This window comes from Maniola hyperantus, chromosome 24 (genome assembly GCF_902806685.2).
Source record: "Maniola hyperantus chromosome 24, iAphHyp1.2, whole genome shotgun sequence".
NCBI lineage: Eukaryota > Metazoa > Arthropoda > Insecta > Lepidoptera > Nymphalidae > Maniola > Maniola hyperantus.
The window spans coordinates 2,774,887-2,888,583 of NC_048559.1; the positions used below are offsets into that span (position 1 = coordinate 2,774,887).

A 113,697-nucleotide genomic window follows, 5' to 3' on the forward strand; every position below is an offset into this window, starting at 1 on the left:
ACTGAAACATCACCCCTGTTCGCACATCCGTGATCATACCAATGAAGTTCATTGTACTAAACTACTATTGTTATCAGATTGCAAAATTTCAAAATAACAAACATTAAACGTTCTTCCGTGATGATTTTAATGAATATTAATTAATGGGTTTTAGTTCTTAAACATTTGGGCCGATTCTCTTGTACACAATCTCTAAACTAAACTAAATTAACAGGCCTAAATCTAGTGCTATCCTTTTCCGCAAGCAACATTATGAAAGGGATAGCAATAGATTTAGACGTGCTATTTTAGTTTAGTTTTTGACAATGAGAGAGATTTGAGATTGTGTACAACGGAATTTGCCACGTCTTGATTTTAAAACAGATTATTATCTTTAGTTAGTAGCGTCCTAAATTAGCTGCAGTGCTAAAATTTTAATGCCACAAAAAAAAACGTTTCATATCCTTTTTGAAAGGCTTGAAGTTTTTTGTTACTTTAATTATTAAAAGTTAAGTCATCATCATCATCAACCCGTATCCGCCCCACTACAGAGCATTAGAGAGGTCAGGGGTTCGCACCTGTAACTTTTCGGAGTTTGTGCTTTTTAAGCAATATCACAAAACAAATGGTGAAGGAGAACATCGTAAGGAGAGTTCTCCATAATGTTCTCAAAGCTGTGTGAAAGTTTGCCAATCCACACTTGGCCAGCGTGGTAAACTATGGTCTAAATCCTTCTCAGTCTGAGAGGAAACCCGTGCTCAGTAGTGAGCCGTTAATGGGTTTATCATACATGTTAAACAGAGTACTTTGTTAAGTTATTTCCTGTGTATTTTGGAAGGCACGTCATCATACGTTTGGTTTTGTACTTATAGAGAGAGAGCCAGCGTGTGCCAGACCTTCGTTATTTTAGATAAGCTGAAAGTTTATCTGCGTATTGTCCCCAACACTGAGAGGAACGTTTGTTTGGATCCTGGTGGTGTTGGTCATCCCCCTGCCATTAAATTTTAAAAGTTTAAGTGTGTCTGGCAAGGGGTTCTCACGATACTATGTGTCTGGCAATGAATGACGTGATTTCTGTAACTGTTCCGAAGAAAATATAAAAAAAGTTAGACTTTATACTTTGACGTAATGTTTCACACCTTTATGAAGTACCTGTTACCTCCCAATTCCAAAATCAAATCAAATCAAATCAAATCATTTATTTGCACGATTGCAGGTACAATGATGGTGTTACAGTGATTTATTTACAGCTACAATCCGCCATACAGTACATACCGACTTATATTAAATAACGAAGGTCTGGCACGTGCTGGCTCTTAGTCCATTAGGTTTTCGCGTCGTTTACCTTGTATTTGTTTAAGTAGGCACGGAAAACAAAGCTTTTAACACTTAAACTTTAGTGTTATGTTAGCAAACGGGTGAACATACGATCTGCGAGGCGAGGCTATTGAGGGCTGTCGATCTTACTTATCGTTTGTAGCAGAGGCAGATTATCCCTAAGGCAAACTAGGCACGTGCCTAGGGGCGCGAGATTACGAAGGGGCGCGCGCGATCATGTCGAGTTCCATTACAAGGCCTTCTACCTTGGAGTGACCGAAACTGCCTCTTCTTTAACATAACAAAGTGTCATGACGTGATGTTCTTCACTCGTTCACATACATAGTATAATCACTAACTATCAGCTATGCAAGGAGACGATTCCTCGTTTTTTCGAAGTTAGTAAAAAAATTAATATGGCTGTTAGAGGGGCGCAGAATATGAGGTGCTTGCCTAGGGCACTCTCGATATTTAATCCGCCTCTGGTTTGTAGTGTTAACTGATAGACGTCAGGTCTGTTGTAGGGACTTCCACACGCCACGGTCTTTGGCCGCCTGAATCCAGCGGCTCCCTGTGACTCGTCTGATGTCGTCCGTCCACTTAGTGAGGGGTCATCCAACGCTGGCCGGCTGAGAGGTGACCGGACCCTTTAGCATCCATACTATATACTATAATACTATACTATATACTTATACTATATACTATATACAATAATAAACTATATACTATATAAAATTATAAATGCGAAAGTGTGTCTGTCTATCTGTCTGTCTGTCTGCTAGCCTTTCACGGCCCAACCGTGCAACCGATTTTGACGAAATTTGGTACAGCGATAGCTTACATCCGGGGGGATAGCTTACATATACTTTTTATCCCGGAAAATCAAAGAGTTCCCACGGGATTTTTAAAAACCTAAATCCACGCCGGCGAAGTCGCGGGCATCAGCTAGTTAATCATTAAAGGTGTCACAACCCTTTTTTTTAAAATTCATTATAGGCAAACGCTTGACCGCAATCACACCTGATGGAAAGTGATGATGCGGCCTAAGATGGGACGCGTTTACCTGGAAGATGCCTATTCACTCTTGTTTCACCCTCAGCGAAAATGGTTACAGTCATTTTAATGATGATTTATGATTATCAAAAACTCTTCTGATTGAAATGGATTTTTATTCATGGTTTACGCGACCCAGTGTTAATAATTCCAATCCAATCCATCAGCCTGTTTGCGTCCACTGCTGGACATAGGCCTTTCCAAGAGCACGCCACCAAATACGGTCCTCAGCCTTCCTCATCCACCCGCTCCCCACCACCTTAATCGGGAATAGCAGGGGTGCCGGGAACTGGGGGCCTTTGTCTGTTGGCGCTGCTCATTAGAAGTAATGCCCATACTGACCACGCTGGGCAGGCGGGTTGGTCAGCGCAGGGCTGTAGGCCATTTCGCACCAGTGACGCTGCTGCCCGTCTCTGGTCTGTGTTATTTAAAGCCAAGCCATTTGGAATGGTTATCCCGCCATTCTTCGGTCGTCATATCCTCGTTCGCTGATTCGCAGGCGGCAGGGGGCACCGCGTGCAGGTGAGGTTGACATTTGGGGTGCTAAGATGTTACTGCACCCCCTTACCCCCCGTGTTAATAATTAATGTGTTCAAACTTTACTAATATTGTTTAACCCTAATGCTACCTAAGCCGCCCTAAGTAATCATCAGTAGAAACATTGTATGTATTAATAATTATGACTATTATTTGTATTTGTATACATAGTAGATAATTTGCAATCGTATGTCATATTAGCACCTTGTACCTGTTGATTGCGGAAAAGCTGCATCAATCATTGCTACAACTTCAATTGCTGTGATTGACTGATTTCGTGGTATACAATGAACCAAAAGCTTAATTTGCTGTAATCGGCTGAAACAGATCGAATCTGTATGGTGCAACATGCAGCATGCGAAATGCACCGCCCGCCCTCCCACTGCGAACCATGCAGGAAAAGCAACCACTCGGCAAGTAATAGGTACGCACCACCACCACGCAGCACCACACAAATCCCAAACACACTCGACGCACGTTTCGCCCCGACACCGGAGCATCCTCAGGAGATGTAGACCTTACAATGCACAATTGCAAAGATTTTTCTTCAAAGAACTACGTCATTTTGACGTATATTTAAGTGGAAATATACCATCAGCTCAAAACTTCAGTCTAGTGCTGACGTCACTAAAATGGCGGCTACGCACATTAGCAATTTGCGGGACTTATACAACATAATTGGTGTCATTCATCATTATTAGTCCTTATTGTGTGCATTAAATTATTATTCTTGAGGAGGATAAACTCAATGAAGCTTCCTTTTGCATAATTATGGTTTATTTACGATATGGCAATTTACGTTACAACTATATTTGAGCAATTAGTGAAATAAAACATACATTATGACTTTATTGCATTTTAATTTCATACATAGAATATAATACTTAAGCAATATTTATTATGCACATAAAAACGTTTAGTTTCTTCAAATGAAATCCCTACCTATTTGTTTTATGAAAATCTGTGACTGCCCATTTATATTTTACTGACAGACTGACTGACAAGCATTCTCATTAATCTTAAATATATAAAAGGAAAAGGTGACTGACTGATTGACTGATCTATCAACGCACTGTTCTAACAACTGGGCGGATTGGGCTGATATTTGGCACGCAGATAGCTATTATGACGTAGACATCCGCCAAGAACGGATTTTTGAAAATTCAACCCTTAAGGGGGTAAAATAGGGGTTCGAAGTTTGTGTAGTCCACGCGGGCGAAGTCGCGGGAATAAGCTAGTATTAATATAAGTATGGATTTAAAAACCGAGATAAGAAAAATATTAAAAAACTCATGAATATTTTCAAAAATTCCACCCAATTAAACAATTAACTTATATGTAGGTACTTAAAGTCCTTTTTTTGGCGCAGTAATTTAATTATCAGTTTACTCAAAACAAAATTTCAAAATACCAAAAAGTACCTAACAACCATAGTATCGAATATAAATACAATACCAGCATAATATAATTCAATAGTTATTTGTTATGCAAGGCTGCAAAATTGTTTTGTCGCGAGAGTTTGTATTGAAGTCCGAGCCAGCGAAGAATTCTAAGGTTATAATCCTGAGCGTAGCGAGGAATTCAAAGGCTCGAGCGCAAATAAATTTGCAGCCGTGCGAAACACAAAACTTTTCATCTCACTACAGCGAGGAAAACGCTAGACGCTCGATAGAAGAGGCGGTTTTTATTTTAAGAGGATTCTTAAAACAAAAAATAAATCATTTTCATAATTGTAATAAAAATATCCTCAACTTATAGGAACTGACTTTATTCCATTTAGACAATACTTAATAAACTTCAATCTTAGTTCTAAACTATTAACTTCTTCAAGACATAATTATAAATTCTAATTTTCCCTGCTTCAAATCAATAGCTCCCGCTCTTATTGCCGCCATTTTTTACCTCTCCTCATAATTCTTTTTTTAAATTCAACTGTAGGCAAAGCAATGTCGCTAACAATCGGCCATTCTGACTTCATGTCTGTCCTCAGACATTCAGGCTCAATTGAAAGAGATTCTCATTCTATCAAACTCATAGTTTTATCTTGATTTCATGATCACTAACTTTTCATTAATCAACCCACTTCTTTGGTTGAATTCGAAAAATTTCATCCTTTCTTGTCAGGGTTTCTTATTTTATCTAACTTTATATTAATTTCATAATCACCTAAACATAATTACTTAAACCAAACTATTTCTTTGGTTGATTGTTGCATTCGAAGTATTTCATCTTTTCTTGACAAGGGTTCTCATTCCATCAAACTCATAGTTTTATCTTAATCTCATAATCATCACCTTTGCTTAAACTAAACCGCTTTTTTGGTTGATTGTTGCATTCGAAGAATTTCATCTTTTCTTGGCAGGGGTTCTCATTTCATCAAACTCATACTTATATCTTAATCTCATAATCACCATCTTTGTTTAACCAAACCACTTCTTTGGATGATTGTTACATTCGAACTTGTCAGGGGTTCTTATTTCATCAAACTCATAGTTTAATATTAATTTCATAATCACCATCTTTACTTCAACCAAACTATTTCTTTGGTTGATTGTTGCATTCGAAGAATTTCGTCTTTTCTTGACAAGGGTTCTCATTCCATCAAACTCATAGTTTTATCTTAATCTCATAATCATCACCTTTGCTTAAACTAAACCGCTTCTTTGGTTGATTGTTGCATTCGAAGAACTTCATCTTTTCTTGGCAGGGGTTCTCATTTGATCAAACTCATACTTATATCTTAATCTCATAATCACCATCTTTGTTTAAACCAAACCACTTCTTTGGATGATTGTTACATTCGAACAATTATTTCGTTTCGGCCATCCTTTTCTTAGAATGTCCTCATTCACACATCAGACAGACATAGACATCAGTTTAATATTCATGATCATTGTCAATGATGCCTAATGGCCGCAAACTAATAGTCTCAGTCTCTTATTATGATCGTCATCATATCCCCAACGTCATGACATCAGTAAAACATCCATGATCGTTCGTCAATAATGCTTATTATTACTTGTCACCTTAATTAACTATATCATTTACGCCATGACAGCCCGCTCACTAGCCTATGGTCATTCTCTTATCATCTTAATCATCATCTTAATTAATTATATCATTTACGCCATGGTGGCCCGCTCACCATCCTGATGGCCGCAAACTAATAGTCTCATTCTCTTATGGTGATCGTCATCATATCCACAACGTCATGACATCAGTAAAATATCCACGATCGTTACGTCAATGATGCCTGAAAGGAACAAAATAAAAACAATTAAGCAGTATCTGAGTTCTTTAAATGTGTAAATGCAGTGTAACTTAAGAGATATACTCACTTATTATTAATTGTCATCTTTAACTAACTATATCATTTACGCCATGGCAGCCCGCTCACTAGCCTATGGTCGCAAACTTAATAGTCTCATTCTCTTATCATCTTTATCATCATTTTAATCATTATTTTAATCATCATCTTAATTAACTATATCATTTACGCCATGGTGGCCCGCTCACCATCCTGATGGCCGCAAACTAATAGTCTCATTCTCTTATGGTGATCGTCATCATATCCACAACGTCATGACATCAGTAAAATATCCACGATCGTTACGTCAATGATGCCTGAAAGGAACAAAATAAAAACAATTAAGCAGTATCTGAGTTCTTTAAATGTGTAAAATATGCAGTGTAACTTAAGAGATATACTCACTTATTATTACTTGTCATCTTTAACTAACTATATCATTTACGCCATGGCAGCCCGCTCACTAGCCTATGGTCGCAAACTTAATAGTCTCATTCTCTTATCATCTTAATCATCATTTTAATCATTATTTTAATCATCATCTTAATCATCATCTTAATTAACTATATCATTTACGCCATGGTGGCCCGCTCACCATCCTGATGGCCGCAAACTAATAGTCTCATTCTCTTATGGTGATCGTCATCATATCCACAACGTCATGACATCAGTAAAATATCCACGATCGTTACGTCAATGATGCCTGAAAGGAACAAAATAAAAACAATTAAGCAGTATCTGAGTTCTTTAAATGTGTAAATGCAGTGTAACTTAAGAGATATACTCACTTATTATTAATTGTCATCTTTAACTAACTATATCATTTACGCCATGGCAGCCCGCTCACTAGCCTATGGTCGCAAACTTAATAGTCTCATTCTCTTATCATCTTTATCATCATTTTAATCATTATTTTAATCATCATCTTAATTAACTATATCATTTACGCCATGGTGGCCCGCTCACCATCCTGATGGCCGCAAACTAATAGTCTCATTCTCTTATGGTGATCGTCATCATATCCACAACGTCATGACATCAGTAAAATATCCACGATCGTTACGTCAATGATGCCTGAAAGGAACAAAATAAAAACAATTAAGCAGTATCTGAGTTCTTTAAATGTGTAAAATATGCAGTGTAACTTAAGAGATATACTCACTTATTATTACTTGTCATCTTTAACTAACTATATCATTTACGCCATGGCAGCCCGCTCACTAGCCTATGGTCGCAAACTTAATAGTCTCATTCTCTTATCATCTTAATCATCATTTTAATCATTATTTTAATCATCATCTTAATCATCATCTTAATTAACTATATCATTTACGCCATGGTGGCCCGCTCACCATCCTGATGGCCGCAAACTAATAGTCTCATTCTCTTATGGTGATCGTCATCATATCCACAACGTCATGACATCAGTAAAATATCCACGATCGTTACGTCAATGATGCCTGAAAGGAACAAAATAAAAACAATTAAGCAGTATCTGAGTTCTTTAAATGTGTAAATGCAGTGTAACTTAAGAGATATACTCACTTATTATTAATTGTCATCTTTAACTAACTATATCATTTACGCCATGGCAGCCCGCTCACTAGCCTATGGTCGCAAACTTAATAGTCTCATTCTCTTATCATCTTAATCATCATTTTAATCATTATTTTAATCATCATCTTAATTAACTATATCATTTACGCCATGGTGGCCCGCTCACCATCCTGATGGCCGCAAACTAATAGTCTCATTGTCTTATCGTGATCGTCATCATATTATCCACAACGTCCTGGCAATAACATGGCACATTTTGCTATAAGTAATATCTTCTGCATATTTCAATAGCTTATAAATTTTGTTTCTTGTATGACATCAATCTCTTTATCAAACTATGATCTTTAAATTGTACCGCATTTACATCTTGATCATCATTACAGATTCTTGCTGAAACAGAAATAAAAACAAAGCAGCAACAAAATCACCATTAAAAGGTGGTACATAATTTATTATTGTTAATTGTCGTGTTTTAAAAACGTTTAACTTTCAAGAGTAAAAGATTAATTTTTTTATTACGATTCCCGCGCATAATTTTTTGCGCAAATATATATTTTTTCAGATTTTTTTTTAATGTGCTGTTTAGTAATTTTTTTTTTAATTTTACAAAAAATTATATCACAATTAAAATATTTTAAGTCATCTACGATTCACCAGGCTGCATGATCTACGACCTTTGCCTTTTCGAGGAACGAATCGAAATATGCATACTACACCTATACAGCTGCATTCCAATTTATGATTGATCCAAAAGATAACAAATATGGCGATACTGATCACGTGACTTTATTTTGACTTGACCTCTAGTGATGCGCTATTGCTGAACTAACTATATTGGGAATGTGGACGTTTGAATGAATTAACTCTGATGTAAAGAATTATATTTTCATTTTATGTACTTGCAAAACTTATAAGTCCGTAAACATTATTACGAGAACGCAATATAAAATAACTTTATATATCTATTGATGGTTCGTAAACAATGGGGCCGATTCTGTTGTACACAATGCTATATTAAAATAATTTGATTTAAATAACTCGATCAATTTCCGATTCTGAACGAATTATCGATGTGTACGGTCCCTAACATTCATACATTTTTCGTCTGTGGTTGCAATGTCTAAAGAAATTAAAGAATGCGAAACGTCAAACTAGCATTTTAGTTTACTCTGTGGATCTTAATTTTGTTTTCATTTCATTTTTAATAAAAATTTTGCTTAAATCATGGATAAAAAGAATGAATTTTACGTGTAGGTATATTTGATATGTTGTTCGTGGACCACAAGGCGTTAGTGAGTGTTTTAAACTGTTTTATCATCGGGAAAAGTGTTAACGACGTTTATGTCACGGTGCTTTTTACTTCGAACAAAACTATGGAAATATGAACTGATATAGGTAGTTTGTACATCAACAGCTAATAATATTTGTAGTAGCAATACCAAAGATTATTTTTAATGCCGGCATACTTTTTCTCTAGAATCGTTACACGTTTCGTTATACGCATATATATATTTTTTTTGTTAAAATAATCAAAATATACCTAGTGTATTATTTTAATAATTTCGACTGTAATATAAATTCTTATAAACATTTTATAAATCAATAAACTGATTGATTGCCTCCTAATGCCCTATTCATTTTAAAATTATTAAATTTCTACATTTTGATGAAATAATAAATCGACATTAATTAGTTTGACATCATACAACTTTTCTCACTTCCCGATTCTCCCGGGTTAGGTTATCCCATAGATTATCTACTAAGTATATTGTTATCCTATAAGTTATTGGTAGGCTCAAAAGAGCTAGAACCCAGAGCCGTAAAACCAGTTAAAAAAAGTTATCGATCTGTGGTCAATGAAGTGTAGTTAATAAATAAAGGCCTTAAAGGACTGTTATCCAGGGCCGTAAACTAAAAAAAGTAAATAAATAAACCTTTATTTTATGTTTCACCCAGTTTTTTTTTTTACCCTTTTTTTTGGTCGGTGTGTTTTACTACATTTTTCATTCGGATTCGTCCAGAATTTGGACAGTAAACACTAGACACGACGTTACTGGTTTTTTTTTTTAATTTAAAATGCTATGTTATACTTTATTAAGTTTAATAAAACAAAGATATTGTGATGATATTACTTTTGTTTTAAATAGTTCACACTCAACTTAGACACAAGTTTTACCTCTTTCATTGTTACTATGTTAAATATTAAGCAACAACAATGAAAGAGATAAACTTGTATCAAAATAACCTCGAAAAATTATAACAACAATAGGTGTAGGATAAGGGCTATATATAGCAGAACAACAGAACCATAGTTATGGGTATATCTAAGAAAATTAGTTCGTACACCAACTACTAGGAGCGCTGATTTCCTTGATGGTTTCGTATAATATTTTCCGCGAGTGATAACTCTATACCCTAATATAATACTACTCTATTGTTTATGATTCCGGACTTTTCCTAAAGTCCATTTGAATATTTTAAAATATAAATTATTATAATATCTATGTTCTGCATTTTAGTCGAGACAAAATCAAAACTCAATTTAACACTCAAAGTACATAGGTACTTTAATAAACGAATAAAAATAGGTACTCACAAAATTGTGGGCGATGAGTAATCTTCACTTCGGAACTAATAAAAATATCCTCAACTTATAGGAACTGACTTTATTCCATTTAGACAATACTTAATAAACTTCAATCTTAGTTCTAAACTATTAACTTCTTCAAGACATAATTATAAATTCTAATTTTCCCTGCTTCAAATCAATAGCTCCCGCTCTTATTGCCGCCATTTTTTACCTCTCCTCATAATTCTTTTTTTAAATTCAACTGTAGGCAAAGCAATGTCGCTAACAATTGTGTCATAATTCAACGAACTTCATTATATTGTTTTTACTCAATAAAGCTGAAACGGAGTAGGTTCCTCTGGTGCTGCAAATGTTCATGGGCGGCGGTAATCACTTAACATCAGGTGACCCGCCAGCTCGTTTGCTCGCTATCTCTTTAAAAAAAACCGGCCAAGTGTGAGTCAGACTCGCGCACTGAGGGTTCCGTACTGCAGTCGTATTTTTTCGACTTTTTGCACGATAAATCAAAAACTATTATGCATAAAAATAAATAAAAAACTGTTTTAGAATGCACAGGTAAAGACCTTTCATATGATACCCCACTTGATATAGTTATTTTACTTCGAAAGTTGAAAATAGCAATATTTGTTCATGACCACATTTTTTTTTGTGTGTGATGTAACCACAAATTAACGGTTTTCAGATTTTTCCCCGAATGTCTGCTATGAGACCTACCTATCTGCCAAATTTCATGATTCTAGGTCAACGGGAAGTACCCTGTAGGTTTCTTGAGAGACAGACAGACAGACAGACAACAAAGTGATCCTATAAGGGTTCCGATGTAGAGGCATGCGGCCTCTTCTAAGACTGGCAGCTGTAAAGAAGACATTTCACATCGCAGCTGCCACTTAGAACGGAAATTTGAATACGGAGCGATTCGAAAATCCTGCGGCCCTGGGCGAAATCCAGGGGCCACATTCGCTCCTCAGATACCAAGACCGACACATCACTGTCGAGCACCGAGCTCCAGTTTTCTTGATTTCGTCTGTTATATTAATTGTGTTTATCCTGGATTATATCTTGTAAATATGTGAGCAGCCGTTTCATTCATACTCCGTGCTACCACATACCGTTTTCCTTTCGAGGTACGGAACCCTAAAAAGGGTATTATGTTTAATTAAGATAAATATTTCTATGTTAGTACTAATTACTAAAACTAAGGAGTTAGTACAAAATACCATAGGTACAAGAATACCTAGAATTAAAAATTGGGCCGTGTCTAATAGCTTACCTAGCCAACGAATGTTGTGACGTCACAGCGAATCGGCCTTTCTTTTCTGTTATGATATCTGAGTCTGCACTGATTACCTACTCTTAGTATTTCTTCAACAGAACACGTTTCTTGTCGGTCAAAGAGGTGTTATTATTTATGATGCAAAGCGTTCTAATTACTGTACGGAGATAGACTAGTTTTTTTAAAAATCCAGATAGAAGTTAGCCCTTGACTGCCTGGAATAAAAACTGCCATACTCCTTTTTTTTAAATAGGTAGATATAGCGAACAAACGAGTCACCTGATGTTAAGTGATTACCGCCGCCCATGAACATTTGCAGGACCAGAGAAACCGCCGATGCGTTGCCGGCCTTTTAGGAATTTGTTGGTCCGCACCTTGAATAACCCCATGTTATAATCTAGTGGGAACACCGCCGATGGGAGTTGGTTCCACAGTTTGCACGTGCGTGGAAAGAAGGATCTGGCGCAGCGGATCCTTCCAGGTTAGCCCGCTCCCACCTTAGACTGCATCGTCACTTACCATTAGGTGAGATTGCAGTCAAGGGCTAACTTGTACATCTCATCAATAAATTAAAAATTAAATTAAATTAAAATCTGAATAAATAAAAAAATCACACCTTGTGGCAAGTGATGGTGCAGTCTAATTTATAGAAGCGAGCTAACCTGGAAAAGTTATTATTAAATTAAACCCATACAACTTTTGTATCTACACGGCATCGCATCGTACCGGAACGCTAACTCGCTTGGCGGCACGGCTTTGCCGGTAGGGTGCTAACTAGCCACGGCCGAAGCCACCTTTGAAGCTTTATTCTACCACTAACTGATGCCTGCGACTTCATCCGCGTGGACTTATGTTTTTTAAAAATCCCGTGGGAACTCTTTGATTTTCCGGGATAAAAAATAGCCTATGTCACTCTCCAGGTCATAAACTATAGTAGGTAGGTACTATACCCATGCAAAAAATCTCGATCCGTTGCTCCGTTGTGACGTGATTGAAGGACAAACCAACAAAAAAACACACTTTCGCATTTTTTCCGACAGTCGTGTGTTTATTTCTATTTGAGAATTTACTAGGAAGTGTTTCATGTAACGATATTTATATGTACAAATATGCATTAATTAACAGCTTTTATTTTTATAACCAATAACAGTTTTTTACCTATATTTTATTAAATTTGTATAACGCGAACTCGCCATCCTCACATAAACTTTAACAGTTTCTAGAGGATGGCGAACTGTTTATTTTAAAATGTTTTATTGAAATTTACGTGATCAATAAAATAAAATAAAAAACTCTGAGGATCTCTAAAATGATAACCGACCTACACAGAACGGCCGACATAAGATCACAAAACTACATACGTACCTACTACATACAAATTATATAATAAATATTTTCGCAATCTGAGCTTCAACCGGCTTGGCCTGACATTAATAAGTGGGACTTCCGCGCATTCTTTATGTAGATACCTCACTGAAATGGACAAAACACAAGTATGTACGCTGGAAGAGGTGTATGAAATAATTCATAGTATGAATGATGGTTATTTTTTGTGCCGATTCGGAACGCCCTACCGTGGGTACCGCCAAAATAGCGAAAATCAAATTGCTTTAAATATAGAGGTCGACTTGTTTAAATGGAATAAACTATTTAATTTAGCATTGAAACGCATGTTTATGTACCGTAAAATGCTGCAACTTTGCCTGGATTTTTCCGTTTTTGGTTTGTGTCTCTGAACCTATTTATTTTTATTGCTATTAATGAGTTTTAGAAGAAAAATAGATCTTATACCTTGCCAAATAAGACCCAAATCTTTTTAAATTATGCAGTTTTTACAAATTACAAGCACTCAAAGTCATAGGCAAAGATGTAGGTTAAAGACTCAACTTTGCCTAGAAGGATATCTCAACAAATAAAATGTTGATCTTTTCAATACTTTTTTCCCGTATGTATGAGATACCGCGCTTGTCCCTGGCAGTCAAATTATTGCTATTAAAGTGATATTTTTTTATTCACAGCGAATAGGCAAAGTTGTAGGTAGTACCATAAGCTTTCCATACAAAAATATGGTTAACACCAGGGCTGGGCCAAAAAAAAATACAGATTAAAACAAATAAACTTTTATTGACTTTTCAAATTATGTTGTGTTCGAAAAATGTTTTAAGTACCTAGGTACTTGTTTCGAAGACAAAATACTATCTTTAAATAAGATTATAAAACAAAAATATCGTTAATTATAAAGGTAATATAATACTAATAATACTAAAGTCTTCTTCTCTCTAAAAGCTAAAATCATGTATGTAATTCAACAACACAACATAGTAACTTAAAAAAACTTTACTTTACTAAAAACTTAAAAAAAAATATGATTTGGTAGGTATACCTATTCATCCTGTTAGGTTTCATATAATTATGGCTTTAATCTACTGACTGACTGACTGATCTATCAACGCACAGCTCAAACTACTGGACGGATCGAGCTGAAATTTGACATGCAGATAGCTATTATGACGTAGACATCCGCTAAGAAAGGGTTTTTTAAAATTCAACCCCTAAGGGGGTAAAATAGGGGTTCAAAATTTGTGTATTTCACGCGGACGAAGTCGCGGGCATAAGCTAGTTAAGTATAAGTAAGATCTACAGCAACTTCCTCCTGGTTTTCTCCTGCTTCGTTTTTTAGTGTTTCCCATGTTTTCAAATAGCTGCAATAGAATTAAGATTACTTAAATACATTGACAAAATTACTAAGTTGGCTATGAACTGTCCTAACGTCTGGAAGGAAAATTAAATAAGAAGAAAACAGGCTCTATTCTATTAAATAATATTTTAAAAACTGGTCAAGTTCGCATTAGACTCGCGTATCAAGGTGCTGAAATGGCGACCTCGCACCAGAAGACGTTGTGTTAGAAGACCCCCACTAGGTGGACGGACGACATCAGACGAGTCGCAGAGAGCCACTGGATTCAGGCAGCGCAATACCGTGGCGTGTGGAAGTCCCTACAAGAGACCTATGTCCAGCAGTGGTCGTCTATTGGTCGATGATGATGATGATGATGATTAAGGATTTCACCACCAAAGCTGTTAGTTTATCTTCTTGAGTTGTTAAAGTTTATAGTTTATCTTCCTGCTATTATTTGCCATGATAGTAAGTAACACATATTCTGTGAATATTTCAATATAAACTATGTATTATATGGTACACAAGATTCAGCTTGTGACAGACAGACAGGCAGCTAGACAGCATGTTGGAGACGTCTTTATTTAAACCTTTTTTAAATTAATAAAAATGCGACTAGTGACAACCCTAGACCCAGGCAAAGTTGTGTCACTCAAGTTTCCATAACACTGTGCAACATTGCCTACTAATTTATTTTAACGAAGTCGACTCCTTTTCATAAAAATATCAAACCGTGCGGAAAATAAACAGTATTTTCTTACCTTGGGACGTTATCACTGCACGAAAACACCTTTTTTCTGGATAAAAATGTAAAAGTTGTAGGACACTAAAAATTAACGCACGCTCGCGCCGACTCTGTTTGCTCTACTGACGGAGCCACCATAGAGCTACCATTTTAAAAAATAAAAAATATGTTGCTATAATGATGTACAATACTACCAAAGGATAGAAAATAAGACAAAAACTAAACAAATGGGAGATATCGTAATTGAAAAGAAATAGGCAAATTTGAGCTTAGTTTGCAAAGTTGCAGCAGTTTACGGTATAGCATAAGCTTTAATTATTTGTATTACATTGGAACACAAAAGATGAAATCAATTTATAGTTAATTTTTTAAGATAGACATCAAATTGACATAACGGCATTACGTCATAACACAGACAAGTGTTGCCACAGAATATTATGTGTATTGAACACGACTTAATAAGTGGGATTTCCGCGCATTCTTTATGTAGATACCTACCTCACTGAAATGGACAAAACACAAATATGTACGCTGGAAGAGGTGTATGAATGACGGTTATTTTTTTGTGCCGATTCGGAACGCCCAACAGTGGGTACCGCCAAAATAGCGAAAATCAAATTACTTTTTTTTTAAAAGAATATTAGCCAAGTTAATTGCTGACTAATATTCCCCTTTCCCCTCCAAATAAGCGTAAAGCTTGTGCTAGGAGTAGGTACGACAATGCAACGGGCGGGGTTTGAACCGTTGACCTTTCGGTTTTCAGTCCACTCCTTTACCGGTTGAGCTAAAGATGATGTTGAGCTAGAGAAGTATGAATGACGGTTATTTTTTTGTGCCGATTCGGAAGGCCCTACCGTGGGTACCTACCGCCAAAAATATAGCGAAAATCAAATTGCTTTAATACAGGCCGACAATCTCAAGTCCAGTGTACTTGTATTAGCCAGGTCAGTGAGATACATAGATGTGAAAAAAACGTTATATTTAAGTACATACGTACTTACGTGTTTATTACGGAAAATTTGGCAATCAGCTGCACGATTGCGGGAGAATGACAGCTACAATGTCGCGATCGCAATCACCTCGGTAGGGCGATTGTCTAAAACCTGCATCAATCATTATTACAATCTCAATTGTTCTGATTGGCTGAATTTGTGCGATTCTTGTTGCAACAATGCATTGTGGCCAATAGTGAGCGAGCATTAACCAATCAGAGATGATTGCGATCGTGACATTGTAGCTGTCAAACTACCGCGGTAGGGCCACTGATTAGTTGAAGCTAGCGAGCTTAGCTTAGCCCCTTTTTTTAAAAAAAAAAGAACATTAGCCATGTTAAATGACTAATATTCCCCCATTTCCTCTCCAACTAAGCATCAAGCTTGTGCTAGGAGTAGGTACGACAATAGTGCAACGGGCGGGGTTTGAACCGTCGACCTTTCGGTTTTCAGTTCACTCCTTTACCGGTTGAGCTATTGAGGCTCAATATTGGCTACAGTGCATTGTTGCAACAAGAATAGCACGAATTCAGCCAATCACAACAATTGAGATTGTAATAATGATTGATGCAGGTTCTACGGAATCGCCCTACAGGTAAGCTTGACGACCTTCCTGGCGCAGCGGTAAGGGCTATGGTCTTATAAGTGGGTACCAAGTTCGACTCTTGGTATGGTCAATTTGGGAATTTTATAATTTCTTTTGTCTCTGGTCTGGTCTGGTGGGAGGCCACGGCCGTGGCTAGTGACCATCGTTCCGGTACAATGCCGTGTACTAACCAAAAAGGTGTATAGATTTCAGTAATAAATCTGTTATAAGTAAGAATATCCCTTACAAGTCAGCCCTCAGTTACCTTTTAGGACTGCGTTTTTAGGGTTCCGTAGTAAACAAGGAACCCTTATAGTTTCGCCATGTCCGTCCGTCTGTCCGTCCGTCCGTCCGTCTTCGCTTAATCTCAGAGACTATTAGTGTTAGACATCTGGCATGGGTATAAATATTAATCGCGCTGACAAAGTGGTGAAATAAAATTGTGATTAATATTTTTTTTAGGGTAGCTCCCCTACATGTAAAGTGGGGATGATTTTTTTATTCTCGTCTACCCCCTAGTGAGGGGTATCGTTGAATAGGTCTTTTAAAAATACTGTGATTTCGTCACTGAATATCGTCACGTCACCCGCGTTATCTACCCTGCACCGGGTTAGCGCGGCGGGTGTGCAGGACGCTCCCAACCCGATTGCCATCTCGACCTGTCGCGTAGGTACTAGTTCCTATAACTGTAACTATGAACTGAAATGCTGAAGAAACCGGTCTGAGTCCGTGTTCCCTGTATATTATTATAATACTCTTTGGTCCGTGGTGGTCTGTGGTGCACATTGAATGCGCTAACGTTATCCGTTGGTTCTGATTTCAAACATAAAGTACTAGTGCTGCCATCTATTCATGACTTATGCTACTATCACGCCAGCTACAAGTTTGAAATTATGCGGTTCAACGCGAAAACACTACGTAGTATGAGTATTTTGTTATGGATGGCGGTAGTGTAACGTTGAGCGCGCAGTTCCGTAATTTCCAGACAGATGGCAGTAGCAACTATATTAATTGAAAAATTAGGCCTACGGTCTACCAGTCACTTGCGTTTTTCACTTTCAACTTTACAGCTTTTTAAAAACTGTTTATAAAAAAAAAAATAGTAATAAACGTCCCTGGTCTGTCCCAAAAATCGGTTCAACAGATGGACCGTGAAAAGCTAATAGACAGGCAGACATACATAACCATCATCAATAACCGATAGACGTCCACTGCTGGGCATAGGTCTCTTGTAGGGGCTTTCACACGCCACGGTCTCTCTCTCCTGATCTCGAGGATCTCCTCGTTTCTGATTAAGAAAGCTCAGAGTCACTCAGCGGGCGATGGAGAGAGCTATGCTTGAAGTTTCTCTACGTGATCAAATCAGGTGATAGTAGGTACTGAAACGTTTTTCTATACCCATGCAAAAAATCACGTCAATTCCGTTGCACCGTTGCGACGTGATTGAAGGACAAACCAACAAACAAACACACTTTCGCATTTATAATAAGGGTACTGATATCAAGTCATCCAAGATCCTATTATATTATTACCTATCATATTAAGGTTTCATTAAAAAGTCATGTCCCCTCGTCTCAGGTGTCTGAACGGAGGTTTTCTACCTTTTTAGAGTTCCGTACTTCGAAAGGAAAAAGGGAACCCTGACAGGAGCACTTTGTTGTCTGTCTGTCCATCTGTCCGTCGTGTCTGTCAAGAAAACCTAAAGGGTGGTTACTTTCCGTTAACTAGAATCATGAAATTTGGTAGGTAGGTAGGCTACGTCTTGTAGCACAAGACAAAGGAATAAATCCGAAAACCGTGAATTTGTGGTTACATCACGAATCACGAAGAAAAATATTAAAATGTGTTTCAATTTTCAAAGTAAGATAACTATACCAAGTGGGGTATCATATAAAAGGGCTTTATCTGTAAATTCTAATACAGATTTTTATTTATTTTTATGAATAATAGTTTTTGATTTATCATGCAAAATGTCGAAAAAAATAACCGAGTACGGAAACCTCGGTGCGCGAGTTAGACTCGCACTTGGCCGGTTTTTCTCGAATTTTCTCCAAATTAGAGCCATTATCACTATCTAACACCTCAAACCTTGATAAAACGAAACACGACGCGCACAGAATTAATTATTACAAGATCGTTATTTTACGTGACTCTTGTCTATTTTGGTTTATGATAGATGTTCTTTCTGGTAAGGCCCGAAAGTTCATAAGTACCTTTATATTACAGTAAGGGCCGAAAGTTAATAAGTACCTTTATATTACAGGATGTAACCAGACTGTCCAGAACGCTGCTGGCAAAAACGAAGACAGGTAATAGTCATCATCATCATCATCAACCAATAGACGTGCACTGCTGGACATAGGTCTCTTGTAGGGACTTCCACACGCCACGGTCTTGCACCGCCTGAATGCAGCGGCTCCCTGTGACTCGTCTGTTGTCGTCCGTCCACCTAGTGGGGGGTCTTCCAACGCTGCGTCTTCCGGTGCGAGGTCGCCATTCCAGCACCTTGAGACCCGTCTATCGGTTGTATGAAATAAGTGCCCTGCCCATTGCCACTTCAGCTTCGCAACCAGTTGAGCTATGTCGGTTACTCTAGTCCTCCTCCGGATCTCTTCATTTCTGATTAAGAAAGCTCAGAGTCACTCAGCGGGCGATGGAGAGAGCTATGCTTGGAGTTTCTCTACATGATCAAATCAGGTGATAGTACTGAAACGTTTTTCTTTTCTTTCTTTCTTTTCGTGGTTGAAACTCAACTCAGGGCTCATTTAATTATGTCATGACAATAGGTATAATATAAATCAAATATGGCAACAAAATAAAGGTAGGATTTTGTTTAAATAATACGTGTTATATTGGTTTTAAGTTTCGTGATTTCTGTCACATTCTTGTGACTTGACGTGATCGTTTTGACGACCTCTCTGGTTCAGTGGTGAGTGATACTGGTCTTATACTTACTCGTAAGTAGTAGACTCCGAGTTCGATTCCCGGCAGACGCAAATTTATAATTCCTAACTGGCTTTAGTCTGGTCTGTCTGCTGGGAAACTTCGCTGTATGTTCTTCATAAAAAACCAGCCAAGTGCGAGTCGGCCTCGCGAACCAAGGGTTCCGTACTACAGTAGTATTTTTTCGACATTTTGCACGATAAATCAAAAACTATTATGGATAAGTATAAATAAAAATCTGTTTTAGAATGTACAGGTAAAGGCCTTTCATATGATACCCCACTTGATATAGTTATACTACTTTGAAAATTTAATATTAATTTGTGATGTAACCACAAATTCACGGTTTCGGATTTATTCCTTTACTTGTGCTATAAGACCCACCTACCTACCAAATTTCATGATTCTCGGCCAACGGGAAGCACCCTATAGGTTTTCTTACAGACACGACGGACAGACAGACAGACAGACAACAAAGCGATCCTATAAGGGTCCCTTTTTTCCTTTTGAGATACGGAACTCTAAAAATAAAAGTTTAGCCAAGTTTATTATGTTGAATATTCCTCTTCTAACTAAGCGTAAAGTTTGTGCTAGGACCTAGGACTTACGTACCTACAGTACAACAATAGTGCAACGGGTGGGGTTTAACCGCGGCGCCTTTCGGATTTCAGTCCGCTTCTTTAACCGTTGAGCTATCGAGGCTCTTAATTGCATACTTTATGATAAACTAGTTTTGGCCCGAGTCTTTGTCTGCGTTCAAGTTTTATTAAAATGACGTGGGACCTTGCTCTTTGACGGAGATAAAAAGTAAAGAGTAGGTATTCTTCCGGCTATAAACATACTGTAGAGGTGCAACCTCTACCGTTACTTGGCTGGCAGCTATTAAGAAAACTTCGCAGCTGCCACACAACAATATTCAAATTTGGAACGCAGTGGAGAATCCTCCGGGTCACGCACGTTACAAGATTCCACATTCCCTATCATCCGCTCGTCACGTCAACATCTTCTACCATTGTATTATATAAAGCTCGCGAAGCCCGTCTGTATTGTACATAACATATCAATTGTAAAGTGTAAAATAAACATCATTATATGTAGCTGGTTCTTCATTGCATCAACCCTTCAGCTACAATACCAGAAGTGAAGTTACCTTTAAGTTAAGTTTTACCTTTTATAATAACCTAACAACAATATTAACTTGATTTGGGCACAATTGCTATTGCGACCACTCAATCAAAATGGCGACCTTCGGTCGAGTCTCGAGTTGGAACGAGACTGCTTTGCGGCAAAATTACCAGTGCGATAACAGGCCAAAAGCTACCTTAATGTCAAAAACAAAATGTTGATAGAGCCTCAATAGCTCAACCAGTATAGGATTGGACTGAAAACCGAAAGGTCGACGGTTCAAACCCCACCCGTTGCACTATTGTCGTACCTACTCCTAGCACAAGCCTGACGCTTAATTGGAGAATATTAGTCATTTATCAGAAAGGGGAATATTAGTCATTTAACATGGCTAATATTTCTCTTTAAAAAAAAAACTCGTCATTATTGGTTCAGCGGTTAAGCTGCATGTCCACTGGTGCGGAGAAAAGAGGAGCGGAGCCGAGTTATGTAAATGTTAACACGCACAGACGCACGCATGACCTCCCTGGCGCAGTGGTAAGCGCTGTGGTGTTATTAGTGGGAGACCCCGGGTTCGATTCCTGGCAGGGGTTTGGAACTGGTCACACTGCTGCTAAGCGATTTAGCGTTCCGGTATGATGCCGTGTAGAAACCAAAGAGGTATAGTGCCATATAACCCCTTCCAGGTTAGCCCCCTTCCTTCTTAGACTGCATCATCACTTACCACCAGGTGAGATTGCAGTCAAGGGCTAACTTGTATCTGAATTTTAAAAAAGCTGTTTGTTGCATATTTTCGGCGTTTTCCGCATTATTATTTTACCTAGGTACCTACATAGCTTTTATTACATAACTTGAAATTCGCATATTTTTCTATTCAAAGTCAATGTCAACGTCTTAATGGGAGTAGCTATAGTAGGTAGGATTACCTGTTTTATGAATCAATTACTTAGTTTGTACCTTGGAATGTGCTTCCGTAGATAGACAATTAGTTTTCATAAAATTTTCCCCGTTTTTCCAATGAATCATTCAATTGATCGTCCTTTTAATAGATTTTTTTGTCTAGATGTACATAATCCATACTAAATTGTTATATTAAATGCGAAAGTGTGTCTGTCTGTCTGTTAGCTTTTCACGCAATTTGGACGAAAGTAGGCGTACAGAGATAGCTTGCATCCCGGGAATGGACATAGGCTCCTTTTGGTCTTGAAAAATGAAAGAACTCCCAAGGGATTTAGTCATATTTTAATTATTCAACGCACAGCTCAACACTAACTCAACTAACTCAACTACTCAATAACTACTCAAAAAGGACCAGCAGCACGCAGGCACACTGGGTGCACCTGGCTGGCACCCCAAGCACTGATAGCCTGCGGCCAGCGTGGTGGACTATGGCCAATCCCTTCTGCTTCCGAGAGAATGGATTGTTGATAAAGACATGTTGCGTTCAGCCGCCGAATCCAACTCGGTTGGGCAGCGTTCAGGAAGCTTCGAGATGCCTTCTTGTCCAAAATTCCTCAGTGCTTGAAGATCAAAGTCTTCGAACAGTGCGTGTTGCCAGTGATGACATATGGATCCGAGACATGGTCGCTAACTATGGGTCTCATAAGAAGGCTCAATGACCCTTGCGGGCGATGGAGAGAGCTATGCTTGGAGTTTCTCTACGTGATCAAATCAGAAATGAGGAGATCCGGGAGAACTAGAATAACCGACATAGCACAACGGACTGCGAAGCTGAAGTGGCAATGGGCAGGGCACATAGTTTGTAAAACCGATAGACGTTGGGGTCCCAAGGTGCTGGAATGGCGACATCGCACCGGAAGGCGCAGTGTTGGAAGACCCCCCCACTAGGTGGACGGACGACATCAGAAGTCGCAGGGAGCCGCTGGATTCAGGAGGCGTAAGACCGTGGCGTGTGGAAGTCCATACAAGAGACCTATGTCCAGCTGTGGACGTCTATCGGTTGATGATGTTGATGATGATGAAGCGGTGTATAATTTTTATTACAAAAGGCCTATACGATGTAAATGGGCAGCTACTCATTAAGGAGCTGATAAACTTGAGCATTCACTTGTAATGAGCATTCTTGCGAATGCTCATTCACACAAAAATACGAGAACATTTTAGCGAGCATTCTATCGAGCGTTCTGGCGAGCATTCTAGCGAGCACACGCGACCGTCAAGTCTGACATTTTCATGAAGAATAGACGAGCATTCGCTAGAATGCTCAAAATGTTCGTAGCAATATTTGGCTATATGCTTGGCTTGGCTCGTTGTTCAGTTCGAAAAAAAAAAACGGCGAATGCTCGATGTTCTGTTACAAGTGAATGCTCAAGTTTATCAGAACCTTTAGAGTGTACGTGTTATTACAATCCGGTTTTTGCCCACCTAAGAGTCTCTGTATTGTACTCGGTAATTAGCACGTAACGATACTGAATGGACACATAGGTTGTACATGCTTATGTTGCTGTCCAAGTGAGAAATCATAAACTTTGGAAACTAACCATTAAGACTTGGAAAAAAAAAAGAAAAACATTTACCTAGCTAGCAAAAACAAAGACAGGTGACAGTACAGCTGCGCGATTGCGGGAGAATGACAGCTACACTGTCACGATCGCAATCACCTCTGATGATTGGTTGACGCCCGCTCACCATTTTGCTCCTATAATTGGCTCCGAGTGGCCTACTTACGCAACGTTCGTTAACCTCTAGCGCCAGTCACAAGTTTTATTTGCAATATATCGTGAACTTATACAAAATATAGGATTTTTTAAAATATTTTCCGGGTTTTTTTTGTAGTATCATATCAGTAATAATCAGTAGGGCGATTGCCTAAAACCTGCATTAATCATTATTACAATCTCAATTGTTGTGATTGGTTGAATTTGTGCGATTCTTGTTGCAACAATGCATCGTAGTTAATAGTGAGCGGGCGACAACCAATCATCAGAGGTGATTGCGATCGTGACATTGTAGCTGTCATTCTACCGCAATCGAGCCGCGGTTCTAGGGCTCGATTACGGCAAGATGACAGCAACAGTGTGATGATCGCAATCACCTCTGATTGGCCGACACTGACACACTCTTGGCTATAATGTACCTATTGCTGCAACAAGAATAACAAAAACAACTGTATCGTTATAATATTATATATCAATGCATTTAAAATATTTCAACCGTTTTTGATCGCGGTCAAGCGATAAATAATAATCTTTCATTAAACAACAATATTCATAAAATATAATTCATTACATGCGAGTATGTATTATATTTAGCAATCCCAGACAAGTGGTAAAATATCGAATTCGTTCTCATATCGCAACATGTGAGTATTATAATGTGACGAAACTGTAATAGTAAAAATATACCACCTTTGGTGTAAAGGCCTCGAGAACTTGGGAAATACGCGAAATGAAGTAAATTAGTGGGCACCTATCTTGTTCATCGTAAGTTGATCAACGGATGGAACAGTCAAGGAAAATTCAACTCTATTTCAAGCGAGAAAGATAGTTTTTTGAGTGGTAAGTTGTGAAGGCAATCAGGCTTTAGTCGCAGACGCTTCGCAAGCCTCCAAGTTCAGTGTTAGCGTGCGTCGTGCGCGCGCAAGTCGGCCATATCTTTTCACGTTCGATTTTTGAATTTCGCGCAGTGTTGTGTTCGTGTTTGTTTTTTTTAAAGAAAATAGTTTATGGATTCAGGAATTATAGTGGACCTTTTTTGTGAAACGTCGAGATCTTAAGGTATTTTTTTCTTCTTTATAAAATTAAAAGTTTTCAGTATGTCGCGTTTATTTATTAATTCAATTACATTTTGTAATATTTTTCTAGTTATTTGTTTCGAGATATAATAATTCAAGGTTGAATAGAGATGTAGAGTGTTGATTCATATAATTTTTATTGTGAAATTCCTTGGCGTGCTTAGCTAAGGTTGGAAAGACCTTCAGTGTCATCGGAAGATTACTTTTTGTTCTGTTGAAGGTGCCATTACGCAGTAATACATAGATGGACGAGTAGTTAAAAGGTGCGAGTCTATTGGTCGTGGATCGCAGGTTTAATAAACCAATGTATTTGGAACAAAACTACTTGTCCTGCCCCGGCTTCGATCTGACGGAATTTCTGATTATTCTTTTTTATTGAGGGCCTACCACTTTAGAGAAAACTTACATACAAAATTTCAAGTTTTTTGTCATGTCAATTAGACAGTCATCCCATTCTATCAATAGCAAGACACACCAGTGTGTCAAAGCCAAGTTCTAGTAAGACAAACATTCTAATAAGAACGGCGCGCGGTGTTTATATTTACAACAAGCATTTCATTTCTACCTCCACATAACTGAGAAACTATTAGACTTACACATTTACAATTTTGTACCTACTTACCTTTCATCAAAATCTGTTTAACGGATAGGCCGTGAAAAATTATTAAAAAAATTACTACTTCTTATCATTGACTTATATATTACTTCGTATGGACAGGGCTATTGAACAAACAAAATGGCACCGACTCAGTGTACTTTAGCACCAATGCAACCTCAGTGACGTCTGGATTTCAAACAGGTGTTCATTGGTTTCTAAAGAGGTGGCGCTGATTTATTTGGTTCCAAAACCGTGAAAAATTTTGTTCGCTTGACCACATCTTGTCATTTATATCGATGCTTCTTATTATTACTTCTTAGAAAATTTATACCTACCTTAGATACCTATAGTCAGATTTTTAATTCCGTGGAATTCTGACGTTTCTTAATATTACCAGAGATAAAACAATTCCCACAAAGAAGAAAACTTTAAATATTGTACATAGGTAAATTTAAGTACATAAATCAATTGCCGTATGTATGTAAGATCATCACTTGAGAACAGATCAACCGATTTGGCCGATTTTTTGTTGTTTTCGTAAAGAACAAGCTTTTTGTGAAAGAATTTCTTAAAGAATCCTGAATCATAATCTAAGCGTGTACTTTTAGGCACATCAAGATGATTAAAATTAAAAGGAACTAAAAATAAACTTTGTTCAACATATAAGTCAAGATTACATCCTCAAATCAACCGATCCCATTGCAAGATTGCACCCTATTTTAGTGCGAAGTTATGTCTTAAGGCTTTTTATATTGATAGGGATTTAAAATGTAATTTGGGGTAAAATCGTACTTCAGGTGGTCACACTGTTTTTCATACAAATAACTCCCCTGATGTATAAAAATGACAACGTCAGAATTCCACCGAATTAAAAATCAGAGTATAGTAAATTGTAGTGGGTATGGATTGAAATAAATTGCATCGTGATCGTGATTCACGCTTTGCCAACCGCAAAGTTATGAAATGTCTTCGCGCCGGCCGCCAGCGGCCTTGCCCGAGTTAACGCTAAACTTTGGTTAACCGAAACATGTACCCACTGGCTTACTTCATGATTCAAAACTTTCCGGTTACATAGTCTTAAAACATTATAGAGAAAGAGCTTATAAGAGCTAGACCTTTGTCTTCTATATATATAAAAGGAAAAGGTGACTGACTGATCTATCAACGCACAGCTCAAACCACTGGACGGATCACGCTGATATTCGGCATGCAGATAGCTATTATAACGTAGGCGTCCGCTCAGAAAGAATTTTTCAAAATTCAATCCCTGAAGGGGTAAAATAGGGGTTTGAAGTTTGTATGAAACTGTCAGTTTTGAAGTGTCTATAAAGAAGTTTTGTAGTTAATATTTTTGCAATTAGCAGTATTACATGTTAAAATCTCATAGTTAAAGATCAAGCCTAAGGGTGTAAAATAGGGGTTTAAAATTTGTGTAGTCCACGCGGACGAAGTCGCTGGCATAAGCTAGTTGTTTTATAAAAGCTGAAAGTTTCTCTGCGCATTGTCCCCAACACGGAGCTGAGGAACGATCGGCGACTCTGAAGTCTGGATTATGGTAGATTTGACAGATAACACGTTACAAATACGTATAAAATCTTTCGTCGAAGTATATCAAGTCTATTTTTTACATTTTCTTCGGAATGGTAGTAGAAACCACGTCATGCATTGCCAGACACTTAAGTATCGTGGCAACTCTGCCAGACACACAAGACATATTAAAGTTTAAGGGTGTCTGACAGTGGGTTGCCACGATACAAAGTATCTGGCAATGCATGGCATGACTTCTAATACTATTCCGAAGAAAAACAATCAGGCTTTAAAATATCATACTTCGACGAAAGATTTTATACGTATACCTACCTACGTACTTTAAGCTTTTTGATTTGTATGTATTTTGATTTGATAATAATAAAAAAAACGTAATGTAAAAACGTAACTGTATATGGCATATGGCTATAATTGATGAACAGATCACAAACAATTCCAGTACTACTGTACTGGAATTGTTTGTGATCTGTTTTTATTGTTTGTGAATGTTGTTTCAATTTATCGTTGGCATATCTAATAAAATAAAATAAAAATAAAAATAAATACGTTTTTGTTACCGAAAGCCGATGTAACGGGAAAATGGGAATATGGATGATGAGTACTAGTCAAATCAGCGACTTTTATCAAACGTCAAAACTTGTAAAAATACGTAGGTAAATGTGACGTCATAAATGTTTGACGTAATTTGAGGTATTTTTTTGTCACACCGATAATTTAAAATGGCTAGCAACCTTAAAACTAACAGCGGACGCGGATTTTACGAATTTTGGAAGACCCTCTATTTAATTAATAAGAAATAATTTATTTTTCACATAGTCATCATCCCAATTACCCTATAGGTTTCGATTTGTTTGACAGGTCTTGACAGATATGACAGACAGATAGACAACGAAGTGATCATAAGAGTTCCATTTTTTCTCTGGAGATACGGAACCCTAAAAATATTAGAATCGCGCCAGATAAGCGCCTCAAGCGAAGTCTATTTTACGTAAATAAATTACGAGTGGGTAGGTATGCCATTTTAAAACCAGAATTGTCATAGCAAATAATAACCGGTACACATATTTAAAAACTTGTCTTACTTATTTATATCGTCATACTGTAACTTGTGGTTAAACGCCGGCCTTCTATTTGAGGGGTCCAGGGTTTGATCCCGGGCATCAACGGTGGAGGAAAACCTCCTAAGGGCGTTTGTGCACCCATCCGTGATTTTACGGATCCGTGAAAAAAATACGAATTGAATGTACGTATTGTATGACGGCCACTTCGAAGAATTACGGATACGAACGTGCACGTGTACGTTTGTGCACTCATCCGTGATTTAACGGATCCGTGAAAAAAATACGAATCAAATGTACCTACGTATTTGTATGACGGCCACTTCGAAGAATTACGTATACGAACCGAATACAGATTAGTGCACAAACGGCCTAAGGAGCCTGCATGCTTGAGAGTTTCACAACTTCTACATACAACAACAGTACCTACCTACCTAGTAACAAAATATTTTTATCAATCACCTTAAAATACTATTTAACTAATAAATACATATCATCCCTACCATCCCTATCCATACTAATAATATTATAAATGCAAAAGTGTGTCTATCTGTCCGCTAGCTTTTCACGGCCCAACAGTTTGACCGATTTTGATAAAATTTGGTACAGAGTTAGATTACATCCCGGAGACGGACATAAGCTAATTTTTATCCCCGAAAACCAAAGAGTTTCCACGGGATTCTTAAAGGCCCATCCGTTTAACTGATTTACATGAAATTTGGTACAGAGGTAGCTTGGCGTCCCGGAAATTGATATAAGGCAACTTTTTATCCCTGAAAATCAAAGAGTTCGCACGGGATTTCTGAAAACCTAAATCCACGCGGGCAAGAGTAAAATACTTATATATAAAATATTATAAGAGTAAAATATATATAGAGTTAGGCTCGCGCACCGAGGGTTCCGCACTACAGTCGAATTTTTTCGACATTTTGCACGATAAATCAAAAACTATGATGCATAAAAATAAATAAAAATCTGTTTTAGAATGTACAAGTGAAGACCGTTCTTGTTATAGTTATCTTACAATTAAAATTGAAAACACTAAATAAGTATTATTAGTTTATGACCACAATTTTTTTTGTGTGATGTAACCACAAATTCACGGTTTTCAGATTTTTCCCCTTATGTCTGCTATAATACCTACCTACCGGCCAAATTTCATGATTCTAGATCAACGGGAAGTACCTACCCTGTAGGTTTCTTGACAGACAGACAGACAGACAACAAAGTGATCCTATAAGGGTTCCGTTTGAGGTACGGAACCCTAACAATAAATAACTACAAGAAGTAGTTCCAGGAACTAAATTATTAATTATTAAGACCATTAAGAATAAATTAGGATTCATTTGGAGTAATGAATTATATTCTTTAATTACACCAGATATGGAGATGCTTGCTCGTGTAGAATATTAATATTAATAGGTAGGTAAAAATTCAGATTATTAATTCCGAAATAGGTAGAAAATATTTATTATAGGAGGTATATAAAACACAATGTTTCTACCTATGAAATATGCATGCCCGTTGTAGACTTTGCAACCATCGAACCGATGTGCCCCAAAGCGGTATTATTAGAAAGACAATAATGCGAAGATGTTTTTGTTTTTTTTAATAGTTTTTTAAAATGTTTTTAGCGTAGTAAGCACACGCCAAGTATTCGCTAGTATTCTGAATAAAAATAATAATTAATTTGCCAATGTCAATCAATCAAAGAATAGCTTTTAACGAACAAAAAAACTTAATTATTCTTCTTCTAAATATGCAAGTGATGATCTTGAAACAACAATGGGCACACAATACATTAATCTCTTGATGAATAAAAAAAACTGGCCAAGTGCGAGTCAGGTTCGCGCAATGAGGGTTCCGTACTACAGTCGTATTTTTTCGACATTTTGGAGGATAATTCAAAAATACAATTATCAATTTGTAATTGATAATTGTATAATTACAATTATATTATGATAATTGTAATTATCATAATATAATTACAATTGTAATTATACAATTATCAAATTGTATAATTACAATTATTATAATTATTATAATAATTATAATTATTGTAATTATTAGGTGTGTATTGGGTAATTTTTATTACATAAAAATAAATAAAAATCTGTTTTAGAATGCACAAGTGAAGACCTTTCATAATATGATACCCAACTTGATATAGTTCTCTTACTTCGAAATGGAAAATACTAATTTTTAGTTCATGACCACAATTTAATTTTTTTTTGTGTGATGTAACCACAAATTCACGGTTTTTAGATTTTTTCCCAAATGTCAGCTATAAGACCTACCTATACCTGCCAAATTTCATGATTCTAGACAGACAGACAACAGAACAAAGGGTTCCGTTTTTCCTTTTGAGGTACGGAACCCTAAAAATCATAAAACCCATACAAAAATATAGCAAAAACTACAATAATGTACATTTAAAGGAAAACTACCTACTTGCGTGAAGGCGAACACATACAATTAAATACAACATCAGTTTTGTAATTAACTAGCTTCTTCTGCGCGACTTTGTTCGCGTGGGCTACACAAACTTCAAATCCCTATTTCACCCCCTTAGGGGTTTAATTTTCAAAAATCCTCTCTTAGCGGATGTCTACGTCATAATATGCCAAATTTCAGCCCGATCCGTCCAGTATTTTGAGCTGTGCGTTGATAGATCAGTCAGTCAGTCACCTTTTCCTTTTATATATAATTTAGATAGTAGATGATGTCCGCGATTTCGTCCGCTTGAATAAATATTGTAGGTTTTTAAAAATCCCGTGGGAACTCTTTGATTTTCCAGGACAAAAAGTTTACCTAAAAAAAGCCTATGTCCGTCCCCGGAATGCCAACTATCTCTGTAAACCTTTCGTCAAAATCGGTTAAAAGGATTTATAAAACGAATGATGGGCCGTAGAAACGTAGCAAACTGACAGACAGACACACTCTCGCATTTATATTATGTATTACTTAGTAATTTAGTAAGTATAAATTATTATGGACTAGATGAAACCCGCGATTTCGTCCGCGTGGATTTAGGTTTTTGATCTCGCAGAAACTTTTTAGATTTTCCGGAATTCAAAGCAACCTATTTGCTAATTCAATGTATAAGCTATCTCCGTTCCAAATTTCAGCCATATCCGTCCAGTACTTTTTGTGTGAAATAGTAACAAGCACACACACACACACACTCGACACACACACACACACACACACACACACACACACACACACACACACACACCCATACACATACACACACACACCCATACACATACACAATCCCACACACACATACAAACTTTTTTAATATTTGTTGCTGCTGTAATACCTACTACGACACCTTACACCGTCACCCGCCTACCATTACCATTATACGTTATTATAATATAACCTTACGTTCATTAAAAACCGGCCAAGTGCGTGGCGGGCAACGCGCAGTGTAGGGTTCCGTAGTCACAATCCTCGAAAAACAGATAGTGTTTATCTTACAAACGGATCTAGAAATCTAAAAATGAAGTTCCCACACCCACAGTATTTTTAAAAGACCTATTCAACGATACCCCACACTATGAGGTAGACGAAAAAAAAATCATCCCTACTTTTCATGTAGGGGAGCTACCCTAAAAAAAATATTTTTCAAAATTTTATTTCACCACTTTGTCGGCGTGGATTAATATTTATACTCATGCCAAATTACAGATTTCTAGCACTAATATTCTCTGAGATTAACCGACGACGGACGGACGGACAGACGGACGGTCATAGCGAAACTATAAGGGTTCCTTGTTTACTACGAAACCCTAAAAAACGGGTAGGTATACATTTCTTATACAGAAAATTCAAGAACAAAGATGTAAAATTTTCCGTTCCATTTAAGGATTCGCTTAAATGAAATAATTGGTATCGATAAATGCGGGAAATTCCTTACAAAAGCTCTCTTTGTTTGGTTCCGCGTAGATTTACGTCCATTCTGACGTCATTGAACCAGTTGCGACCTCATAATATCAAAGACTCGAGACCTCTTAGGCCGGCCGCAAATTATTATCCGACTGTTTTATTTAGCTCACCCTATTCTCGGTTCCCAGGTCGTACCTACTTGTACGTTATCTTTGGTTAGTTACGCTTTGAGTCAAATTTTAAGTATGATGACATAGAGATAGCTCATTGAAATTTATAGGGTTACTAGATGATAAAATAAGCAAGTTTTTAAAAAAGGTTTGGGCAAAATTTTTTTAGTGACTTTTTTTAATCACCTTCGAAAAACTTATGTAGGTTTTAAATTTTTATTAACTATGGGATTCAACTTTTTTTTATGACTTAACGGTATCAGATATTATGACCACAATTTTCTTTTGTATGTAAGACATACTATTCACCTAGCTAATAAAAAAAATCATGCACATATCTCAATAATTGAGGCCTCTGTGACGAATAATCTCTTGCAAAAAAATACGAAAAAAAAATCATAACGCAAAATCGCGGAATATACATGGGGGTGATTCAGGTAGCCCTAGTGTTGTTCTACCTCTGGACAACCGCTTGACACTATTTCTTGGGACACCCTGTATATTGAGATTAACTATATGTATGTATAATAATATGAGTTTAATACTCAATCAGACTTTATAGACGTGGTCTACAAATTAATATCTGTGTCTGTGGTTTTCCAGATTCCTGTTAAATTGTGTAAATTCAAAGTTTGTATAGGCTCTAAGATTTACATACAATATTTGAGCCCGTGTCACTTTTACATAGTTTTGTTTCTAAAACGTGTCTATGTCAGAATCGTGCGTCAGAAATTCTGACGGAAATTTTTTGATCATAATATTATGCGGCCGGCCTTAATCCACCTTAGAATCTTATAATATTACAAGTAAATTAATTTAAACTCTTTTTTACGTTATAATAAAGTATAATTTAGCTTCCTTATTTTCCTCTTCAGTAATATTCCATTTTCAAACCGGTTATTTTTATTTCTTGTTTTTTTATTAGCATCAGCTGTCAAAACTTATTGAAGCATTCTTTCATCGCATTTTTTTAATTTACATGCATTTGCATGGATCTTTTTACGTAAATAGATGCCTGTTTAATGCGCCCCATACAAACGGATTTTTTTATGACATAAATGAATAAATAAAATCTTTTCATTCAGAGCAACTATGGCTCAATTTGTTAGTAAACAGACTCACTTAAAAACTAATGTTAGTAACTACTACTATAATAATTGTGGCAAAAAGACAGTTTAATTTATAAATGTGGCCTCACCAACACTTGAACAAAGTGTTCAAGCATTGGTGAGTCCATCTTGCTCGCAAACATGTTCAGGATGCGGTTGGTACTTGAGCGCAGCCTTGTCAGCAGTGTTACAGTCAGTCAGTTGTGTACATAGGTTGTCAGTATGCCAGTTGTATACATAATTTGTTAAGCAATATCAAACTCGAGGATTTTTTTTAGATATGCTCTAAAAACTAATATCTGTTTCTAGTCAACGTTTCTCGGATTTCTATACAAATATGTAGTATTAAAGTTACATGGGCTCAAAAATTTGTTCAGAATATTATGAGTTACTAGAGCGTGTCTACAAAATTTCATTGGGTTTGATTGTTTATCAAATAATCTTTAAACTTAGGTACTAGTAGTTTGTATGGGGCGCACAAGAAGGACACTCCTCTTAATAGACTACCGCGTAAGGGCGGTTTCAGACTAGCATTATTTCTGCACGTTTTACGCTGGTTTTCGTATTCGCGCTTACATAAATATAAATCTTACAAAAATATAGATGCGCTTGTATAAATCCAAAATTCCGGCGTGTCCACTCGAAACAGTGTAGATTCTGATGAATTAATTCATTCATTCAATAATAAAAAGAATACCCGGTTGAGTTTGTTGTGGGCTCTTCTCAGATCTGGGCGCGTTTGGAACCCTCGTAGCTTTAGTTTTAAGTTTACGTAATTAATTATCATCATTGTATGGCAAATTTAGCAAGTGACCATCAGACAGTGTACCTATCTACTATTAGTATTTAATACCCAATTTGAATATAATATGATTTGACTTTGACATTGATGATCAACCTATCGCCGACCCACTACCGACCATGGTCGGTTGTGGCAAGAGAATGAGAAGAGTCCGAGAGGGAATGAGATGAGCGTATACACGCGTACAATGACGAATTTACATGCGCAAAATAAAAACGCTAATCTGACCCAACTCTTATCATGGTTGTTTTCATTCTTGCTTATTTTTTATATAACGACATTCCTCCACAGTCTAAAGCCGGCTCCACACATTGGCCCCAACGCTGGCACCAACACTGTTCGCCGATTTTGCTAATGTTGGGGCCAATGCTAATTTCCCGATCATGGTGCCAGCGTTGCGGCCAAACGTATGGAGCCGGCGTAAACAAAACAAAATCAGGAGGCATTCTGGAGAGCGTTGACCGCAGACATAGTCTTTTGACCTCTTTGGAGGACCCACTCGACTGTAAGTAGGTATATTATATTGTATTGATCCTATTAAAAAAAAAATAATGATGAAAAAAGATCATGACTCCAATGGGATGCACACATAAAAAAAAAATACGTCGATGACCTGGTAGGCACTGTTTATACAGAAATGGCGAGTGACAGAAATTTGGGGGGGGGGATGCTTGTCCACGACAGTTAGGGAACTACGTCGAGGAGTCGACTTGACTGGCAGGCGTCTAATGTCAGTAGACACATTTGACGCAGGTAGCCCTATAATATAATTAACCCTATTTTTACACTACGAACCTATATTTATTAAAGTTAACGAAGCAATATCAGAACAACATTACACAAGCACATTATATCACGTTTTGGCACATCATTCATGAGGCTGCATTTCTCAACCTTTGTGACTAGACATAATATTATAGTTTCCTAACAAAGCAGGAAAATTAACGCTTAGGGCCTTGACACACACACCGCGCGCCGAAACGCGTTCAACATGGCTCTTAGAAGTTGTAATACAAGGAACTGTGCAGGCGTTCACATTGCATGATGCACGTAGGAGTAGTTCTTAGCGTAGAAGGTTTTTAAAAATCCCGTGAGAACTCTTTGATTTTTCCTAAAGAATAGCCTATGTCACTTTTCAGGTCTTTAACTATACCCATGCAAAAAATCACATCGATCTGTTGCTCCATTGCGTGATGGAAGGACAAACTAACAAATCTATAAACTAACAAAGACACATTTTATAATATGGGTAGTGATACTTAAGTCAGTGCTTGTATTACAAATAGTACACGCGTACTCGCGCGTTATGTATGATTCTATCTTTAGTTTCCCGTTGGTACACACTACACATAGCTCACCGAATTACTTACAGAGTGTAACGGTTGACGTAATAAATAATGCTCGGAGATAGATGAACTGAGCCCTGATAGTCTAGTGGTTAAGACGTCCGTCTCCTATTGAGGAGGTCGGGGGTTCGATCACGCACTTCTAACTTTTCTGAGCTATGTGCGTTTTAAGTAATTAAATATCACTTGCTTTAACGGTAAAGGAAAACGTTGTGAGGAAAGCTGCATGTCTGACAGTTCTCCATAATGTTCTCAAAGGTGTGTGAAGTCTACCAATCCACACATGGCCAGCATGGTAGACTATGGCCAAAACCCTTCTTACTCTGAGAGGAGCCCAGTTCTCTGTAGTGAGCCGGTGATGGGTTGATCATGATGATGATAGTCCGCGACAGGTCGAGATGGCAATCGGGGTATGAGGCGTGGAGACGCTCCCTATACCCGCACGTCACTCACGCTCGCCCGCACCGGCTTACGCGGGGGCTGTGCGGTTGTACGGGGCGTTTTCTCCCCGATTGCCATCTTGATCTATCGCGTACTTACTATACCTACCATCTTCTTAGGCGGGCCCCACAATCTAATAACAAGAAAACAATTAATTATAATGTATTATAAATATTAGATAATTACGATTACCATTTTCGGATTACAAACTAATATCCTCATAATACGAATGGCATAGAATACTAATTAGTTATATTGTCACGTACAAAATAAACACATTGAGAGGTCAGAACGGAGGGCACATAGGTACAGATCGGGTATAACTCCTACCTATTATTATCTATAACCTCGATAGTACCTACCTTTTCTTTGAATAGTACAAAGCATACAAAGCGGCGTTATTAGATACCTATTATCTAAATATATAAAAGGAAAAGGTGACTGACTGATCTATCAACGCACAGCTCAAACTACTAGACGGATCGGGCTGAAATTGTGCATGCAGATAGCTACTATGACGTAGGCATCCACTAAGAAAGGATTTCTGAAAATTCAACCCCCAAGGGGGTGAAATAGGGGTTCGAAATTTGTGTAGTCCACGCGGACGAAGTCGCGAGCATAAGCTAGTTTTAAGTACAAAACAAACTCGCAATCCAAATTTGTTTGTAAGGATATCCTAATTTCTACCTTTTTAATGGGGTTTAAGATAGATTTATAGGTTAGATTCTGAAGTTTGGTGCAAAAGAAAAACGCCTTAACCCAAAAAATAATAATTACGAGCCGAATTGATAACCACCTCCTTTTTGGAAGTCGGTTAAAAATAAAGTGGCGTTATGTCACAGTGTGGCTCAAGGATGATATTTTTCACGTTCAGTCAAACCCTTGTTACACACGCAATATTATGTGGGTGTGACTAAATGGGAAAATAAAATGCCTCTAAGTTCCAATGTGACTCAAGAGGATTTTTTTTTGATTTTTTTTCCTGTTGAGTCACAGTGCAACTCACGCGAGTGTGACTCGACGGGAACAATCCTTCAAATTGGAGAGAAAATAGCGTACATAATATACGAGGTCAAATAGATATACCTATATTTTGAAGTCGGTCAATTGCATCCGGAAAAGTACATGGGATAATTTTTATCCTGGCAAACCGGAAACCCCGTTGGCTCCCTCGGGTACGGAACCTTGAAAAACCTTGAAAAAATTACTCGACACTGAAAATGACGCCAGTGGCGACATTATCTTCTTCTTCTTCTTCCTTAACTTATCCCTTGCTACGTGGGGTCGGGACAACACGTCTTCTTCTCCAGTGGCGACATTATGAACGGAAAATTTAAACTCTATCGTGGTTTGTTTTTCTACACATTGAATTTTCTAAACAATCAGAGCATACCTAGATAATCTACAGGATGTTATCAATGCCTAGACCTAGACTTGAGTGAGTAAACCAGTAATGTTGCAAAATGTAGGAATGGAGGAAAAATTAAATAATAATTACCTAATGATATTAGAATTAATTGCTTGTATACCCTCAGGTAGGTACTTCCGTTATGTGTAAACTGTGAGGAAAAGTCCTTCCACTTAGTATTTCTGAGGTTATGACCACAGAATTGAAAATATTATGGTTATAGAAATGATAACGTAGGGCTTACCTTAGGCTTAGTTTGACAGCTACAGTGCCAGCGACTTATCTGTTCAGCCCCCCAATTGTGTAAGAATAACCATTTCATGGCTATCGCAATCGTCAGGAAATTCTGCCCTTTGATTGGTTGATTCGCTGTTTACATTTTTTCACAGCCAATCAAAGGGCAGAATTCTAGACGATTGCGAAAGCCATGAAATGGTTATTCTTACACAATTGGGGGGCTGGTGGGAAAAATCGAAACTAGAGCCGCATCAGCCGCCATTTCTAAATCCACGCGGATGAAGTCGCGGGCATCAGTTAGCAATATAATTAGTAAAAAGTGTGTCAAGTTTGTAAATCCACACTTGGCTAGCGTGGTGGTCTGGTGGACTGTGCTCTATACCCACTTTCTAATATAATCCCAGATAATAATAATCATCATCATTATCAACCACCAACCGATAGCCATCCACTGATGGACATAGGTCTCTTAAAGAGACTTCCACACACCACAGTCTTGCGCCGCCTGAATCCAGCGGCTCTCATGTCCCATGGTGCTATTGACCGTTCATCATGACGCGTCGACTAATAATGTTAGCGACGTTGCTTTGCCTACAGTTGAATTTAAAAAAAGAATTACAAGGAGATGTAAAATGGCGGCCAGAAAAGCCGGAGCTATTGATTTGAAGCACGGAAAATTAGAATTTATAATTATGTCTTGAAGAAGTTAATAGTTTAGAACTAAGATTGAAGTTTTATCCATATTTTTATTCCATTTAGACAATGCTTAATAAGCATTGTCTAAATGGAATAAAGTCAGTTCCTATAAGTTGAGATTATTTTTATTAATATGTTGGCACCATCGCTTTGTTTCTTTATTCCTTAGAAGTTAGAGTTTATTATTGTGTGATTAGCAATGGTGCCAACATAATATTTCTTACGCTGCGCCGCACGCGTCAAGTTACGATTAACGGCCAATACCTACAGTGCGACAAGGCTCTCTTGGCACTTTAATGACATTGACAGGAGGGCGCTGTAGGAGAACAAAGGCTTAGAATATTCAAAATTTCAAACAAGAACAAAGGGGACACTTGACGGCAACGTTAGTTCCGATTCTCGCCACGCGCCAAGATAGCATTGTCGCACTGTAGAAAGGTGATCTCGCACCGCAAAGCGCGGCGTTGGAAGATCAAAAATAATACCAACATTTTTTGCTATTTTATGATTTTTATGACGTCAATACTGACGTATTTTCGTGTATTATTGACGTCATATTCGATTGCATTTACTTACTAGAGATACGATTTTAGTTTAGAGAATCAAGGTTTACATCAGATGACTAATCCAACTAGTGCGTCAAAGTGATAATTAATTTATTAGTATACTTAGTAATGTAAAGACAAAAACGGGTTTTTAAAATATTACTACTTATTAAAATTTTAATGGCCATTTAAAACATTTTATTATTACTGGCGTTTACAAGACGGGTCTTAAGGTGACGCAGGACGCTCGACCGAAATTGGCAGCGCACGTGGGTAACATGTTTGCTTTTCACTTGACATTGTATGAGAAAGTTGAGAGGCACGATGATTTTCACCGAAATCAAGCGCGCGAAAAGGGTTCAGGAAAAGTATTTTTGAGAAAAAACTGCTGAATTTATGTTTGCAAAGTAAAATTATTTCAACTAATGAATAAATAAACTACGTCTAATGATAAATTGTTTTAGAATTTTCATATCCCTAATCTTATTTATTTACGCCCAAAGTTGTCATTAATTTAGTGTTAAAAATAGGAATCTTTTGAGCCTCGTAACTTTTAAATCAATACTTTTTTCAATATTTTATATATCAATAAACCTAGATAATGACGAGATAAATCGATATAATTCTTAGTTTTGTGTGTACAATATCGAATATTGTTGTAATTTCCCTCCTACGTTTGTATGAAGAAAGCACCGAACTGAGTCCCCTTAATAATTAATTTGGCTCTTTAACGATGGTCTGCCTGTCACCCGTTCCATACAAACTTATAGTAGGTACTTAGGCTGAGATCTATAGAGTGCACCAAAGTAGTTGCAAAGATTACCTCCTACAAACAAACTTAACGACATTACCTCTTTATAAGTATAAGATTATAATAATAATAATGTATGTAATGTTTATGTAGGTTTATTTATTTTTATGTATGTAAGTTTATTATAACTCTTTTGGCTTTTATATGTATCTATTTTGTATACGGGCGTGAGAGCAAATAATAAATTGAGAATAATAATAATGTTATTTATTTCAGGTAAATTGTACCGATATTATTACAGAGGTCAAATATAAAATAAAATTAAAATTTAGATTCTAAGGTAAAAAATCAATATTTGTATAGATTATAAAATAAAATAAAATCCTATTACAATGTACAGGATTACTTAAATGATAAGCAAGTTTGGGAATGAGTTGCTTAACGGCTATGTGATAGTTCTAATAAGTTTAAACAATTTTGTAAAGTGGTGATAATCACTGTTGTGGTGGGATCACTTTGTTGTCTGTCTGTCTGTCAAGAAACCTACAGGGTACTTCCCGTTGACCTAGAATCATGAAATTTGGTAGGTAGGTGGGTCTTATAGCTGGGATTAGGGGAAAAATCTGAACACCGTGAATTTGTCGTTACATTACACAAAAAAAATTAAATTGTGGTCATAAACTAATAATTAGTATTTTCAATTTTCTAAGTAAGATAACTATATCAAGTGGGGTATCATATGAAAGGTCTTCATCTGTATATTCTAAAACAGATTTTTATTTATTTTTATGCATTATAGTTTTTGAATTATCGTGCAAAATGTCGAAAAAATACGACTGTATTACGGAACCCTCATTGCGCCGTGCCCGAGCCTGACTTGCACTTGGCCGGGTTTTTTTTAAAGATCTTTGTCTAGTATATTTGGTTCATTAACTAATGTCGTAATTTGAAAAAGGATTTCCACTAGGTATTGCACAATTTTGTGTTGCGACACCCCGTGCTTAACGACCGACAAGAAATATTGGTCAGACATTATGACTCAGCACATTTTAGTAACTGATCGTCATGAGAACTTAGGAAACATCTTAATGATTAAAAAATATAGGTAGGACTACCCATCCATACTAATCCATACTAATATTATAAATGCGAAAGTGTGTATGTCTGTCTGTCTGTCCATCTGTCTGTCTGCTAGCTTTTCGCAGTCCAACAGTTCAACCAATTTTGACAAAATTTTGTACAGAGATAGCTTGCATCCCGGGGAAGGACATAGGCTAATTTTTTATCCCGGAAAATCAAAGAGACCCCACGGGATTTAAAAAAATTAAATCCACGTGAACGAAGTCGCGGGTATCATCTAGTGTTATATATAAATGCGAAAGTGTATATCTGTCTGTCTGTCTGCTAGCTTTTTACGGCCCGTCCGTTCAACCGATTTTTAATGAACTTTGGTACAGATAGATAGCTAGCATCCCGGGGAAAGATATAGGCTACTTTTTAACCCGGAAAACTAAAGAGTTCCTACGGAATTTTTAAAAAACTGAATCCACGCGGACGAAGTGAAGCAACGGATCGATGTGATTTTTGCATGGGTCAACGAAAAACCTGGAGACCTGGAGAGTGTACATCCCAGAAAATCAGAGTTTCCATGGGTTGAACCAGAATCCGCTGAACCAGACAAATCTCTATTCTGTATGAAGCAACATGCAGCATGCGATATGTAATCTATATGAAATGCAGAGCTGCTTGTTATCGAATAAAAATCCTTTTAAACCTTGATATTATAAGCGGCAAAAAACCGGTCAAGTGCGAGTCGGACTCGGACTTGAATGGATCCGTACCATCGTACAAGAAATAACGGGTTGTAACTGCTTCGTAATTTTGTTTTGATGTTAACTTGTACCAAAAATTCGTGCTTTACGGATTTTTTCCTTTACTTGTGCTATAAGCTATCTGCCCAATTTGATTATTCTAGGCCATCTTTTAGGTTTTAATTCCCTTGACGGGTATTGACAGACACGACAGACAGACAGGCAAACAATGACACTTCATTAGTATCACTATACTATAAGGATTCCTTATGAAGTACGGAACCCTAAAAAGAAATGTGCATTTCTGTAATAAATAATAACTTGTTCGAAATGACCTGGGCTTTACAAAGGTTAAGGTTACGGTATTTATTAACTGTAGGTACTTTTTAGGGTTCCGCACCTCAAAAGGAAAAAAGGATACCTTACTTTATAGGATCAGTTCGTTGTCTGTCTGCCTGTCTGTATTGATGAACAAATAATTAGTGTTTTCAACTTACAAAGTAATGTTAATTTACAGAGTGGGGTATCTCATTAATAAGGGCTTTACCTGTAACTTCTTAAACAGATTTTTATGCATTTATGTTTTTGATTTATCATGCAAAATGTCGAAAAAATATGACTGTAGCACGGAACCCTCGGTGTGCGAGTTGGACTCGCACTTGGCCGGTTTTTTTAACAAGCAATAATAATTGCACATCCACCTTGATAATAATGCGCAATGTTGTTTAAAGCACCATATTCAAAATTTTTCAACAATGGGAAGGCAATTTTTTGTAAATTCACAGACTGCGGACGATGACGGACAGACGGACAGACAGACAACAAAGTGATCCTATAACTGCTGGTACGTACCTACTAACTATGTTCCTTATTGTTTTGTATGGTAGCTTATGACATATGTCGTAGATATTTTTTACATCCGATCGGATGAGTGCGTGATCGCTGTAAGGGTTCCTTTTTTCCTTTTGAGGAACGGTACGGAACCCTAAAAATTGGAAAACCTGACGCAAAAATATCACAAAAAAATATACTCGTCGACTTGAGAACCGCCTCCTTTTTAGTAGAACAAAAAGGGGATTATTTAAAAGTGTACATCAAGGAAGCGGCCTTTAGTAATAATACTTTTGTCTAGAATGGTCTTAATATTTAAATAAATTTAATGGCACTTATTTTCAGTAATAGCCGAGTAAATGAATACAAAACAACTTAACAAGTTATCAAATCTGGTTAGTGGTCGGTGCTAAATTTTGTAATTCAATTTCCTTGGTGCGTCAGCTGTTAAAAATAGCCGGTAAAAAATATACATGTGACGCAAAAATACTTATAACAATATTTATGTATCTTTTAACTTGATATAACGGACGTCATTCTAATACTGGCTTCCCACGGTGCATGTTTCTGCGGATTATCACGCACGGCCGACGACCATGGACAGCCACGCACAGCGCACAAGCACACGAGTAGATATCCCTACAGAGGAGAAGCTCCCCAATACCGTTCAAAATTTTATTACTATTCTTATAGGGTTGTCACCTGTAGCAAGTGAAAAATTTAATTTTAAAAAAAATTATATATACTTTATATAAGTCTCGCAAATTGCTAATGCGCGCGGCCACCATTTTTGTTATATAAATATAAAATAAATAAAAATCTTTTTTATTCAAGTAAACACTCACAAGTGCTTAGTGACGTCATCACTTGACTTACTTCAATTGATCTCTTGGGTACACAAAAAAAGAAATATCCTTATTTTTTATAGATAAACTGAAACATAATGTACAATGGTTAGGCATTTTTGTTTGATCACATCACTTAAATCTAGTAAGTAAATTTTTTCTACAATTTACACGTACCTAACTAATTCGGAAGTAATATTTAAACATTCTACCTAAGTATCAATTACTTAATGCGCACGACCCACCGTTCGCCATCGAACTGGGCGCACACGGAGCGTCCGTGACACGTCTATGTGTGCGTGAGCAGCGCTATGAGTGAGTGTACCTACAGCCAGCCGCTTGTATGAAGCTTACTCTCTGTCCTACTCTGTGGCACAAGGCTCGGACGACGACGACGTGTCTGTGCTACTAGTAGTACACGTCGTCGTAGCACGTCCACCACGTCCGTGCTGCACTGCACTTCTACCACGGACGATATCCCATGGTGCGTCGGTGCGGGCTGGTCCGCGTCCGTCCGCAATATTACGCACCGTGAGAAGCCGGTATAATGCAGCTTAGCCAAAAAGTGATCTGTGTGCTTAGGCTTAGCATTTTACATCTCGTTTAACGTTGATAGAATTCGAGATCGAAACACAATAACCAAGTCCATTCTATAAAACCTCCCTGGTGTAGCGGTAGGCGCTGTGGTCTTGTTAGTGGGAGGTCCCGGGTTTGATTCCCGGCAGGGGTTTGGAATTTTATAATTTCTAAATTTCTGGTCTGGTCTGGTGGGAGGATTCGGCCGTGGCTAGTTACCACCCTATCGGCGAAACCGTGCCGCCTATTGATAGCGTTCCGGTACGATGCCGTGTAGAAACCAATGTACCAACCCGTGAAACCAAACCGTGTAGAATTTTTAGGGTATGGGTTTAATAAAAACTGCCATACCCCTTCCAGGTTAGCACGCATCCATCTTAGATTACAACATCACTTACCACCAGGTGAGATTGCAGTCAAGGGCTTGTATCTAAATAAATAAATAAATCCTAGATTGTCCGAGCATAATAAAATAAACTGGAAATCAAAGCGTGAAGCTCGCTCCTCGGTGCTTGCCCGACTTCATCATACACGTATAAGCAAAAGTTATTTTTTACTTTGTAGTGGTTTTGGAAGTCGGTTTTTATTTTTATTTTTTCTAATATAATATCTAATTTCTATGGATCAAATAGATATTATATTATTATTATGTTATATTGTTGTCTTATAAGTCCCGCAAATTGCTATAGCGCTGGAACCATGTCTCATTAACATCGAAAGACGTCAGCCGAAATAAAAATATACCATCAGCTCGAAACATTAGTCTAGTGCTGACGTCACTAAAATGGCGGCCACGCGCACTAGATAATACCTAGTACATACCTACAAAAAAAGAAGGTTTTTTAAAACCGATTATTATGTTCACTGACCATACACACATATTACATAAAAAAAACATGACCATGACCAACAAGCTTTCATAACACCTATCCAAGGAAGTAGGTAGGTAGGTACAAGTTCAATTTTCGCACATCTTTAGCATATAATTTAGGGTATACCCTTTTAAGTTAAGGTCCCCAAAGTATGCCAAGGTCAATAATCGATTCATTGCCAAATCGATTCTTTATTTATGGTTATTGAAGGTAACGATTATGGACTTTTATGGTATAATTTCCGATTATTCGACATTGACAAGGCACGTAACCGGTTCTTAGGGTTCCGTACTAAGCCTCCGTCCGTCCGTTCGTCCATCTATCTGTCAGTGGGCTGTATCTCGTGAACCGTAATAAATAAAATCGAAATTTTCACAGAATGTGTATTTTACAACAAATAATAAAAAATTGAAAATGTCCGCAATGAAAATTAAAAAGAAAAATACTTCGAGACAAGTGATATTTTTCATACGATGACACACTATATAAACATATCTCACACCCGGCTTTACTCACGTGCTTAGTCGACGTTAGCCCGACTAGTTTCGGACCTATCAGTCCCCGCTATAAAAAAATCACGTCATTTTATTACTACACAGTCCAAGACCCTATTTCTAAAGATTTCAAAAAGAACGGACTTTCAAAAAGTGTAATTTATTACCTATTTTGAATAAACCAATTGATTTGATTTGATTTAATCAAATCAAATCTGTTGTTGTCTGTAGTTTGGGACTGTAACGTACTACTTATTATAACATTCTTAACTATAATAATAAAATATACCTACCTGCGTAGTGCGTATATATAATTTATATTTATAGGAGCGGACTGAATTCCGAAAGGTCATCGGTTCAAATCCCAACCGTTGCACTTTTATCATACACACAGCCCACTCCTAGCACAAGCTTTTCGCTTAATTGGAGAGGAAAGAGGAATATTAGTCAATTAACATAGCTAATATTATTTAAAATAATAATAATAATTGCGTACTTATACGGAGGATGTGGACTTTACCCTATGACATTACTTTTATGATTGAAAAAAAATTAAAAAAAAACCTGCATCAATAACCGCAAACAAAACAAATAAATTTAATACAGAATATAACATTATCTACGGATACAAGAGTTAGTTCTATAATAATATTTTTTGCGGCCAGTGCCAATTAGCCACACAAAGCGTCTACTCATCATTTTTTTTTTTGTGACTCCACATTGGCACCTTATTGGAATGATAAAAAAGCTTGGAAATCAGTTGCTTCAAACTTATGATATAGGTACTTAGTACTTACCTAACAACGTGTACATAGTGTATAAAGTGGTGATAATAAAAAGAATACAAGGCTGAGTTTGTTGTGGGCTCTTCTCAGACCTGCGCGTTTAAAAATTATGACCACTAATGTCATCATATTACAAATGCAAACCAACTATCAAAAAACTTAATTTTTAGGGTTCCGTACCTCAAAAGGAAAAACGGAACCCTTATACTTTGTTGTCTGTCTGTCTGTCTGTCTGTCGGTCTGTCAAGAAACCTACAGGGTACTTCCCATTGACCAAGAATCATGAAATTTGGCAGGTAGGTAGGTCTTATAGCAGACATTAGGGGAAAAATCTGAAAACCGTGAATTTGTGGTTAAATCACAAAAAAAATTAAGTTGTGGTCATAAACTAAAATTAGTATTTTCAATATTTGAAGTAAGATAACTATATCAAGTGGGGTATCATATGAAAGGTCTTCACCTGTACATTCTAAAACAGATTTTTATTTATTTTTATGCATAATAGTTTTTGATTTATCGTGCAAAATGTCGAAAAAATACGACTGCAGTACGGAACCCTCAGTGCGCGAGACTAACTCGCACTTGGCCGGTTTTTATCCATATTTTTGATTTATCGTGCAAAATGACGATAAAAAGTACGACTGTAGTACGGAACGCTCGGTGTGCGAGCCTGACTCGCACTTGGCCGGTTTTCAAGTAGAAAACCGGCCAAGTGCGAGTGCAAACCGCAGTCGAGGTTTTTGGAGAACTTTTTAAATTAGGTACTTGTTTAAGAATAGGTCGAAAGAAAACGTGACAAAACATCGACAAACAACCGCTATCATGATAATCACGCGAATTATGTCCAATCGTGATTGAATGGAAATGTATATAATACCTACTTACTTAGATGCATGCGAGACCTTCGGGGACTCATTGTCATAATAACACACGTTCCTTCCCAAGTAACACAAAACTGCATTATAAGATGTCACATGAGGTCCACATCGGTACTTTAAGCGTTTATGAAAAGTTATTAGAGTCCACCGTCACTGCAAAAGCCTAATATTACGCTTTCGCCTGTATATTGACTTTATTAAGCACCACGAAGGCACCGCTGTAATGCTGCGAGCGTTACTAGCAGGTGCACAGGTCATGTTATTCAGCTATTAGCAATTTTTAGCAGTGTCAGCTATAATAAAGTACATTTGTGGACTCTAACTCAGCTATTTTCTGAATAAAAGGTCACAAGTGTATCTTTCAAATGTTTGCATTTTAACAGAGCACATGTGAGTTATTATAATGCTATTAGTTCTTCTGTGAATTCAATTAACGCTTTATGCTGCATATAGTGGAACTTTCACGGTTTTAATCAGCTGTTATACGCACTCCTATAACTGCACTTATCTAGGTCACATGATCACTTTTGGTGAAACTATATGGTGCTAAATTACAGCAAACTGGTATATAACTATTCACTTGTTACCCTTTGTCCTTAATTGGGCTGAATAATTGTACTCCCGTAGGCATTTAATCAGAGAAAGGGAAACAATGAACCATAACCGCAAGTTAAGTGAGCCATGAAAGAGTGCAAATTTTATAAGACGAGGGTTCCGTATTTTTTTTTAATGCCCAGAGAAATCTCCTTAAAAAAATCGAAGAATGCGTATTCGCATTCTTCGATTTTTTTAAGGAATCATGTAATATTAATTCCTGTGAAAAAATATTGCTTTGTTGGAAAGAGGCTCCAGATACAATTTCTTTAAATATAAACATTGGCGGTAATCTTTGAGAGTTCTAAAAACGAGTTTTGGTCTATACTTTGCTACATTGTATCAGTACTTCGTTCCATTGTTACGTAGTATGTGTAATATTTAGGTGCTATTTAAGAAATATAAACTGCATTTGTGGTTATATTCAGGCTTTAATTTCCATTCATTTTTACATAAACAATAGACAGAACAGAACATAAAAGTTTCATCTACAATAATATTGAAAGTTAATTATTATTAGTAATTAAAAACTCCAAAAAAAAATAGAAAACTCAAAAAAACTGGTTATTGGTATTTTTCTATTGGAGCTTTCTCTTTCTTCCGCTGCAGCAGATTAACATTTACTGGCTGCTCATAGTGCTGAGTAATTGAGGTATTTGTTTCATCCAATTGTACCGACAAGGAGGGCAATTTTTGTTTGATTTTCTATGGCTGTATTGAGTTTATCCAAAATTAAAGCTTGATCATCAGAGTGTTCATGTTCTCCGAGCTAATCACTTGTACCAGCTGCTGCGTCCAGTTGTGAATTACCCTGTGAAATAAAGTTATAATAAGTATTATAAACTAATGACGAATTGGCCCCGCATCTTAAATAGTGTGCACGGCAGACGTGTTGTATCTATTTTATCCACGATTTTTTAATAGGTGCAATAAAATTATAACTTTTATAGACTACGAGTACCTAAAAAGTAGGTAACCGACTTATTATCTCATGTCCAAGCGTTCACCACGGACCCCTAAAAGTTAATCCTTGACAGATTATTCAGCTGTTCATTGGGTAGGGCTTTTTCGTATATGTTACCGACTATCAAGCTCTACGTCGATCTAGGGCTGACTTGTTAGACACAGGAGCTACTCGTATCAGCTTGTTGCTGATTAATATGCCCTTAGCACCTTAATATAGCTCTTAAAGCATTATAACGGTTCACATTGCTTGTCCACCATTTTCCATGTTCTAAACTATAATATTTTATGATATTTACTATTTATTTTTATTTTGTCTGCGAAAATATCTACTGGTTTTGGAAAAGATTTTTAATAATTTATAAGTAAAAAGCTTATCGTCAAATTCAATGTTCCGTAACTAAGAAATTGCTGGCATTTTTATAATATTACAATCCATTTTATAATAGAATTTCCAAGAAAACAGTTATATTTCGAGGGCGCGTGAAAATTTTGGTCTAAAAGTATATGATATTTGACGATAAACTTGCTTTCCCTATCAAATTTCAGACACTAATAAACAAATACAAGTTTCACTTACCGCAAAATAAATTAACTTTTCACTTCAAAAATAGATATGTCACTTAGTGTAGTAAACACTGCATGCAGAATATCGAAATAATATAGCATTGGAGTAATATTTATTCACAATTTCTCTTTTAGCTGCATAAAAGCGCAAAAAGGGTGCTGGTTTGTAGTTTTAGCTGCATAATGGGTAACATACACTCTCTTTATCAGCCAATGTTCAGCTCTTTGGGCGGCTGTTACCTTTAATAATGCTTATATAATGCTGATATAACGCAGTTGTGGGCAGTTAATCAGCTAGTTGCTGAATAATTTGTGCCCAAATCAGAGTTATATCTTCTGAGGATGCTATTATTCAGCTATTATTCAGCTATTATATAGAACGTTTATGCAGCTAAAGTTTCCAATGTGGACGGTAAATCAGTTGATATGCAGCACTTTTGTGTTACTTGGGTTTGAATCGACAATAAGAAAAGTGCATGTTTTTACGTGCCTGTAGCAACAGATATCCTTAAACAGCTAGCAAATATGGCGGAGGTACATTAAAAATTAAAGCTGTGATAGCCTAGTGGTTAGGACGTCCACCTTCTAATCGGAGGTCGGGGATTCGATGCCGGGCACGCATTTCTAACTTTTCAGAGTTATGTGCGTTTTTAAGTAAAATATCACTTGCTTTAACGGTGAAGGAAAACATCGTGAGGAAACCATGCATGCCTGTGAGTTCTCTATAATGTTATCAAAGGTGTCTGAAGTCTGCCAATTCGCCAGTGTGGTAGACTATGGCCAAAACCCTTCTCACTCTGAGAGGAGACCCGTGCTCAGGGACGTGCAGGTCATAGGGGCATAAATGCACTGCTTACCCTAGTTGTAATCGCTCAATGCATTTTTTTCATTATGACCTGCCAATAAACAGGTTCCTAGCTAACTAATGCCTACCCCGGCTTCAAACCTGTGCACGCCACTGCCATGCTCTGTAGTGAGCGGGCGATGGATTGATCATGATGATGATGATACCTAATGTTTTTACGTGCCTTTAGTAACTGATATCTTTAAATTGGCAAGAGGTACAAGCACATGCAAACTGTGGAACCAACTCCCATCGGCGGTGTTCCCACTAGATTACAACATGGGGTTATTCAAGGGGCGGACCAACAAATTCCTAAAAGGCCGGCAACGCATCGGCGGTTCCTCTGGTGCTGCAAATGTTCATGGGCGGCGGTAATCACTTAACACCAGGTGACGCGCCTGCTCGTTTGCACGCTCTATTAAAAGTAGGTACACACTAGCACTACTCCCACGTATAGCTATTATGACGTAGGCATCCGCTACGAAAGGATTTTTGAAAATTAAACCCTTAAGCGGGGGGGAAATAGGGTTTTGAAATTTGTGTAGTCCACGCGGACGAAGTCGCGAGCATAAGCTAGTTCTTTATAAATAACATCACATACCTACTTATTTCACATAGGTGCATCGTGCTATAAATAACCTTTACAAAACCTTTAAAACTGAAGGATAACTAAGTAGGTAGGTACCTAACTCAAAAACTAATTTTATAGTTTATTTATTTAACAAGTTTACTTAGGTAGTTGAAAGTGCATTAGCTGAACAAACGAAAAACGCTTGTCGGAGTCATAAAACAAATTGAAAACCTCGATGCCCTTAACACAAATGAGAAATTTTTACCCAGAATACTATATGCTTCGTATCAGATTTTAGATCCCACCAACGTCCAACACGCCACCAACAAATGAGTAGATAGATATCCACCAACGTTAATAGAATTCGAACGTCGAAACACTTCACCGTTGTTGTAAACTGAATCTTAGACGCCTTGTTTTAAAGCTCAAGTTTGTTCATTACATCCGTGTCTATACAGCCAGTGCTCCAAGCGGAAACGTTATGAAATTAAAATCAGTGCTTGAATTTTTGACTTCAAATCAGTCCATTTTATAGTGCATTCAAAATAAACTTGCGTGTTTCCACTTAAGACTAATATTTTATTGCGCAACCAACCAGTGTTGATACTATTGAATTTACCCGCCACGACTTAATCCTATTGTTATTGCAAATGACGGTCTCAAGTGGAAACAGGCCAGTTTATTTTGAATGCACTATACCTTGACGTTATTGTGTTTCAACTCTCGAATTCTATTAACGTTGGTGAGATGTAAAATCTTGTACTAAGCATACAGTATTGACAATGCTAAAGCATTTGGTTACAACTTAGGTAAAGAGCAAGGTACAAGCGAGGGCATGACGCAAGGGCCAATCCTAATTTGGTTGGAAATTATAGAAATCTGAATAGAGATACGTTCTGTCACCGTTTTATGACTCAATCACTGCTGTATGCCGGAAAATCAAAGAGTTTGCACGGGAATTTCAAAAAATCTAAACCCACGCGGATGCTGGCGTGCGGCCAATGATAAGGCGATTACACTCTTCTCTAATGAAATCCTTTCTTTTGTAAAGAAGCACTTTCAACGCTAGCACACGACGTCACACACACACAGCTGTGATCCCCGCTGCTGCTCCTCCGTGGTGCCGGCCTGACACCTACCTATTTAGGTAAATTAGAAAACGCTACATTTAAAAAATAATAAATATAATACTCGCTTACCATAATTTACCCCTCTTGCCTACCGCCATGATTGATAGCAGAACCAGGGGCTGAACAAGACTACGACGCGTTGTCGGCTGTCTTGTTAAAAATATTTCATCAGCTTTATCTTAACACAAAGTATAGTAAACAAACGACTAATAAAAACATGACAATTTAATACAAACATAATACAAACATAAAAAGGATCAAATGTCAAGTACAAAGTATAATGCAACAGCCACACAAAAAGCCTCCCATTGTCATTGTTAAACTGTGGTCATAAAACCTTTGTGATGTCTAATAATTATAAGACGACTATTAGACGTTAGGTTTTAACACATGGATTTATAAGTCAAAGTCAAAGTCAAATGATTTACTTTTTTGTCGTATCATATCAGTAGTCATCAGTCCTATCAACTGTCTTTGTTTTTCCCAGCGTTCTGGATACATCCTGTATAAAAACCAGTCTTTATAGTTTTCAAATTAAGTTTAGTCAAAAACTCTATAAACGTAACCGATTGACATGGTAATATTTTGTTTACATTTCATTAATAGAAAAAGAAACTTGAAAGAGTAAAAATAATATTATTCAATCGTAATGAAAAATAAACGTAATACTCGTATGTGAGTACTTGTGGCCAATTTTCCGTGCCAGTGATGTTTACAATTATATTTAGACAAAAAAATTTGATTGGGTGTATTTGGTAGGTATACTAAATAACTTTAGGTTAATAATTTTTTACTGACTTTCAGGAATCGCTAGGTATATCTTATACTAGGGGATACCCGCGACTTCGTACGCGTGGAATTGAGTTTTTTAAAATCCCGTAGGAACTCTTTGGTTTTCCGGGATAAAAAGTAGCCTATGTCCTTCCCCGGTATGCAAGTTATCTCTGTACCAAATTTCGTCGAAATCGGTTGAAGGGATGAGCCGTGAAAACCGGCTACTTTTTATCCCGGAAAAACAAAGAGTTCCCACGGGATTTTTAAAAACTAAATCCACGCGGACGAAGTCGCAGGCATCCTCTAGTGTTTCTATAAAAGTGAACATTACTGAGATGAAAAGCCATTTTCAATAACCTTTAGCCTCGTGTATTTTTTTTTAAAGTAATTAAAAAGTCCGGTTTTTCTAAATATAGAGCTAAAATATCCGGAAGTTTTCCGAAACAAATTAATTTTCCCGAGCCATCTGGAAACTTGAGCTGACTTTGTATGTAGGTTTTCTTTTAAAAGTAGAACTTTTATAAGAGCGGATTTTCGAAAATTCCATCTGAGCAAACGGGACGATTATAAAAAGTGTAATTCTAATCCATACTAATATTATAAATGCGAAAGTGTGTCTGACTGTCTGCTAGCTTTTCACAGCCCAACTGCAGGTTAACCGATTTTGATGAAAATTGGTACACCTTTTTATTCTCCAAAATTAAAAAGTTTCCACGGGATTTTTTAAAAAACTTAATCCACGCGAAGTCGCGTGCATCAACTAGTCATAAATAACGAAAAGTGGGTCTTTCTGACTGCTAGCTTTTCACGGCCCATCCATTAAACCGATTTCGATGAAATTTGGTACAGAGATAGCTTGCATCCCGGGAAACGACATAAGCTATTTTTAGTTCTGAAAAATCAAACAATTCCCACGGGACTTTTGAAAACTTAAATACATGACGAACGAAGTCGTTTTTAGGGTTCCGTACCTCAAAAGGAAAAACGGAACCCTTATAGGATCATTTTGTTGTCTGTCTGTCTGGTATGTCTGCCGGTCTGTCAAGAAACCTACAGGGTCCTGTTGACCTAGAATCATGACATTTGGCAGGTAGGTAGGTCTTATAGCAGACATTCGGGAAAAAATCTGAAAACCGTCAATTTGAGGTTACATCACACAAATTAAATTAAATTGTGGTCATGAAATAAAAATTATTATTTTCTATTTTCGAAGTAAGATGACTATATCAAGTGGGGTATCATAAGAAAGAGCTTCACTTGTGCATTCTAAAACAGATTTTTATTTATTTTTATGCATCATAGTTTTTAAATTATCGTGCTAAATGTCGAAAAAATACGACTGTAGTACGGAACTCTCGTTGCGCGAGCCTGACTCGCACTTGACTGGTTTTTTTTTTTTTTTTTTTTTCATTACTACCTATCTAGTATATGAAGTTTAATTTGTTTATTTTGTTATATTTTTGTTTCAGAAAACCACAATGCCGGCCTACGACAACGAAGGGGCGACCATATCAATGGAGGACGTCCGTGATCCCGACAATGGTACATTAAGAATAAGCACCATAGAAGACGAGCTTGCAGCCAGAAGGAACCGCATGTTCAAGACACAGCAGTCCACAGTAGCTTCTAGAAGACAGCAGGCGGTGTGCGTCAGAAGGGCACATAAGAAGTACGGGTCGAAGAAAAATCCGAATGTCATATTGGATGGGTTGAACATGACAGTACCTAAGGGGGCTATGTGAGTATACAATACACTATACCCTTTTTAGGGTTCCGTAGTTTTTTTTCATCAAAACCATATGTAATCTATGGATAGGATAGGTCTTCAAAAATCATATTGAGGTTTCTAATATAATTTTTTTCTAAACTGAATAGTTTGCGCGAGAGACACTTCCAAAGTAGTGGTAAAATATAATGTGTCCCCCCCCCCCTGTAACTTCTAAAATAACAGCGTGATAAAACTAAAAAAAATATATGATGTACATTACCATGCAAACTTCCACCGAAAATCTAGTACCTAAGTAGTTTTTGATTTATCGTTGCTAATTGTCGATAAAATACGATTGTACTACGGAACCCTCAGTGCGCGAGTCTGATTCGCACTTGGCCGGTTTTTTAATACTTTGTTTACTTAATTAAAATTCGTAATTCTTCGTTGTTAATTAATTATTTATTTTATTATTAAGAAAATAAAGTAACGTTGAAACAAAAAGTTTAGTGTCCAATGTGCAACTTTGATGTTTAGGTACCTACCTATTTTAAACGTGACTTTACTAAAGGTTAGGTACCTACGCTGTTTTAAACCCTATCAGGAAACGAATAAAGGCGATTACTACATGACCATTTTAGAAGTGCACATAAATGGGGAATTTTTAGTTAACTTTCTTTCTTTTGTTAGTTAACCTCAGGCATGCAGGTTTCCTCACGATTTTTTTCTTTCGACGTTAAAGCGAGTGATATTTTAATTACTTAAAAGCGCAAATAACTCCGATAAGTTAGAGGTGCGGGCCCGGGATCGAACCCCTGACCTCCAATTAGGAGGCGGCCGTCCTAGCCACTAGGCTATCACCGCCTGTTGTCTTAGAATTATTAAAGGCAAGAAGCAATGTCTTATAGCACAAGTAAAGCGAAAAATCCGGAAACTATAAACTAGCAATTACAAACTTATAATATTTCCAGTTAGAAATAATTTATGCAACAAGATAAATAGGTTTAGTGTACCTAATTATCTTGTTGCATAAATATTTCTTCTTCCAATGTACGTAACCCTCGGCGCGCAAGTCCAACTCGCATTTGGCCGGTTTTTTTAAAGATCACTTTTATTTCCTTACAGATACGGTTTACTGGGAGCATCAGGCTGTGGTAAAACAACACTCCTCTCCTGCATAGTCGGGAGGCGGCGACTGAACTCTGGTGACATATGGGTACTTGGCGGAAGACCTGGTGGACCTGGCAGTGGAGTACCCGGACCTAGGATAGGATACATGCCACAGGTAGTTTAACCTATTTCTAAATATATAAAACGAAAAGGTGACTGACTGACTGACTGACTGACTGATCTATCAACGCACAGCTCAAACTACTGCACGGATCGGGCTGAAATTTGGCATGCAGATAGCTATTATGACGTAAGCATCAGCTAAGAAAGGATTTTTGAAAATTCAACCCGTAAGGGGGTGAAATATGGGTTTGAAATTTGTGTAGTCCACGCAGACGAAGTCGCGAGCGTAAGCTTGTAATAAAATAATTCTAAACACTGATTGACTGACTATAATAACGCACTATACAATGAACCAAAAGCTAATCCGCTGAAACAGGTCGAATCTGTATGGTGCAACATGCAGCACGCGACATGCACCGCCCGCCCTCCCACCCCCAAACATGCAGGAAAAAGCAGCCACCAGGCAAGGAATACGCACCATCACCACCACACCACAAATCCACCACAAATCTCAAAACACACTTGAGTGTGTTTTGGGATTTGTGTGCTTGACCTGAAATTTTCACAGTATTTCTATTACCGCTATAATAACAAATACTAAAAATTTCAAAATTGCCGCCATAAAAAAATATATTATTTCTTTTAGAATGGTATGGGACCCTTCGTGTGCGAGTCCGTCTCGCACTTGACCGATTTTATTATAAGTATTGGAGCCGATTCTCTTGTACACAATCTCTAAACTAAACTAAATTAACTGGTGTAAATCTGGTGCTATCCCTTTCTGCAGGCAAAATAATGACAGGGATAGCAATAGATTTAGACATATCATTTTAGTTTAGTTTGGAGATTGTGTACAACGGAATTAGCCACATTATCTCAAGGTCAGATAATACATAAGGTAATGTGCTTCAGTGCACCGTATGATATTACAAAATATCGATTACGACCACCGTCGTAATCAATATCAAAGTCAAAGTCAAGTCAAAGTCAAAACGTTTAATTCAAAGTAAAAAAAATTACGCTTTATGATAGTCGGTTTGCATTTTGTAAGATGATATTATAGTGGTGATAATTTTTAGAATTACAATTAGAATTTGTTTATTAATCACTTGGTACACAATCAATTAATTTACAAAACCACTATAATAATTAATAATCAGTAAAATAATATGTGTAAACAAAAACAACACAATCGATAGAACTGCATTAGTGAAACACTGCGTCGCAATTCTATCGCCCATCCCTGGAGCAATGAAACAATTATTTGCTAGAGATTACAAAAAACCGGCCAAGTGCGAGTCATGCTCGCGCAACGAGAGTTCCGTACTACAGTCGTATTTTTTCAATATTTTGCACGATAATTCAAAAACTATGACGCATAAAAACAAAAATCTGTTTTAGAATGTACAGGTGAAGACCTTTCATATGATACCCCACTTGATATACTTATCTTACTTCGAAAATTTATTGAAAATACTAATTATGAGTTCGTGACCACAATTTAATTTTTTTTGTGTGATGTAACCACAAATTCACGATTTTCAGATTTTTCCCGAATGTTTGCTATAAGACCTACCTACCTGCCAAATTTCATGATTCTAGGTCAACAGGAAGTACCCTGTAGGTTTCTTGACAGACCGACAGACAGACAGACAACAAAGCGATCTGATAAGGGGTTCCGTTTTTCCTATTGAGGTACGGAACCCTAAAAATATCGGTCAAGTGCGAGTTGGATTTGCGCAGGAAAGGTTCCGTACAAGAAATAACACTGCTTAATTTTTTAAATTTGAAAGACGGCCGATTTTCCCTAATTTCCATAAACACCAGAATTTCCATGATTGTGACCAATGTCAATGAGAAGCAAAATACTATGTACCTATCTAGGTAATAGTCAATTGACGACGTAGTAAATATGTCCATTACTGGTGAAGTAGATGTACTTAAATTTTATTATCAGTAATTTACTCCCATTTTATCATAATACACCCATAGAGTTATGATACATCACTGAATACACCCAACATCATTGTAAGTAACTACTTATAGTCCGTACAAAATGACTCCTCACGCGCCATTTTAACTCTATGGATATCTACGCCATACGTCCGATTTGAATCCGAGGCACATCCGAGATATTCTCACGGACGACGGAGAGAACTCGGATGACGGAAGTTGGAGCTAGTACGTAAGTTACCATATACACAGTTCTTATTTTCGCGGATTCGGATCGGATGCTGTGCGTGATCGCCCTTAGGCCTCGTCTACAGAGACGCGGGGCGTCGCGCGTTGCGATGGGCGGCGCGGCCCGCACTGAATTTAAACATATGGCGTTGTATGAGTGCGTTTACGGAGAAGCAATTTTACACGCGTTTGTTTGAGATGGAGCGTTTTTTGTGGCCGAGCCCGCGGATGGCATCGACGCGTCCCACGCGGCGTTCATCGTGGCAGCGCACGCGGCAGCAATTCTCGATGAAGCGATGCCCGCAGCGGAACCTTCTGCCAGTCTTGCCTGCGTGCAACGCTGCGGGCACAGCGGCGGGCACCGCCACTCTTCCCGCCTCGCATCTCTATGAACAACATCGTATATTGCCATAAATGTTTGTGATTACGCGTGCGATGCTAAGTGCCGCTTCACGGGCCGCCTCACCGTAAACAAAAAAAAACGTACGACGCGCCGCGAGATGCCACGCCACACGCGACGCGCGACGCCCGGCGTCCCCATACACGAGACCTTAGTGATGCTACGACATTTAAGAGGCGCTATGGCTTAGCTACCAAGTAGGTAATTAACGGAAACATGTCAATCAATGTTAATTTTTTACATCCTCAATTTACGTCATAAAACTGCCATATCTAACACTTAAGATCTTGAATCGGCAAAAAATTTAACTAATGACTTCAAAATTATGTGGTTAGTGGTATAAAAACTGATAATTTTAACTTTTGCGTTGTAATTTCTAGGGTTCCGTAGTTAACAAAGAACCCTTGTAATTTCGCCATGTGCGTTTGTCTGTCCTTTCGTTCTCTATGCTGATTTTTGTTAGAGTAAATGTACTAGCTAGCTTGTACATAGCTAGCTGAGTGGTTATTTTTGATTTGATATACATATTAGTGGATGTACAGAATGTAACCAGAACCCTGGCAAAAACGAATACAGGTGATAGTAGATGAATGATTAATGACGAATGATTAATGATAAGGTACTACAAAAATAACGCGGAATAAATAAAAAAAAATCCTATAATTTTGTTAATGTTTACAATTGGTATAATATTACAAATAAAACAGCTGACTGACGCTAGAAGTCAACGAACGTTGCGTAAGTAGACCACTCGGAGTCAATGCCGCGGGGTAGGCGGGGCATTGACCCGAGTTTTGCACGCTATTCGTTGCGGGTTTGAAAAATACTAAATCACTAAAACTACAAAATGAGGCAAATGGTTATTGGTATTGTATTGTGTTTAGATAGTATAACAATAACGCTAAGTTTTTACTAGCGTTCTGGTTACACCCTGTAGTATAACGAAGTTAAAAGAAAAACTATCACAGCGAAGTAGACTTTATGCGTTAGCGAATAATAGTCGACCAACTTATAAAATGTACTTGTACAGTAGTCGAATGAAATTAAGTCACTGACAATAAATGAAGTTATATTGTGACTGGCCACTGCGGAACCCTTCACTGCGCGTGGCCCGACCCGCACTTGATCGGGTTTTAATCTAAGTACATTGTAATAACATAAGATTTGATGTCTTTTATAGCACTGTGTGACCTAAACCTGCACTTAAGTAACAGTTAACCGGAACTTAAGTAGTCCATTATATTATTTAATAACACCTTACAAAAATGAATCTATTTATATCACAAACTATGCTCGCGACTTTATCCGCGTGGACTACACAAATTTCAAACCCCTATTTCAACCCCTTAGGGGCTAAATTTTCAAAAATCCTTTCTTGGCGGATGTCTACGTCATAATAGCTATCTGCATGCCAAATTTCAGCCCGATCCTTCCAGTAGTTTGAGCTGTGCGTTGATAGATCAGTCAGTCAGTCAATCCTTTTATAGGTATATTTAGATTTTGTGGTGTACCTACAATAAAAGTATATTGGGGCCGATTCTCTTGTAACACAATCTCTAAACTAAACTAAATTGACAGGTCTAAATCTAGTGCTATACTTTTCCGCAAGCTGTTGCTTGCTTATGAAAGGGATAGCAATAGATTTAGACGTGCCATATTAGTTTGGTTTAGAGATTGTGTACAACGTAATTAGCCACATGCATTAATTAATTAATTAATGTGGTGCTGGAGGCGGATGTTACGGATTCCGTGGACTGCCAAGCGCACAAACGTGTCTATCCTTTCGCAACTCGGAATCACTGCTCGACTCACCTCCATATGTTTCCAACGACTGCTCTTTTATTTCGGCCACATAAATAATAATAAAATAAATAATAAAAAGTATATTTATTTAAGAAAAAATATTTACAGGTTACACAAATTCAGGTATAATCATAAACTCGAAGCATGAGTTTTTCCGTATACCGAAGCCGTTAACATTAGGTATCTACACGTCACACATATCTAATTAAAAGCTAAATAACAATTACTTATAAACTAACAACATTGAACCAAATGTACGATATTTTAAAACTTATTATTATTACTATACTATATACTTATATAACTTATTATTGGGACAGCTTAGAAAAGCTAATAGTGACGGGCAATACTGAGGGCAAAAGAGCAAGAAGCCGCTCACCAACCAGGTGGTCAGACGAGTTAAAGGGATCCAGCAGGTGTGGATTTTATCACATAGTTAAGATGGCCACCAACAGAAGCCGGTGGAAACAGATAATCCATTCGAGGGAAGTTTGCCAGGACCACGATCTTCAGCAATGAAGGAACGACCAGAGAGAGAGACTAATTAATTAATTGTTCGCAGGAAACAGCACTATTCGGCGAGTTCTCGATCCGCGAGACGATGATCTACTTCGGCTGGATAGCCGGGATGAGCACTAAGGAGGTGGATGAGAGAATAGACTTCCTTGTTAATTTGCTGCAACTACCAAACCCTACAAGGTATTTTAGCTTCTTACAGGCAGTGACGGATTTGCCCTAAGGCCCAGTAGGCTCGGGCCCAGGGCGGCCAGATAATTATTAGGGGCGGCCAATCGTGGCAACAAAATCACTGATGTTATGATAAAATTCAGTACCCTTATTATACATGCGAAAGTGTGTTTGTTTATTGGTTTGTTGGTTTGTCCTTCAATCACGTCGCAACGGAGCAACGGATCGACGTGATTTTTTGCATGGGTATAGTTTAAGACCTGGAGAGTGACATAGGCTACGTTTTATCCCGGAAAATCAAAGAGTTCCCACGGGATTTTGAAAACCTAAATTCACGCGTACGAACTCACGGGCATCAGGTAATTATTTAATAATTTTGAAATGGAGTTATATTCAAAAAAATAGATGAAATTTGGTTAATTTTCCTCCCCCATAACCCAAAAGGAGCCTTAATAGCTCAACGGTTAAGGAGCGGACTGAATTCCGAAAGGTCGGCGGTTCAAACTCCACCCGTTGCATTATTGTCGCAACCACTCCTAGCACAAGCTTTTCGATTAGTTGGACGGGAAAGAGAAATATCAGCCAATTAACATGGCTTGTAAAAAAAAACTGCAAGCGATAGTTTATGGTTTTTTTTTAATATTTATTGCAGACAAGTAAAGGTTCTTTCTGGTGGTCAACAGCGGAGGGTATCTTTGGCTGCAGCACTTCTACATGACCCTGAACTACTCATTCTTGATGAACCTACAGTGGGAGTAGACCCTGTTTTGAGGCAGAGGTAAGAGAATTAATTCTTCTTCTTTCCTGAGAGCCAGCGCGTGTCAGACCTTCGTCTAAACATATAAAAGGAAAAGGTGACTGAGTGACTGAATGACTGACTGACTGACTGACTGATCTATCAACGCACAGCTCAAACTACTGGACGGATCGGGCTGAAATTTGGCATACAGATAGCTATTATGACGTAGGCATCCGCTAAGAAAGGATTTTTGAATATTCAACCCCTAAGGGGGTGAAATAGGGGTTTGAAGTTTGTGTAGTTCACGCGGACGAAGTCGCGGGAATAAGCTAGTTATTTTATAAAAGCTGAAAGTTTCTCGGCGTATTGTCCCCAGCACAGGTAGGAACGATCAGCACTACACAAATTTCAGACCCCTATTTCACCCCTTTAATTTGGGGTTGAAATTTCAAAAATTCTTTCTTAGCGGATGCTTACCTCATAATAGCTATCTGCATGCCAAACTTCAGCCCGATCCGTCCAGTAGTTTGAGCTGTGCGTTGATAGACCAGTCAGTCAGTATATATTTATTTATTTTACACTTATATTTTATTAGTAAACATGCTAGTAAAAACTATAGTTATAATAAGACGGCAAAGGTGCTAGGTTTAACGCCTTGACCTCCCCACATGAATGAGTAGTTAAAGTAATGGCAAAAAATAATGGCGTCTCATTTCCTTACTTAATGCCCCTTGACTGATGAACCTATTTAACATTTGTTTTTGCATATTATAAATTATAATATCATTGTAATAATAGTGATTTTGTATTGTATTGATAAAAGAATAAAGGTAATTCCCGTAATTTTAGGGTACCGTACCTCAAAAGGAAAAAAGGAACTCTTATAGAATCACAATGTTTTCTGTCTGTCTGTCGGTCGGTCCATCTGTCTGTCTTGTCTGTCACAAAAAAAAATTAAAATGATGTGTGGGTCTTCTCCGTTTGGCCGGAATGGCCAGACGGGGGTACGGGCCTCGAGGCTTGGCCCCCTTACCCGGGCATGGCGCTGGGCATCTCTGTGCCCAGGTGTTTGTCTTTTAGCCTAACCGGCTTGGGCCTGCCATTTTGGCTTTGGGCCCTGGTGGTTTGATTGTTTCTGCCTTGTTCACCGCGCAGCGGGTGGGTCAACCCACTTCGCCGCGCGCGGTTATGTTGTAGGTCCGTGATCACTGAATAATATAATAGTACACGACGGCGCTAGGTACGCTGTCCAGTGCAGAGGCGGGGTCTTGTAAAGTAATGGGTCTCGCGTCGTCGTGGTCGTCGTCGCTTATGTCGCCTGCGCGTTGTGCTGGTGACGGCGATCGAAGGAGCTCACGAGGTAGTGGACGCCCGGTCATCGATCGGGGGAAAGAGTTCACGAATAAAATGATTTACTAAATCACACATAGATGGCGCAGTCCGTCATTAAATTGCAGTGTTCTACATAAAAGTGTTAGATATCTTTTACAATGGTACGGAACCCTTCGTGTGTGAGTCCGACTCGCACTTGACCGGTTTTTTTTTGTTTAGAGACTGTGTATAGCAGAATTAGCTACATTATTTATCTTTATTGATTTTATTATGGGTATGTTAATTATGGTATGTTATGTTATGTATTTATTAAAGGAAGGTTTTTTAAATTTTTTTGCAGTATATGGGACCATTTAGTGGATATTACCAAAGGCGGCAAAACCACAGTCATTATCACTACACACTACATCGACGAGACAAAACAAGCCAATATCGTAAGTAAATATTGACCTCTTTTTTCTTTTTAGGGTTCCGTACCCGAAGGGTGCCAACGGGACCCTATTACTAAGCCTCCGCTGTCCGTCCGTCTGTCTGTCAATCAGTGGACTGTATTTCATGAACATAGTTTTCTTCACTCTACGCTCGTGAACTATAATAGGTAGGAAGTTGAAATTTCGACTGAATTTTCTATTTGCGTGAGCCTGACTCGCACTTGGCCGGTTTTTTTTATGACGGGACCTCCAAGTAAATGAGTAATATTAATTTTAAAATTTTCAAGGGTGGAGGTAAGTTATTCCAACACTACTTACATTGAAAACTGTGCATTTTTGATGAAGGTTTAAATTGCTTTATTTTGTTTATTCAAGTGAAAAGTATGTCAATATAGTCTTAGGGCCAACGCATATACCTAGTGGAGTCAAGCCGAGTCTAGTTTATTTACCTAAATAAACTAGACTCGGCTAAAAAAAATTATAATAATATACATTATAAGGATATAAATTTAATTATAAAATGTAGTAAAAAGCAAATATGTCATTTCTCGTTCAAAGAGCTGCATTGTATTATGGGCCTTTGAAAGTAGTTTCGATAGCTGCAAAGTGTCGCTACTAGATGGCATTAACAGTCACTTCAGTACTGAGTGAACATACATATCACAAATTTCGTCACTGGCAGCAAGCGAACCGTAGCTTAGCGATCAGAGCGTCAGGCGCGATCCCAGGAGACACGGGTTCGAATCCTGCCGCGGTCCACAATTTTTGATATGTATTTAAAACTAGCTTATGCTCGCGACTTCGTCCACGTGGACTACATTAATTTCAAACTCCTATTTCACCCCCTTGGGGGTTGAATTTTCTGCATGCCAAATTTCAGCCGATCCGTCCAGTAGTTTGAGCTGTGCGTTCATAGATCAGTCAGTCAGTCAGTCAGTCACCTTTTCCTTTTATATATTTAGATATTTATTTTCAATATCTTATACAGATCGGCCTCATGCGCGGCGGCAAATTCTTGGCTGAGGAGGCACCAATGGAACTGATAAGGCGGTACAATGGAGAGAGTCTGGAAGACGTGTTCCTGAAGTTATCAGTTCTGCAGAACAGAGGCAAGCGGCGCCGCTCCAGCATCCTCGCTGATGTGGTGGAACGAGTTGAGATTCCCGCTATTCCTGTAAGTTTACTTTTTACAGCTCTTGACTGTGATCTCACCTGGTAGAAGGTGATGATGATACCAATATAGGAGGTAGTGGACAGATTCCTAGCAGACGTGTTACCAATGGAACTGATAAGGTGGTATGATAGAGAGATTTTTTTCTGGTTGTGGTGGTGGTCTAACCTAACCCATACGAGCCGGAGTGCCCTAAGTCCTGAGCTCGCTTCGCTCGCTTTTGATAGTGGAAGCGGGGGGATGAAAGAGTACCCCGCTATGCCATGGAGCCATGTATTTCTTCCAACCCCAAAAGGACACAATAGCTCTAAGAGCATAAACTTTGTCCAACCTAACATTATCCAACCAGAGTTGGGTAGACCTAGGTGAGTATGGGTAAATTCCGAATTAAAATTTATTTTACTTATTATTCGAACTTTACCCAAAATGTTTGGGTAATACTAAGTAAACCCGTGTAAACCTAGGTTTACTACATCTTCTAGCATTACCCGTAACATATATACCAACAGATCGTTGGTCAGGGACCTGACACAGTTTTCAATAGCAATATAACATAATTCCGGAACTAATTAAAACAAGACGAAAGATTATTCAAATTCTTAAGACCATGAATTCAGAAATATGCTAATTCTATTTTCGATGTAAATGCATTTAAAAGCGCTCAGAATTTCGCGCAAGTCTGAAATATCTTTGCATTTCCAAGTTCTGACCGATAATAGTATACGCTTTACGTTAGAAGACCGACTGCAAGGTACTGCAACATCATTTCATCTCGTCTCTTTGCTAAAGGCGGGGTGATTACGAATCTCGCGACAGGCTTGCGACAGGCGTAAAATATCTCGCGATTATTGCTGTCAAACGTCACACGTAACAGCGGCTACAGAGCAGACAGCAATCGAGCTCTAGTTCACCCTCTATTGGACAATCTAAGAAGTGTCGCATTGCTACCGCTGTCGCGTTGCCGTCGCTACGCTACTGCAACGTTTTACGTAATCACACCGCAGCGGGTCTCCTCTTAGAATGAGAAGAGTTTAGTCCAACAACGGATATGTTTAGTCAAGTGCGGATGGCGGACTTCACACGCGTTTTTATGAATATTATGATTTATGGAGAACTCTCAGACATGCAGGTTTCCTCACGATGTTTTCCTTCAAAGCAAGTGATGTTAGAGTACAGGCATTTTCTAGGCAAGTGCGCTCCAACCTAGATCTCATCGTCGCTTTTTATTAGGATGATAAAAAGTAGCCTATGTCACTCTCCAGGTCTTTAAATATACCCATGCTAAAAATCACGTCGATCACGGGTTTGGAAAGTATTAAATTACTAAAACTTCAAAATGAGGCAAATGTCTGTTTGTATTGATTTGATTGTGTTTACGTAGTACAACAATAACGCTAACTTTTTGCTAGCGTTCTGGTTACACCCTGTATTATTATCAAACTTTTACCACCGGGTAAAAAATTTACTACTCTTATTTCTAAAGACAATAAAAATATGAGTTTTTCCTTCATCAGGACCCAACAGTTGACACCGAAGATCCAGAAATTGGAGAAATTTCTGGAGAATTTGGAGACAACGTATCCATGTCCAGCAAGGGAAGAGGCATTATTGCTGAACCAGCCGTGGTAGAAGCTCTCCCCCCAGAAGAGAAACCTCCGAGGGGCTTGCTCGAGAGGATCAAGCCAATGAAGATGCATCACATGCAGGCGCTGGTGTGGAAGAATTTTTGGAGCCTGTTCAGGAATTTTGGGTAAAGAATTTTTATTATTTATTTATTAGATACATTACTAGGTACCTATTGCTTATATTTAATTTAATTTATAAATAAACAACATTAAATTAAAACTAAAATAAATTAAATTAAATCTAAAACCTCATCGAGACCACCGCAGCGAGGCATTGTACCCAAGATGCTGGCAGCATTACCCCTTTGGATGGCCAAACTAATTCTTTGACCAAGGTAGCTGCCAGCTCTCGGGTCCCCGGTTGACTCGATAACTCTTTTCGCAATTTTTTTTTTTTTTTTTTTTTTTAATAGATATAGCGAGCAAGCGAGCAGGCGGGTCACCTGATGTTAAGTGATTACCGCCGCCCATGAACAAATTTCTTCAAAAAGAGCTCGAGCCCCCGGGCCCCACGGCCCCAAGGTCTCCACACCAAAGAGCACGAATACGAAGCTCCCATCGAGGTTTTCATATTTGCGCCTCTTGGCCTGTTCGACGCTGATGGCCGCTGCACCCGCCATAGAGGAGGTCGCCTGAATGTGGGATGCAGCTAAAGTGTCTACACAAGTTGCATCCCAAACAAGCGACCTGCCCATCTTCCACGGTACGAGCGTCATACCATCAGGTCTTAGTCTTTATTATTATTTCGTTTTGACTTGGATTATTAGAAATCCGGTAGGTGCACTTTTTCCTGGGATAAGAATCAGGTATAGTACGCGACAGGTCGACATGGCAATCGGGCGAGCGCGGATGACGTGCGGGTGTGCGCGGCGTCCCCCCGCCTCATACCTCTATTGCCATCTCAACTTGTTGCGGACTATAGGTACATTTTAGCTATCCAGAAGTTCGTCGTTGTTTATAATTTTATTAACTTTCTTCGTGAAGTATTCAAAATTGTTTACACATTTATGTCTAAATGTTTGTGTAATTTTGATTATTTCGCGATCAAATACACAGACGACTTTGTTTTGTTTTATAGCTACTAATAGCTATACCCGCGACTTCCTATGTGAGAATTTAGAATTTAGAGTTTGTAAAATCCTATGGGAATTCTTTAGTTTTCCGGGACAAAAGTAGGCTATGTTCAGGTCATTCAAAATCTATAAAAAAACCATGTCGATCGGTTGGTCTGTTGCACAAACCAATACACAATGAAACTTTCGTGATTGTAATACCCCTAGGATTGCTTAGTTTAAATTCAGAGTCAATGTGCCTATTTTTATAGAACTGTTTTTTTTAGGTTGCTGTCATTCATCATAGGTCTACCAATATCTCAAATGTTCCTCTTCTGCCTGGCCATTGGCCACTACCCCGTTGGCCTGCCAATAGCAGTGGTGAACTACGAAGTTGGAGCCAACGACACCAATGCCCTATGCTCTTATGACAAGAACAGCTGCCCTCAAGATCCGGAAACCTGGGATTGGAATTTGACAAGATTCAGTTGTCGATATTTGGACTTCCTGTCTCAAAGACAGAATAATTTGGTAAGTTTATTGTTACAATGCTTGAAGACCAAAGTCTTGGAACAGTGCGTGTTGCCAGTGATGACATATGGATCCGAGACATGGTCGCTAACTATGGGCCTCATAAGAAAGCTCAGAGTCACTCAGCGGGCGATGGAGAGAGCTAGCTATGTGCGGAGTTTCTCTACATGATCAAATCAGAAATGAGGAGATCCGTAGGAGAATTAGAGTAACCGACATAGCTCAACGGGTTGCGAAGCTGAAGTGGCAATGGACAGGGCACATAGTTCGTACAACCGATAGACGTTGGGGTCCCAAGGTGCTGGAATGGCGACCTCGCACCGGAAGCCGCAGCGTTGGAAGACCCCCCCCCCCCCACTAGGTGGACGGACGACATCTAACGAGTCGCAGGGAGCCGCTGGATTCAGGCGGCGCAAGACTGTGGCGTGTGGAAGTCCCTACAAGAGACCTATGTCCAGCAGTGGAGGTTTATTGTATGATGATGATGATGATTGCCTACAATAGTAGAAAGGAGTGATATAGAGAGAGCCCGCGAGTCGGACTGCTGCTGAAAGTTTCTCTGAGTACCTATTGTCCTAAACATCGTGAGGAAACCAGCATGCCTGAGAGTTCTACATAATGTTCTCAAAGGTGTGTGAAGTCTACCAATCCGCACATAGCCAGCGTGGTAAATTATGGCTAAAACCCTTCTCACTCTGAGAGGAGACCCGTCCTCTGTAGTGGGCTGGCGATGGGTTGATCATGATGACGACTGTACATTAAAAATAATGTGTACCCATAACCTTACATTGTGTACATTAAGCCCAACAAAAATGTTTATTAGTGATTTATTACAAGGAAGTCAAAGGAAGCCGTAAACTTTTTAATTGCAAAACGGGACAATACTCTGTGAATTTATGATACCAACCGGTAGGAAGGGAGTCACAAAATTAAATCATAACCCTTTAGGTACTGTCGCTATTTATTAAGCGAAATGATTTCGTATAAATGCGGTGAGGGATTGGATTACAGCATAAACGTTGTACCTATTTAATTCTGTTTTGAGGGATTTTGCGAGATTTCTTTAGTATTAAATTCCGATTGAGTGAAATAATAATTGATCTCTTCTTCTTTGTTAGAATTTTCAAATATTGATAGCTGAAATTCAACCACATGTTAAATCTTTGTATTTTATATATTTAGGTACCCCTATCATAGATAATAGAACTACTCGTATTTATGTAAATTCAATTAAAGAAATGAAAATAGCTGAAACATTGGTTATAGTTCTTGCATTTTACGAAGGCCACTGACTCATGCTTGTGTTTGTCGTATCTGTATACCTAAGGTACACTTGTGTGCGTTTGACAGCACTTGCTCGCGACTGATTGGTCCGACATGCACGCACACTTACGCAATGCCCTTGTAAACGACGTTACCACAAGTAAAGTTCAGTAGCCTTCGTGAATTGCAAGAACTGTACCAATTTCGAAGAATGAGTATGACAATATATATGAACAAAGTATACCTAACCATGGGTTCATGGGACGAGGATGATGCTTTTTAAGAACCTGTCATCCCGTCTCACAGAGTCCATGGGTGACCTTAGGGCTGGCAGTTACCTCGGTCAGCATAATTAGTCTGGCTATTGAACGAGAGAACGCAGCCAGTATTATTGCCACCTTGTTTCGTTACAGTGGCTTAGAATATTTCACATTTATTTATTTTAAACGCTTAGTTTCGGCTAAATTTAGATTTAAATGATTGCGTAGGTACTGATTTTAGAGTATTCGCATCCTCTTTTTACTAATGCATTTAGAAAAAGACACACAGTTCCTACAGTTACAGTTTGACAGTTTAAAATTTAATTTAGAACTGTCAAACCTCGTGACTTCAGCTGCCAGTCGCGAGCCTATTGTTTAAATTTGTAACGTGTACTAAAATTTAGAGTCTTTAAATGTAAAATTCATGTTCCGTTCCTTTTTAGCAATATTAAAAAGAAAAAGATGCACATAGTCTAAATTTAGTTTAGAGAAAGACAAGAGAATCGGCGCCATTGTTATTTTAAAAGTCGTACCAATAAATCTTGCCCATTTACTATTTTTTTTTAATAGGGTCAAAACGTAACTTCACTCTTTCTTTACAGATAACATACCCATCAGAAAGCATAGCACTTGCAGAAGCAGGGAGAGGGAGTGCACGAGTTGTGCTCGTCTTCCCTGCGAACTTCTCCACGAGTCTGCAAGAGAGGATGAGGGATCCTAGACACGTTGACATCTACACCATCATGACCTCTGACATACAAGTCCATATGGACGACACTGGTGAGTTCAAAGAGTTACATTGTGACTAAGCATGCATAGCATTGTCTGAAGCATAGGGAGAAATGACGAGAGTTGTGCTGGTGTTCTCTGCGAACTTCTCCACGAGTCTGCAGGAGATTATGAGTGATCCTAGACACGTTGACAGCTACACCATCATGACCTCTGACATCCAGGTCAAAATAGAGGACACTAAAGAGTTTAAGGAGTTAAGTTAAGAGTTTAAGGAGTTAAGATTCTGGCTAATTCTGTTGTTCACAATCTCTGAACTAAAATTAGAAGTACAGTGCGACAAGGCTCTCTTGGCACTTTGAGGGGGGGGGGGAGGGGGGGGGGGGAGGGGGGGGGCTATTGGAGAACAAAGGCTTAGAATATTCAAACAAGAACAAAGGGGACACTTGACGGCAACGTTAGTTCTGATTTTCCCCATGCGCCAAGATAGCCTTGTCGCACTGTAAGTATTTTTGTTACCCCTGTCATCGTAATACTCCCTGTGAAAAAAGGATTACACGACGATAGACTTACAGCAGTTACGCACTTACTCATCCGATCCGAGTCTGTGAAAATCAGTACCTCAGTACCCTTATTATAAATGCGAAAGTGTGTTTGTTTGTTGGTTTGTCCTTCAATCACGTCGCAACGGTGCAACGGATTGACGTGATTTTTTGCATGGGTATAGATAAAGCCCTGGAGAGTGGCATATGCTACTTTTTATCCCGGAAAATCAAAGAGTTCCCACGGGATTTTTAAAAAACCTAATTCCACGCGGACGAAGTCGCGGGCATCAGCTAGTACGGAAATAAAAATTAGGACCGAACTCGGATATTGCTTACGCACTAATCCGATCTCTGATCCGAATCCAAGCTATTCAGTGGACATCTTTGACATATCTACGTCATATGTCCAATTTGAATCCGAGGCACACACATTTTTTTTTTTTTTTTTATTCAAATACAAGTTAGCCCTTGACTGCAATCTCACCTGGTGGTAAGTGATGATGCAGTCTAAGATGATAGCGGGCTAACCTGGAAGGGGTATAGCAGTTTTTATTAAACCCATACCCCTTTGGTTTCTACACGGCATCGTACCGGAACACTAAATCGTTTGGCGGCACGGTAGGGTGGTAACTAGCCACGGCCGAAGCCTCCCACCAGACCAGACCAGAAATTTAGAAATTATAAAATTCCAAACCCCTACCAGGAATCGAACCCGGGACCTCCCACTATTAAGACCACAGCGCAAGATTAAGATATTCTCACGGATGACGGAGAGAAGTTGGATGACGGAAGTGCAGTGCGTAATCGCTCTTAGAGGCGAAATAGAGCTGGCACCATACACTATTAATTGGTTTAGCAGATTCTACTAAATTAAACTTTATGGCAAACACCTTTCTAGTGAAATTCGCATTAAAAAGGTCTTTGGCATCATTCCAAAAGAAAAAAATATGTGCATTGGACGTAAGAAATATAGCTAAATGTGTGAGAAATAAAAAATAAATTACCCAATTACTTACCTGAGAGTACAATACAATAATGCATTCAGAATGCTGCTGGGGCTGCCGAGGGGCTGTAGCGCTAGTGGAATGTTCACGGAGGCCAGGACTGATGGCTTTCATGCCATCATCCGTAAAAAGATGGCCTCCCTCCTACAACGTCTTCGTAGCAGTTCCAACAGCATTCTGGGTGCAATTAAAGAGAGGATAGGCTGCCCAATAATTAAGCATTGGGTGGCTGTGGCCACCGGGCGCCTAGAGCTGCCACGTTAGGCCACTTTATTTAATCAGTAAGCACTAACATTACTAACATAACTATAAGGAAATATTGTTACTAACATACTAACTTTAGTAAATATATAGTTGTAAATTGTAATTATGGACTAGAAATGGTCTGAAATAAAAGATTATTTATTTATTTATTTTATTTATTTACCAAAAAACTCGCGCTATCATTTGGCAATTTATTACTTAAAAGTCCTGAGCCTTATCTAAATTTCGATTTAAGTACACTCAAGATATTTTAGTGATCGAACTAGTAATCAGATAGATACCTACCTAATTGGAATTTCAAAGCTAAACTCTAGACAGACGTATAGCAAGTCATCCTGACCTAGACCTAACCCAAATCTGTCTGTCTGTGAAGACATAGGCATGTTACAGTCAGAATTCTTATCCGGAAAATTGGCAGTCAATGGAGTCTATACAGACAGAAGATAAATGTCTTTTTTTTTATAATCTTTAATTTTGGGAGTTTTTAGGGTTACGTATCTCAAAAGGAAAAACGGAACCCTTATAGGATCACTTTGTTGTCTGTCTGTCTGCCTGTCGGTTTGTCAAACCTACAGGGTACTTCCCGTTGACCTAGAATCATAAAATTTGGCAGGTAGGTAGGTCTTATAGCAGACATTCGGGGAAAACCGTGAATATGTGGTTACATCACACAAAAAAAATTTAAATTGTGGTCATGAACTAAAAATTGATATCTTCAATTTTCGAAGTCAGATAACTATATCAAGTGGGGTATCATATGAAAGGGCTTCACCTGTGCAATCTAAAGCAGATTTTTATTTATTTTTGTTTATAGTTTTTGAATTATCGTGCAAAATCGTAGCTTTAGTTTTAAGTTTGCGTTATAATTATCACCACTATATCTTACAAATCTAACACCATACCAGACCATCAATCAGAGTAATTTATTACCTATTTTGAATAAATCATTTGACTATGACTTTGACTTTGAATGTCGGAAAAATACGATTGTAGTACGGAATCCTCGTTGCGCGAGCCTGACTCGCACTTGGCCGGTTTTTATTTATTTATCAAACAACTCGTCAAAACAGCCTGTAATCTCTAAGGGTATTTTTGGAAACGTAACAGTAAATACTTTACATAAGTAACCAAATCCTATGCAGAATACAAAAAGAAAAATTCTTAACAAAATCCAGTGAATATAGCGTATTAAGCCAATGTATGCACATTCGAAATACGCTTACATGGCGATTTTAAGTTGAAATCTAAACATATCCGTAGCTTCTGACATGTTATTATATTGTGATAAGCAATATTCGCCGTTGAGTTCGCCGTCGAAAAATATTCTCAATATATCTTCATCATCATCATCATCATGATCAACCCATCGCCAGCTCACTACAGAGCACGGGTCTCCTCTCAGATTGAGAAGGGGTTTGGCCATAATCTACCACGCTGGCTATGTGCGGATTGGTAGACTTCACACACCTTTAAGAACTTTATGGAGAACTCTCAGGCATGCAGGTTTCCTCACGATGTTTTCCTTCACCGTTAAAGCAAGTGATATTTAATTAATTAAGACGCACATAACTCCGAATACGAGGAACACAGAGATTTGAAACTAGATCGTTTAGAACGTCTTAAATGTTTATAAATTAATAATGAGATGTCTTCTCTTTTTTTGCTCGTTATTGCATGTTGTCGTTTTACGTCCGTTTTACTTAAGACCGCTGAAAGTATTAAATAAGGTCTAAGCAGCTTTATTTTGTTAATTATTTAATTTAAGTAATTCTTTTGCACATCAGACACACACTTCTTTCGCACAAGAAAGTAAGATTTCTTTTCTATTTCGTCATACGTATTTAAGTAAATGCGTATCTTTTTTATTTTTCCTTTATATCTTCCATGTCCATTCTACTTGTACTTTCTATATATTATATTTTTTTATAGTATTTCCATTCTATTATGTACATTTATCGACCGTGCAAAATACTAAATTTATATCGTCGATGCATCATTGTTAAAAGCGAGGCTGTGGTTTTAGAGAATAACAACATTGCTCAGAGAAGTAAAAAAAAAGATTCTCTTTAATTTGCATATAAACGAGATTGTTGGAAAATCCCCACAGTTTCTTCAATATTCTTATTTAGAAGCATTTTAGGCATATTTTGTATAATTTATGAGTTAACTTATTATTATTTTACTTTGTAGCAGTAAGTATTGTAAAGTTTTAATACAAGAAATTTGCTTAGGTAAGCATTTACTTATGTTAGTTTAGTAATATTCAATTCAATTGTTCAAAAAAGTTAAAATTATGAAAGAATTCGATCTACCTACACAGTAATATGCAGGAGAAAGGAATAAATAATAGGTATCTTTGACTTTGATCTCTTCAAATTATAAACCGGCCAAGTGCGAGTCAGACTCGCGCAACGAGGGTTGCGTGTTTTTTTCGACATTTTGCACGATAAATCAAAAACTGTTATACATAAACAAAATCGGTTTTAGAATATACAGGTAAATCCCGTTCATGTGATAGCCCACTTGGTATAGTTATTTTACTTTGAAAATAGAAAATACCTAGGTACTTACTAATTATTTGCTCATTAAAATATTTTAATTTTATTTATGTGATGTAACCACAAATCCACGGTTTGCAGATTTATTCCCTTATCTTGTGCTATAAGACCTGACTACCTGCCGAATTTCATGATTCTAGGTCAATAGGAAGTACCCTATATGTTTTCGTGACAGACACGTCACACGACAGACAGATGGACAGACAACAAAGTGGTCCTATAAGGGGTCCTTTTTTCGTTTTGAGGTACGGAACCCTAAAAAATAGCTTTCAACATGTTACACCGATATTACCTTAAGGTTCCATGGGACCGATAAAAGGCTCAGCCGGCACTCTTAACACCGCGAAATTGCCTTTTAGTAATCTTGTAAAAGCCTTCCTTTGAAGATTTTTTTGAGAGGTTTATTTGCGCTATCGTGCTTTTCCAGTGTATCGCTTCTGTAAATAAGGGATAGGACATGTTTTTGTAGTTGACTATGACTACAAAGACTGTACCGGCAATAAATATTGCAGTACATCGAACTTTAGAAAGAGATTTCTGCTGCGTAGAGCGTCATCTCTGTCACTCATACCTCAACGACATAGACAACACTTTACGAAAAGCGTAGCGTACCTACAAGACGTTATCCCTTGACTGCGATCGAAAACTAAGTCAAATGTCACATCTATGTATTTCATACAAACTCTCTTAAGGGCTTATTCCACCTTCCTAAATCCTACGTCCTAAATGATATAGTTACCTAACTATACCAATTAGGACGTAGGTTTTAGGAAGGTGGAATAAGCCCTTTACTAAATACGACAAGGTGCTTGAGTAACTTAATAATTTTTATGCCATCTTTAACTAGTATTATCTAAATTATAATATGCCATAATATTTTGTACAATCATTTTATTATTGTATTGTTCTATGCCGATCTGACTTTCGCGCTTGTAATGAGTCTAAATCGAAATAAATACAAATACTAAGAGCCCTCGCCCACGGCGACTTTTTGTAGCGATACAGTAGCGATGCTGTCGCGCTTCCGCATCGATACAGTCGCGAAGCGGTCGCTAGCTGTGTGCCCTCGCCCACGGTCTTAGATTCAGTCGCGATGCAAACGCGATACTGTCGCGCTTCCGCATCGATACAGTCGCGAAGCGGTCGCTAGCTGTGTGCCCTCGCCCACGGTCTTAGATTCAGTCGCGATGCAAACGCGATACTGTCGCGCTTCCGCATCGATACAGTCGCGAAGCGGTCGCTAGCTGTGTGCCCTCGCCCACGGTCTTAGATTCAGTCGCGATGCAAACGCGATACTGTCGCGCTTCCGCATCGATACAGTCGCGAAGCGGTCGCTAGCTGTGTGCCCTCGCCCACGGTCTTAGATTCAGTCGCGATGCAAACGCGATACTGTCGCGCTTCCGCATCGATACAGTCGCGAAGCGGTCGCTAGCTGTGTGCCCTCGCCCACGGTCTTAGATTCAGTCGCGATGCAAACGCGATACTGTCGCGCTTCCGCATCGATACAGTCGCGAAGCGGTCGCTAGCTGTGTGCCCTCGCCCACGGTCTTAGATTCAGTCGCGATGCAAACGCGATACTGTCGCGCTTCCGCATCGATACAGTCGCGAAGCGGTCGCTAGCTGTGTGCCCTCGCCCACGGTCTTAGATTCAGTCGCGATGCAAACGCGATACTGTCGCGCTTCCGCATCGATACAGTCGCGAAGCGGTCGCTAGCTGTGTGCCCTCGCCCACGGTCTTAGATTCAGTCGCGATGCAAACGCGATACTGTCGCGCTTCCGCATCGATACAGTCGCGAAGCGGTCGCTAGCTGTGTGCCCTCGCCCACGGTCTTAGATTCAGTCGCGATGCAAACGCGATACTGTCGCGCTTCCGCATCGATACAGTCGCGAAGCGGTCGCTAGCTGTGTGCCCTCGCCCACGGTCTTAGATTCAGTCGCGATGCAAACGCGATACTGTCGCGCTTCCGCATCGATACAGTCGCGAAGCGGTCGCTAGCTGTGTGCCCTCGCCCACGGTCTTAGATTCAGTCGCGATGCAAACGCGATACTGTCGCGCTTCCGCATCGATACAGTCGCGAAGCGGTCGCTAGCTGTGTGCCCTCGCCCACGGTCTTAGATTCAGTCGCGATGCAAACGCGATACTGTCGCGCTTCCGCATCGATACAGTCGCGAAGCGGTCGCTAGCTGTGTGCCCTCGCCCACGGTCTTAGATTCAGTCGCGATGCAAACGCGATACTGTCGCGCTTCCGCATCGATACAGTCGCGAAGCGGTCGCTAGCTGTGTGCCCTCGCCCACGGTCTTAGATTCAGTCGCGATGCAAACGCGATACTGTCGCGCTTCCGCATCGATACAGTCGCGAAGCGGTCGCTAGCTGTGTGCCCTCGCCCACGGTCTTAGATTCAGTCGCGATGCAAACGCGATACTGTCGCGCTTCCGCATCGATACAGTCGCGAAGCGGTCGCTAGCTGTGTGCCCTCGCCCACGGTCTTAGATTCAGTCGCGATGCAAACGCGATACTGTCGCGCTTCCGCATCGATACAGTCGCGAAGCGGTCGCTAGCTGTGTGCCCTCGCCCACGGTCTTAGATTCAGTCGCGATGCAAACGCGATACTGTCGCGCTTCCGCATCGATACAGTCGCGAAGCGGTCGCTAGCTGTGTGCCCTCGCCCACGGTCTTAGATTCAGTCGCGATGCAAACGCGATACTGTCGCGCTTCCGCATCGATACAGTCGCGAAGCGGTCGCTAGCTGTGTGCCCTCGCCCACGGTCTTAGATTCAGTCGCGATGCAAACGCGATACTGTCGCGCTTCCGCATCGATACAGTCGCGAAGCGGTCGCTAGCTGTGTGCCCTCGCCCACGGTCTTAGATTCAGTCGCGATGCAAACGCGATACTGTCGCGCTTCCGCATCGATACAGTCGCGAAGCGGTCGCTAGCTGTGTGCCCTCGCCCACGGTCTTAGATTCAGTCGCGATGCAAACGCGATACTGTCGCGCTTCCGCATCGATACAGTCGCGAAGCGGTCGCTAGCTGTGTGCCCTCGCCCACGGTCTTAGATTCAGTCGCGATGCAAACGCGATACTGTCGCGCTTCCGCATCGATACAGTCGCGAAGCGGTCGCTAGCTGTGTGCCCTCGCCCACGGTCTTAGATTCAGTCGCGATGCAAACGCGATACTGTCGATGTCGCGCTTCCGTCTCGATGCAAACGAGAAAAAAATGTTGCACTGATGCTTGGTTCTCCATTCATGCGCCACCCTCCCTCCGTTCTTTCCTAGATGTTGTCCGACACGGTCGCGCGTTTGCATCGATACAGTCGCGATGCAGTAGCGCGATGCTAATCCGACTAACACGCGTTAGTAGTGATGCTGGCGTGTGTTTAGTAAACGCGCGACAGCATCGCTACAAAAAGTCGCCATGGGCGAGGGCTCTAAGCGAGCGTTTTGACGTTTGATAAAAAGTCGCTGACTAGTACCTAGTCATTATTATTTATTTATTATTTAATTAGAACGGCCATAAAGCCAATTACACTAACTAAACTACGAGTGCAAACTAATAGTCATCATCCCTATTAATAGTAAACATTTGTTTCAGATAAGCAAGTGGAATGGATGCTGAATCGAGACATCCTGACGGCATTTATGGACGCGACGCAGCATCTGGCAGAAATGTGCCATCTGCCGAGTAGAATACTATCCACGCCGGTCTTTGTGAGTATAGCCTATACTATATCGACTAATCTAACTATGTATATTTTTTTAAAGCCTCATTGGTACTGATTCTGAGCCTAACTTAATTTTAGAGTATTCATATCCTCTTCTTCCTAATGTGAAGATGCAGATACCCTAAATTTGGTTTAGAGAAAGACAACAGAATCGGCGCCAATGTCCTAATATACGTACTGTCTGCGGGACTAGTACAAAGCAATTTACAGTAAACCAGTGAGTTACCGGAGACATGGCACTACTTACATCGTCAAAATTGTCTCTATTTCTATCAACTTACATTAAAAATCAACGACGTATCGTCAGCAAATAGCAAATACAATATCACAAGTATTTTGGACAAAATATAGTAGGTAAATCGTTTATTACCAGGAACATGAAAGGACCTATAGAAAGTCTTTCATAAAATGCATCAAGTTCATCTCGTCAAAGTAGCCTAGATCTGCTTTGACATTTTTGTTTGTTTTTTCTGGCACTTAAGTATGTGTTGCGGCTTTTGTCCATACCTACTTAATTTTTTTTTTCAGATTCATGAACCAATTTTCGGGTTAGAAGTGCCAAATTTCACCGACTTCGCTGGCCCTGGGGTAATCCTTACGTAAGTTAATAAAATCAAACTTTTGTTAAACTTTGGACTTTTTTATAAAACAACGAAGGTCTGGTACGCTCTGGCTCATAGTCCATAACTAATTGTTCGTTTGTTTTCCCAAAGGGATCGACTAACCGTACGTTTGGGATAACTTTCAGAATCATCTTCTTTTTGGCGGTCGCTTTGACGTCAGGATCCATGTTGGCGGAACGGAATGAAGGGATTCTGGAGCGGTCATTGGTTTCGGGAATTACGGGTAAGACAAAATATGGTTATTGAAATTTTTTAATTTTTTTTTTTTTAGAAAAATATGTTTTCAAAAACACCGTTGTGTACGAGTGTACTCCTTTGTGGCGTTATAATTCAATGTTTGTACATGTAAGCTGTGAAAGCCTAGTGGTTAGGACGTCCGCCTTTTAATCGGAAGTCGAGGGTTCTATCCTGATTAACTCCGAAAACCAACCTCTAACTTTCGGAGTTAATATCACTATACAATTTAATTACTTAAAACGCTTTAACGGTGTAGGAAAACATCGTGAGGAAACCTGCATGCCTGAGAGTTCTCCATAATGTTCTCAAAGGTGTGTGAAGTCTACTTATCCGCACATGGCCAGCTTGGTAGACTGTGGCCAAAACCCTACTCACTCTGAAAGGAGACCCGACCGAGACAGCCACGCGGACGAAGTCGCGGGCATCCTCTAGTTTATAATATTTATTTATTTATTTTAAAAGAAGAAGAAGATTAGTATGGATGAATTATTCTATCCTCAGGTACGGAGATCCTGTTCGCGCACGTGATAGTCCAGATGATAGTGATGGTGGTGCAGACCACCACTGTGCTCATCATCGGTTTCCTGGTCTTCGACCTCACCATCAGGGGCCCGGTGCTTTGGGTTGTCGTACTCACACTTATAAATGGCTTGTGTGGGATGACTTTCGGTAAGTTATGCCCTTTTTTACTTTTTTAGGGTTCCGTACCGAAGGATTCAACGGCCTCCGCTATCCGTCCGTCCGTCTGTCTGTATCTCGTGAACTAGGTAGTTGAAATAGGAATTCAAATTTTTACCGAATACGCTACTCTATTGCCGCTATAGCGACAAATAATAAAACTTTCAAAATGGCCGCCACGATTTTCGTGGCGGCCATTTTGAAAGTTTTATTATTTGTCGTGTTGTAAAAGACAAATAAAAGTGTTATTTCTTGCACGATGGTACGGAACCCTTCGTGTGCGAGTCCGACTCGCACTTGACTGATTTCCATGGTTTTGTAGCAAAAAAACAATCCTTTTATAGTGTTTGTCCAGTTCGTCTTTCCGTCTGTCCATGAGTGACGCCCATTTAAAAATAAACTAAGCATAACAACATAACAAGATGTAACCACAAATTCACGTTTTAAGTACAGATTTTTCTCTTTACTTGTGCTATAAGAGATTGCAACATGCATTTTATGATTCTAGTTCAGAAGTGTCTTATACGTTTTGATTCCTAGTTTCAAATTGCCATCCTGCAGCTATAGAATACAAAAACATTTTTCCCAGCCAGCCAACCGACTCGCATCATTAAAACTTCTCGGTTAATCTCAGCGATATAAAATATGTTCCACTAGATATGGCGCAAGTAATATCATGTTCCAACGAACATTGCCAGAGTGACCTACAGTGAGGAAACTCTCGGTTTGATCCTGCATCGACGATATGTCAAATATTAGGCCATGGTGACGTAAAATCAAGGGAAAACAGGGCTACTTTAGGGCTACCTGGCTCAAATCGGTGTTCGCACTTCTATCAATCGTAATGCGCTTTAGATGCAGTCCGTTTCTGCGAACATAGATACGTTACGTGCGAACAGACTATAACTTAGAACAGACATTGGCGCCGATTCTGTTGTCTTTTTCTTTACTAAATTTAAAGTATCTGCATTTTTTCTTTTTAATATTGCTAAAAAATTACGGAACTTGACATTTAAATACTCTAAATAGTGCACGCTACAAAAACCAAAGGCTCGCGACTGGCAGCTAAAGTCGCGAGCTCTAAATTAAATTTGCACCTGTCAATTTGTGTCTTTTCTATTCATATTACATTAGTCAGAAGAGGATGCGAATACTCTAGTTGTACTGTCTACTCTAGTAGTCTAATTTAGTTGTGCTACTCAAATATGATAACGTGAATAATAAATTTTAGAGTAATCGCGCAAATTCAATTTTTAGAAACGGACTGCGTTCAAAGGTAATTCCGATTGACAGGAATGCGGACACCGATATAATTATCGGAACATGTTGTTACTATAAAGCGCCACATCTAGTGGAACATATTTTTATATTGCTGGTTAAGCTAAAAAAACATACTTACGGTCTAGTTAACAACTAACGAAGCTATACCTTCACGTGGTTGGAGCTTCACAATGCTTAACTCAAAAAGTACTTACCCATGGAAATTACCTTTTATGCCTTTTTATTTAAAAAAAATACGTAGCGTAAGGTTAATTAATTAGCTGTGTCTGTGTAACTGTACACTACATATCCATAATGATCTTGCTTATATTATTTTTAGGGTTCCGTACCTAAAAAGGAAAAACGGAACCCTTATACGATCACTTTGTTGTCTGTCTGTCGGTCTGTCAACAAACCTACAGGGTGCTTTCCGTTGACCTAGAATCATGAAATTTGGCAGGTAGGTATTCTTACAGCAGAATATAGGGGGAAAATCTGAAAACCGTGAATTTTTGGTTGCATCACAATTTTCGACGTAAGATAGCTATATCAAGTGGGGTATAATATGAAAGGGCTTCATCTGTGCATTCTAAAACAGATTTATTTTTTATTTTTATGCATCATAGTTTTTTAATTATCGTGCAAAATGTCGACAAAATATGACTGTAGTAGGTACGGAACCCTCGTTGCGCAAGCCTGACTCGCACTTGGCCGGTTTTTTTAAATAAAAATAGCGAGCAAATGAGCAGGCGGGCTACCTGATGTTAAGTGATTACCGACACCCATGAACATTTGCAGGACCAGAGAAACCGTCAATGCGTTGCCAGCCTTTTAGGAGTTTGTTGGTCCGCCTCTTGAACAACCCTATGTTATAATCTAGTGGGAACACCGCCGAGGGGAGTTGATCGCACAGTTTGCATGTGCAAAAAGGATCTGGCACAACGGACTAAGTGCACCAGGCACCCAGGTGGTGAGGGTTCATTACGGTGGCGTGCAGTGCGGTTGTAGAAAAAGGAGGGTGGAATTAATTATAAAGGCGATAGAGCACGCATAGAGAGCGTACGTCGCATGTTATTTAAGTTACTTAAATCATGTTTTGTTCTAGGTTTCGTCGTATCCTGCCTATGTGATAAGGAGAGAACAGCCACATACTTGGCTCTGGGATCTTTCTTGCCCATGATGTTGCTATGTGGAATCATATGGCCTGTTGAAGGTACCTAAATGTTACTATTTTCTTGTGTCATGAAAACCATTGTACAAATTTCTTTCTTATCTAGAAATTATTTTCTATTTATCTGCGTCGTATTCCTCATTATAGAAGGTCGTAACTCCTTTTGTATTATTTGACCGAGCGAAGCGAAGTTTCTGAGTCTATACTTGAGTGAAATTACATTAATTGTCCGTCTGTTTGTCTGTCACGCAACGTAACGTAATTACTTCGAATTTAAACATAATAATATTTAAACTGATGGCGTTCAGCCGAATCTAAATATATAAAAGGACAAGGTGACTGACTGACTGACTGAGCTTCTTCCTTTCTTAGCGGATGCCTACGCCATAATAGCTACCTGCATGCCAAATTTCAGTCCAGTAGTTTGTGCTGTGCGTTGTGATAGATCAGTCAATCAGTCACCTTTTTCTTTTATATATTTAGACAGGGATTATAAAGTTACTAGTCAAATCAGCGACTTTTCATCAAATGTTAAAAGTTAGTTATACAACCGCAATACAGCCATTAAATAACTATTTCGTTTCCAGGTATGCATATCATCCTCCAATACATCAGCTACATTCTACCTCTAACGAAATCAACAGAATCTCTACGTTCCATGCTTCAACGAGGCTGGTCTATCACCGTACCAACGGTGTATTCAGGGTTCATTTCCACGTCAATCTGGATAGTTATCTATCTCACGCTTAGTATCCTGCTTATCAAGTTCAAGAAAGGCTGAAGATTGATAGAATATTCTAGAATGTATAGGGTAACATAATTATGGACTTTATTTAAATTTCCTTCGGCGGTTTTCTCATGAAATTATGGGGGTTTTAATCGATGGATAACATTATAGATATGTATAGATAATAATTTATATGTAACGGCTCGGGCTGCGGGAGGGTAACGTAAAAATCAAGGAATTCAACTCCGCTGTCACACTCCCGCAATCCCTACCTACCCTACGAGAGGTTTCAGTCAAGACATTTCTTATGAAAGAAGAAAAAATATTTTTATACATTTATGACCTGTAGGTATGGGCTTAACCGTTATTAAACTCTCTAGTATTGTTATTGGCTTAGTTATTAATAATCAATCCTATCTGTCGATAAATTAAATAGCAACTTTGTTGTTTGTCAAAAATTGTAGCCCTTTTCGACGAATGACAATGTTGCTAAGTTACTTATCGACAGATTGATTACAATTAATTTTGGTCGTGTAGTGACTCTTCCTCTGTCTTTTTTTTGCGATCTATGAATGAATAGATAGGGTATAAATGTAGCAATCTGCTTGGTGGGCACGTGAAGACATGTCGCTTTTCAGTTCTACATATTATACAGCCCATTCTGTCACCCACAGACCATTTTAGTTCTTTTTGCATTGGGGTTTTTGCATTTTTGAGACAAATTATAAACTGTACGCTTGTAATTTAAGTTTACGAAACTATTATTTATTAATTTAACCTTTTCCAAAGCTTGTATTTTACACTTTCCCCGAACAGGATATACTTATCGTATGACGATGATGACAATCATCATTAGGTGCAATGCACACCTGCAAGTTTAAGTGCGCACTTTTGCAGAGCGTACTATACAACCATCACGTATGTTAAGTAGGGTACTCACTAGCCGTGCAGCATGTAGCGTATCTGATACTGTATCAACATGTAAGTGGGTACGGCTCGTCAACAGTCACCGAGTATTCAGCTACGAGCTACGTGTTGCCGTTCACGCGCATTCTGCTAGCCGCCTTAGTGTTCGCGCTCCACGCGCGAGTGGCTCGCAGCGGTCTCGTGCCTACGTAGTACGTACTCGCTTGATACAGTAGGTATCAGATATGCTACATGCTAGGCTAGGTGAGTACCCTGCTATATATACGGCCGTAATACAGCCATTATACAACCATTTCTTTTTCGAGTATGATCTTGTGTAAAATGTAATAAGAACAAGTTTCCGTTTTATAAAATTGCTGTCGATATAATTCTTTAGAAAAGACATTAGTACTTTCGCTCAATTCAATTTTTTAAAAGTTATGTGTACTTACCTTTATAAAAAAGTAATGTTAAGAATGTATATAAATAGGTAATGATTAGTCCGATAATAGTTACCGAGTTCATTATTGTGTGATTAATTTGTGATTGTTAAATCGTTTATTGTAATGTCATGTTAGGTAGGTACATTTTAGCTCGATTAAAATGGTTTTTTCGTAATTGTCATAATACTACATTTAAATATAAAGGTTACTACTTATTTACCGATAAAACGTAATTTTATCTATTGATTTATAATACTTAATTTTTTAATAATTTTCGTGTTTCGTATTATACCTAACAGTGATGGCCAGACAAACTATTTTTATGCGTAGGTAGCTATAGATTTACGGCTGAAATTAATAATCCATCTATCAGTAATCTGTCGATAAGTTACTTGGCAACGTTGTAAACTGTCAAAAAGACCAAGCAATTATTGCCAAATAACAATAATAAATAAATAAATAATCTTTATTTTGTCAGACAGCAAAGGCCCACAATATTATGTTAGTCACCATCTTAACCTATGTTAGTAACTATATTATAATATAATGTATGTTAGTAAGAAACTTATTCTATGTTAGTTAATATAATTAATATACTTATTAACTAATGCAGACATCCAGTGCGCTTTGAGAGCGTTGTCCTGTCTGTCTGCTATCACCTTCAGGATAATGTTGGGACTTCTCTCCAACCTACTTTTCATTGAGACGATCCTTTTCCGTATGATTGCGAAGAAGCCGTCTATACAGTTATCCGCAAACATACCGGACGCTTCCAACAACGCTTCAACGTGACGGACAATGCTTCGCTGTGTAACTTATCGATAGATTACAGGATTGATAACTGATAATTATTATTTTTTGGCATTACCTAATAATAATTTATGACTTAAGTTTCCTACTTAAAAGTGACATTTGATTTTTACATTGTGATCATAATAATAAAGTTCAATTTTTACTGTAAATAATAAATAATAAATAATTATAACTTTAAACTTAGTCATAGTTCTTGGGGTAGTTAGTAATATTAATAAATATTTTTAATAATAATATAGTTGTGGTTTGCTCAAGTATAAGTGACATGGTAACCATGTGATAGTAGTTTAAGTATGGACAAATTAAATATTATGAAATTTATCGATGTTTAATTTTTTATTAACAAGATATTAAACGAATTCTTTATTTAGAACTAGCTGATGCCCGCGACTTCGTAGCGCGTGGATTTTAGGTTTTTACGAATCCTGTGGGAATTCTTCAATTTTCCGGGATAAAAAGTAGCCTATGTCCTTCCCCGGGATGGAAGCTATCTCTGTACCAAACGTCAAAATCGGTTGAACGATTGGGCCGTAAAAAGCTAGCAGACAGACAGACACACTTTCACATTTATAAGATTATATATAGTAAAATATAGTAAATATAGTATAATAGTATATATATATATATATATAATATAGTATAGTATAGAACAGTATAAGTATATAGTATATAGTATGGAAGTATGGATAGCGCACCGCGTCCTCCATGTTTTGATTTCAGTACACAAAATATGTCAATCGCATGCCAAAGTAAATAAAACTGTACTTATATAAGTTGTTATCAAAAAAGTTTTGCTCGACTCCAGTCCGTATAATCCGTCCGTCCGGCCGTCCGTCTGTGTGCGTTGGCCCTAAGACTTTAAACTACTTAAGGCCTTAGTAATTTACAATCGTATACAAAAGCGTATGTGTCCGTAAGGCGAAGTACACACGACGCGGCGTTGTTGTGGTAACTCTGCTCTGCTATACGCGCGTGAGGATTTACTGCGACCTGCGGAGAAACAAATCTTAAGGTTTGGGCAAACATGAAGCGTAACGTCAGTGGCAACCAGTCCAAGCAGCTTCAAGAAGATTTTGTACAAGGAACTGTTTTTTTAAATTCCATTACAAGTTAGCCCTTGACTGCGATCTCACCTGGTGGTAGGTGATGATGCAGTGGAAGCGGGTTAACTTGGAAGGAGTGTGGCAGTTTTTATTACACTTTATCGATTTCTATACGGCATCGTACCGGAACGATAAATTGCTTGGCGGCACGGTTTTGCCGGTAACTAGCCACGGCCGTAGCCTTCCACCAGACCAGAACAGTGACAATTTGGAAACAATAAATTCCAAAATTGCCCCTGCTGGGAATCGAACCCGGGACCTGGCACTTATAAGACTACAGCGCTCACTACTGCGCCAGGAAGGTCGTCATCTGAGTAAACATGAAACGTAACGGTAGCGGCAACCAGTCCAAGCAGCTTTAAGAAAATTTTGTACAAGAAAGTGCAAGTATAGACTCGACAGGTCGAGACGGCAATCAGGGAGAGAACGCCCCGCACACCCGCACAGCCCCCGCGCTAACCCAGTGCAGGCGAGCACGGGTGACGTCACACACCTAAGAGAACATTATGTATGCCTCCAACTGTATTGACACGATTAACACTCTCAAGCATGTAGGTTTCCTCACGATGTTTTCCTTCACCGGTTAAAGCAAGTGATATTTACCTACATATTTGCTTAAAAGCACATAGCTCGGAAAAGTTAGAGGTGAGTGCCCGGGGCACACGAGTAGATTTATATAGACCAGAGGGGAAGCTTCATAGTCATACCAGCAGCTGGCTGCAGGTTCACTCACTCATAGCGCAGCTCACGCACACCACGACGTGTCACGGACGCTCCGTTTGCCGCCGTTTGCCATCGAACTGGGCGCACACGGAGCGTCCGTGACACGTCTTGGTGTGCATGAGCTAGTGTGAAGCTTCCCCTCTGTGCCCGGGTATGTCTTATTATTTTAATACTTGCACGACGACGTTCATTTTTCTTTCAAGGCCCTTGATGATTTATTGAAATTATTTTTTACCAAAACAGTCACATATCTACCTTGAAAGTGTAGTCTCCCGGAGCGACATCAGTCACATCTACCCACTGACAGTCCACGTTGTACTGGTATATGTCCGAACAGTTTACTGACACCCCTGAAAAAAATACAACTGAAAAAAAGATCTGGCACTGCCGGACTACCGCGGCCGTCGCCATTATTTTAATTTCGTGATATCTCCTAAGATATTATTCTAAATGAAATACACAGGTCAATTTTGGTTTAAATTAAACACTTGAGATGACGAACAATTTTATTTTGGAACACCTCCGAAAGTAAAGCTTTGTTTAAGACCACATTTCAAAACCATAAAAATGGTTATTGTGAGTCTACCGTAAAAGATAGATATTATATACTATCGCGGACTTTTTTTAGAACTGTTTAAGAGGAACAATTCCACCGAACATTATTTTCGTGTAAATTCAATTATTTACGCAGCGCACACCACGGAAACTCACAGATGAGACGATTTTTTCACATTATTACAATTTTCGAAGGGATCTCTATTTTTTTCAAAATAAAATATGGCCTATGTCACTCAAGAATAATGTAGCTTTCTAATGGTGGAAGAGTTTTCAAAATCGGTTAACAGTAGTTCTAGAGATTACCCCCTACAAACAAACTCACTAATTTTTGATTTAACGTTTCATTAAAATCAATGTCGCTTTGAATTTTACTAGTTCACTCTGGTTTTACCTTGATCACCATAATTTTTGCAGGAATACTTCTTGTCCACTCCAGGTAGACATGTGTTGTCTTCCAAACAGAAGGAGGCCTTATGTCCCTCAGCCACTCTTCGACCGCTGGCGTCCAGTATATCAAACGTTGCGAACACCTCCATACTGTGGTAGTGCCTGCAAGGAATATAATAGAGAAGTTTTTTATTCAAATAATATTTTTAGCGGTGATAGTCCAGTGGTTAAAGACGTCGGCCTTCTATTTGGGGGTCCAGGGTTAGAACCCGAACATGCGCATCTAACTTTTCGGAGTTTTAAGCAATTAAATGTCACTCGCTTTAACGGTGAAGGAAAATATAGTGAGGAAACCTACATGCCTGAGAGTTATCCATAATGTTCTCAAAGGTGTGTGAAGTTTACCAATCCGCACTTTTTTAAATAGAGATAGCGAGCAAACAAGCAGGCGGGTCACCTAATGGTAAGTGATTACCTCTGCCCATGGACATTTGCAGCACCAGAGGAACTGCCGATGCGTTGCCGGCCTTTTAGGAATTTGTCAGAGAAGATGCTGTAAAAGACAGCAGACATCGCGTTTTTGCAGCTTGATGACGAGGATAAGATACTTACATGTGACATAAATGCCACTGCCATAGATGCTTCGGTAGGTAAGGCCTAAACTCTGCATTGCCAATGTTTAGAGAAGATGCAGTAAAACGCAGCAGACGTCGCGTTTCGAACTGCCAGTTGGGGTTGGTTTTCTGTATCTGTTGAAAGAAAATCCTGCAATTTTATAGGGTCCTTTGATGCATTGTGGGCTGCTAAACAAGTTCAATTATTTGAAGTTTGTAAGATAAGGTATATTTGTAGCATGGGTATACAGATGAAGGTCCCTCATCTGTGCATAAGTATGAGTAAGTATTGCTTATCTCACCTACTTATAGATATTGATACGATCAAAGGACTCTTGCAACAATAGACATTACTGCGCTCATTGAGCCGGCAGGAATTAGTTATGATGACGGCAGGAGATTTGATGGATTGACAATTAGTCAGGATGACGGCCGGAGACCTGATGGATTGACAATTAGTCAGGATGACGGCAGGAGACCTGATGGATTGACGCTGGTTTCCCTGGAACAGGGACGGGCGCTAATGTGGGACGCAACGTGCGTTGAAACATTGGCCCTGTGTTATATCAGGGAGACAGCATCAAGACCGGGAGCCGTAGCAGAAATGGCTGAAAACGGCAAGCGGCGCAAGTATGCCTATCTTATCGAGAGTGACATTTTTGTTCCGTTTGCCGTGGAGACACTGGGCCACGGGTTAGTGCTAAAAAAAAATCAGGGGACATTTCACCACGATTAATATTTTATTTGTTTTTCTAACTTAGAGCATTTCGTTTTGCTAGTAGGTAGTTATATTGTGGTAATTATAGGTTGGCATGATATGGACATTGGGCACGTAATGCGGAGGGAAGAAAATCATGTCACAAGAAGAATGTTAAATATGCACGTGAAAGGAAAAAAAGGAGAGGAAGAAGAAAGAGAAAAAAACCGGCCAAGTGCGAGTCAGGCTAGCACACTGAGGGTTCCGTATTACAGTCATTATTAAAAAAAAAAAAAAAAAAAAAAATTTTTTCGTCATTTTTCACGATAATTCAAAAACTATTATGCATAAAAATAAATAAAAATCTGTTTTAGAATGCACAGGTAAAGCCCTTTCATATGATACCCCACTTGATATAGTCACTCACTTCGAAAGTTGAAAATACTAATTATTAGTTCATGACCACAATGACAGACAGACAGACAGACAACAAAGTGATCTTATAAGGGTTCCGTTTTTCCTTTTGAGGTACGGAACCTTAAAAATAAGAAAAGGTGAATGGATTGCGTGAAAGAGGATATGTGTGTAAAAGGGGTGGATTATTATCCACCCGTATGCCAGAAGTGAGCGGAGGAAAAAGCTATGGAAAAGAGACATGTTGTGCCGACAAGCGACAAGTAGTAGGGTAGATTTAATTTATTATTCAAAAAAAACTTCTGAAAACTTGCTTGAATAGAGGTTTTGTAAAATAAATAAAATTTTGAAATACATAAGCAAATAATATAATTTGAGAATTTTGTCTGAGAAAAGGAACAATATAATTTAAGAATAAGTATAAAGATAAAAACATTTCTGATTCTAAAAATACACCATTCATTTTCTTTTTCCTCGTTTCGTTTGTTTGTTTTCAACAGTTCAGAATATTTGTTTTGATTTTAGAAAAATATTTGTTCTGTTATCTTTAAAGCTAGTCGCCAGTGTAAACCACTCTATCTCTACCACGATTTTTCAGCGCTATTCCACAGATTCAATCTTGTTGGTATATACTAGATAGGTACCTACAAATATTTGTACATGGCAAAGCCAAATGGATACTACATACAAGGTGTAACCAGAACGCTGGCAAAAATGAAGACAGGTGACAGTAATGATGATCAGTGATATGATACTAAAAAAAACGCGAAAAAAACTATATTTTGCAAAATTTTACGATATATTGCACATAAAACATCTGACTGATGTTCCAACCAACATGACTTGACAAACCAACAAACCAATAAACAAACACACTTTCGCATTTATAATATGGGTAGTGATAGCACATTTTACCATATACATATTTGTATGTCGGACATGTAATAAATTGTACATGTTCAAATAAATAGGCGTAAAATTATAAACCTATATGATTGATTATTACTTAAGCCTATCTTAAACCCTTTGCTTTGGGTCTACTCACAATATATAAGATATGTCTTGTTTAGAAGAAAAGCGAATGGACGGTCAGTGTTTGTAATGCAGTCACTTACCGGATCCGGGAACGCGCTCCGATGATGGGGGCCCCCAAGATGCGCTGGTAAGGATTCAGGGTTGATGCTCTGGTCCAAGTTTGATGAATTTCGCGTCTATAATTTCGGCTTTAGTCGGCGATAGCCGTTAGAGGCTTGTTTTTTGCGTCACGGTTCGCGCGGCGTTCGCGGTATGTGTGTCAACTTCGACTGACAGCTGTAGTGTTGCCGTTTTAGTAAGCGGCCACATAGGTAAACCCCGACCGATTGTAATAATGAAATGCAGTAAAAATTTGGAAAAGGGGGAACTGTTTTGTGCTAGGCTAATAAAATACCAAAAGTACGGAACAGTCTCTTCGAACATTAAGGATGCTTGAGAGAATATATAACCTACTTGTACCATTTTAATAATAACTTATGTTAGGTTTTTAGGGATCCATACCTCAAAAGGAAAAAGGAACTCTTATAGGATCACTTCGTTGTATGTCTGTCTGTCTCTCCGTCGTGTCTTTCAAGAAACCCAGTGGGTATTTCCCGTTGACTTTGAATCATGTTGGCAGGTAGGTAGGTCTTGTAGCCCACGTAAGGGGAAAAATCCGAAAACCGTGAATTTGTGGTTACATCATGAAAAAAAACTAAAATGTCTTCATGAACAAATAATTAGTATTTTCAACTTTCAAAGTTAGATTACTATACTAAGTGGTGTAACATATGAAAGGGCTTTACTTGTACATTCTAAAACAGATTTTTAGTTATTTTTATTAATAACTAGCTGATGCCCGCGACTCCGTACGCGTGGATTTAGGTTTTTGAAAATCCCGTGGGAACTTATCAATTTAAGATAAGATAAGATAAGATTTATTTATTTGCTTTCATGTACATTTACATTAATTGATGGTGGGTGCTTAAAGCTAAATATAAGTAGTACATGAGACCCTGTCAGGGTATTTTTATATTTTCCGGGATGAAAAGTAGCCTGTGTCCTTCCACGGGATATAAGCTAACTCTGTACCAAATTTCATCAAAATCGGTTTAACGGCCAACTAGCTTTTCACAGCCCAAGCCGTGAAAAGCTAGCAGACAGACAGACAGACACACTTTCGCATTTACAATATTAGTATGGATAGTTTTGATTTACCATACAAAGTCTCGAAAAAAATACGACTGTAGTTGTAGTACTGAACCCTCGCTGCGCGAGTCTGACTCGCACTAAGCCGGTTTTTATTTAGTTAACGGAATAGCATGGAAATAGTAGATTTCATCATCAAAAAAAATTGCAAAGCGTTGTGCGGTGGTACGGAATCCATCGTGTGTGAGTCCGACTCGCACTTGACCGATTTTTTATACGAACCTCGTATGCAGATTCGCTTAGACAATTCTCTTCCATAGCGCATTGCAGATGGAACATGGGCACATCATGGAGATGGGCAGACCTCTGGATTGCTGTTGTATCCAGAAGTAAATCTGCTAGGTTTCTTGTGCAGACTACTGCGGCTACGTGACCTGCGGAATATAAAAATATTTGAAGCGATTTAGCGTTCCGGTACGATGCTGTGTAGAAACTAAAGGGGTGTAGGGAGGGACTAAGAGAACAATATTTGCTAGAAGGTTTTTTTAGTAGTCAGTCATTAGTAAGGACTATGTATTTGCGGCGCTTGCGTTTGAGACTCTGGGCCCATGGTCATCGGACACGAAAGCTTTTATAAACGTCGTGTCTCAAAAGCTGATCCTGTGATGTGCTTATTTCGCTCAACGGTTGAGCGAAATAAGCATCAGTGGCGAAATAAGCACCACGGAGTGTTTTGGGCACAATGCCCATAAATGACCATTTGGACGGCGTATATTTTTTGTAAATATAATTTTTTTAGTGATAAGTTTTTTTTGTATGTATATACTAAGTATATATAGTTTTTTTTTTATTGAAATATTAAATATATGCACACCGAATTAATTAATTAAATAAAGAAGGTTTTTTACAGTTATTATCAGATTTTAGTGAGAATAATAAATTAACGTTCCGTCCGAGGCATGTAGATTGTAGAAGGCGAAAGGCCAAGTTCGGCCCTTCAAAGTCGGTCACCCATCCAGTTGCAGACTTTCAATTTCAATTTCAATTTATAGGAATTCCATAAACTATGAACAAAGTAGGATTATGGATACCCAGTTTGGGTGTCGCAATTTGGTCTGAACAGTAGACCTTGGTAGGGAGACCCATATTATTATTTATTTTTACCTATTTGGGTCGTTTAGAAAATCATTTATGGTGTAGAAGCACTTTTCTTGGGCCAACGTTGCTTAATAATGTTCTTACACGTGGTTCAAGTTGATAATATAATTAGGTCAAAAATCAGAATTAATCTAAAACTCAATCCAAAGCAGAAACGGTTGGTAGAACACTTGGCTTTCTCAATAAGGTCAAGACCTCTTCAGAACGGAACAGCTTTTTAACCTATAACAAGCTCAAGTTCTGTCGTGTATTGTTGGATAGCTCTGCTAACAATAGTATCAACATTCAACTAGCTGAAACGTGCTGAAACTTTTGAGTCCAAGTTGTAGGAGTTATAAAATGGGTATCGTTCATAGTAACTTGACGCGTGAGAATATGTTGGCACCATTGTAAATTTTTTATTATTATTCATTATAGGTATACGCTTGACCACAATCACACCTGATGGAAAGTGATGATGAGGCCTAAGATAGGACGCGTTTACCTAGAAGATCCCTATTCACTCTTGTTTTACAGATACCCGGGTTGTAATTGGTAGGAAACACATATCGTGGAAGAGTATTCCACACCTTAGCGATACGTATGAGGAATGATGACGCAAAACGTTTCGTGCGTGTAGATGGAATGTCGACGACATAAGGATGGAAACTCGCCCGATGTCTTGCGGTTCGGTGGTAAATGGTGAAGGGGGAATCACACAATAATAAGCCCTAACTTCAAAGGAATAAAGCAAATAAAACAATGGTGCCAATAGTGAAATGATGAAACTTACCAACTTCACCAGGACACACCACATCACCAATATCCTGATGCTTGCACATGAACAGGTTGGTCTCATTGCCCTCACACTGTACTCCACTCAGGACGATCTTGGAGCGGCCGAAGTAATCCGTTTGCAGAGCCTGTTCAGCGTAGCCAAGGGCTAGATGACGGCATATCGCTGCAGCCTCGTATAGCGTCCAGCCATCTGGGCAAATGCTGCCCCATCGTCTGTTGTGGTAGATCTGAAATATGGATAAAAGCTGACTCAGTTGAACATACATAATTAAGATTTTTTTGTAAAAAGATTTTTTTGTCAATCGAAAATTCCACTCCTGATTGCCCCTGGGCCAAAGGTGCTCATCAAACTGGCAGCGTTGCCTTACTGGATAGCGATGGACAACCTTTGGACCAGGTAAACCCTTTTTTTAACGCTGGGAAACGCGTTTACGCATCCCCCCCTCCCGGAAGCCAACCAGCTAAGCCAACCAACTGGAGGGAAGGTATGTGGGACTCGCCGGCCGAGGGGCGACCGGAATACCCACTAAAACCCAGCGGTGCTCCTGCGCGTCGCCTGGTGACTGGGTCACGGGAACACCGAAGCAAACCACCGCGACTCAGCCAGCGACATCCGCCGAGGCGGACCCTAAACCGGCGACCCCGTTCACGAGGTGTGCGTGCGCCTCCCGACCTGCATCCTCCGCCTCGTCCACTGTGCCCTCTGCTAGTCAGAGGGACACGCGGAGAAACCACCCCCCTGCCAGGCCATTGCTAACTTGCCATGGCTAACAATATCCTCAAAGAGAGATTATTAGCCATGTTACCGGGGTGCACCAGCCCGAATACTGCTCTTCCCCTCGGATGCCCGATGCATCCAAAAGGGACCAGCAGCACCCAGGCACACTAGGAGGTTATCTGGCTGGTACCCCAGACCAGGTAATCCCTAGAGCGCGGATCGCAGCCCTTTCGTGCTTCCCGAACGTTCCACGCTAACAACTTATTTCTGATCGAATTTTGTTGATTTATGAATAAATTTTTTGCATCTTTACTATATGATTCTCAACACTTACCTCTACTCTACCTTCACTGCTGCTTCTACCGCCAACAAGTCTAATACTAGTCCCAATATCAATAACCTCGTGTAAACGTTTAGTCGGCTTCATCTTCAAGTTACTAGGTATATTGTTATCAGCTACTTTGGTACATATAACCCCAGCTGCTTCACTTTCTTCACAATCGGATGATCCCCAACCAGTGAAAATACATTGGGATAAGAATTTTTCATCACCTTCGCAAACTACGTCATCCATCCAGAACTTTTCTGGAAAGTTAGAGCAATTATACACTTTTAATCAAAATTTACTTTTCAATTTTTTTACTTCTTGTTAATAAAACATCGTTTTGAGTTTTGAGAATAGTGCCAGCGTACAAAGGAAACCATTGGGTCTTGAAAGTGAAACTCAAGTTTTTGTGTGTAGGTTTTGCTCAAATCTCTCAGATTATCATTACACAAACGAAGTTGGAAGGAGTACTTTCTACTGTTAGTAGTTGGTTTGTGTCTGCTACACGCAAAAAGAGAATATTGAGATAAAACAGAAGTATTATCATCGTCATCGTCAGCCTGTGGACTTCCACTGTTGGACATAGGCCTTTCCTAAAGAGCACCACCATACCCGGTCCTCAGCCTTCATCATCTAGCCACTTCCCGCCAGCCTCTTTATATCGTCGGTCCATCGTGCTGGAGGGCGTCCCACACTACGTTTGCCTCAAGGACTTTCCGGCTCCAACGGCCATCGCCTCTACAACAGGCATAACCTGCCCACTGCTACTTCAGCTTGCTAATAGTTTGGGCTATGCCAGTGACCTTGGTTCTCCTGTGGATCTCATTTCGAATCTTATCCCTCAGGGAAACTCCTAACATAGCCCTCTCCATAGTTCGCTGAGCGACTTTGAGTTTGTGAATAAGTCCGTTTGTCAATGTCCAAAAGTATTATATCAGACATATATAGTTCCAGTCTTGATAATAATCTTTTCACTAAACCCGAGATTGCTTTCTCGAATTTTACACAGGAAAAATAAGAGTTAAAAGTTGTAGAAAATAAAACTGCCCTGAGTTCTTAATATAATATTTTATTTCAGTTGTAAAAATGTTGTTAGTACTTTCAGGTCTTTTTAACTGTCTAACTAAACTTTTACTTCAGAAGTAATAGCTTTTTGAATTGTTTTTGGCTTTTATGATACCTTCAATGCTGTTCAAGGGTTTAGGCCATAGTCCGCCACACTGGCCAAGTGGGGATTGGCAGAATTCATATACATTTGAGAACATTATAGAGAACTCTCAGGCATACTGGTTTCCTCTGTGACCTTAGTAGGTGATATTTATGAAATATTTACCAATAGCTTTTCCAAATTGTCCTCCATGAGTAGCAATACCAGTTCTATTTAGCGTTTGGCACACAACATGTGCTGCTGCGTCGTCCCAAGAGTCATCGCAGACTGCACCCCAGCGACCAGCGTGGTAGACGTAAACATTGCCTAGAACGTAAAAATACCTAAATATAGAGACATAAAAACCTAGAACAGCTAAACCAAAGGCTGGGCAAACTTTATTTAAAACTAGCTGATGCCCGCGACTTCGTCCGCGTGGATTTACGTTTTTCAAAATCCCGCGGGAATTTTTTAATTTTCCGGGATAAAAAGTAGCCTATGTGTTAATCCAGGGTATAATCTATCTCCATTCCAAATTTCAGCCAAATCCGTCCAGTAGTTTTTGCGTGAAGGAGTAACAAACATACACACACACACACACACATGCAAACTTTCGCCTTTATAATATTAGTGTGACTATTCCAAATTTCAAATTAATGCTTATAAGTAGTTACTGTATAATAAGCAACTGTGCCTTATGGACAAACAGATGGACAAAGTCGCAATATAAGGGATTCTCGTTTATCAGTTTGATACACAACCCTAAAAGTACGGATCAAGGGTCAAGGTCAGGGTTCTGCGTCAATCTACGTCAAATGGTTGGAGATATTTAAAAAAACTTTTTAAAATAACTTCACCCTTAGGTAAAGTCATACGCGGTATGTTCGTTTATCTGTCTGTATATATAAAAGGAAAAGGTGACTGACTGACTGACTGACTGACTGATTGACTGACTGATCTATCAACGCACAGCTCAAACTACTGGACGGATCGGGCTGAAATTCGGCATGCAGATAGCTATTATAACGTAGGCGTCCGCTAAGAAAGGATTCTTCAAAATGCAACCCTTAGGGGCTGCATTTTGAAGGGGTAAAATAGGAGTTTGAAGTTTGTATAAAAGTCTGTCAGTTTTGAAGTGTGTATAAAGAAGTTTTGTAGTTAATATTTTTGCAATTAGCAGTATGACATATTTTATTGAGCTCATGTTAAAATCTCATATTTAAAGATCAAACCTAAGGGTGTAAAATAGGGGTTTAAAATTTGTGTAGTCCACGCGGACGAAGTCGCGGGCATAAGCTAGTATGCCATAATATGATTCATGACATGATAAATAAAACTTTTCATTTACGTAGTTAACGTTTAATTTGTTTAGTAGATAGGTGAAGGTTGACATCACAAGTTGACAGGGAAACTGACAACATCTGAGCTGATCACTTTTAAGACTTTTACCATCAGCTATGGCTCCTTACAAAAAAATACCTTCAAACTTGTTTGTTCCTCCAAGTAGCTTCACTCTTCCTTCTAGATTCTTCTGTTTATTCAGCAAACGCTGTATGAACGCGGCTCTTGTAGCTCGTTCATTCTCACTAACATCTTTACACAATATAACCACTATTTCCAAGAGTATAACTATTGTTCGAGCATACATTTTGAAAGTAGTTTATCAATAAAAATTTAATGAATATTCAGGTCAAAGCTAGTGTAATTTTTTACATCATTGATATAAATTTTTATTCAAATGGGACCCAAAATAGCCCTTGCAATACTCCAAGGTTAATTTTCAATTTTTATTAACTTTTAATATTAATTTTGCAAACGTCAAAACAGATTAAATTTATTATTTTTAATTGAAATAATTTAAATAAATAACCTTGAATCATTGACTTTACACATTAAAGTTATTGTACCGAATGATACTGAAATAAATGACTTTTTAAAAGACCTATAAAATATTTTTTTAACTCGATGTTTAAGCTAATCAAACTCAAAACGACACTTAAAATTACTTTAAATCAATGCAATTCAAAAAGATAATCACTTTAAACGCCTAGAAAATAGAAGATGCAATAGAATTTATTATATTTTCGTCCACACACAAGCGTTCGATTGGGATCAAGAGGAACACTGACTGAAGACTATATCTTTAAGTGTTACGAGACATTTCTAGTTCAATGTCAGTAATGATGATGTGATCATCACAATAAGTTTCAATTAAGAAAAAAACTTGTTGTTTTTCTTACCATAAAGCACCATTATAATCTTATGGGCTAATATGTAAATAGCTGATGCCCGTGACTACGTCCGCGTGGATTTACATTTTTTTTGTGTAGCTTATGACATAAATGTCGTAGATATTTTTTATATCCGTATTTTCACGGATTCGGATCGGATGAGTGCGTGATCGCTGTTATACATTATACACCCACTAAGAAGGATTTTAATAAATCAGTAGGTACAATCAGTCTCTTTAAAAAAACCTCAATAAACGTTCACAAAGTCGTGTAAATAAGCAAGATGACTGATATAACAAACGGTTTAGTTAAATAGAAATATTTCAATTAAAACTGAAATTGCCTGCAGTGGATTTTGCTTTTCGTTGAAAAATCTGTGAATTGTTGCTTTTAATGTAATAGGCACTTTCGTATGGAATTTTACAGGCATGTTTCTAGGAATCACCGCTAATTTGACTATAATAAATAAAGGCTAGAGCACATAGAACTTGCTTATATTTTACTAGCTTATGCCCGCGACTTCGTCCGCGTGGACTAAACAAATTTTGAACCCCTATTTTACCCCTTTAGGGGTAAAATTTTCAAAAATTCTTTCTTAGCGGATGTCTACGTCATAATAGCAATCTGCATGCCAAATTTCAGCCCGATCTGTCCAGTAGTTTGAGCTGTGCGTTGATAGATCAGTCAGTCAGTCAGTCACCTTTTCATTTTATATATTTAGATTGAGTTCGGTGATAGTGCTCTAGAGAAAAGAATGGAATAGGTTTTAATCAAAACAAACTTTTAAAATCGTCACCAGAAAATTAACATTGATTCGGAATGCCATTCCGGAGATCCAGGGTTCGATCCCGGGCACGCACCTCCAGCTTTAACTATAAGGAAAAACATCGTGAGGAAAGTTTCATCGTAATTATTACAAAATTCTCAAAATTTACAAAATGCTCTGGTCAAATAATATCTTTTACCAAAGGTTGCATGTAAGAGATTGCTTTATCAATACGGCTGCTTTTGCACCCTTTTTCCTTTTGTATAGTTTCTTCTGTGTCTTTGTATTGTTTTCCTATATAGATAATAATATATTGTCTGTGTGTACAAAATGTTGGGCACTGACAAGTCAGCATTTTGAGGCTACGTCGTGCGAGGCGTGGCGCGACTCTCCAGTACCCGTAGTACAAGATTTTACGTCTCACCAAACCAAACCAAATTCAAGAGTCGAAATACTTCCACGTTACAGTAAACTGGATCTTAAGTGCCTTGTTTTAAAGCTCAAGTTTGTCTACACTTCTACAGCCAGCGCTCCAAGCGAAATTAAAATCAGTGGCAATTTTGACTTCAATTCAAGGCTGTTTAGGTCCATTTTACTGTAACGCGGAAGTATTTCGACTCTCGAATTTGGTTTGGTGAGACGTAAAATCTTGTACTACGGGTACTGTTGCCCTAAGACTGTTAACCACCGTACCTGATCGTAGCTTCCAAATTGTAATTTGAATTGTGCAGAATTAGTTATACATATATTGAAGCTGTGGTAGCCTAGTGGTTAGGACGTCCGCCTTCCAATCGGAGGTCGGGGGTTCGATCCCGAGCACGCACCTCTAAGTTTTCAAAGTTATGTGCGTTTAAATAATTAAAATATCACTTGCTTTAACGGTGAAGGAAAACATCGTGAGGAAACCTGCATGCCTGAGAGTTCTCCATAATGTTCTCAAAGGTGTGTGAAGTCTGCCAATCCGCACTTGGCCAGCGTGGTAGACTATGGCCAAAACCCTTCTCACTCTGAGAGGAGACCCGTGCTCCGTAGTGAGCCGGCGATGGGTTGATCATGATGATGATGATGACTTATATATTTACTAACTGATGCCCGTGACTTCGTCCGCGTGGAATTAGGTTTATTAAAATCCCGTGGGAACTCTTTGATCTTCCGGGATAAAAAGTAGCCTTTGCCAATCTCCAGGTCTTTATCTATCTACCCATAATCACGTCAATCCGTTGCAACGTTGCGACATGATTGAAGGACAAACCAACAAACAAACACACTTTCGCATTTATAATAAGGGTATAAGGGTACTGATAATTGTTCACTTCCTTTGATTTCTAACTACCCTGTACCCGTAGTACAAGATTTTACGTCCCACCAAACCAAACCAAATTCGAGAGTCGAAATACTTCCGCGTTACAGTAAACTGGATCTTAATGGCCTTGTTTTAAAGCTCAAGTTTGTCTACACTTCTACAGCCAGCGCTCCAAGCGGAAACATTGCGAAATTAAAATCAGTGGCATTGAATATTTGACTTCAATTAAAGGCTGTTTAGGCCCATTTTACTGTAACGCGGAAGTATTTCGACTCTCGAATTTGGTATCGTTTGGTGAGACGCAAAATCTTGTACTACGGGTACATGTAGAGAACACGGCGCTATACTAGTCCCTAGTACAGTGACAAACTTGACATCTACAGGACAACCCCACCTGTACACTGTGTACAATAAAGATTTCTGAGTAAATAATAATGTACACTAGCCCTAATACGTACGTACATCGCACAAACATTTTGACCTAATTGCGTGCCATACAATAGACGCTTCTAAATTGAATCGTGCGTCACACAATATTAAATGAAGGAGCAGTTTCGTCGCATAATTTGTTATTCACGTATTATACAACTATTGTAAAACGAACAAAAGCATTTTTATTGCTTCTGTTATTACCACATTATTCTACTTAAATAAGGTAATGAAATGTTGATTACTGTCTTTAATACTTCTGCAGTACGCGGCCGAAAGTTAATACATCGACCTTTAGAAGGAGATAGCAGATTTGTAGAGCGTTGTCTTTGTCGTTGAGACCGACAAAACGTCATATAGGTATGAGTGACAGAGACAATGCCCTACAAGGCCGAAATGTCATTCTAAAGGCTGATGTACAATACTTTCGGTCGCGTACTGTACTTTGTTTTCTTTCCAGCCTACTGATTCGTTAACTCAGTGTCTAACACTAAATAATAGCCACCGGGCTCATTTTTTTTTTTTTTTTTTTTAAAGAATATAAGCCAAATTGCTGACTAATATTCCCCTTTCCCCTCCAATTAAGCGTAAAGCTTGTGCTAGGAGTAGGTACGACAATAGTGCAACGGGTGGGATTTGAACCGGCAACCTTTCAGTTTTCAGTCCGCTCCTATAACCGTTGAGCTATCGAGGCTATTATGACAAATTAATTATTAATTCATTGGATTAAAAATATTATTTGACAATAATATTTTTAATCCAATGAAGGTTTTCTACGAAAAATTATTTTAATATCACTCAATGAAGCAGCAATGTAAAATCAACTAATGTTAAAATATGAGCTCGGTGGCTATTATCATTCAGTGTCAGAGACTGAGTTGACAAGTTCAGATCGATTTAGGTTATTAAAAATCCCGTGGGAATTCTTTAATTTTCCGGGATAAAAAGTGTGTTCTTATGTTCTTCCCCAGGATATAAGCTAACTTTGTACCAAACATCGAAATTGGTTAAACTGTCGGGCCGTGCTAAAAGCTAGCAGACAGACACATGAATGCCTGGCCTCTTAGTACATAAGTATCCCGGATAACAAAATAATTTTGTCCTATCTATGAGTACGAAATATCTTTGGTCGTCGATATAGGTCAACACAGCTTAACAAACAAACAGAGGCATTTGTCGTCACTCGTTAACACGTAATTGGGTCAGCGAAAGTTTTAACACCCTCGGTTAACAACATTTGTTTGGACTTAGGTAGAGATTCATCCCTTTACTTCAAGGCTGTGTTAACATATTTTGTTGTTCAATATGACTATCAGGATGTGACCAAAGTTTTATAGACAGAGAGCCAGCGAGTGCCAGACACTCGTTATTTTATAAAAGCTGAAAGTTTATTTGCGTATTGTCCCCAACACAGGGAGGAACGATTAGCGACTATTAAGATTGGATCATGGTGGCTTTGGTAGGTAACAAAGGTGTAAAAAATCTTTTGTAAAATAACGAAGGTCTGGCAACCGCTGGCTCTAAGTCCATTACATAAGTTATAGTACGCAACAGGTCGAGATGGCAATGGGGGAGGGAACGCCCCGCACACCCGCACAGGCCCCGTGCTAACCCGGTGCAGGCGAGCGCGAGTGACGTGCGGGTGTGCGGGGCGTCCCCCCGCCTCACACCCCGATTGCCATCTCGACTTGTCGCGGACTATAGCTCTTGATGTAAAGGTGTTTTGGAGACTCGAGACAAAAAAGGCCTAAAAACAGCGACTTCGACAAAAACTTACTTTTATTTGTTTGTGAATTTAAATAAGACTAGCTTATGCTCGCGACTTCGTCCGCGTGGACTACACAAATTTCAAACCCCTATTTCACCCCCTTAGGGGTTGAATTTTCCAAAATCCTTTCTTAGCGGACGCCTACGTCATAATAGCTATCTGCATGCCAAATTTCAGCCCGATCCGTCCAGTAGTTTGAGCTGTGCGTTGATAGATCAGTCAGTCAGTCAGTCAGTCAGTCAGTCAGTCAGTCAGTCAGTCACCTTTTCCTTTTATATATTTAGAAGATTAAATAAAAATAGAATGCGATAATAAGCACCCCCTGTTTTGAAGTTGGTTGACTAATAAATTATTTCAAAGGTTCATAGCAATTAATTCCCATAAATTAAGATATATCCATTATCTCCACAATACACCTGGGAACAGGAAGGTAGGTATTACCAGTTTGAACCGGTATATCCCGACCTGAACCGCATTAATCCGGATTAGACTAGAACTATCTATTATCACTATGTTATATCAATCGAATAAAACTGGTTTTTCTCCTTGGTCGTGTAAAACATGCGAATTTTGGGGAAACTTCGCGATTTTTTAGTATCGAGCCGAATTGTGCCAATCGTGTTTTGGCTCTCGTAATTTATTCACTACAGAATATCTAAAATTATTATATAATATTAAAAAATAAATAAACAAATTTGTAGTTTTTGAGGCCAAAACTTGATTCTTTGAACATTCGAAATGTATCACAATACCGCTTTTGGGACGCATATCGCCTTAATATATGCCGTGCTTCCATAATAAAAAGTTTCTACTAAGGTTTTTTTTTATTATTCATTATAGGTATACGCTTGACCACAATTACACCTGATGGGAAGTGATGATGTGGCCTAAGATGGGACGCGTTTACCTAGAAGATGCCTATTCACTCTTGTTTTAAAGATACCAGGGTTGTAATTGGTAGGAAACACGTCTCGCGGAAGAGTATTCCAAACCTTAGCCATACGTATGAGGAATGATGAAACAAAACGTTTCGTGCGTGTAGATGGAATGTCGACGACATAAGGATGGAAACTCGCCCGACATCTTGCGGTTCGGTGGTAAAATGGTGAAGGGGGGACAAAATCGAAAAGTTCCTGAGCACACTCTCCGAAATATATCCTATAAAACACTGATAAGCCTGCGACCTTGCGGCGGTGATCGAGACTTTGTAGTTTCGCCAGTAAAGGGGAGTCTTCGCATGTGAGTCTCCTAGCTCGACGATCAACAGCATCCAGAGCCGCTAGTTGGTACTTAGCGGAGCCATCGTAGAGGTGACTGCAGTACTCCATGTACGACCTGACCTGAGCTTGGTACAAAGTAATCAGTTAGCGCGGCAGGTAGTTAGTTCTAAGTATCTACTTAGGTTAGTGGGTAAGTTAACAGACCGTGGTTAGGTATGATTTGCTCTCAACAACCTCAGTTATTGGATAATAGTTGCAAAGTTGTTAAACCGCTATTACCATTAATTAGTTTAACTTTAAACAGGTAACGTTTAGTTAATATTGTTATAAATACTTTCGTTATTATACTTGGATGCATAAAATTTAATATATAGCCTTTATTATGTAAATTTGATTGCAATTTTAGAACAAGCAACCTTCAACCTTAGCGAAAAGTAAAGTGGGTCATAAAAGGTTATTGAAATGGCAACTTGTAGAGCAAACCCTCCCTGACAACCTCCCTGGCGCAGTGGTGAGCGCTATGGTCTTATAAGCGGGAGGTCTCGGGTTCGATTCCTGGCAGGGACAATTTGGGAATTGATAATCGACTACCTTATGCCGCGTGGACTACTCAATTTTCGAACCCCTATTTTACCCCCTTAGAGGTTGAATTTTCAAAAATCCTTTCCTAGCGGATGTCTACGTCAAAATAGCTAGCATGCAAAATTTCAGCCCGATACGTCCAGTAGTTTGAGCTGTGCGTTGATAGATCAGTCAGTCAGTCAGTCACCTTTTCGTTTTATATATTAAGATTCTATTAAATTGGTCTGGTCTGGTGGGAGGTTTTGGCAGTGGCTAGTTACCAGCCTACTGGCAAAGGCTGTTAGCGTTCCGCTACAATGCCGCGAAGAAACCAATAAGGGTTATCGGACTTTAAAAAACTGCCATATCCCTTCCAAGTTAGCCCGCTTCCATTTTAGATTACAGCATCACTTACCACCCAGTGAGATCGACGTCCAAGGGCTAACATATTTATAATTTTTTTATGATAGTGTTTTTACCTACACTTCACTCTGTCGCTTCAGTACCTACTGAGTGAACAAACATATCACAAATTTCGTCATTCAGCAAGCGAATCGTGGCTTAGCGGTCAGAGACCCGGGTGCGATCCCAGGAGACACAGGTTCGAATCCTGCCGGTTCCGCAATTTTTGATATGTATTAAAAAATTATCAAGGGCTAACGTCTTGTAACTGAATAAAAAATACAAATCAATATCAATCAATAATCAAATCAATAAGGTTACAGAATATTGTACACTTATAATCTGTGGCTTTGCTTCAAAAAATACTAAAGATGTAAATGTTTGACAGGTATGCTACAAATCTCATTATAACTTGTTTTGTTGAATTTACGTTCGTACTGCAGAAAATCGTGCAAATTCTTTGACAGATTTCAAGATTTGTTAAACATTTTTTACATTTTATGTTTTATTATTCTCGACATTAATGTAATAAAGTATGTATTTCGCATTTAATATTATGGATTAAAAGCCCGCGAGGGCCAGATTTTCGATATTTTATAAAAGCTGAAAATGTATCTGCGTATTGTCCCCAACACAGGGAGGAACGATCAGCCACTATGATGTTTGGATCATGGTGGCTTTGGTAGATAACAGGTAACACAAAGGTGTAAAAAAATATTTTCAAAAAAAATGAGAGATCCCTCTGAAAGTTGTAATAAGCTACTCGTGCGAAGCCGGGGCGGGTCGTTGGTAAAGGATATTTCCTTATAAGTCCCACAAATTGCTATTGCGCTGGAACCATGTCTCATTAACATCGAAATGACGTTATTTTGACGTCAGCTGAAATCAGCTCGAAACTTCAGTCTAGTGCTGACGTCACTGAAATGGCGGCCACACGCATTAGCAATTTGCGGGACATATATACTCTAACGACAGTTTTATCAACGGTATTGGTTGTTCTACACTTCAGTCTAGTCCTGACGTCACTAAAATGGCGGCCACGCGCATTAGCAATTTGCGGGACTTATGACAAAAACAACAAACTAAGTAAGTATATAATGGAAACTGTATTAAAACTCGACAATACACGTATTGTGAAGAACGAAGGTCTTTTCATAGAAAACTTTCTCAATTTCTTTCCAAGTTTTGATTTCAATGTGGATTTATAAGGAACGGCATACCATAGTCCCTATATCCAAAAAGTATCACGTGGCAAAGGAAGTTCTATTTCGCCAAAGCACTGGACATTTGGTCAAGAAATTATATAAAGTGATACCTATCATAAAGCGTGACCAGCACGGTACCTCGCAACTAGTCTGCTTGATTGGTAGCCGAAGCAACATAATTATTGTGTATATTATCTAATAAATTAAGTTCTTTTAAGCCAAGAGCAAATAAGCACAGTATTCCCAGTGGAAACTTATGTTTTTTGTTACGGAATTCTCGGTATCAGCCCGGAGTTAGACAGTTAGAAGTGTTATAATTCCGTGCATCGGAGATCACATAGAGCCATCGGTCCTGTGGCTTTTCTCTCCGATTATATCTCTTACGTAGATGGTTATAGTTTCCGCTGTGATAGGCTGCCGTGGCCGGAATTTGGTCAGAAGGAGGACATTTCGGACAAATACTAGAACTTTATGAAGAAATCGCATTGGTCGAGTTTGCAGAGTCTTCTCTTAAGCGTATTGCTCAATGACTATACTTAGGTATAATATTTCTCTATAATATAAAAATGAATCACTAAATGCGTTGCTCATCGCAAATCTCGAGAACAGCTGAACCGATTTCGCTAATTCGTTTTTTATAATGTTCCTTGAAGTACGAGGATGGTTCTTACGGAGAGAAAAATTTAAGAAATTGTTAATATTAAAAAAAATAAAAAAATTAAGAATCGACTGTTAGGCGGTACGAAGTTCGCCGGGTCAGCTAGTAGCTAATATTATGAAGTATAAAATGTCTATTTTAGGAGTTCGTAATATTGTGGTAAACAAACTTTATGGAAGAAAGAAACTAGGTTGCAGATAAAAAGTTTATGAGACTCATAGCTTTTACAAGTTCGTAAATATAGAGATTAATTTTATTATTGTTGAGTTCAATATCCTGTTCTAAGCCCTATAGGAGTTGTAGATAATAATATTTAAAAAACCGGCCAAGTGCGAGTCCGGCTCGCGCACCGAGGGTTCCGTACTACAGTCGTATTTCAAAAACTATGATGTATAAAAATAAATAAAAATCTGATTGAGAATGCACATGTTAAGCCCTTTCATATGATACCCCACTTGGTATAGTAATGTTTTTTTGAATTTTGAAAATACTAATTATTTGTTCATGAACACATTTAAATTTTTTTTGTGATGTAACCACAAATTCAGGGTTTTCGTACTTATTCCTTTACTTGTGCTAAAAGATCTACCTACCTACCAAATTTCATGATTCTAGGTCAATGGGAAGTACCCTATAGGTTTCCTTGACAGACACGACGGACAGACGGACAGACAGACAGAACATACAACAAAGTTCCTTTTTCTTTTTGCGGTACACAACCCTAAAAAAGTCAATGACACTCATATCAACACACACATAAAGGAAATTGTGAAAATTCTTTCTATTACCCGCTTATGAAAAAAGTTTGCGATTTTCGCCCTATCAGATATTTTGTTACAAAAGGTTTCTCCAATATTTGAAATGTCTTTTGACGCACTAAACAATCTCCAACAATTCTTGAAAGACAACTTGAAACACAATTTTTAGGGTTCCGTACCTCAAAAGGAAAAAAGGAATCCTTTTAGGATCACTGTGTTTTCTGTCTGTCCGTCTCTCGTATCTGTTAAGAAAACCAATATGGTACTTCCCGTTGACTTAGAATCATGTAATTTGGCAGGTAGGTAGGTTTTATAGCACAAGTAAAGGAAAAACACAAAAACCGTGAATTTAAAAAAAACAAATACATAAAATATCACACTAACTGGCTGGTTCTACATAAAGGTGCGTATACTTTATACGATGGTACTGGACCCTTAGTATGCGATTCCGATTCACACTTGACCTTTTTTTACCCGACAAAGTTTACCAGTTTATTTGCAAATGTGTCTATGTGTATATACGATTTTCAGTTCACCGATTCTTTTACAATCGCCTTTGTTCGGCTTATCCTGACTGACGTCATGGCAAATCCAATATGGCGTACAGTTCTTGCAATTCACGAATACTAGTGAACTTTACTTGTGGTAACGTCGTTTACATGGTCATTGCGTAAGGGTGCGTGCATGTCGGACCGAGCAAGCGCTGTCAAACGCACACATCTAGTGTACCTTACGTATACCGATACGACTTAAATACAAGCATGAGTCAGTGGCCTTCGTGAAATGCAAGAACCATACATGCAAATAGACCACCACCAAAACTGCAACAAGTCGACTTGAAAAAAGGAATTTGTACATGATAGCTGAATTTTTAAATTTTAAACAATACATGGTATAGATAGTAATTATGCACGTCTGATTAATTATGTAAGGTGAAATATTTCTACTGAAAAGTTGTATAATAACTTATCTTATCGTTAAAATGGTTGTGCAATAAAAAGTTGTGATTTTTTTGGATTTTGGATGCATCAAATGAAGTAGAAATTTAAAGATTTTTTTATTCAACTAAACTTTTACAAATCGTCATATGACTCTACCACTGGTAGTGCAATATCCTTCTTACATGGCATCAATGGCAACATATTGATCGAAAACCTGAGACCTCAGGCACTGAGGGATTTTAAAAGTATATTATATTCAACGTGGCCGTAGCGGGCGGCCGGCGGGATCTACGTGCCACTCGGGGTGTGCTACGCAGGGCGCTACGTGTGGCGGTGACAGTTGATGCAGCCTGTGACTTCGTCCACGTGAGTCAAGGTTTATTAAAAATCCCGTAGGAACCCTACATTTTCCGGAAAAGTAGTCTATGGTCGTCCCCGGGTTGGATATTTACTTAAATAAATGACATAGGGAAATGAAACACCAATAATAATAATATCACCGCCCCACGTAGCACCCTGCGTAGCACACCCCGAGTGGCGCGTAGATCCCGCCGGCCGCTCGCTACGGCAACGTCGAATATTTTTACTCTAGACAGACACACTTTCTGATTTAAAATATAAATATAGATTTTGTAAAAATAATATTGGGATTTAGAAAAACCTAAATCCACGCAGACGAAGTTCGCAAGCATCATCTAAAAATATCATCATTAATTTGTCTGATAGAATCTGGAACGAACGTGTAATAAATTGTTTATCAATCTGTTGTCTATAAAAATAGTATAATAACTCAGAGCTTGTCTTACGTCTAAGAAGAATTGACAAGATTGAAATGAAAACAAAAAATACCGTCCCATATTTTTCTCAAGATTTTACGTCTAGTCTGGAGTTTACTGCGTAATGGTATTATTGGTTTTATTTTTTATCTGAAAGTACCTGTAATGGAAGCTTTTAGGGTTCCGTACGCAAAGGGTGCCGATCACAGCTTTTACTTAGCAAGCGGTGATAGCCTAATGGTTAGGACGTCCGCCTCCTAATCGGCGGTCGGGGTTCGATCCCGGGCACGCACCTTTAACTTTTCGGAGCTATGTGCGTTTTAAGTAATTAAATATCACTTGCTTTATCGTTGAAAGAAAACATCATGAGGAAACCTGCATGTCTGAGATTTCTCCATAATGTTCTCAAAGGTGTGCGAATTCTAAAAATGCGCACATGGCCAGCGTGGTAGACTATGGCCAAAACCGTTCTCACTCTGAGAGGAGACCCGTGATTTGTAGTAAGCCGAAGTTGAGAAAATTATGCAAAACTGTCAGGCATGCAGATTTCCTCACATGTAATGTAATGGAATTAATATTTAATTTCTGAAAACGCACATGACTCCGAAAAGTTAGAGGTGCGTGCCCGGGATCGAACCCCCGATCTCCGATTAGAAGGCGAACGTCCTAACCACTAGGCTATCACAGCTTCAATATCACTATCAGCTAGTGAAATATAAGATAATATTATGATCAAATAGATAATGCCTAAGTACTATTTTGTGACAAAGCTATTTGCTTCAGTAACAAAACGACCCTTGGGTCGCTTAAATCAAATAAATACGAGACCCCTTTGTTTGCACGCAGCCGATTTCGCCGCCTTACGCTCAAAATCGCCTATAACTTTATAGATATTGTCTATGACAGATCCGCCCTATTTTGCTCATAGGCTAATTCTCATTCTTATTTACTTACTAGCTTATGCCCGCGACTTCGTCCACGTGGACCACACAAATTTTAAACCCCCATTTTACACCCTTAGGTTTGATCTTTAACTATGAGATTTTAACATGAGCTTAATAAAATATGTCATACTGCTAATTGCAAAAATATTAACTACAAAACTTCTTTATAGACACTTCAAAACTGACAGAGTTTCATACAAACTTCAAACCCCTATTTTACCCCTTTAGGGGTTGAATTTTGAAAAATCCTTTCTTAGCGGACGCCTACGTCATGATAGCTATCTGCATACCAAATTTCAGCCCGATCCGTCCAGTAGTTTCAGCTGTGCGTTGATAGATCAGTCAGTCAGTCAGTCAGTCAGTCAGTCAGTCACCTTTTCGTTTTATATATTTAGAAGATAAGCTGATGCCCGAGGCTTCGCCCGCATGGATTTAGGTTTTGTAAAAATCCTGTGGGAACTTTTAATCTGAGAAAGTCCCGTCAAAATAGGTTCAGCCGTTACGAAGATTAATCTGTTCAAACAGACAGACATATACAGACATACAGACAGACAAAAATTTTAAAAACGTATGATTAAGTTATGGTACAGTTCAAATAAATATATGAGCGTAATTTGAGGTAGTTATTTCGAAATAACAGAACGAATATACAGAAAGACACTTTTTATTTATTAATATAGAAGTATAGATTCAAAAGCACTAATTGTAAAAGTTTACTAGTATAAAAATATATTCTATTCTATTCCTTTCTAAGCCAATAGGACCGATTCTCTTGTACACAATCTCTAAACTAAACTAAATAAACAGGTCTAAAGGTCCTGTTCCGAAAGCAACATTATGAAAGGGACAACAAACAAACAATAGATTTAGACGTGCCATTTTAGTTTAGTTTAGAGATTGTGTACATCGCAATTAGCCACATTGTAACTAACTCCAAAATAGGCCCCAAAATAATAACATAACATCACTGACTAACGGCAAAAAAAGATATATTTTTTCAAATTCTTGAAAGCTGATAAAAAGCTGTGATAGCCTAGTGGTTAGGACGTCCACCTTCTAATCGGAGGTTGGGGGTTCGATCCCGGGAACGCACCTCTAACTTTCGAAGATATGTGCGTTTTAAGTAATTAAATATCACTTGCTTTAACGGTGAAGGAAAACATCGTGAAGAAACCTGCATGCCTGAGATTTCTCCATAATGTTCTCAAAGGTGTGTGAAGTCTACCAATCTGCACATGGCCAGCGTGGTAGACTACGGCCAAAACCCTTCTCACTCTGAGAGGAGACACGTGCTCTGTAGTGAGCCTGTGATGGGTTGATCATGATGAAGATATTTTTTTTTTTTTTTTTTGTATAATTTGTTTGTTTTTGAACAGTTTTATTTAGCTTCACGCGCACGGCGTTTGTCCAGTATGCCCGTGCGCTCGCTATAGCTGCTGAGTCTACTACTGAGTCATCAAAATAATAGTGATGCAACACGTGACTATCGACATCTCGTCGATAGTTGTGAAGACGTTAGGATGGACAGGTTCTTAACAAGATCCTCTTCCTTCGGAAGTCTCAACACTCAGAGACCAGCCATGATGAAGAGGTTGAAAGGAAAATTCCCGTAGTTCGCTGTACGGAACACTATATGAGTAAAGGAGACTTCGCTAAGCCGGTTTTGCTCAGAACACACGTATGTATGTATCAACCATCAACCCACGCTTCAAATTACTCATGAAAACGAGTTTTTCGTTTAATTAAATTCTCGCTTTATTCAATAAATTCTAATGAAAAGCACACAAATACGTGAAACGTGGTAGGTGTATCTTTAATAACACTTTTTAATATTAATTAAATATGCATACTCTTTTTAGGGTTCCGTACCAAAATGTTAAAAACTATGGTGCAACTTTGTCCATCCGTCAAACTGCTTATTTCAAAGTCATCGTTACTGATTCTGAGTGCAACTAAATTTTAGAGTGTTTGCATCCTTTTCTTACCAATGTAATAAAAAAAGGACAGACAAACCTAATTTAATTTAGAACTGTCAAACCTGGTGACTTTAGGCGTCAGTCGTGAGCCTATAGTTTAAATTTGTAGAGCACACTTAAATTTACAAACTTTATCCGTCCTTATTTAGCAATATTAAAAAGAAAAGGATGCAGAATACTCTAAATTTAGTTTAGAGAAAAACATCAGAATTGACTCCAATGGCAACTTGCAAAGTTTTTTAGAAATCAGCACCTTTACAAACATCCCATCCCAACTAAACATGTATTGATACATTTGTTTTAGGTACGGAACTCGGTGCACGAGTCTGACTCGTAATCTTATGCTAGCATGTTCCCGACTGAAAATTTAGGTTAAGAATCTTATGAAAGCAGCAGGTCTAGCATCTGTCTATCTGCGTCGTACTCTTAATTGCTGAGGGTCTTAACCCCTTTCCATTAATCACATAATGGTAGGAGTTTTCTTGGGATGATAATGCGGTGAGCTCCCAGATCCTTCCGCATACAACTCGACTAAGAGAACGAGATTTTGTCTCTTAGGTCTGTACAGTATCCTGATGTGTAGTGATATTTTTATAATTCAGATACAAGCTAGCCCATGACTGCAATCTCACCTGGTGGTAACTGATGATGCAATTTAAGATGGAAGTGGGCTTACCTGGAAGGAGTATGGCAGTTTTTATTACACCCTTTGGTTTCTACACGGTATCGTACCGGAACGCTTTATCGCTTGGCGGCGCGTCCTTGCCGGTAGGGTGGTAACTAGCCACGGTCAAAGCCTCTCACCAGACCAGACCAAAAATTTTGAAATTATAAAATTCCAAACCCCTGCCGGAAATCGAACCCCGGACCTCTCACTAACGAGACCACAGCGCTTACCACTGCGCCAGGGAGGTTGAAACTCTTAGGTTTCACGGTTATTTTACAGATCTAAATCCAAATCCACGCATTCGAACTTTCAGGAAAAGCTATTGAACGATATTTTTCTCATATAAAACTAGAAAAGTTTGCTTTAGACATTTTCCCTTCATCTCATTGTAGTTTATGACATTTTTGTGTAGACTTTGTCCGAGCGAGCTTGGAAATGGACTTTATTGGACTAAGTATTTTAATATTTGAAAGTTCAAGGCTTTGCTTAAAAGCTTGAAGCTTTTATGAACATCGATTCAATGATTCATGGATCTGCTGAATAGATAAAACTGAATGAAAAGTATTGTAGCTATTATAGCACCGTGAATATTAGAAATGGCAATTTCCTTTTATACTTTTAACTAACAGCTAGCTGAATCGTTTTTCTTACTGTGGGTCTACGTAATAGAGCCGCCATACTGAAAGTGTCCTCTGAGGAGTCCTAGGGCTCTGTAAAGCCTCTTGGGGTCTGGACTATACCCGGCGTTTACTACCACGCTAAAAAAGAAATTAAAAAAAAAACACTCTAAAAATGGTTTTTAAAAGATTTTTTTTTAATTCATACGAAGATGGCTTCGCATTATTGCCTTTCTAATAAAACCGGTTTGGGCTACATCGGTTGGATGGTTTCAAAGGCTATAATGGACACAGGTAGAAATATTTTTTGTATAAGGGATAAAATACTAAAGGGGGGTGCCTACCTACGGTACCTACTATAACTTATAAGGGTGCAGATTAAAACAAAATAAAAATAAAATAAAAATATTTATTATTCAAATCAAATTTCAAATCAAAAGTCAAAGTTCAAAAAAAATGCATATCTACCACTGGTTCGGAATGCCTTTTCTACCGAGAAGAACCAACAAGAAACTCGGCGGTTGCTCTTTTCAAAAATTTGATACACAATTAATATTATGCCATACATACTTATTTAAAAAACGGCCAAGTGCGAGTCAGGCTCGCGCAATGAGGGTTCCGTACTACAGTCGTATTTTTTCGACATTTTGCACGAAAATTCAAAAACTATGATGCATAAAAATAAATAAAAATCTGTTTTAGAATGTACAGATGCATATCATATGATACCCCACTTGATATAGTCACTCACTTCGAAAGTTGAAAATAATAACTATTAGTTCATGACCACAATTTAATTTTTTTTGTGTGATCTAACCCTAAATTCGCGGTTTTCAGATTTTTCCCCAAATGTCAGCTATAAGATCTACCTACCTGCCAAATTTCATGATTCTAGGTCAACGGGAAGTACCCTGTAGGTTTCTTGACAGACAGACGGACAGACAGACAGACAGACAGACAGACAGACAACAAAGTGATCCTATAAGGGTTCCGTTTTTCCTTTTGAGATACGGAACCCTAAAAAGTAAAGGCAGTCCCGCGCATTGCTGGAACGAGCTGCAGGTCAAATCCACGCTTTTTTATCATTTACATAATCTTCATTTGTGTATAAATATGCTTTTTTCAGGAGCATACTTTTAATAAATTTTTTAAACTTGTGTAAACGCAAGTCGAAATTAGATTGAGGAATTTTGTTGTAAAAGGTTATGTACCCATTCCTACAAATGACTTCTGGACTTTCCCGAGGCGGAGCGTATAAAATTTAGGTATCTAAAGTAAAAAAAAATCTAAAAGTAATCCTAATAAAATGCGAAAGTTTGGACGTTTGTTCACGCTACAATGACTGGACTGATTTGGCTGAAAATAACTGAATTAACACCCAGGCTAGTATTTCTCAATTCTTCCGGAAAATCAAAGATTTCCCGCGGGAACCGGCATTGAAATTGAAGCTGTGTTAAATGATCTTCGTTTTGACACTTAGTTGACACATCTTTCATCATTAACATTTAGTTCCGAGTTTAAAGGTGAAGGAAAACATCGTGAGTGAGAGAGAAAACATTGAGAGTTCTTGAGAGTGCACCCCATTGTTCGCTGCATACAAAATAAAAACCGACTTCGTTACACAAACACTAAAAATTGAAAAATAATTTAATTTATTACCGAATATATTATGTATACAAGAGTTAATATAGTTCCATAATAATACTTTTTGGTTCCGGTGCCAATTAGCTTTAGCTGCGCGAATCGTCTAGACTTCATATTTTTATGGGACTCCACAATGGCACCTCATTGGCACCGACCCCAAAAAATATTATTATGGAACTATATTAACTCTTGTATACATAATATATTCGGTAATAAATTAAATTATTTTTCAATTTTTAGTGTTTGTGTAACGAAGTCGGTTTTTATTTTTTTTGTAAAAATTTTTTATTTCACAATTTTTAGTGGCCCCATGGAATTATGCTATGACTGGTTAAAAGTCTACTGTTTACTAAGCTATTACACTGATCGCGAGCAATT

The 113,697-nt window shown here is 38.5% G+C and overlaps 2 protein-coding genes across 4 annotated transcripts; one reads left to right on the forward strand and one right to left on the reverse strand.

Annotated features, from left to right (window-relative positions):
• The first annotated feature begins 24,263 nt into the window (after nucleotides 1–24,263).
• osy (ABC transporter oskyddad) lies at nucleotides 24,264–83,990 on the forward strand. The gene is made up of 16 exons (XM_034981540.2): nucleotides 24,264–24,418; nucleotides 53,043–53,311; nucleotides 54,407–54,566; nucleotides 59,461–59,597; nucleotides 60,238–60,363; nucleotides 61,997–62,090; nucleotides 63,076–63,261; nucleotides 64,773–65,008; nucleotides 66,223–66,466; nucleotides 68,592–68,769; nucleotides 76,682–76,797; nucleotides 77,340–77,410; nucleotides 77,560–77,657; nucleotides 78,173–78,340; nucleotides 80,715–80,822; nucleotides 81,368–83,990. The coding sequence occupies exons 2-16, from the start codon at nucleotides 53,052–53,054 to the stop codon at nucleotides 81,559–81,561; spliced, it is 2,376 nt and encodes a 791-aa protein (XP_034837431.1). The 5' UTR covers nucleotides 24,264–24,418; nucleotides 53,043–53,051; the 3' UTR covers nucleotides 81,562–83,990.
• Nucleotides 82,772–96,563, reverse strand: Loxl2 (Lysyl oxidase-like 2). Of its 3 annotated transcripts, none has more exons than XM_069506949.1 (10): nucleotides 96,492–96,563; nucleotides 95,933–96,149; nucleotides 94,640–94,780; nucleotides 93,316–93,566; nucleotides 92,259–92,490; nucleotides 90,611–90,762; nucleotides 87,053–87,189; nucleotides 86,445–86,602; nucleotides 85,751–85,845; nucleotides 82,772–84,659 (listed from the first exon to the last, which is right to left on the reverse strand). In XM_069506949.1, the coding sequence occupies exons 2-10, from the start codon at nucleotides 96,099–96,101 to the stop codon at nucleotides 84,537–84,539; spliced, it is 1,458 nt and encodes a 485-aa protein (XP_069363050.1). In that variant the 5' UTR covers nucleotides 96,102–96,149; nucleotides 96,492–96,563; the 3' UTR covers nucleotides 82,772–84,536. The 3 variants fall into 3 exon arrangements, with proteins under 3 accessions (XP_069363050.1, XP_069363049.1, XP_034837432.1); XM_069506948.1 differs by having other exon boundaries at nucleotides 96,460–96,563; XM_034981541.2 differs by having other exon boundaries at nucleotides 96,361–96,563.
• Between the last annotated feature and the right edge of the window lie 17,134 nt (nucleotides 96,564–113,697).

What these genes read in the sequence shown, in the direction of transcription:
- osy (XM_034981540.2), top strand. Translation starts at nt 53,052, where the DNA reads ATGCCGGCCTACGACAACGAAGGGGCGACCATATCAATGGAGGACGTC. An exon ending in GACCCTGTTTTGAGGCAGAG is followed by an intron (nt 60,364 to 61,996) that starts GTAAGAGAATTA and finishes ATTTTTTTGCAG; the next exon opens with TATATGGGACCATTTAGTGG. An exon ending in AGTCCATATGGACGACACTG is followed by an intron (nt 68,770 to 76,681) that starts GTGAGTTCAAAG and finishes CATTTGTTTCAG; the next exon opens with ATAAGCAAGTGGAATGGATG.
- Loxl2 (XM_069506949.1), bottom strand. Translation starts at nt 96,101, where the DNA reads ATGTATGCTCGAACAATAGTTATACTCTTGGAAATAGTGGTTATATTG. An exon ending in AGGAACAAACAAGTTTGAAG is followed by an intron (nt 94,781 to 95,932) that starts GTATTTTTTTGT and finishes TTTACGTTCTAG; the next exon opens with GCAATGTTTACGTCTACCAC. An exon ending in TAAGCGAATCTGCATACGAG is followed by an intron (nt 87,190 to 90,610) that starts GTTCGTATAAAA and finishes TTCTTTCAACAG; the next exon opens with ATACAGAAAACCAACCCCAA.